A 103,292-nucleotide genomic window follows, 5' to 3' on the forward strand; every position below is an offset into this window, starting at 1 on the left:
GTTTTATTAATATTTTATTCAATGCTTTGAAAAATAAGTTAAATCTTTGTAGACTATAAATACATATGTACTATATATCATTTATTTAAATATGTGGGCAACAAATTAAAGATTCATTTTATTTAAAAATTATTATATTATTCTTATTTTTTAAATTCAATTATAGGGCTGCGGCCAGGTAGGGGGCCTTACAAGACAATGTGCCCAGGGGCCCCTGAGTTCTTAATCCGGGCCTGCACCCCACAATACCCTTATCTGGAATAACAAGTATATTCTCCATAGGAACAAATCCATTTTTTGTGAAGAATGGTTAAATAAAAATATTTGGTCAGTAACAGACATAATGGATGGAAGGGGAAATTTTCTAGATCAGTGGTTAAACTGTGGTAGGTGTACCACTAGTGGTACGCAGGTTTACTTCTAGTGGTACGCGGAAGAATCACTGAGTAATGAAAGAAAAAAATATCACAATTTTAATCATTTGATGATTACAATAGCACCAATGTGATCAGCAGAGGCTGTTCTCTAAAACCTCCGATCAAAGCGATGTGCTTAAAATGTTTACTTTAGTGCATCGCGTCATCAGCTGCTAAAAAGCAATTCAATTGCCGCAGAACTAGAGAAAGAGGCGCGTGGTACTTGCAGAGCAGATACATGCTAGAGCAGTGGTCCCCAACACATGGGCCACAACGGCAGCAAAAGATGGCAGTTGTTTACATATCGCACCATTTTCATGCACAAGTTCATTATTTATAATGAAGGCGCAAGCAGCGCAACGAGCTTGCGTATTCCAGGTGTGCCTAGTTGAAAACATCTACACTTTTCAGAATGCCGCACCTCAAGTCACGTGACAAGAACAGACCAATCAGCTTCATATTTTGTGTGGAATAGCATTTTGTTAGACTAGTTATCTTAGAACACCCAAACACTGCAGAGCTTTTTAATTTTCTCCATGAATAAAACTCAGAGTATCAGAGTGCAGCAATGTTTTGTCAGCCTGACATCCTAATGATTTACATTAAAGTAAAGCAGTTTTCCTTTTCCTTTTAAGAACAGGGGTGTTTTTAATGAACTTTTAGAAGCACATTTTAATTTAAATGTTGAGGTTTTGATTTTGTTTTTTCTTTCTTTAATCTGCAAGGGCAGTTAATGTTCAAACTATTTATAAAGTTTAAAGTGGCTGAGGAGATGCTTAATTAGATGCTTAATTAGGCCTACTATGCTACTGTATTTCAATACTGGTCATTATGGTGGTACTTGGTGAGAATTTTTTTTCTGAGGTGGTACTTGGTGAAAAAAAGTTTGAGAACCATTGTTCTAGACTATAATACTTTTACCCTAAAACACGGATTTGCTTGTAATACAAAGCAGTTTTTCACTGTTATTAATGCAATACCCTCAGGTATAAAATGTTAATGAAAAGTTTCCTTTCCTATTCAAAAATTACTCCAGTCCTTCCCTTATTTAAATATTGGTGAGATTGAAATCAATAATAAACTTTGCTCGAATAAAAATTAAGACAAATTAGTATCCAATCGTGCTGCTTCCCCTATCAAGGATTAAGAAATAAGTTATATCATTGGATAAAAATACTGTTAAATATTTTAGAAAGGCATATCTTAAATTTCCAATTCTCCCCAAGGCAAAAGAAATACAATTTAAAATATGAAATGATATATACCCTTCCAATAGGTTTTTACACTTGAAATTTAATTTAGAATATTCACCATGCTATTTATGTAAACACTTAATTGAAGACACAGAACAGATATTTTTTACTTGCAGCACCGTTCAATCATTTTGGAAAAAAGTACAAGACTGGTTGATAATAAAGAATGTGGATGCTGAAGATTTGACTTTTACATTACATGATGTACTATATAGTATTACTAAAGATTGCTCTGTTTTGCACAATTCGATAATTATGATCATTGTATTAGCCAAATATTTTATTCATAAATGCAGATATTTCAAAACACCTCCATTACTCATTGTATTTATAGAAGAACTTAAAATGTTTTCGAATGCCCTGGCTAAAATGAATTTGTAGTCTCTGATAAAAAAACATGAATGAAAATAAATGAATTTATTTGTATCATATAACTTGATGTATATTAATTTATTTTTTATGTTTGTTTTTCACTCAAATGTTTAGTTTGTTTTTTGTAACTTGCCTTTTTTGTATTTTTGTATATTATTGTGTGTTGAGCCTTCCATGTGTGATACACAATTTGTGAAGCTGAATGTCATCTTGTTGTATTTGGATTTTGTATTTCCAATAAAAAACAATAAATAAAAAAAGGTTTGTGACTATTAAAACACCTGACCAGTGTAAATGCACAATCATACATTTACTTTAGCTTTGATGATGTGTTAAATACTATAAGTGCATTTTCAAGTGCACTCAACTACACATGTATGTAAAGTTATGCAATGTACGTGTAGCTGTGATTTTTGTAGAATAGTTATAGTTCATCAAATAATTATACACTCAAAACTGATGTAAAGTACATGTAAATCTATTTTATGCAAATATATTTTATTTATTGTAATAATAAATGTTTTAAATGTTCTTTAATTTATATAAATATGTAATATATAAACTAGTAAATCTATATACTGAAAAACATTTGAAAATGTAGGCTATGTTTACCATATGGGAACTACAGATTGGTCAGTAAGCTGCCCTTCTGTGCTCTGTTTGCAGTATCAAGTAGCCTTTAGATGATTTAAGCCCTGCTTAACCCTCATTAAGGTGAGGACATACCTATCATTAAAGGCAGATCTGCCCCAAACTCATTAGCTGCATCAGTGGTTCTTAATGCTCCAATGCTTTGTTCATAAGTCAGTGTTAAGAGGATTTAAAAACCCATTTGATTATCTGTTCACGTCATCCATTACAGCTAACAAGGGAACAATGAGATTGTGACTTAATCCACTGTTCTGCATCCTAAATGTCAACCTGGTTCACTTGTTTGTGTCTTTTACATACAGGGAAAAATGCTGTTATACAAAACGGAAAGTATTAATGCGAAAAGCTTTGGTTATGATTGGTAATGTTATAGCTTACATTATACTTCAAGACAGTAAGTAAAGAAAATACTTTCCAAAAATAACAAAAAGGGTCTGGATGCAAGCTGATATCTCTGAGAGATAAAAGTTGCATCCACTATTTAAACACAATATGATAAGTTGTCATAATGAGTAATTCTGAGATTATTCAATCCCAATAGAAGCAGAGAGTTCATTCGGAAACACTTGCAAATATATCAATTCGATTGGGAAATGATCTTCCCAGTTTACAAAAATGATGTTCAGAGAATGTTTTGGTACGTCCCTAATTTACCAAAAATAATTTTTGAAAGTTTTCAGAACATTCAAAATGTCCATTCAGCAGACACAGGACAGACACACGACGTCAGGTTGATGTTATACCCTTTAGTTTTGAGGACGTTACATTTTGTTTGGAAATGAAAATTGGGTTGATGTCAGAACTCAACATCAGTTGGATCAATGTCCAACGTCAAACCTAAAACCAACCAAATATCGACATCTAATGATGTTACAGCTTGACATTGTTGTAGACGTTACCACTATCAGATGTTGGATTTTGGTTGCCATACCTGATGAATGAATGCCAGTATTTAACGTCAATATGATGTTGGTTTAAGACAGGGCTGTCCACACTCGGTCCTGGGGGGCCAGTGTCCTGAGAGTTTAGCTCCGACCCTAATCAAACACACCTGAACCAGCTAATCAAGCTCTTACTAGGTATACTAGAAACTTCCAGGCAGGTGTGTTGAAGCAAATTGGAGCTAAAGTCAGCAGGACACCAGCCCTCCAGGACCGACTTTGGACACCCCTGGTTTAAGATGTTGGCTGAAGGTTGGATTTTGGTCACTTCCCAACACAACCTAAAGTCAACCAAATATCCATGTCATTTGACGTCGTTACTGGACGTCAAAATAACATCGTCATAAGACGCAGATTTTTGTCACCTGACGTCTGTGGAAATATAAATTTCTATCAACTAATTCCAAATGAACAATAATCTACGTACAACTGAAAAGTTATATTCTCTGGTTTTTAATTATATAATTTCATTAACATCCCAGCTAGGAAGGACATTAACCTTTTGTCTTTCTGATAACAGGCTAAGCCAATGTAATGCAAATTGTCAGTTTCACAGCATGGGGTGTCTATTGTTTTCTCTTTTCGATCAAATGGTCAGGCGGTTTCTGTCTCCAGAACAAGATGAGATTAGGCCTGAAAAAGCAGTTTACCCTGCCGACCACAACTCTTAATTTGCATACTTTGTTTAGCTATATCCCCTCCTCCTAAGAACACAATATAGCCATGAAATCTTTGACTAATTCAGACCTGTGTGAGACTTGTGAGAGACTTGTGAAAGAACTTGCAGACTGCGGACCTCTAGTAGGCTCTTGCAGACACATTGGACACCTTGAAGACGCTGTATGACTGCAGATTAACCAACACGTCTCAACAAAGGAATTCTGCTTGTTTCGAGTCTCCTGGACTGGGTTCTTCTCTTCTTTTCACTCATTTATTTTTTTACACGTCACAACCTAAATCTAAACTAATATTAACATATGACATTGTGTGACATTGTGTACAGATTAAGAAAAACGTTTTTCAAAAACGTTATCAAAATGTTTCATCCACATAAATGTTGAACACTTCAACAAAAAGTAGCTAGCTACACTACAAGTTACTTCCTAAAGTAGTTAGTTACTTTTCTCCACAAAGGTCTATATGGGAAAAGCCTAAATAAATGTTTTTGGCAATAAATTATATTGAAACGACTGCATAATTGTTCTTACTTTAGGTTAATTGCCAACTATTAATATAATTTATGGATTGAATTTCAGCTGTTGAAAGTAATAAATTAATGAAATAGGTGTTAATCCATGATATGTGACAATGGGCTCTATGCACAGCCATGTTTTAAAGCTGACGATAAACCTGTGAGTATTGTCAATTTTACAAGGTTGTTTTTACAGCATCCATGTTGTAATGTAATTACAATACATTCAGTTAAATAAACTTAAGATTTTATTTAGTTGGTCAAGCGTAAAATGAGAAGAAAGACCGTGTAACCACTAGCGTAGTCAGTAGCAACAGGCTAGTGTGATACACCATTGTGTATCCACTAATGAAAAATCCAGCTTAAACCAGCCTAGGCTGGTTGGCTGGTTGACCAGCCTGGTTTTAGAGGGGTTTTGGCCATTTCCAGCCTGGTCTTAGTTGGTCAGACTGGAAAATGATCAGCAAAATCCATCAAAAACCAGCTTGACCAACCTGGTTTTAGCTGGACATAGCTGGTTTTGGCTGGGCTCCCAGCCTGGCTAGGCTGGTCAAGCTGGTTTAAGCTGGTCTTCTCTCAGCCTGACCAGCTAAAACCAGACTGGAAATGACTGGAAACCAGCCTGGAAATGGCTCAAACCCCTTTAAAACCAGGCTGGTTGACCAGCAAAAACCAGCCAACCAGCCTAGGCTAGTTTAAGCTGGATTTTTCAGTAATGTTTATGTTGTTATTAATGCATCTATTTATTTATTTATACACTGTTAAAAGTAATTTGTTATCACTACTAATGACAAACAAAATAACATAAGCATGCACTGTGGGTTACCATGGCGATACTGGTTGTTTTTACTTCAGATGATATGAAGCTGCACCTAGGGAAAGACACTGAAGTCTCAATGTGATTTTGTTTCTCCTGATAATTCAGGTATGTTTCATAAAAAGTAAATTTGTATATTATTATGACTGTGGAAAACATGTGATTACACATTTCCTTTGTGTTTTAAAGTGAATAGCTGTTTTAAAGTTGTTAATTGAGAAGAGTGATTCAGATGAAAGTACCAGTAAAATGACAGTTGGTCTGAGTTTGTTATAACTGACTCCCACGTAAATGATATACATTTTACTCAGTATGTGATAATTGAACAGAAAATGACTTATTATTTGTATATATTGGATATATATATATTTGATAATGTATAAAGTTTATGAGAGTAGAGAGTAACATTGGTAATTGGTGTCAAGTGTAACTGTTAACGTACAATTTAAATGATACAGAAAGAAAAAATGAAATAGATAGTTGATAAAGAATTTTAAGTGTATTCTGTGTCCTACTGATAAATATATAGAAGGTATAATATTTATATGTTATGATGAGAGAGTAGAGAGTTTGTAAGTATTTAAAGACTTCATTGTTGTAAAATGAAAACAAAACTACGTTTGATTAAATGAAACATGATTTGTGAGGATATGTTTGCTATAATATCACTGTTAATAAACTGATGCTACTAAGCTGCGCCTGTGGAAAGACACTGAAGTTTCAATGTCATTTTGTTGCTCCTAATAATTCAGGCACTTTTTATCTGCCTTCGAGTTCAGCGACCGGGACCCGTAACACTAGCGCAGAAATTCCATTGAAAATACTGGGGTAAAATAAACTGTCATATTTTAAAGACAGGGCAGGGGGAAATGGAATTTAATGCAGTGCTTCTTGTCCAGTCTGAGACCCACAATATATCAAATATCTAACAGGCAGTGAAGATCACAGATTTTTAAAGAAATCAGATCTGAAACGTGACAGTATATAGTAGGTCTATAAAGCAGTTGCAAAGTCCTTATATTCAATTGTGTCCACCAAATAATAAACTTAATCTAAATATCTGCTTTAATCCAGAAATATTTATCCAAACACTCAAACACACACACTCTTCAACTGAGTCTCTTCACAAAAACACAGAGAGGATTTGATGTGAACATGTGACCACCTTATATAAGCACCCACAGCTTTAAAAGAGTCTGGAGGTGTCAGGAGAGTTCAGATCCGTCTGTGGAGTGTGTGTGCTTGTGTGTGTGTGTGTGTGCGTGGAAGGGACGGTTTGGTTCTCTGGCCAGAGGGACTGATCTGGTTGAAAAGAAGCTCTGCTGAGATGTTCTTCCGCATTCCTCTCCTGACACCCGGATACATTCGATACCTGCAGGTGAGGGTCCTGTTTCTACAGCTAAAGGAAATGAGTCTCCAACAACGACTTCTTTTCTTTACATTAGATATGGCTATATATCTACTTAGAATCCTTTTTTGTTTAGTTATATTAACAAATATCATGGACCTGTGAATCATAATGTATCCAAGACTGAATCATGTTTTATATCTGCACATGTATCTGTTTGTATTGTGTTCATTTCTCTTAAGAGGACAATACAGGGTTTTCTTAGTCTTTTTAGCTATTAAATTGATGTACAGCATGTATATGTTGGATTCTTGTAATGCTTACAGTTAGTTATGAGTAGGGCCAGACGGAATCTGTGGACATTTTTTTTTTGCTATTTCTGCAGAGAATTTTGGTAAAAATCTGCGGATTTCTGCGTAATTATTTTAGGAGTATCAGAACTAAATAATAAAAAGTATTATCTTTTTAACTTTTATTTATTGTTTAAAATGCAAATCCAATTAGATTCACTTTATTTGGTAAACAAAGCAAGTCTCTCATATAATATCTCTACTAAAAGACAAAAAATGATTATTTACAAACTGCATTGTACATAAATCAGACGAACATTTTCACATTAGTCAATAATATTACTGTCATTAATTAAAAAACTGAATAAATATAATTTTACACACATTTACTCATATAAATAAACAGAATTAATGATGTGCTAAAAATCTGCGGAAGTCTGCGCGTGCAGATTCCGTGTGGGCCTAGTTATGAGTAAAAATGTATGCTAAATAATCAAATCATACTAAAAGTGAATGAGCGTAAGACAGTTAAAGAAACACACACACACACAAAAACTATTAAAAATAAAAAAATGAACTGTAATTTACATGAACAACCCAGACAACACTCAAAAAATGATGCTTGTTTAAACTACTTATTTAATATTTAATAGTTGAACCAACATTGAAATCTTAAGTTTTTTGGTGGTGTGGTGGTGGAGTGGGTTGCACAATCGCCTCATAGCAAAAAGGTCGCTGGTCGAGCCTCGGCTGGGTCAGCTGCCATTTCTGTGTGGAGTTTGCATGTTCTCCCCGTGTTCGCATAGGTTTTCTCCAGGTGATCTGGTTTCCCCCACAGTGCAAAGACATGTGGTACAGGTGAATTGGGTAAGCTAAATTGTCTGTAGTGTATGAGTATGTATGAATGTTTACCAGTGATGGGTTGCGGCTGGAAGGGCATCCGCTGAGTAGAACATGTGCTGGATAACTTGCCAGTTCATTCTGCTGTGGTGACCCCAGATGAATAGAGGGACCAGACTGAAAAGAAATTTGAATGATGTTCAATTTGTAAAAATGATGATGTTAACTTAATTTGTGTAGGGACAACATTTGGAATTGGACGGAATTTTCATTTTTTACAGTGAATAGATTGTTTACCACTCCTAAAAAAGTCAATAATAGTCGATTTGTTAATCTGCAAAGTTTAACTTTAATAATCAAGTGTTGTCAAAGCAAAGATCAAGGTCCCATAATTCAATTTAAAGGCAAAAATAAATAAATAAACAAAAAATAAATAAATAAATAAACAAAAAAAGAAATAAAATTTTTAAAAAATGTACCTTTTTGAGTCTTTTTAAACCTTTTGGACCTTTTTAAATCAGAATGTCTGTCCAGATTAATGTTGAGTAATTAAATCCTGAGCCCAGTGGCATGAGACGCTTGCTCCAAATCTCTAAAACTCTCCTGGCAGCTATTTTAAGACACAGACTGGTCTGGAATTAACCACCTCCGATGTTTTGCTGTTTGTTTTTTATCAATGATGCTCAAAGATGTAATCCAGAAGCACTGTAAATAGACTCTGTAATCTGTTATATACACTGTGTTGTTTATAAACACTTCAAATCGTCTTCAAGGAAACTGCTTAAATGCATGATTATATTGAAAAGCTCAATCGTCTTATTCCTAATCTAGGAAATACAATAATACTTCTAACACCTTCCTGGACTGATCTCTCATTTAACAGTTTTTAAAACAATAATCAAGTCTCTAAAAGAAGCCTTTACTGAAAGTTTCTTCAAAGAACCATTTGTTTTGATCATGTGAAGAACATTATAATAATCTAAAGAATCATTTTCAACAATAAAAAATACTTTTGTGAATTAAAAACATTATTATCATGCAGTGCCAATACAGAACAGGGTTGCCAGGCTTTCACAACAAATCTAGCCTAAAGTATCAAACTATGCCATCACACATTTGGAACTTAAAGTAAATATTTAACATCACTGTATGCATTATACTGTTTCATGTTTGAAAATAAATGTACATTAGTAATTACTAATTGCACCCCATAGAAATGTAGTCTATTTCATCATCCCACCCTTATTATTAAAATAAAAATTTGGCAAAGAAAATTATTTAAACGCAACCATATAAACATAATTAACGCAATATTTCAAGCCTTTAACCCAGGGGTGTCCACACTCGGTCCTGGGGGGCCAGTGTCCTGGAGAGTTTAGCTCTAACCCTAATCAAACACACCTGAACAAGCTAATCAAGCTGTTACTATGTATACTAGAAACTTCCAGGCAGGTGTGTTGAAGCAAGTTGGAGCTAAAGTCAGCAATACATCAGCCCTCCAGGACCGACTTCGGACACCCCTGCTTTAACCCGTGGACTAAAAAACAACCCATGGAAGTAACCAAATACCTCGGGAAAACCATGGAACTGGCAACACTGATAAAGAACCATAATGCATTCTAACAGGATATCCATAAATGCTGACCTCTGACCTATTGTCTTTAGGCAAAAAAAGTCTAAGTATGAGTGAAATAATCCTACATGAAAAAAAAAACTATAGTAATTAATAGTTAATTTGAAAGTGTTTTTGAACCATGTATAGTGAAGTGTATTCTACATACACACTCACTGGCCACTTTATTAGGTACACCTTACTAGTACCGGGTTGGACTACCTTTTGCCTCCAAAACTTTTTTTGAAAATCCTTTAACCCTTTATGCCATAGATCAACAAGCTGCTGGAAATATTACTCAGAGGCTGCGTCCGAAACCGCCTACTACTCAGTAGGTACTGCATTTGAATTTAAACGTACTACTCGGCCGTTAGAAAAGTACGTTCTATACAGTATGAACTTGAAAAGTATGAATGGAATTCCGACGTACTACATCCGCCATTTTGTCATGGTCACGTGACCTGCCTGCGTCAATTGCGTCGCTTTACTCCCATTCATGAATTCACTCGCGGGGCATCATGGGATAGCGCAGCATGCATGGGATGCGCACTCTAGAATCTCGCCGGAAGTAGTAAGTCATCCGGGTACTTCTAGCATACTGTTTTTCTAATTCTATGATTTCGGACATACTACTCGGCTCGACTACTGATTTTAGCGTACTATATAGTATGGAAGTATGCGGTTTCAGACGCAGCCAGAGACTTCAGTCCATATTGACATGACTGCATCACGCAGTTGCTGCAGATTGGTCGGCTGCACAACCATGATGCAAATCTCCCTTTCCACCACATCCCAAAGGTGCTCTATTGGATTGAGCTCCTGTGACAGTGGAGGCCATTTGAGTACAGTGAAGTCATTGTCATGTTCAAGAAACCAGTCTGAGATGATTCATGCTTTATGACATGGTGCGTTATCCTGCTGGAAGTAGCCATCAGAAGATGGGTACACTGTGGTCATAAAGGGATAAACATGGTCAGCAACAATACTCAGGTGGGCTATGGCGTTTACACAATGCTCAATTGGTACTCACAAACCAAAAGTGTGCCAAGAAAATATCCTCCACATCATTACACCACCACCACTGTCTGAATGTCAGACACTGAATGTCACAGCAGAAATCGAGACTCAGACCATGCAACGTTTTTCCAATCATCTATTGTCCAATTATGGTGAGCCTGTGTGAATTGTAGCCTCAGTTTCCTGTTCTTAGCTGGCAGTAGTGGCACACTACTTGTGGTCTTCTGCTGCTGTAGTCCATCTGCCTCAAGGTTTGATGTGTTGTGTGTTCAGAGATGCTCTTCTGCATTTGAGTTACTGTTGTTTTTCTATCAGCTCGAACCAGTCCGGCCATTCGCCTCTGACATCTGGCATCAACAAGGCATTTGCGCCCACAGAACTGCCCCTCACTGGATATTTTCTCTTTTTCTGACCATTCTCTGTAAACCCTAGAGATGGTTGTGCGTGAAAATCCCAGTAGATCAGCAGTTTATGAATTACTCAGACCATTCTGGCACTAACAACCATGCCACATTCAAAGTCACTTAAATCCCCTTTCTTCCCCATTCTGATGCTAAGTTTGAACTGCAGCAGATCGTCTTGACCATGTCTACATGCCTAAATGCATTAAGTTGCTGCCATTTGATTGGTTGATAAGACATTTGAATTAACGAGTAATTGGACAGGTTTACCCAATAAAGTGTATACATTGTACATATATAAACTGTAATAGATATGGTAGTATATTTTAGTTGTTATTACAGTAAACTGTGCTGTATTGCCATAACATACCCTGTAGCTGTGGTACAGAAGTACAGAAATTCATTTGTTTATAGTACTATAGTTGTTGTGTTTCCATAGCAACTATACAATTACCACAACAGATTAATTCATGTACTTTATTGACCTCATTATACAAAGAGCGATTCAGCTCTCATAGAAATAACAAACAGCAGAAAACGATCACTTGCGCTACAAACAAGTGTGTTTATGACTATAGATAAAATTTAAAATCCTTTAATTACAAAATTTCAATGGCTGCACGCCTACACCAGCTCTTACGTGAAAAATAAGGTTAAAAGTGTGGTTCAAAATAACTATAAATTACTAAAGTATTTCTGGATGTTTCGATGTCAATGAAAACAGACGTAAATATAAAACAACATACTCAGTCATCTGTCTTGTGTGTTCAGACTCAGGCAGCGCGGACTGGTCTGCAGACGGAGGGCCCTGTCGTACCCAGATTTGCCATGCTGTTGGGCCTTCTGGGTATTGGGATGTCAGGATACAGCTCTCGACAGCTGACCCTACACTACAAACCATCACCACATCTCCTGCGGTGAAACACAAAGAGAAAACGCACCCATTTTGACTAAAGGTGCAACATTTCTTCAACACATTCCAACAACATCAGTATTACCAGTCAACCACATCATGCTGAAGTTTGTGGTCTTGCTTTGGTTGCGAGGATGGCCGATCTTCAACCAAGCCTTTCCAAACGTATTCTCTGGCAACAATTTGATTTAAGTTTTAGAATCTAGGTAAAATGGGTCTTTCTACGTGCTATCTCAATGCACAAATATCTCAAAATTTCACTTTGTGAAGTTTATTCATAAACAAATTTCGAGAGGATCACGTGCTTATGATTGTTTGCAGCTGTTCCAATTTTAGCTAATGACTGATTATCCTATAAGACGATCCTTAACTCACTATAAATAACCAGACTTTTCTCATCTCAATATCTTCGTCTCGAAGAAACCCCCCCCCCCCCAACCCTACTTTCCCACCTTTCAAACGGGCGTCACGGTGACCAGCGATTAGCGCTGTTGCCTCACAGCAAGAATGCCCCTGGTTTAATTACTTTCCAAACCAGACGGCATTTCTGTGCGGAGTTTGCTTGTTCTCTCTTTATTTTTTTGCGCTCCTCCTCTCATGTTTTACCTGCCGCAATTAAAGGCCCCTGCACATTTTACTGCAAGTTAAATGCAACCCAGGCTCATTCTGAAAACGTAGTCCCGTGGACGTTTCTGAAGAATTTGATTAAAGATTAGTAAAACAACTTAATTCCTCCTGTGTATTAACATGAATTAATTGATCACCTTAAGACCAGTGGTAGGGAACCTATGCATTTTTCTCTGTTTCTTGTGTGTAGGCTCAGAAATTTTACTTTTATAGTGACGAATAAGTTGTTTTCATTGCCTTTAATGCAAAATTTTTAATTATAAACTTAGGAGACTGAGAAAAATGCTCATTTTAGTAGTTAACTCTTAATATATACAGATGTATGTACACCCCCAATGGCTCTTTAAAAAAATGCATTTGCCAAAAAAATCAGAAATGGCACTTTGCTGAAAAAAGGTTCCCGACCCCTGCCTTTAGACTAACAATGTGTAGTAGCAAATGAAACCTATTTAAAACATAAAATATTTGTATTTCATGATGACGTTAATATAGCTTAAAAATACAACTGACGTTTTTAAGTAATTTGTTCGATTAAATGAAATGGCTTTTAATTTGAATGAGTTATTAAACATTAATTTAAGTAGTTTTCACTTTAGTTTATTTTAAAAATGTTAACAAATGGAAACTCGTTGTATATTGTTAATGCCTATGAATAATGCTAAGCTTTTCAAATCAATATCTCGGGTGTTTTGTAAGCCATTTTAACATATGAAAATGTTTATTTATTTAAAGGTCCCATGAAGTACTTCGAAATATGCATTTTTATTCGATGTTTGATGTAATCTCAACCAAAACACAAAAAAAGGCTGGGACATAGGGTAGCTCCTCCCCCTTTTTAAATGCAAATGAGAATTGTCTTGAAGGGGCAGGGCATGTCAGTTACAAGAGAGCATTTGATTGGTTATGATTTGAGGTGACAAACCGTAAATCCATTTAGGCGAAAGTGACAAACTACAAGCTATAAACTACATGTTTGTATCAGTTTAATATGTGGATTTTGTCACTGTTTTGGAGCACACTAGCTTATAGATATCTTGAAAACTACGATACTATCTTCTAAATATCTTTATTTTAATTTCATGGGACCTTTAAAACATATTTTAAATGTTTATTTATAAAAATGTTATTGGAAAATAACGTCTTGAAGAATGAACAACACTCTGAAGACAACAATATAAATATACTTAAATGAAACCTAAAATAACTCTTCACTGTATTTTTAAGTTGTTCATGTTCATTATTAGGGTTTATTGTAATACTGAATAATGGAACATGTTTATTTTTGGGACATAAAATATGGTAAAGCTTCTGATTTTACCAAAAATGCATGTAAATGTCCTAAAGAAACACAAGGCTGTAAACTGGGCAGAATTAAGCATTTAGCATTAATGCTTAAGTATGACCGCAGCTTTTATTGATTTCTTTAAAGTCAATTTAAGAGACATATTGCTGTAATGAACAGATTCGATTTCAGCAGGTCACCTTCATAACAGTGAGTCACCGTTTACAAGGCTTCATCTTTAAAATACACACTGAGCATTTAATATCGCATTTGTCCAAGGCAGGCAATTTCTCTCTGGCTGTCTGGAAATGAGTTATTCTTTGTTATATAAACTGTAGGTCAAAGACGAGATGTCCCAATCTGAACTGAAAACAATCATCAAATTAAATTGACAAAGTATTTTTATAATCATATTAGAAAGTATATAACCTTTGCGAAAAATAAAATGTGAAAATGTATGGGTGACGTAATGGTTTATCGGCATTCATTCAAATTTAAACAGATATGTACTTTTTAAAATATATATATAAGTAAGTAATGGCACCCAAACTGTATATATATTTAAGATGAGATGCTTCTTGTTGACAATGTTATATTGGCAAAGCACAAAAATACAACAATATAATAGTATATTAAAAACAAACAACTCATAAAAATCCAAAAATACAACAATGCCACTATTATCCCTTAAAATTGATTCTAGTTCATAATTATTATCCCTGACATATATCTAGTAAATTAATAAAATAATGTATATTGCAGAAATGTTATTTTATTGATTTACTATTTCTGAGGAAATGCATAAAAGACCCTTTTTACAACTATTATACGTTCTATGAATTTAATATTTTGTATCATTTCATTTGTTTATAAAAACACTTTGAGTTCCAATGGAAATATACAGTTGAAGTCAGAATTATTAGCCCCCCCCTGTTTATCCCCCCATTTCTATTTAACGTAGAGCAGATTTTTAAATACATTTCTAAACATAATAGTTTTAATAACTCATCTCTAATAACTGATTATTTTATCTTTGCCATCATGAAAGTAAACAATAGGGGATAGGGGAATTAGGCAAGTTATTGTAAACCGACGGTTTGTTCTGTAGACTATAAATATCCATATAGCTTAAAGAGGCTAATAATTTTGACCTTAAAATTATGTTTAAAAAAAGTAAAAACTGCTTTTATTCTAGCTGAAATAAAACAAATAAGATATATTATCAGACATACTGTGAGAAATACTGTGAGAAACTTTTTTAAACATAATTTGGGAAATATTTAAAAAAAGAAATTTAAGAGGGGCTAATAATTCTGACTTCAACTGTATATTTGAGTGTATAATTATTTGTGCTAATATGTATTTACTTTCTATTCACTGTAAAGCATGTATTTATACACTGTTTAGCTTTGAGAGCAGGACAGTATTTCTTTTACTTGGGTGTTCAGAACTCATCATCTGGCTTTTTTTCCAGTTTGTGTTTGGCACTGTGGTTTGCCAGCCCCAGTGTCACGCAGAAAGTAGACAGAGCCAGAGTTTAACCAGCTGAAATGCCCATGAAAGACGCTGACCTGTAGAAACTCTCTCCTATACTCTAAAAATGATTTTTGCTGCTTGTTCAAACTACTTATTTAATATGAGCTGAATTGACACGATTCTTGAGTTTTTTGAAGGACAACTTAATGTTTTTATGTTCAACCTATATTTGTAAAAACAATTAAGTCAACTTAACATGAAGGAATTGTGTGGAAGCCAGCATTTTTTACAGTGTAGGCATCTGATGTAAATGATCTCTTAAGGCAAGACACTGCAGGTGAACAGGGTAAAAGTTTATATAAAATGTAATTATTTACTTTCCCAACTGACATTAAGAACTGCAAAAAAATGTGCTATGTGTTTTTTATAATGTTTTGCTTACATATGCAAATGAGCCATTACTTCATTAAGAATGCACTGCTTTGCAGTCCAAACATACTAGTGTTTTTATAAAGAGATTTTCATTCATTCATTAATTTTCCTTCAGCTTTGTTCCTTTATTCATCAGGGGTAGCCACAGCGGAATGAACCGCCAACTTATCCAGCAAATGTTTTACACAGCAAAAAACTTTTCAGCTGCAACGCAGTACTGGGAAACACCCATACGCATTCATTCATACTCATACACTATGGTCAATTTAGTTTATTCAATTCACCTATAGCGCATGTCTTTGGACTGTAATCACCCGGAGGAAACCCACACCAACATGGGTAGAACATGCAAACTCCATACTAAAATGCCAACAGACCTAGCCGGGACTTGAACTAGCAACCTTCTGGCTGTGAGACGACAGTGCTAACCACAGAGCCACTGAGCTAGAGATTTTGTGAATCTTTTTGTCTCATCATAATTCAGAAAATTATGTGAACAGCCAGACAAGAAATATTTACTGCTCAAAAAGGAATACTTGGAGTCACATTGTATTGTTTCATTTATTTATTTATTATTAAATGTTTTAAAATAAGCTTCTCCTGCTCACCCAAGTGGCATTTATTTAATCAAAAATAAAGTAAAAATTGTAAAATAGTGAAATGTTATTGCACTATAAAATAACTGCTAAAAAGTGGTTTATAATTTAATTTAGTCATTTATTTCATTGATTTTAATGATGAATTTTCAACTTCATTACATTAGTCTTCAGAGTCATATGATTCTTCAGAAATTACTCTAATCTTAATTATTATTATTATTATTAATAATAGTAATAGTAATGAAATCAATTATGACTGGAGTAATAAATTCATCTGCATACAATAAGAAAGCAGTTATTTAAAATTTTAATAAATATTTAAATATTGCCGCCTTGATGAACAGTTTCACACTATTTTGTAGAATGAAACATATGTATTTAGGCATATTATGTATCCCTCTTTAAAAAAAACAGATACATATACAGATATATGTATACATATATAACTAAAACTCTAACGTTTGGTGGATATACAATTCGAAGATTTTATACCTTTTCAAATATTTTATAAGCTCTGCTTAATAAAGAGAAGATTTTTTCGACATTTTTAAATTATAATATGTAATATGTAATATATATATATATATATATATATATATATATATATATATATATATATATATATATTAAAAACTCAAAAACTCTAAAACATCACTTGAGAATTCAAATTTCACAGGAGGGATAATAATTTTGCCTTCAACTGTATGTCTTGCTGAAGTAAAGATTCATGGCTCAGTGCTAGAGAAAAGAAAATTCAACTTGTTGAAACAGCCTTTAAAATCGATATTTTTAATTGAAATCTACCGACACAAATTCATTTATTTTGTGTTTTCTTTATACTAAATAAACACTTTATGAGAAGCCAAAACGTTTCTCAGTACTGGCTTGCAGCTGGAAGGGCATACAATGCGTAAAACATATGCAGGAATAGTTGGTGGTTCATTCCACTGTGGCGCCCCCCTGATAAATAAAGGACGAAAGAAAATGAATAAATGAATGAGAAGCTAAAAAGACCAAAATCTCAGGTGCCTGCAGTGTCTTGCCTTTAAAGATTGGAGAAATGAGTGAAACAAAATGTAAAAAGTGTGTGTTTTGGCATTGGCTCACAGTGAACGTCTCACCGTCAGCGAAATGTCAGTGTTTTTGAGAATGGGCTTCAGTGCTGAGTCATGTAAAGATGTCATGACGTCTCAGACAGACATTCAGAAGAGGAGCTTATGTTCTTAAATCAGTCTAATCTCTAATCCATTTACTGTTGGCTGATAATGTAAGGTCAAAGACTGTTATTTAGAGAACAACAAACGCCAGCCACATCACCTGGAGACGCCGAGCTGTCCTGATTGAGAACATTTTGAGGGACTCTGCACTTTGATGACAGAAATGATTGTATTTTTTAAGCTCCTTTTGAATGAAGAAAGGGAATATCACATCTTGTAATATATGTGAATTTGTATATTGTATTTACAAAATAAAATATTTATGCACCAATATATGCATCAGCCATTTTGTGCATGTTCATACATCTACTTAAATGAACACATATTTGCAAGACTTGTACGTAATTACTTAACACCTCCAATTTACAGCTGGTTTATTGACTTTTGTTAAAGCAAAACTAATTGTTTTTTCACAGTCTAATAACTTTTTCGTATATCATTGAGAGCCATGGGCCGAAGATAAATATACCAAACTAGTGCATATTAAAGTTGCCATGGGTAATTTCCAGTGGTGTAAAGTAACTAATTGTGTCACTGATAAGAAGATGATGGATGTTTACTGTATGATGACCGAATGGCCTTAAACACTCAGCAAGACGTCAACATGACATCAAATATTTGTTGTAGAAAACGACTGAATCAGCTGGTCTATTGTTCGCGAGTCGTGTTGCTGTCGATGTTATAATTGTAGCTTTAATAATATTGTGATATTCAAGATCTGTAATGTAATACAGCTCTGGATAACTTGAAACAGCGACCACAAGTCTCTCCTCCATCATTAAAAGTTTGCCATAGTCGCCTTGACAACCCAAACCCCGCTGTCACATCAACAGAAACCCTGCAGTGCTCATTTAACTGAAGAATGAAAAAAAAACATGATTGAGGCAACGCTTTTTCTGCAAAACTTGAGGCGCGCAGGGCCTCGCAGATCGTAAAACACTGGCGGCATCAGTAAACCATTCAACAGATTCCCCTTATGCAGCCAAACTTTAAAAATATATAAAGTATATTTTTTAATCGTTTAACTGATACCATTAATCGGTTACAAACGCACCCTTTCGGTTAAAGGAAAATCAGTTATTTTGAGCATCCCTAATTAAACCGCATCCGCAAGCTCAAAAATAGATTTTATTTTCTCTCAACGCTGCACGCCGGATATCCGGCATCGTGCCGGAATACTTTAACCCCTGCATAGTACCCTAACGTCATGGGGATCGTGCATTTTGTTTAGAAAAGAAAATCAGGTTGACGCCAGAATTCAATATCAGGCTGATGTCAGTGTCCAACGTCCAATCTAAAACCAACCAAATATCAACGTCTAATGATAAAGCACACTGCAGCCACCAAATATCAACGTCTAATGATAAAGGACACTGCAGCCACCAAATATCAATGTCTAATGATATTTAACGTCTTATAATAATTACAGCTTAACGTTGTGTGGACATTACTACTATGACGTCTATCAGATGTTGGATACAACATACTAATCCATACTAGAAACATGCTAGCGACATACTAATCCATACTAGAAACATACTAATGACATACTAATCCATACTAGAAACATACTAATGACATACTAATCCATACTAGAAACATACTAATGACATATTATTCCATACTAGACACATACAACATACTAATCCATACTAGAAACATACTAATGACATACTAATCCATACTAGAAACATGCTAACGACATACTTATCCATACTAGAAACATACTAACGACATACTAATCCATACTAGAAACATAATAATGACATATTAATCCATACGAGACACATACAACATACTAACTCATACTAGAAACGTGCTAACGACATACTTATCCATACTAGAAACATACTAACGAAATACTAATTCATACTAGAAACAAACTAATGACATACTAATCCATACTACAAACATACTAATGACATATTATTCCATACTAGACACATACAACATACTAATCCATACTAGAAACATACTAACGAAATACTAATCCATACTAGAAACATACTAATGACATACTAATCCATACTAGAAACATACTAATGACATACTAATACATGCTAACGACATACTTATCCATACTAGAAACATACTAACGCCATACTAATCCATACTAGAAACATAATAATGACATATTAATCCATACGAGACACATACAACATACTAATTCATACTAGAAACATGCTAATGACATACTTATCCATACTAGAAACATACTAACGAAATACTAATCCATACTAGAAACAAACTAATGACATACTAATCCATACTAGAAACATATTAATGACATATTATTCCATACTAGACACATACAACATACTAATCCATACTAGAAACATACTAACGAAATACTAATCCATACTAGAAACATACTAATGACATACTAATCCATACTAGAAACATACTAATGACATACTAATCCATACTAGAAACATACTAATGACATATTATTCCATACTAGACACATACAACATATTTATCCATACTAGAAACATGCTAACGACATACTTATCCATACTAGAAACATACTAACGACATACTAATCCATACTAGAAACATAATAATGACATATTAATCCATACGAGACACATACAACATACTAATTCATACTAAAAACATGCTAACGACATACTTATCCATACTAGAAACATGCTAGAGACATACTAATCCATACTAGAAACATGCTAGCGACATACTAATCCATACTAGAAACATGCTAACGAAATACTAATCCATACTAGAAACATACAAATGACATACTAATCCATACTAGAAACATACTAATGACATATTATTCCATACTAGACACATATAACATACTAATCCATACTAGAAACATGCTAACGACATACTTATCCATACTAGAAACATGTTAACATGCTAACGAAATACTAATCCATACTAGAAACATACTAACGACATACTAATCCATACTAGAAACATAATAATGACATATTAATCCATACTAGACACATACAACATACTAATCCATACTAGAAACATACTAATGACATATTATTCCATACTAGACACATACAACATATTTATCCATACTAGAAACATGCTAACGACATACTTATCCATACTAGAAACATACTAACGACATACTAATCCATACTAGAAACATAATAATGACATATTAATCCATACGAGACACATACAACATACTAATTCATACTAAAAACATGCTAACGACATACTTATCCATACTAGAAACATGCTAGAGACATACTAATCCATACTAGAAACATGCTAGCGACATACTAATCCATACTAGAAACATGCTAACGAAATACTAATCCATACTAGAAACATACAAATGACATACTAATCCATACTAGAAACATACTAATGACATATTATTCCATACTAGACACATATAACATACTAATCCATACTAGAAACATGCTAACGACATACTTATCCATACTAGAAACATGTTAACATGCTAACGAAATACTAATCCATACTAGAAACATACTAACGACATACTAATCCATACTAGAAACATAATAATGACATATTAATCCATACTAGACACATACAACATACTAATCCATACTAGAAACATGCTAATGACATACTAATCCATACTAGAAACATGCTAACAACATACTAATCCATACTAGAAACATGCTAACGACATACTAATCCATACTAGAAACATGCTAACGATATACTAATCCATGCTAGACACATACAACATATTAAGCCAAATCAAAGGTTACCATGGGCCAACGTCGGCCCGCGGGCACTAGTTTGGGCATCTCTGGTCTAATATATAATAATTGTGTACTTTTTTAGATAACATTTTTGCATATTTTACTGAAACACATGGACTTGCACTCACCTAAGATATAACTAATTGTAAACTAGAAGTATAATAAACTTAAAAATACCTTTTTATTATAAATTAATTATTATTTTTTTAAATTAACATACTCTTTCATATATTTTGTTTTCGGCTTAGTCCCTTTATTAATCAGGGGTCGCCACAGCGGAAAGAACCGCCAACTTATTCAGCATATGTTTTACACAGCGAATGCAGCCGCAACCCATCACTGGGAAATAGTTAACATACTATACTTTAAAAAATAGTTTTTACAAAATAAAATATTTATGCATGTAAAGAGATATCAACATTTTTAGAAACAGGTTTACACAACTATTTAAATCAACACAAACCATATTATTTTGTTTGTTTATTTGATATAAAGGTTTAGTTTTTGAAACTAAAAAGCATTGTTCTTTTATTATTATTATTATCATTATTATACGTAAACAAATATTTCTAATAAAAAAACTCAATATCTAATCCATTGGGTTACAACAATCCAGCATTTTTTTAAATGCACAAATGAAAAAAATAAAATGAAAAAAAAAATTTTTTTTTTGCACAATACTATAGTGACATACTTGAATTAATCTGTTAATCTGGTAATTCTAGTTGCAATGGTAATACCACAAGTGCAGTAATATAAACAACTTACCCAATACTTTTCCTACAACTTAAGGGTATATTATACCACAATACACCATTTACTGTATTCATAGCTATTGTATACTACAGTATCACAGTTTATTGTAGTTACTAAAGTAAATTGAAGTATTAATTAACAAAGTTTTGTCAATTCTATAATAGAAAAAACATAATACACTTTACTAAGGTTAAAAACACTACATTATGTTACTATAAACTGTGTGTCTGCCTTTTGCACAATTTTATAAATGAAACATTAAATGTCAAAGCTCGCGTCATGCAGTAGAGGGCACTACTGCACCAAAACCTGGCAACAACCTGAACTTTAGCAGCAACTCACAAACATTTCCTCTCCCAAAATCTGATTAACTCCTACTAAACTGTTTATATTTGTCATTATGTAAGAGAGAGAAACCGTAAACGCGAGTTGTTTATGAGAGTCTGATCTTCCAGACGATCACCTGCGGTCTTTAGCAAAAGCACTGACCCACTTAGCTGGTAAGCTTTCCAAATCCTTACTAGAACCAACCTGTCGGCATTACTTCTTCGTTACACATGCAAACACGTATATTCAAGCCGTAGATATGCTGGTAAAGTGCGCAAATATACATTAAATCGTCGAATAAACAGCATCTTGTGAGTAAACTTTTGAGTTAACTTTCAAGAAAGGAATCTTCTGTTTACTTCCGGGTTATTTATAAGGATTGTGTGTGCACAGTGTTGCCAACTTAGCAAATTTGTTGCTAAATTTAGCAATTTTTTTATACAACCCTGGCAACTTTTTTTTTTTTTTTCAAAAAGCACCTAGCAACAAATTTAGCATTTTTTTACCATTCATTTGGTTACTTTTGGCAATTTTAAAAAGTGACTCAAAAGAGAAGTGGCTGTAGGCTTCACTCAGCAGAGTAAATTGCTAGCTCAGATTGTTTTTCATAACTGTTAATTTTTATATTTGTAATTATTATATATTATTAGTATATAATAATTATATTTGTTAACATGTATAATTGTCGGTAGTTTAGGTTGCAATAAATTCCAATTGAGTTGCAATTACCCAATGACGTCATCACGCAAAGTAATATGTTAATAAAAACCTATGTATTGTGCATTTGGATGTAATGTTTAATATAATATTAAACGGCGTCTCAGAGAGTAGAGACAAGATGGGCTTTTTTTTTTTTATTAAAGAATGCAAATATACAACCACAATCAGGAGATCGATATAAGAGACATCCAAAGGAGAAACAATACAAACTACATTAGCTGCAGAAAGAAAAAAGATTAACAAAACAAAGGAAGAGGTAAGTAAATTACAATTGTATAAAAGTGTTTGAAAATAAATAAATTAGGAGCAATAGGAAAGCGTTCTAACTCAAATCAGAGTCGGTAGACAACAGTTCTTCATGTAGAACTATGAATCTGACACATTTTTAGTTTTTACACATACGGATAGATTTGAGCAGTGAGTCAACTTCAATCAGAAAATGTCGAAAAGTAGCGACTGAAGCCATGCATTTTTGCTTGTGTATATAAAAAAATTCCAAACAAGATAAAAAAAGTTGAAGATAAATTCTTTAGATTTATGTGAAGATTCTGAGTAATAACAAATAATTTCTTTTAAACTAAAAGATTGTGCAAAGGTAGGAGGGGTGTTTAAATAACGATAGAGATCAACCCAAAATTTCTGGACAAATTCACACATACAAAATAAATGTATTAAAGACATGATGGGCTTGCACTTGTCAGATTCTACGTGATGACGTCATTGTTATGCAAATGAGTGAGTGACGTAATCTGGCAAAATTTAGCTACTTTTCGGGCAGGCTTTAGCTACTTGTCATTGGAAATAGTTGTGTGTGTGTGTGTGTGTGTGTGTGTGTGTGTGCGTGCGTGCGTGCGTGCGTGCGTGCGTGCGTGCGTGTGTGTGTGTGCGTGCGTGTTTGTGTGTGTGAGTGAGAGAGTGAGTGAATAGGGGTAATATCCCCAGGATGAGTCAGCAGACTGTGTACGTCCTTCATAATAGTGAGGGAGGGCTATAAATAACAAAGCGCTTCGTCACGACTCAAAAATCAAGGATTATAGATGATCCTGAAACATGGAAACATCCTGTTAGAAGCTCACTCTTAAAGGGATAGTTAGTTCATCCAAATAAAGACTCTGCCATAATTTATTTTTCCTCTACTTCTTTCTTACGTTGAACATAAAAGAAGATATTTTGAAGAATGTCATGAACTGGTAGCTAATAGCTAGTTTTGCATCCACCTATTTTATATGTGCTTTGGAATATCGCACAAGAAAATAAAAACCTTAAGATGTGCATACATTTAGGAAATGTGCATGTTGACTTCCATATTTGAATGTCAATGGATTTGAATGTCAATGGCTATTGGTTTCCAAATTCTTCAAAATATCTACTATAATGTACCTGTACCTGTTTGCAGTCACTACTTACTTCTATTTTTAAAATATATTTATTATCTGTTTTTTGACCTGTCTCTGTAATTCTGTTGCACTGTAAGCTGTCACAAACATAAATTCTTTGTATGTGTGAACATACCTGGTAATAAAGCTCTTTCTGATTCTTATCTATATTTATTATTATTTTTATTATACTTATAGGTTTAATATTTAGCAGCCAGGTGAATTGGGTAGGCTAAATTGTCCGTAGTGTATGTGAATGAGAGTGTATGGATGTTTCCCAGTGATGGGCTGCGTAAAACATGCTGGATGAGTTTGCGGTTCATTCTGCTGTGGCGACCCCTGATTAATCAAGGGAATAAGCCGAAAAGAATATGAATGAATGAATTTAGCAGCCATTTATTAAGTTACTACTATTATTATTACAGTTATCATTAAATTATTTTATCATCATCAATTTCAAAACACTTCTGCTGATTTTTTTTTTTCTGTGGAGATTGGTGTAAGCATCAATTAAAATGTACAAAATTAATTTATATATAGGGCAGCATGATTGCGCAGTGGGTAGTAAATTCACCTCACAGCAAGAAGGTCGCTGGTTCGAGTTTAAGTTGGGTCAGTTGGCATTTCTGTGTGGAGTTTGCATGTTCTCCCTGTGTTGGTGTGGGTTTCCTCTGGGTGATTGGGTTTCCCCCACAGTCCAAAAACATGTGTTGGAGGTGAATTGAATGAGCTAAACTGTCCGTAGTGTTTGTGTGTGAATGAGTGTGTATGGATATTTCCCAGTGATGGGTTGCAGCTGGAAGGGCATCCGCTGTGTAAAACGTGCTGGATAATTTAGTGGTTCATTCCGCTGTGGCGACCCCTGATTAATAAAGGGTCTAAGCCGAAAAGAATATGAATGAATGAATAAATGAAATATGCACTGCTTAAAAATATAGGGAACACTTAAACAGCTCAATGTAACACCAGGTGTTTCCTTTACTTTTAATTTTTGAGCATTATACTTTTTTGGAGCTTGACAACGTATTCTCATCTTTGACCCTTGAATGGGAAATTCTAAATAAATTTTATTTAAATATATATGTAATGATATAAATATATATATGTAATGATAATAATAATAATATGTAATTAATAATAATATATATATGTAATGATATAAATGTCATTACATAAATCACGGGGTGATATAAAGGGTGTCACGGTGGCTCAGTGGGTAGTGACCTCACAGCAAGAAGGTCGCTGGTTTGAGTCCCATCTGTACTAGTTAGCAATTCTATGTGGAGTTTGCATGTTCTCTCTGTATGGGTTTCCTCCAAGTGTTCCGGTTTCCCCCTCAGTCAAAAGACATGTGCTATAGCTGAAGTGGATAAACAAAAAAATGTATGTGTGTGAATGTGAGAGTGAATGGATGTTTCCCAGTACTGGGTTGCAGCAGGAAAGGCATCCACTAAGTAAAACATATGCTGGAATAGTTTGCGGTTCATTCCCCTGTGGCGATCCCTCATAAATAAGAGACTAAGCCGAAGGAAAATGAATGAATGTCTTTACTGCCACTACTAAACAATGTATGCAGAATTCAAGTGGGCCTATTTACAGTTCTCAGTCGCTTTGGTGCATTTCTCACAACACTATTTACATTTGCACAACATATAATGCATTTCTCAAAACAATTAATCATTTGTACACATCATAGTAGCCGTTTCTCACTCCTTCCAACAAATTGCAAATGCTTTTGGACATGCGTCAATTGCTTTCATACAACTCTTTGCTATTTATAACATTATCATTTTCTTATGTCATGTCAGTCAAAATTAACTAAACTTGTGAATGCTGAATAGTCATTCCATATAAAACGAATAGTCCTCAGTTCATTACTTTAGTCATTGTCAAAATCGGTCGAGCAAACTTTATTAAAAAAATTTAATCTTTTTTTTTTTCTGAAAATGTCTTCTAAATTGAACAATTTAATGAATGATTCACAGACCTGTGTGTGTTGTAGGTTCAGTTCCAATATGTTCTGCAATATTGTTTACAGTTGTGCACTGCTCTACCCAAAGAAAGTTTATGTTTGTTGTAAATAAGGGTGTGTTTATTCTTTTGCACATTGCTTTACATAAATTAGAATTGTAAAGAGAAAATGCAGTAAATGTGAAACAAACATATTCAGTGTCTTGTACTCAGATACCTCACTAAATGCAGTGATTGTAACGCCGGGGAGTGACACCAACAACAGAAGGTAGGATCCAATATGAGAGGGTGCTCGCTGCAGAGCCATTTGAGGAGAGGTGAGCTCCAGAGAGGGGGAGCATGAGCTGTCGCTCCTCCTCCTGTAAGCTGTTTTAATGCGTACACCAACCCCACCCCTAACCCTACCCCCAGTGACATCACTCGTAGAAGAAGTGCAAAAAAGGAGGAGCTCAAGCTTAAGCTCCCCCTCTCTGGAGCTCAGCTCTCCTCAAATGGCTCTGCAGCGAGCACCACTTGTCCAATATGCAGGTTTTATTCACAGTCAGGCAAGCAGTGGTCAATACGGGAGCAAACAGATATATGTAGACAATCCAGAATCGTAGTCAGTAAACAGGCAATAGGTCGTAAGGCAGGCAGCTAAACAGGATGACAAGGATAAACAGGGCTAAGAACAAAACACGGGAAACCAAGACCAGGATAACGCATTGTATTGTCACCTTACAGATAAACAAGACTCGGCAAACTGAAGGGGTGAATGTGTGGCTTAAATAGTGTGTGTTAATCAGTCTCTGAAAGTCCTCAGGTGTGCAAATGTAATCAAGCTGGATGAGTGAGCAGGTGTGAGTGTCTAGGAGAAGTGCATGTATGCATATGTAGTCCAGAAGAAGGCAGATATGTAGTTTTATGAGTGAGTGTTTACCAGCGACATCTGGTGGTTGTTCGCTGGTGAACATGACAGTGATGTCTAACTTTAATGAAATTTTCAAATGGCTGTGCTAATATAGAGCAGTCTTGAGCATTTCCAGGACATGTCACCAAAATCTGACTTTATTGCATTGAAAAAATGTCCAGAGTAAACTCATAATGAAAACATAACAAAGCCATTTGACTATCTTGTTCATAAGCAGTGATGTCAGGACTTTTCATTTTGATGATACTGACACTTTCACTGACATAAATACTTGCTTTTGAGGAATGAACTATCCATTTTGAGCATGTGACGCGCTTTTGCAGGTTATCAGCTAGGTTTTGCAGTTTGTACTAATTGTTTTGAGAAATGCATTAACTGTTGTGCAGAAATGCACTAGTGTTGTGAGAAACACACCAAAGTGACTGAGAAAAAATGTAAAAAAATACGACTGACCATACATTTTTGGTAAGGATACAAAACTATTTTGCATAAATACTATCTTTTAGATCATTTTTGAGGATGTCATAAAACAACTAGGACTCTTATCGCAGCTTCTGTGTTTATGTATTTACTGTAAACATGCCTGTATAAAGATTATATCTGATGACTCTTCTGATCTGTACTTTTTTGTGTGTGTGTTTTCCCAGCTAAGGTCAGCTCTTCTGTCATGTTTGTTATGTGTAAATCGTAATATTCTAGCATAAGCTGCTGTTTCCAATGTGTGCCAGGCAACTTCATAAACAAGTGCATAACCTTCAGTTTTATAATCTGCTTAATGAAGGCCCCGCGGAGACCTTAGAGGTGTGTTTGAACACTTTTAGCTGCCAACAAAGACTATTTTGTTCACATGTAAAGCATGGGGCAAATCACATGATACAAAAGCATTAATACATTACACATGTATTACTGAGATGCAACGAATATATGATGAGCAGGACTAATATTGATTACACAGGCATTTTCAATGGAAACCTTTAGACGTGCAGCTTAGAACTTTTCAAAGAGAGGGCTCGCCACATTTGAAGTGTTAAAACATTGATGGTTGTGTCTACAAACAACACATTGATGGGTGTTTCTTCCATTTTAGGCCAAATAAGTTGATTTTTATTAATATTATTGTTGCTGATTAACTCATTAATATTCACAACCCTTCCAAATAAGGCCAAGCTTTCCATCCTAGGGCAATTTCTAGAGTTGTAAATGAGCATGTGAAACCATTTCTGGAGATTTTTTTTACACTTACCTATAAGCTGGATACATTTTACATCAGAGAACAAGTTGGACATTAAGCATTCAGTGGAACTTTTAATATTTGCAGGTTTAGTAATTTATTTTGGTTTTTCACAAACTTCCACCACAACAGATTTGCTTCGAATAACGTATTGGAAGTTTTGCACTTGTTTACAGCATATAATCTCAATGAAGAGCTTGATTTTAGGCAAAAATAAATAAATAATCAATATGACTTCGCTGTCACTTAATATATTTTTATCATTTTTCATAATTTATTGTGTCATTTCCAAATCAGTTCAAATATTCATTCATTCATTTTCCTTCGGCTTAGTCCCTTTATTTATCAGGGGTTGCCACAGTGGAATGAACCGCCAACTTATCCAGCATATGTTAAACAGTAATTGGGGAAAAAAGTAAATGAGGTGCAAATAATTTTGACTTCAACTGTATATAAACAAAACTATACAAAGCAATTTTGTTGCATACATATTTAGATGCATGTACTGTAATGTGTATGTAATATAATTTATATCTTAATATTAATAAACAGTTACTTGAATAGATGCATGCCTGTGTGCACTTATATATGCATAATAAATATACACATACACACACTTAAATGTCAAATTATCTTCTAATTTGGATGTGATTAATTGTGATTAATTTTAGCTCAGCACTAATAATACAATAAAAATCAAAAAGGAAAAACTGCTCAAACACACTCTTTGTGTTTATTCACACTCGAGTGTCATTTGAAGCATAGTATTTTGCTTGAAATAACAAAAAAAATGTAGTAATCAGTAGTTTAAAGAATGAATACAAAATAGAAATTGCATTTGTTCAAACACACCTGGTATATTCTAATGTACATAATTCATTGCATAAAATAAAAAAGTTTTCATGTGTGTGTATTCATTTTTAGCACATCCAGAGAAACTGAAAATGTTCTTGTGGCGGATTTAGATAGATGATAGATGGATGGATGGATACTATAGACAGACAGACAGACAGACAGACAGATGGTTGATAGATAGATAGATAGATAGATAGATAGATAGATAGATAGATAGATAGATAGATAGATAGATAGATAGATAGATAGATAGATAGATGGATGGATGGATGGATGGATGGATGGATGGATGGATGGATGGATGGATGGATGGATGGATGGATGGATGGATGGATGGATGGATGGATGGATGGATGGATGGATGGATGGATACTATAGACAGACAGACAGATGATAGATAGATAGATAGATAGATAGATAGATAGATAGATAGATAGATAGATAGATGGACGGACGGACGGACGGACGGACGGACGGACGGACGGACGGACGGACGGACGGACGGACGGACGGACGGATGGATGCTGTAGATTTATGGATGGATGGATGGATGGATGGATAGCTAGCTAGATAGATAGATAGACAGACAGACAGACAGACAGACAGATGGATAAATGGATGCTTTAGATAGATAGATAGATAGATAGATAGATAGATAGATAGATAGATAGATAGATAGATGGATGGATGGATGGATGGATGGATGGATGGATGGATGGATGGATGGATGGATGGATGGATGGATGGATAGATAGATAGATAGATAGATAGATAGATAGATAGATAGATAGATAGATAGATAGATAGATAGATAGATAGATAGATAGATAGATAGATAGATAGATGGACGGACGGACGGACGGACGGACGGACGGACGGACGGACGGATGGATGCTGTAGATTTATGGATGGATGGATGGATGGATAGCTAGCTAGATAGATAGATAGACAGACAGACAGACAGACGGATAAATGGATGCTTTAGATAGATAGATAGATAGATAGATAGATAGATAGATAGATAGATAGATAGATAGATAGATAGATAGATAGATAGATAGATGGATGGATGGATGGATGGATGGATGGATGGATGGATGGATGGATGGATGGATGGATGGATGGATGGATGGATGGATGGATGGATGGATGGATGGCGGACAGACAGACAGACAGACAGACGGATAAATGGATGCGATAGATAGATAGATAGATAGATAGATAGATAGATAGATAGATAGATAGATAGATAGATAGATAGATAGATAGATAGATAGATAGATAGATAGATAGATAGATAGATAGATAGATAGATAGACGGACAGGCAGATAGAGAAGTCAACAGAGTTCACCTACAAGAGTGCTTTTGCCACTTGCTTGGTTTAATATTCTGTCATAATAGCATAGCCTGCGTTTTGTAAAGTTAACTGTCACACTAAAGTTTAAGTCTAAGTTGAAAGGGGGAAATGAAAGACCACCACGGACTGCCAGAAACTCAGGAGACATATCTATCTTCAAGACCTCCTGTCCGGGTGGGTGGGGCCGAGGGGGTCCCGTTCCGTTCGTCCCGCCCGCGTTACCATAACAACAGGTTGATCAGCGGCAATCTGAGCCGTGATGGGAGGAGCGGCGGTCCAGGTGCTGCAGCCGAGCGTGCGCGCAGACAGAAGCTCATCAGCGGAGAAGAAGAAGAAGAAACAGAGGAAAGACTACTATCTGTGGGGCATCGCGATCACAGCCGGGTTATTGTTTTGATTTATCTCGATATCTCCTCACTAAGAGTCTACCCATCTCATGGGCTTGGAAAAAACGTTACTCCGCTTCATCTGAGAGGGAGAGAGAGAAAGAGAGAGAATAACGCGAAGAATGTTCAAGAAGAGTAAGAGTAAAGTTCTAGTGGATGAAGCGTCGGAGGAGGACGAGGTGTCGTGGCATAATGAGCACGCGGGGAAGGTGAGCTGAGGTGTTGTAGTTTCCCCTGGGCTTTAAACTTGAGGGATCAGATAGGCTTGAGTCTCATAATTTGTCTGTGTCATTGAGGGAAAGTTGGTTTTTACCGCACATTGGGACTTTCTCCTCAATAATATAATTTTATAAAAGTATTATTTTCAAGTCCTAACGTAAATAGGCAAATCATATTAGCAGCCAATGACTATCAAATGAATGATACACCACTGTTTAATTTCAATAGTGCTAATGTTGTTTTGAAGTCATGCTTAGATGCGATTTCAAAACGAATATTTGTGGTAACGTCAAACAATATAGGGTCAAAAGTATTCAAAAATGAACGAACGTGTTCATATAAAACCAACTTTATCTCAGTATCTGTGTCATATTTCTACCCGCACAATAACTGCATTGTTTACAAAGCGGATGCGCCCCCGAGTGAGTCATAAAGTAGGATTATGAGAGCGAAACAATAATTGTTGCATACTTGTTTTTTTTTTTTGAAAATCCTCTTATTTAACTCAGTTATTAATGTGTACGCCTACCTTTCACACATCTATGATTTAATAGACTTACATATGAATCCCTCCGCCTACTTTTTTAAATCGCTCTTCTACGGAAATATAAAGTTTAATCATGATTTTATTACTGTATATAAGCGTTATTACAGTGTTTTTTCTGTTCATACATTACCATTTGTATAACTGCATTTTTACTACAATACCATGACAATTTTGTGGTTTTCATAATTCACTTATATAACCCTACAATAACAGAATATTCTGCTAACGTTCAAAGATATATAGTTTTTGTGTTGATCTAAAGGGATATTTCATCAAAAAATTAAAATGTACTCCATATTTGCTAAACCTCAAGTGGTTTTATGGGTTTTTTGAACACACACAAACACACAAATAAGTTCTGAAGAAACCTGAAAACCTGTAACCGTTGACTTCCATAGTAGGAGATACAAATACTATGGAAGTCAATGGTTACAGGTTTTCAGCTTTCTTCAAAATACCTTCTTTTGCAGTCAACGGAAGGAAGAAAGTCAAACAGGTTAGAAACAAGTGAATGGTGGGTAAATAATGACAGAATTTCTTGAGTGAACTAGTCCTTTATAGAAAAACTAAAAAAAAACATTAGAGAAATGTTTACTAACCTACAGAAAACGTACTCTTTACACAAAAAAAACTTTCCTTGCCAGCCTACAGATAAATTGATAGCAGGATTTTTTTATTGTATATTTATAAAAAAAACTAAACAAAAAAAGAGCATGAATCATATGGATAATAAAAATATAGGGAAATATTAGTATTCAAGTATGCAACGATGCAGGTATAGTAAAAAGTATTTGCAGAATGTGAGTATGAAAGAATGACATGCACATACAAATAAGAGGTTAAAAGAACGGAGAAAGCAAGACTGTGGTGAAATAACTGATCGCATGCTTGCTAATTATATTTCAGATATTTAAATGTTGTTTCCTTTGGAATAGGATTGCCATATTTGGCTTATCGCATTATTTAAAATATATCGCATAATTAATTGCTCATTTGTATTGACTTATGTCGGGATGTCCAAACTCGGCCCTGGAGGGTCGGTGTCCTGCATCCAAAATCGTCAACTACTCTAGGTATTGCATTTAAACTTAAATTTACTGCTAGTCCATTTTAAAAGCACAGCCTTGGAGAGTTTAGCTCCAACCCTAATCAAACACACCTGAACCAGCTAATCAAGCTCTTATGCTTCTGTTATTCTGTAGTACGGCGCTGCGAAAAGGGGCGGGATGAAACAAGATGATTAGACACTAAAAAAGCAAGTGATTGGTCCATGTTTTAAATTTCTGTCCAGAGAGGTCATGTTTTGATCCTCGATTGTTTCATGCTATCATGTAATGCGATTTCGCAGGTCAGAGTTCACCAAGCTTGAACTTTCCAACGCAGCGAACTGTGAAACTTGCCGCACAAACACAAACTTTCTGTTCTAACGCATTTGCGTGCATATGAATGGAAGTCTATGGGAAGAAAAGTGCAGTGTGACTGTAGCTTCACTAGATATACTAGAAACTTCCTGCAGGTATGTTAAAGCAAGTTAGAGCTAAACTCAGCCGGACACCGGCCCTCCAAAAGCTTGGAAACCTCTGACTAACGTCATCAGACAAACTTTCAAAATAAGCTTTGACCACTAGAATTCATCAATATGGATATGGAGTGTATTAAGAAAGGATCCGCTTGTTAAGTGGTGACGTATGTAATACTGTTTCCAGGTCCAAGCCACCATTCATTTGAGTGGAGAAATCATTCGTTTATTATCACGTTTTATTCCTATCACACATTAAAGTTAATTTTATATAAAATCTGGTTACACAACAATCTCTGGGCTTGCTGCATAACAAATAACAAAAATTTAACAATTTATAAAAAAAATTAATCACTTTCTGGCCATCGGATATTAGGCATGGACATATATATATATATTGCGATCGTGATTTTCAAAAGTATTAAATCGCTTTGCAACGTTTATTATTACCATTTCATGAGTCTCCCCATTCAGTTGAATAAAGCGATTGGACCAGGAAGCCGCTTTGCGTGATGTCACACTTAACAAGCGGATACTTGTTTACTGGTATTAATATGAGGTTAAAACAGTTTAAAGAGTGAGAGTGTAGTCCAAAAACCCTGTTTACTAGCTTTTTGGGTCATATTTTGTTCATTTATATATCATTAACTAGATTGCCATTCCCAGATTAGGCCACATTTATGTTTTTTTATTTTTAATTAAAGATATAGTTAACCCAAAACATGCTATTTGGTGAGTTATAAAAGTCAAAACAGTTAAAAAAAAAAACTTAACCCAGACTTGCGTTCTGTGAATGAACGTCGCCTCATGGTTCCATCCCAAAGAGGGAAGAAATCACTTTCCCGAACTCTCGCATTCAATCTGCCCAGTTGGTGGAATGAACTCCCTAACTGCATCAGAACAGCAGAGTCACTCGCTGTATTCAAGAAACGACTAAAAACTCAACTGTTTAGTCTCCACTTTCCTTACTAATCTGCAATTGCCTCTCTGGCTCCGCTGCTAACTGTATTACAGAAAAAAAAATTAAATAAAATTACTAATGTTTTACTTCTTACATTTTACATACCGGAAACTTACCTACAGCACTTATTCATTGTTGCACTTATTCATTCATTATTGTAAGTCGCTTTGGATAAAAGCGTCTGCTAAATGGCTAAATATATGTAAACGTAACCCTTGTGCATTATTTAAATTGACTACCCTTTTATTATGTTGGTGGCTGTTTTACTCTATTGACTTCTATTATAATAACAAAATTGACCTCATCCCATTCCCACCAGGGACAATCACCAACAATCAAGAAAGCATGATTATACAGTGTCATGACTTTGTAATCAATAAACGTCATTATAACTGAAGTCAATGAGCCGAAAACAGATTTCTGACAGATCTGTGAAACTGAACTCTGAGAACCATTTCTCGAGCATGTGAATTAAAGGCAGTAATAAAGTAAATAATGTTCAGTTTCTAATCCATTGCTGTTCCTTTTGTATTTGCTTATTATGTCATCAGTTATTATCCAGTTGTCCACTATCAAATGAATAGGACAGTCTCAAAATGATATTATTGGAGAGTAAGAGTCTATACATGACGTTCCTGAGAAGTGAACACATGGCATATTATTATTATATACATGTCATTATATTGTATACTTCTTCATGTTTTCCTGTCCTGTCTGAGCCAGTTGTGCAATATGGATGATGATTGTGATTTTTTTTAAATAGATAAGATCATCAATGTACCTTAATTAAATGTGGCTCTGCTCTGGCTGGGTTTCAATACAGATTCATGGCATTCGCTGTCATCCTCCCCTTCAGATCTAATGTTCTGTCAGCTGTTAGACTGCAGGAGTCTGATAAGGTCCCTACAGCGTAACAGTAGGAGACGGTTGCAGATAAGCTTTCTTTCTCTCCCACTCACACACACTTTTTTTGCATGCATTTCAGAAGCTTACACTGAAATGTTAAAGATTCGTACTGTTCTGTCCCAGTGCGACATTAGATGGCCTTGACTAGGCCACGGTCACATTCCTCCCAAGAGACACATGTTTTTTTAAGACGCCAAAGAGGTCAGTCAAAAGCTTTGCTGTTGTCGTCTGATAGGATGAAAACTAACCTAGCTGCTAGACCAAACTTTCTGAACCAAACTTTCAAATTCACATACTTATTGAAAGTTGCACTTTGATAGAAGACCAGCAACTTTAACCATAGTATTCTCTGAACTACTATAAATTCCAAGAAGGAGAGGGAAGCTTTTAGAGTTGTCACGATACTGGAGTTTGCACCCAATTGATAATGAAATTTTAATAACGTCTATTTCCTGCTAACATTTGAGCACTGTTGAGCATGATATTAAACATCACTGATTTGCCATAGTGTTCACATGCTCAACAGAAATTACTGTAGTTGGCTGCAAGGTTATAATAGTTTTGGATTTTTCATTAGTTTTAGTTTCTATTTGGTTTTGACTTTTTATTTTCAAATTCAGTTAGTTTTTATTAGTTTTAGAGGTAGATTTCTTAGTTTTTATTATTTTCTATATTTTCAAATGGTCTTAGTTTTAGTTTAGTATTTATTAGTTTCAGTATTATTTTCAGTTTTTTTTTTCTAAATAAGGATATTTGTTAGGTGCAAGATTCAAAATCAACAGGATAAATATTGTATAATAAAAACTCAGCCACCCATTTTTTGAAACATGTATTCAGAGAACACATAAACACTATCATCTACCACAACCATCTACCCATCCTCAAGTTAGACACACAGTATTGATGGACAGGGTCTAATTAAACTTTGGGCATTATGGGCACAGGCCCAGGGGCCCGTCTGCACTTAGATTTTGTCCACACTTCATCAAGAGGAAGACAAGTGGAAATCAATAATAAGTGTGTGTATTATGGATGACTCAAATTCCTACAAGTGGACTGAAGAGGTGTTATCAAAATCATCTAGATTATAAGTTTGTAGAAGTTATACATTAAAATACTCTTAAATATAAATTTAGTACAGTGAAATTGAACAAGTATATTCAAATCCATTAATTTCCTCTAGTTGTATTAGTATTTTTTTTCAAAGTGTGCTTTAAATGCTTTAAAAATAAGTTAAATCTTTGTAGACTAGAAATATATGTACTGTATATCATTTATTTTAAAAATGTGGGCAGTACATTATAAATTAATTTCATTTAACAAATATTATTTTAATCTTATATGGGGTGCGGCTTTAGGGGGCCTTCAAGACATTGTGCCCAGGGTCCCTTTAAATTATTAATCTGGGCCTGGTGATGGGAAGATTTTTAACGCAGGACTCAACAATATGTAGTCAGCAATAGTAATTTCAGTCAATTAAAATGATCTGAAAAATGTCTTACTGTAAAGTTTTGCAACCCAAGTGAATCATGATTCACTTATTTCAATTCCATTACGATAGTTTGTTATGAAATAAACTTACGTTTTTCACCAGATCCTCTCATTTAAGCCTTCGGTTTACCAGCGCTGCAGTTGTTCCAGTTCAGTTCAGTGGTTCAGTTCAGTCACACAGCAGGCTGAAGGCTGTACTGTTTATGTTCGGTTCACTAAATCACACATGCGCAGTATTAACGGTTCACCGCTTCTCAATGTAACGTTGCTGTTCTAATAATTGAATGAGAGTATATATATATATTGGATAAATTAGAGTCAGATGGGGTATTAGGCTTGTTAGAGTAAGTAGTTGGTGGATAAGTGTTTACTGGAGACGCGAATCATTTTAAATGATTCAGTTCGACTTGGTGAACTAGTTCAACCGGTTCACTTCCTAGAAGATCCGGTTAAAAAGATTTGTTCGCGATCGCGATACAGAAATGAAACCCATTATTGGGCACAAACGTGTTAAAGTATTAGTTTTAAGAGTCTGTATTTAATGCTTTCATCTTGCTGCTGTCATGTCCACTCATTGTATCCGCCCTGACAGGATCACAGGGAAAAATATGCAACAAACCCTGTGGATCATGGAAACAAACACATATGACCCTTCATGAACGGCTTAATATTGTGTGCTGTGGGTCTGTGGACGTGTCTCAGTGATCAACGTAAGATTTCACAGCTTGGCACTGGCAGCCAGGTCTGCTTTGCCTTCGGATAGCACGTGCTCTCATGAATAATTAAGAAGCAGGCTCTTCTTATAGGATAAGATAACTCCGCTATGAATAATAATGAGAAACTGACGCGTCATCTTTACACTTGCAGTTCTGCGCTACGTCGCTGATTTTGATCCCGCCCAAAATTCATTTTTAACCCGGAAGCTGAAATTAGCTGACAAAAGCTCAAAATTATCCAGTTTTCCCCACAATTATAGCTAACAGTTGCTAACATTGTCCTAACTGATGCTCAACACACACAAATCTGTTAAAATCTCAAAAAAAGTATTTGAAGGTTTTGTGAACCTTTAATCTGATTAAGACAATAATATGACACGGCGAAAACCCTACACGATGGTAATGGTTTGATTGTGGTGTTTTCATGTCTGTATTGCACTTCAATAATGCGAATAAAATTGGCATACTCCACATGTCTTAATCCAATTACTGTTCAGTTTAATTAAGATTATGCTCTTAATTGGATTAAATTAATCAAAAATCGCTGTTTACTCTTAATCAGAGTATTTTGTGAATCATATTAAAATCGGATTTTTGGTGGCCATGTAAACGTACTCATTGTAACACACACAAGATTAAATAAATGCAATAAACATTATCAACATTACATGTAACATAAAACTCTGAGGTTCAAAAAAGCACATTGGTCAAATTGTGCCATATAAATAAACTTGTCATAAACTGTCATAAAATAAATCTTTTTACTTTTGCATAAAATTAAAGCTCTAGAGTCTCTGTGCAAGTGCAGCGTGATCTGCCTGTCTTTTTTAATCTGTGCCCTTTGCTTAAACAGTGGAGGAGGACAGAACATATGGAGATTACAATTTCCTCAGTGTACAATACAAGAGATTTAAATACATTTTAATTTAAGATGAAAGATTACACATTCAAGATGTAATTAAATTACATTTAAAAGGAGTAAATGACTGTAATTCAGTGTTAAGCTTGGGGCAAATCAGCTTTCAAAAAGTGTTTATTTACAGTTTACAATGAACAGTTTCTGTATTTTAAGTGTTCTGGTCCCAGTTGTAAATTGCATTATGGGAGCTTGATCTCTGTTCTGTTGACTTCTGATGTTGAAAAGTCAACTCTACAGTTTAGCAAAGTGAATTTTATTGACATTTTAGTAGTTTGAAATAATATAATGTATAATAAATTATATAAAGAGAAATAAGAGTGTAAAATAACAGAAAATGTACAGGCAGTTTATTACAAGGTTTTTGTACAGTAATATAAAACACCAACCCAGATTATATATCACTTTAAACTATATAAGAAATGTTAATAAAGGTCAATATTTAAACTTTTCAAGGTTAAAAGTGATTGTAAGAAAGATCAAGGTCCCATAATGCAATTCAAAAGCATAAAGAACTGGGGGGGGGGAATGAATAAAAAAATACAGAAAACTGTTCATTTATGGACATTTTTACAGTGTAGAGTATTTTAAAAGAATAAAATCTGATATATGATGAAGAATGTGTGTAAATATGTCAAGTTTGTAAAGTGCTTGAAAACTTTGAAAATGCACGCTTGAGAGGTGCTTAAATATGACTAAAGGCATAAGAACCGTGACTTTTGTTTATTTTATTATACATGTTTTTTTATTTATTTATAGAAGTTTTTAAGAAATCATAACACCCAGTAGTGTACATCATGTATATATGTTAATAAAATGATCTCTGTGTTATTACTTGATACTAACTAGAACATGCACCATAACACTAGCAGACAATACAGCAATTATACTGCACCATCAAAAAATAGAAAATAAATCTCAGCCAGACTAATGGAATAAGAAGCTACATGAAATTACATGTAAAAAGGAGAGAAAAAAAATAATTACAGAGACATTATTAACCTTTACATCTAAGGAAGGGGCCCCATATTTCATTATACATCTTCTGTTTGCCAAATTTAGAGAAATGTACCTTTTCCAGCTTTTCAGCAAACCATTTCAGCTAACCATTTAAAAAGAACTTAGAGGTGTCGTGGATTTCCACTTCATCAGAATCACTCTCTTGTCAGCACCATGCCAAACATAAGGGAGAGTTTTTGATGTTTAGGCCAAGTTAGAGCCTGGTCTGAACATCCAAACAATGCTTATTCCACATCGATTTGAATGTCCATTTCAGCATGAACTAGCTCTGAATGTAAAAATGAAATGCCAAATTATGAGCAGTTCTAAACAACAAACAGTTCTTTTTTCCAAAATAAATAGATTATAGAGATCAATCATATTTCCCAGCTTTCTTTAAAATAACTTCTTTTGCATTTAACAGAAGAAATAAACTCATAAAGGTCTGAAACAAGTAAAAAAGTTTTCATTTTTGACCCTTTAAAGCAGGGCTGGCCAATCCTGTTCCTGGAGAGCCACCTTCCTGCAGATTTCAGTTGCTACCCATATCAAACACACCTGAACCAATTAATTAGGACCTGAACACCACGTGATAATTACAGGCAGGTGTGTTAATTATGGGTTGCAACTGAAATCTGCAGGAAGGTGGCTCTCCAGGAACAGGATTGGCCAGCCCTGCTTTAAAGGTTTATCAATAATATACTACTGGAACACAGTTGTATGTTGGGGCGTATATTAGCATTTGAGACAGAGATTTAAGTTAAAGTACTACAATAAATAACCATTATTTCTATAATACTATGTCTAAAAAACAGTAGTATCATAGTACTTTTTCTTAGTGAAGCTTTTTTTCCTGTTCTCAGTGGTGGTATCGGCTTTTGGATTGTATATTGGATGCATGGGGGAAGGAATGCCATAATGTTGTTCAGTCTACAAAGGGATATTTCACTGAGATCCGCTTCCCTCGGCTCCTACTCAGATTGTTCATCCAGAACTTGGTATGTAGAGCAGGAAGCTGAACGGATGAGGACAAACGAACCCTAAACCTGCATACAGCTCCAGTTCCATCCATTCAGATCCTGTCTGAATTTTTGTCGAGAGTTTCGATTTTCCTAAGATAAACAGGTCTTGATCGAGATGAATGTCCAGTCTGTTCCAGTGGTTTATACCAGGCTGTTTTTTATGAGGGTCGATTTTATTTTAAACCATGTCAGGTTGCCAGTTGGTAAACATCATTATTTTGAGGTACGGTCTTGTTGATACTGTGGTTCGTGTTCCTTCATAAATCAACTGAAGGCAGAGTGAATGGACTCCTGTGACCTCTGTGTTCTTCAATCAGGAGAGTCAGGCCTGAGCTGTCCCTAATATGCCACAATCATAAGAAATGACTAGAGGGTAAAGGACTTAAAATATCTGAAAGGTTTTTGTGTGTGTGTGCGTGTGTGAGCTTCACTGCTTCATTTAAAAATGAGCACTCGGGAGAGCGTCACGCTGTAATCAGGCCAAGCGCTTTGGTATGGTGGGGTGGAGGTGTGTGTGCTAGAGATATAAGGAGTGAGAGGGAGTATAAATGAAGTAGGCAGAGGATTGTGGGTAGGGGAGGAATGATGGCATGGACAGTGCAGAACAGAGGTTGATCTTGTTCTCTCTTCATATGAATCATGTTTTGCCTTAAAGGCATGTCAAAATGACAGTTTTTGCTCTGGGTTTGAACCCTGACTCTTTATGTTCCTGGAAGTGTTGGGTCAAAATAAAGTAAAAACCAGGGCCAGACGGAATCTGCAGAAGTTTTTTGCTTTTTCTGCAGAGAATTTTGGTAAAAATCTGCAGATTTCTGCGGAATTTTTTTGGGAGTATCCAGCGGAGTATCATAACTTAGACCTTAATATATTAAATAAAAAGAAATACATTACTGAATAAAAACTGAATAAATTCAGAATTGAACATTTACTTAAGTAAATAAACCGAATTAATGATGGGCTAAAAATCTGCAGAAATCTGCGGAATTCTGCGGAAAATTTGTAAAAAATCTAATAATCTAAAAATTCTGCGCGCGCAGATTCCGTGTGGGCCTAGTAAAAACATTAATATTATTACTTTTTAAATATAATAAATATAGAAATGTGTTTCTGTGATGTAGGACTGCAAAATATTGGAAAAATCTGACATTGCAATATTTTGTTTTTCTGCGATTTTTAGCTAATATTTGGAATAAATGCATCTAATGAGTATTTTCTATTCTATAATATTAAGTATCAATATCTAATTAATATGTTCTAGTAAGTAATGAATCAGTACTAGTATCTAGTGCAGGCATACTAATATCTAATCTGAACGAGTTTCTAATGAAAAAGAACTAGTATCTGACTTAAGTGTTTCAGTGTTTGAACTCTCAGCAGTGAATATTAACCCACACCGAACTGAACTAAACTAAACTTCAACACTGAAAACTGAACTGACACTGTTTCAATTGATAATCTTCAATGTGAAGCTGCTTTGACCCAATCTACATTGTAAAAGTGCTATAGAAATAAAGATGAATTTAATTGAATAAAAATACTATTATCTAATAAATGAGCATTAGTGTCTATAGAATAAGCACAAGTAACTAGTAATTATGAAATAAAATGAATAATGAATATTTGATGGAAAATGTGTCTGGTATCTAAAATAAGTAATAGTAGCATTAAAATCAATGCATATATTATTAGTTTCATCACAGTACTGGAATTTCAAACTTTGATAGGACACTTTAAAAAATATCGATATTCGACACCATTTTTGATTTTGAACGCAAGAGATGCACAATAATTAACACAAATAATTACCAATACTTGATGTCAAATGTACTAGTATTTAAAAGAAAATAAATACTAGTCACATGCAAATCAATGCATGTCTTATTACTGTTATCACAGTACTGGAATTTCTAACTTCGATACGATACTTTGAAAAATATTAATATTCGATACCATTTTTGATACTGCGAGGAAAGTGTGAGAGATGCACAATAAGCACTAGTGACTAATGAATAATTTCCAGTACTTGATGGAAAATGTACTAGTATTTAAAAATAAAATAAGTACTTGTAGCATAACAATCAATACATGCCTTATTAGTGTTGTCACGATACTGCAATTTCTAACTTCGAAACGATACTTTGAAAATGATCGATATTCAATACCATTTTTGATACTGCGAGGAGAGTGCGAGAGATGCACAATAAGCATTATTAATTTATAATTTCCAGTACTTGATGGAAAATGTACAAATATCTAAAATAAAATAAGTACTAGTCACATGAAAATCAATGTATGTCTTATTAGTGTTGTCAAGATAGTGGAATTTCTAACTTCAGTACGATACTTTAAATACTATCGATATTCGATACCATTTCTGATACTGCTAGGAGAGCGCAAGAGATACACAATAAGCAACAGTGATTAATGAATAATTACCAGTATTTAATGGAAAATGTACTAGTATCTAAAACAAAATAAGTACCAGTAGCATTAAAATCAATGCATGTCTTATTAATTTTATCACAGTACTGGAATGTTTAACTTTGATATGATACTTTGAAAAATATTTATATTCGATACCATTTTTGATACTGCACGGAGAGCGCGAAAGATACACAATAAGCACTAGTGACTACTGAATAATTATCAGTACATGATGGAGAATATACTAGTATCTTAAATAAAATAAATACTAGTCGCATGAAATCAATACATATCTTATTACTGTTATCATGGTACTGGAATTGTTAACTTCGATACGATACTTCAATATTTTATTTTATTTGATTTCTTTTGAAAGAGAGCGCGAGAGTACAAAGCTGGTATCGATAGTAATCAAAAGCAAAATTTTATCATTTTAAATATTCAAGTATCGATATTTATCGAAATATCGATATTGTTGACAACACTACGTCTGATAAATGAAATGTTTAACCAACTTGCCATAAAATCAGAGCTGAGCAGAAAGTTTCCAGGAGTCAGTTCTAGTGCAGGTGGAGCAGGAAGGAAAGCGAAGAGTTCAGACCCTTAACAGGAAGTTGAACGCCAGAATAGAAGAGCGTTAATGATCGTATTCATACTGATAGATCTGATTATGGCCTCAGAATAGTGGGATATCCATATCTGGAGCTCCCTATTCTTTACTACAGTCATGTTTGACGGAAACCAAGATCGTTTTCAAGTTTCCCCCAGCAAATCTGCAAGACCTTGTTTATATTAGCATGCTAAAAATATACTTTGCATTCTTGTGTGCTCGTATACATTGGTATGTACGCATGTTCTCATTGTTTTGTTCTCCTTGGCCTTTACTTTTCAGGATAAAGACTCGGAGGGAACAGAGGAAGTTCTGAGCCCCACGACAAAGGTAAACACACACACACACACACACACACACACACACACATACAGGATGCCTTGTTGCTTTGAACAGAAATGCTTGAGTTTGTTGCCAATCTGGGATACAATGCCACTGAAACGTCATGTCAGGATGTGATGTAAGCTTGATTATAAAATAACGAATTTCTATTTGTCTTCCTTGGTGAATGGATGTAATGAATGGTTTGATAGTACAGTGTAGAGTTGGATAATCGGTTTAACATGCAAGGAGGATGTAACACATTCCTTATGAACAATCTGGACAGTAGCAAAACAGTCTTGAGGCTCACAAACATCCAGTGGCGCGGTTTCATTCAATGAACTGCTTTTAAATGTTGGGTCATGCTTTATAATATCAAACAAATGGCCAAAGGCTGCTTCATTTTAATAGCATGGGTAGTTGGTTGCTGTCGGTTAATGGAATAAATACACTGTTCTGTGATTCAAGAAGTTTCTCTATTAATAGACATAGAAATAAATGTGTGGTGTGAGGAAATAATGCGGTCGATGTATCAGTATGTTGTGATAAAGAAGGAGTTTAACGTTCAATCTACGTTCCTACTCTCACCTATGGTCATGAGCTTTGGGTCATTACTGAAAGGACAAGATCTCAGATACAAGCGGCTGAATTGAGCTTCCTTCGCAGGGTGGCAGGGCGCACCCTTATAGATAGGGTAAGGAACTCTGACATCCGGGAGGAGCTTGGAGTAGAGCCGCTGCTCCTCCATACACAGAGAAGTCAGCTGAGGTGGCTCAGTTTTGGATGCCTTCATGACACCTACCTAGGGAGGTAAAGGCCTGGGGAAGACCCCGGACATGCTTTACTATGTCTTTCACCTGGCCTGAGAGTGCCTCGGGATCCCCCTGGACTTCTGCGTTGAGCGATCGCTGGGACCCACAGTGCATGCCTTGTGCATTGCCGTGCATTTATAATTATACTTCTGCGTGCTGTTTGTGTTGCTCTGCAATAACACTTCCAAAACGCTAGCTGGCAGTAGGTTTTTATGTTCCTCTGTGTTGAGTTTCTTCAGGGGTGTTTTGTTTTTCCTGACACGACCTTATTGTAGAAGTAGCTCAAACTCTCTTATTCAGAGGCGGACGTGCAACAACTTTAATCATAAGCTAAACACAAAACAAAATTTTCCATCTGGAGCTTCTTCGCAGGACTCAACACTTGTAAACACATGCTCCAACAGGTTTTCGCAGCTCTCGTTCCTGCCTACACTCGTCAGCACTACCAAGCCGACCAATCACAGAGCTTACGCTACGCGTCGTTGCGACATTACAGTTCAATTTTTTTAAAGGTGCGCATCAGCGACGGCCACGGCGAGGGCTACTAATTTTGTTATAGGTTTTCTTTTATGGTCAAAAAATGCAGTGACCTTTTCATTTATTTATCTTTTTTTATTTAATAATTCAAATCTATAAGAAAAATATTTAATCGTTCAAAAAGTTTCTAAATATTGTGCAAATTTAAACTGTTGCTTTTTTATTTGTGATGTAGATGGAAGTTAAATTTGTAATTATTCCATAAAGTGTATTTTTTTATAATAGTAGTAATAATAATAATAATAATAATAATAATAATAATAATAATTATTATTATTATTATTATTATTATTGTTTTAAATGACCAACTTACACTTGAATAAAATGTTTTGTTTTAATTTATAAGCTACTGACATCATAGATCTTGAGACATTTGTTGTTGTCGTCATTTTGGAACTCTTTTATTTAGCAATTTATTTAATAAATGATTGGTTAAAAAAGAAACAAAATGAGCTAAATTATTGCATTTAAAAGAGTAGTTCACTCAAAAATGACAATTTGATGTTATATACTAACCCTTTACCTCTTCAAAGCCTATCTGACATTCTTCTGTTGAACTTAAAAGTAAATTTTAGAAACATGCTGGTTGGCGACACCCATTGACTTCCCTAGTAATGTTGGTTCTCACCCCTAAGTCTAAGTTAGGGGTGTCAAAATTAATTGTTTCTTCGATGCACCGCGATGCAGATGTGATTAATTTGGTATCAGTAATAATCATAAACAGTTATTATGTACTAAAGTCGTTTAACACATATGCGTTATATAACAGTAGCTTACGATGGCGAGGGAGCAGACCGCGAGTAATTAATAAAACGTTCCATCTACTTAAAAAGCAGATAACTGTGCACAATTCACTGCTAGTGAGTTTGCTGGACAGTCTTTCACTAACAGGCAAGTACATCAGAACCCAGCTAGGAAAAAATGAAAGCTGTAAACTCTCGCTCACTTTCTGTCGTCCCTTTGACCTGCTGGCGTGTTTGTGAGGTTACGTTTTATCTCTTCTCTCGGCTGTTACAACAATAAAGTTACTTGTTGAGCCAGACACAAGTGTGTCCACAAAGCAAGTTTTCTCCATTATGTCGCCCTCTATAATGGATCAGCTGACTTGAACCAACGACCTTCTTGCTGTGTGAGGTCACAGTGCTAAGCGCTGAAGCCTGATTTATACTTCTGCGTCAAGTGACCGGCGTAACCCACGGCGCATGCAACGCGCGTGGCTGTGCATTTATACTTCTGCGCGCTGTCTCTGTTGGTCTGCATTAACACTTTCGAAACGCTAGTTGGCAGTGAGGTGTAAATGTTCCTCTGTGTCGAGTTTCTTCGCTGCTTTTTTGCTTTTCCTGAACACTTCCTGAATGTACAAGTGGCTCAAACTCGCTCATTTTGAGGCAGGAACCGGCGGACGTGCAACAACTTTAACTATGAGGTAAACTCAAAACAAAACTCTCTGTCCCAACCAGACTCGTCAGCGATACCAAGCCGACCAATCACAAAGATTGCGCTACGCATCGTTGCGACGTGTAGTTACATTTTTTGAGAGGTGCACGTCAGCGACGGCCACGGCGAAGGGCTATGCGTCAGCGCCGTAGCATACGCCGGCGTTTGACGCAGAAGTATAAATCAGCCTTAAGCCACCGTCTCTTCACAAATGTTTATAAATTATGAATTTTAATACAAGAATTATTGTGTTGCTAAGTAAAATATCAAATTGTGTGTGAAAAGCATCATCGATGCATTGAGAGATCGAATTGAACCAGCATGATAATAGCAACCGAACCTAGAGAACAATGTAGGTTCACACCGCTAATGAAACTCATCGCATCACCAGCATTCTTTAAAAAACGTATTTTGTGTTCAGCAGAAGAAAGAAACTTACTAAAAGTTTTAAACCAAACAAGGGAGAATAAATAATGAGGCAATTTTCATTTTTTTGTGAACTATCCCTTTAAATGGCGCTTGGCTAACATTCAAATAAATGCTCCTTTTATACTTCATAAGACTGCAGTACATGTTCATAGCACAATGAACTCTTTTAATCTCAAAGGATCATGAGAAATCAATTTTCCTTGATACGAGCTCTTTAAAGAGGCTATCAGAAGGAGATTATCACTGTTGTGCCGTGTCCTCCGTAACAGCTCTGCCTCCAGATAAAGTGGAAGTTCACCCAAAAATAAAATTCTGTCATCATTTGCTCACCTTTCACTCGTTCAAAACTTATTTGACTTTCTTTCTTCTGTTGAACACAAAAGAGGATGTTTTGAAAAAATGCTGGTTGCACTAGGACCCACTGAACTCCGTAGTATTTTTTTCCTGCTATGAAATGAAATGGTGCAGCATTCTTCAAAATATCTTCTTTTGTTTTCAGCAGTAGAAAGAAAGCCTTTTAAATGTTTAAAACCACATGACCGAGAGTACAAATCATGAGGCCATTTTCATTTTTGAGAGAACTATCCCTTTAAAGTGACAGTTCGCCTAAAAGTTACAATTCCTCCAGCCTTGCTCCAAAGCTATTTGAGTTCCTTTTGCTGTTGCCTGACAGCAAGAAGGTCGCTGGTTCGAGCCTGGGTCAGCTGGCATTTCTGTGAGGAGTTTGCATGTTCTCCCTGTGTTCGTGTGGGTTTCCTCCGGGTGCTCTGGTTTCCCCCACAGTCCAAAGACATGTGCTACAGGTGAATTGGGTAGGCTAAATTGTCCGTAGTGTATGAGTGTGAATGAGTGTGTGTGAATGTTTCCCAGAGATGGGTTGCGGCTGGAAGGGCATCTGCTGCGTAAAAAAAACGTGCTGGAAAAGTTGGCGGTTCATTCTGCTGTTCATCCCGGATTGATAAAGGGACTAAGCCGAAAAGAAAATGAATGAATGTTGAAAACTGGAAACCATCAACTTCTATAGTATTTTCTTTTCTACAATGGACATCAATGGCTACCAGTTTCCAGCATTCTTCAAAATGTCCTCTATTGTAGAGATGAATGATCAACCAGCCAGAAATCTGACTTTTTTTGTTGTTGATTTATCTTGGCATATCTTCAGACTTGTAGACAAACTGGATGTGTGTAAATAGACGGAGATGTACTGTACAAATAGACATATTGGCTGTGTCTGAAAGACTATAGGCTGCGGCCTTACTGTCCAAACAAAACTCATAAATGTTTAGAGCCACTTGAGTTTGAGTAAATGGTGAGCAAATGTTCTAAAAAGGGGAATCTCTTTAAAGTGACAGCTCACCCAAAAGATTTAATTCCTCCACCCTCCATCTTAGTTTCTTTTGGCACAACACAAACAGAGATGTCATAAATAATGTTGAAAACTGGTAACCATCAATTTCTATAGTATTTTCTTTTCTTACTATGGATGTCAATGTTTACCAGTTTCCAGCATTGTTCAAAATGTCTTCAATTGATGTACTGATCAGAGTCAGATTTCTGGCTGGTTGAATTTTTTGTTGTTGATTTAACTTGACATATCCCCAGACTTGTTGTCAAACTGGATTGAAGTTTCTTTTTACTACAAAGTGTGTAAATAGACAGAAATGTACTGTACAAATAGACATATTGGCTGTGTCTGAAAGACTACCCATCAGGCACAGGATGTCAACATGACGTCAGATTGACGTTGCACTCCAACATCGTGGGAATGTTGCATTAATGTCCAACGTCCAACCTAAAATCAACCTAATATCAACGTCTAATGATTACTTCAGCTTGATGTTGTGTGGATGTTACCACTATGACGTCTAACAGACACTGGATTTTGGTTGCCATACCTGATAAAATAAATGTCAGTGTTTGACGTCAATGTGACGCTGGTTTTAGATGTTGGATTTTGGTCATTTTCCAACCCAACCTAAAATCAAGCAAATGTCAACATCATTTGACGGGGTTATTGGACGTCAAAATAACATAGCCCTTAGACGCTGGCTAGACATTGATTTTTGGTCACCTGATGTCACGACCTAATCTAACCCAATATTGACATCTTATGATGTTGTGTACCTGCTGGGTAGTCTGCTGCCTTACTGTCCAGTCATAAATCGTAAATGCTTGAGGTTGAGTAAATGGTGAGCAAATATTTTAAAACTGGAATATATTTAAAGTGAATCCTCCACCCTTGCTCCAAAGCTGTCTGAGTTCATTTTGGCTGTCGAACACAAACAAAGAAATTCTGAATAATGTTGAAAACTGATAACCATCAACTCCCTTAGTCTTTATTTTCTTACAATGGATGTCAGTGGCTACCAGTTTCCAGCATTCTTTAAAATGTCTTCTATTGCAGAGATGCACTGATCAGCAATATCTTCAGACTTGTGGACAAAATGGATTCCAATTGTTTTGTACCTCAAAGTGTGTAAATGGACTGAGATATACTATACAAATAGACATATTGGCTGTGTATGAAAGACTATAGGCTGCGGCCTTAATGTCTAATCATAACTCGTATATGTTTAGTACCACTTGAGGTAGGGCTGCACGATATTGGAAAAACCTGATATTGCGATACGATTACAGCTTCACAAGATAGTTTGAATAGCATTATTTGACAGTATTCTGGTAGAGAAATTGAATAATCACAATGCAATAAATGCTTTTCTTACTCTGCCTTGTCTCATTTCTGGTCCAAATATCTAAAAGTTCTTATATCAAGTAAAAATATTGTTTTGTTTTCAACTTGAGAAAAAAAAATTGAGAGTCAAAATGAAGAGTTTTCCTTAAAAGAAGCAAAATTATCTGCCAGCTTTGAAATGAGGATATTTGGACTAGAAACCAGACAAAAACGGCATTAATCGTATATATTAATAAACTGTAATTCGGACTCAACATTGCATATCTTGCGATATGACTATTGTGTGTGCACACATTGCGATATCGATGCTGAAACGATAGATTGAGTAAATGTTACATTTTTGGTGAACTATCCCTTTAAAGACACTGTTTATTTCCACTGCGTGTTTGATGTAACCAAGTGGAGCGAAGGAGGACAAGACAAATGAAGATAAAGACGGAAGCCAAAAGAGTGCTCAAACACGAGGTCAAACACGAGTCCGATCCCAACGTCTGTTTATCTGATGGAATGAGTAATGGAGACCTCTAATGCTCATAAATGTGCTGGAACTCATACTAAGAGCCAGGCTGGATTTAACAAGCGTTTATGTGTTGGTGGATAATCAGACGGCCTGTTTTAGCACAGCACAGTGACCGAGCACAAAAGGGCTTTGGTTTGAAATGATGCAGAGGGTGGCATATAAAATTAACCATGTGCTTTTACCTTTTGCTGGGACTTAATCTTGCTGCAACAACATCTGTACACTCAAAAAATGATGTTTTATGTTTGTTCAAACTACTTATTTAATATAAGCTGAAACACCACGATTCTTTGTTTTTTTATTTTTTAGGAGAACTTAATTGTTTTATGTTTAATCTACTTCAATTAGTAGAAATTAACAAGTTAACTTAATTCCTTTATGTTGTCCCAACACAATGAATTTTGTGGAGCCCAGCATTTTCTTTACAGTGTATGACGTACAAATGAATGCATTGTATTTGGGGAAAAACATATTTAGTTGAGTCTCATGTTGATTTTATCTGATCATATTTCACTATTAAACAAAAAAGAAGAACAAAAAAATTAGCAAAATGCTTAAATCATTAAAGTTTGTGAACCTATAAATAAAATAAATATTTTTACTAAATTACAGTAAAAAACTTTACCATAAGGTCAACTAGTTAACATTATTTTATGCATAATAAGCAACAAGAAATACATTTGTTACCATATGTATTACTATTTGTGGATTTTATTAAAAAAAAAAATAATAAAAATAAAATATATATATATATATATATATATATATATATATATATATATATATATATATATATATATACACACACAGTCCTTCATTGTTAATTCATCTTAACTAAGTTTGAAAAAAGTATTACATCATTTTTTAAAATCAAAGTTTATTTTATTTATATTAAATGATTTAGAAACGCTTTACATGTTAACTGATTTAGGTGATATGGCCACAACCTTGTGGTGTATTTGGACCTCTTTTTTTTTTAGTGTATGGTGAGGTGGGTTTTGGGTGGGTGGACGATTGCTAACTGTTGAGCAGGGGGCACTTTCATTAATTTTTGAGGAGCATTTTTTTATTTTTTATCCAAAACAAAAAAGGCATGTGCTCTGCACATGTTGAGCCCAACCTGTGCACATGCCTGCACTTTACTGTCTTTAGACGTATAACGTCAGTAGACGTTAAACAGACTGACTCTGTGGTCATTAAAAATCCCATGGCACTTCTAGTATTCCAATCATCCCAATCAATTTAATTCACCTTTATTTGTAAAGCGCTTGTACGATGTAGATTTTGTCAAAGCAGCTTCACATAGAAAATCATGGTAAATTGAAACAGTGTCGTTCAGTTTTCAGAGTTTAAGTTCAGTTCAGTTTAGCTCAGGTCAGTGTGGTTTAATAATCACTACTGAGAGTCCAAACACTGAAGAGAAAATCCATCGATGCGCAGCTCTACAGATCCTGAATCATGCAAGCCAGTGGCGACAGCGGCGAGGAAAAAACTTCACCAATTGGTGAAAGTGTCCAATTGTCCTAGTGAATGCTGCACACTGGTGGTGGTGTGGAAAGACCCCCCTCATGATTGCAAAGCACTTTGAGTGCAGTGTTTCCCCTATCGTTATATAATATGGGCGCCCTGCCCTCCCAACGGCTTTCCCCGCCACCCTTGAAGTCAAGTAAATTGTATTTTATGTATAGCGCAAGATCACAACTCCTTTTAATAAACAAGCTAAATAGCCGTATGTTATACCTTATTTACACAACGGCGTGTAATTTCTGTCTCTACATGGTCACGCGATTACAAATTTCTCCTCTCTGAATCGTGCACTGTGGAGTTCACACAGCCACTCTCAGCTGTATAGGAATGAAAGTGTGCGTCGCCACACAGGTAAATGATGCGTGGGTGCGTGAGCAGTCGATGCGCTTGTCACAGCAGCTAAAAATGAAATATATACAGATGCAGTGCGACCTGTTCACAGTTTATTGGCGTGACTCATGTGAGCAGAATTATCGCCTCTATCTAGCGTCTCATCCAACCTTATGACCTCTCCTAGAAGCTCTGTGAGTCTCCCACAAACTTATACCGGCTCTGTGATCCCCAAAAATGAGTTAAATAATCGGACATCATTGCGACTAGAGTAAATGAGCAAGAAAACAGATCGGAAAAGGCACAGTGATGGTCTAAGCATTACATTTCTTCGGTTAAATCAATAGAGCAATAAAGATATCATGAGTGCAAATTCCTCTCTCTCTCTCTCTCTCTCTCTCATTGAGAGATCTGCTGTCAATAGTTGGAGACGAGCAAAATACCTGAATGGTCCTGCATGTATTTAGGCCTTTTTACACACAAAAACTGAAATTTCTGTGTTGACAATATTGCAAATTCACTAAAAGCTGGCTGGAATTGTTAGATAAATAAAACTTTATTTATTTTTAACATGAATATTTAATAATATAAATTCTTGTAATATACTTATTGCAATAAACAGTTTATAGGCCTATTTCCTTTTAGTAAAGAAGTATTAGATTTATAGGTGTGCATTTTACCTTCTTATGCATCAAATGTGAGCTCCAAACGTGTTCTTGATTGAGTCATGTTGAATTCGCCTTTCATCATTTGCAATGTTTCCAAATTGCATTGTAATTTGTCATGACAATTTTTATCTCTGGGTTATATTATTTTTTGTGGTGGTTTATTCTGCTGTGGCGAGCCCTGATACATAAGGGATTAAGCCCAGGTAAAATGAATGGATGAATTATTTTCTGTAAAGCTGCTTCTGCCCATCACACGTTCACATCTAAAGAGATATGTTTGAGGTTTTATATGCAGCATCCTTGATTTATTCTCTTAGGCTAGATCTTCTCTTAAGGTTCATACTTTGAGGGAAAATGTGCTTAATGAAGCTTGAAGCATTAGAATCGGTGCTCAGTATCAGCCGATCACCATGGCAAGGAATCAGAACTCTGTATCGGCTACAAGACTCCTGATCGGAGCAACCCTAGCTTTGATCCAACTTGCCTGTCAGAGCAGCAATACACCCTCTGGCTGTACAAGACTGATCTTGGTAAGTCAGTAAATGCACTCTAAGGAAAAAGAAGTATACTTAAGTAAAGGTCAAGTAAAAGTATACTTTATTTAGTAAGCATACTAATATCAATGTACTAGTAGTGTACTTGAAATGTTCTTCCAGAAGCACATTAAGATACACTGCTGTGACAAAAGCTGCACACTTTGTGGATAAAGATATAAAAATAAATGTTAATTTTTAGCTTTTTTATTTGTACAGTTTAAATAATTGTTCAGTTATTTACTGCTGTCATTAAAAAAAACAAATTAACTCCTTGTGTGCCCCCCCCCTCCTGCTATAAATACACACATTACATTTTAACAAATAAAACCATACTGTGTGTTGCCCTTCATTTTATATCTATATAATTTTTTTTTTTGTGCAGGAATTGTCTTTGCAGTAATAATGTAATGAAAATAAGCATTAGCAGCATATTTATTTTTCATTTTACATTGGATCATTGATGATAGCATGAATTTTAGGCATGTTTTTTGACATTTAGATAGATGTTGTTTAACAAATTTTCTCTAACAATTCTCATCATAATAATGCAGAAAATCAATACTGTCATGTAAATGATCCACAGCAGCTTACAGGTCCTAATAAGAAAAAACTATGTTATATATTTATTTATTACCGTATTTTGTCATCCATTAATGTGAACTGTTTAATGAGAGTTGTTCTATTAGACTTTTTTTATTCAAATTATTTCATAAAGCAAAACAAAACAGTTGTCTCTCTTTTTGATATCCATATTATAGTCTTTCACTTTTTCCATTTTTATTCGATCATTTTGGAGTGATATATGGCTCAGTTCTGTGGTGTATCCTTTTTTTCTGTTTCAATTTGAGGGAAGAACATTCTGTACCAAACTTGTGAAAGAGAGCAAGAAATTGTGCCAAAGGTTTTTTTCCTATATAATAAGCTCCAAAGCCGGGCCGGCATTTCAAATCCTGAGGGTCAAACTGGACGCAGGCAGGAGGGAATCTGAAGGAATGTATTTGATCGCCAGCTGACCCAAAACATACACACGATATTTGAGCACACACATGCATTTGTGTGTGTGTGTGTGTGCTCAAATATCCGCTGTAATCAACACAGGCCTTTCCTGTTTTCAGATTGTCACACACACACACACACACATTTTGCTCCTCTATTCAGTATAAAGTGTGTCTTTGTGATGATCAGTTGTATCTGTGCCAGGATTAGCCTGCTATCTAAACTCACCATCTGTATTTCTATCACACTGAGAAACCAAAGCTGCACCTTCTGACACTTATTGTGCTGTAACACTCAAGCAGACTGTTGTGTCATTGTACGCTTTCTGACTCTGGCTTTGACCTTTCATAGGATTCAAAGTTAAAGAAGGTGAAATCGAAGCGAGAAAAGGGAGACAAAAAGTTGTTTCCGTCTCAGGACGATGAACACATCTTGCTGACAGGAGTCACTGTTTCTCACAGAAGAGGGTAAGATTGTTTTTCCTGAATCTTTTTGGAGCCTGCGCCACCATGCTACCCTATAGTATATGCTATTGAAGTATAATATAATAAACATTATTACAACAAGGACTATATTTTAAGATCACAACCCCAAACTACATATAAAACACTTTAAATCTATACCACTATCGTTCAAACCATTGGGTTTTACTTGTTTGTCATCAGTAAGTTTTTCATTATTGAAATATATATACTAAAGATAAGTTCAGTCAATAGCTATGCTTCCATCCAAAATGCTAATTAACTTTATGCGCAAAACTGATTATCTAGCACCAAATATCAACAGTAAAAACGAAATTTGCTGCGATAAGAGAAGCTGCGTGAAACTTTTCTTCATTTTATAAATGACTTGCACCTCAGAAGGCAATCCTGACACGCAGTGAACGCACAGTGGCGTTTGATTCTAGAGGTCATTATTTATATATTAACACTAAAACCCCTTAACCGTTTCAGTATTAGAATGACTAAAACAACATTTCAGATGTTTTACAATGTGTTCAGCCTGCTGGTTTATCCATTCACACACATTTTTATCATCACATGATCACTTATAACAAAATCACATGGCCTTTTTAAATGCGCATACTGGAATTTGTACTAGAACAATCATTCTACTCAGTTATGCGCACGTTTTTATGCGCATTTTCCAAATTTAAGCGCATTTTGGCATTTCCATCAACCATTTTTTTAAGCTCATGTCCAAAATTTGCATTAAAATAGGTGGATAGAAATGTAGCCGATGATGTCTATTTAAAAATATACTAAATCTGAATCTGTTTAAACTGAAAAATCTTGATTTCTGTGCTTCAGATTTATAACATCCCTTACTCTCTACATTGATATGGAGAGGGTAAGGAAGGATTAAGGGCGTACTTGCACTATGCTATCCGAACCGTGCCCAGGCCCGTTTCCCAGATCGTTTAAGTAGTGTGAGTGTGCTGAATCGGGCTCAGTTGTGTGTGAGTGCAAAACGCGCCAAAGCCCGAAACTGAAAGTGAGACGAGACTTTTAAGGCACTGTTTCATATGGTTTTATTAGTCAATCTTACTGTTCAATGAATGCAAACTGCCATAGTTTATTAAATACGAAAACTCCTTACTGCACGATAGCTGTGCACCTTTAGCAAACCTCCTCAATCCTGCAGCACGAGGGCTTTATGATTGTTTATGAGTGCCAAAAGTGGCGGATCTGTTTGGCGAAATATCTGACTGCGTGTCACCGCATCCCTAAGGGATTGTTTGGTGAAATATTTGACTGCATATCAAAGACTTAAACGATATAACTAGAGAAATCTCCTCTGCGCTGAGTGAGAGCGCTCACTGAACAGCGCAGCATCGATGACGTAAGCGTGCCCAGGCGTGATTGTAATGTGAGTGCGGGCCGTCGGGGAAGACGGAAGGGGGGACAAGCGTGCTTTGGCCCGATTCGAGGCAACTGTACATAGTGTGAGTACAGCCCAAGTTTTTTATGTTTGCTAAAGGGTTAGCCGAATGTTTTATGTATTACATAAAAATTCTGTTTATGTGTTTTTTTATTATTATATTTTTTAATGGAAGTTTTTTATAATAATGATAAGTATGCGGAGAATCTTGTAATCTTTTCTAGCACTTTTAAAGTGTGTTCACACCAAGAACAGTAACTAATGTATAAAGATAAATGTAAGATCTCATCTCTAAATCTTGCACCAGGTTGCACATTTGCACTATAGACACTCTTAATCACTCCATGTCTCTTGGAAACATTTCAAATTGTTCTTTACACAGGTGAGTTGGCTTGACAAACCACCTGTAGAAACACTCTTCTCTCTTTATGCACCTGACACTTTACTTAAACTCCATCTTACATAGGCTCAATAAGGAAAACAATGTTTGTTTACTTGTTTACTTAAACCTTTAATACCTCTTTTGCACAATATTCAACCTTTAATACCTCTCTTGCACATTATCCTGCACAACATTGCTCAGTCTCATGTAAAAGTACTTGTATAGCCTGTCTTGTGTGTATAAATATGTTTCTTATAGTATATGTTAGTTATGCATACTAGTTTTTTTTTTTTAAATAGCTCTTATGTCCCGTGTAGTGTTTGTATTTATGATTAATTATGTAGCACAGTTGTTCTACAAGGGACACATGTAGAGGAATGACAATAAAGCTCAACTTGACTTGTTTTAAGTTTAAAGAGGACCTATTATGCAAAAATAACTTTCGTAAGGGGTTAAAACACAGTTGTTTGGCAAGAGTGTGTGAATATAACCAGCCTTTATTACTAAAAATGAATTAATAATATTTTTTATAATCACACTTTTATAAACAGTCTGTAGAAACACTTAGATTGTCACTCCCTTTGTACATGTCATCATAGGGGGAAAGCCCTGCCCATTAGTGATGATCTCTCCCTCATTAGCATAAACTGCCCTGAGTGAGAAGCAGCCGTCCACATTAGTTTACCACCTTAAAACCAGCAGATGTCCTTAGTGTGCTACATTTTTACAGACTATTTGACCAGTATGGTGACGCAGTGGTGCACTAGGTTGTGCTGTTGCTTAACAGCAAGAAGGTCGCTGGTTCGAGCCTCGGCTGGGTCAGTTGGCGTTTCTGTGTGGAGTTTGCATGTTCTCCCTGTGTTCGCATGGGTTTTCCAGGTTCCCCCACAGTCCAAAGACATGCAGTACAGGTGAATTGGGTAAGCTAAATTGTCCATAGTGTGTGTGAATGAGTGTGTGTGGATGTTTCCCAGAGATGGGTTGCGGCTTGAAGGGTGTCCCCTGTGTAAAAACCTGCTGGATAAGTGGGTGGTTTAGGGACTAAGCCGAAAAGAAAATGAATGAATGAATATCTGACCAGTGAATCCAGCTCGTGTAATCAATCTAATCAAGCAGTGAATTTAACAATAGAAGACGATGTAGTGAAATAAAAACATGGCAAATTATTTTCCCCAGCATTTTGGAGGCAACATAAAGACTTCGAAATTGGCACTGTATATCTGAGGTATTTTTATATCTCAGTTTGCTAGTTTGACTTGCATAGCTTCCATATAAGTTGCAATATTTCCTCTCACGTTATAACATGTTGTTTTAAAGAATCAAGATTATCTAGTCATTATCATTTTCTTTAAATAATACTTGAAAAGAAGGCTTAACATCAAGAAGAGCTTCTCTAAAATGTTGCCTGTAGCTTTAATTTAAGCCATTTAGATTTTAATATGTCAATGTTTTATTGACTATTAGTTCAAACAACTTGTCCTAAAAGTGATTGCTGTGATGTTGTTTCTCTAGATCTTTATCATTAGAACTGTAGTCTGAACTCGGCTGTTGTTTCACATGCAGAACGATGTCCTCATTGTTATCTTAGCAGTGATCAAGCTTTTCGTGAACAGGCCCCTTCAGTCATTTTTAGTGACATAAACATTCCCTGTAGATGTTAGAAAGTCTTTCAGAAATCCTTTCTACGTGTCGATTCAACTGAATTCAGGTAAATCCAATGTTGTTGAAATGTTAACCAGACATTTGCACCCAAAAGAGATGCTAAAAATAAAGCATTACGCTTTCCGGATTACATGTTTCTCTTCATAGGCATTGTTCGATTCAAAACCACATTATGTAAACCTTTTTGTTCTACCCCAAACTCACACCACTGCTCCGGTCTGAAATTAACAGGCTGAAACAGACAAAGCCATGTTGTAAAAGCACCACAGAGCCGCAGTGTTTACAGTCTGTGGGGAAATAAGCCAATCACTGACTTGGAGTTGGAGGAGAAAAAAACATTGTTTAAAGGGATAGCTCATCCCAAAATACAACATTTACTCACCATGAAGTGGTTACAAAACTTTGAAGAGTGTAGTTTTTGTTGTTGAACACAGAAAAAGATATTTTGAAGAATGTTGTAAACCTGTAACCATTGACATGCTAAGAAGGAAATACTATGGAAGTCAATGAAACTCAAAATATCTTATTATGTGTGGAGAGGTCTATACTATATGGGCTAATCATAAAATCTTTACATTGCAATGCAAAATGTACTGTATGGTTTTGTGCATAAACATAGTGTAGGTTTAAATAAGTCACTGAACCATCAAGTGAGTGTCAGAAATGGAAACCGCACCCTGTGGCTCGATTGCCGTCTTTCCTGCTGAAGAATATGTGGCTGCTTTCTGCTTATTATGACGCATAGACATCATGCATAGGATATAATGACTTCACTGTCTTGCCTTGTACGCTTTTATTTATGGAAGTTTTGCAATTCAACGGGGACAAACTAAGAGCAGTGATTCTTAAACATGGGAAATGGGGTTTAGTTTGCAATAATATTGTACAATAGTTATGTTTTACTATATTTTTGATCATATGAATAAGGTTTTTATGCAGTGATGGCTTTTTAAAAAAATATTCATTTAAAATACATTATATAGTATAACTTTATTAAACCAGAAAATTAAAACATCTCTAATATGTAATGATGATGATAATAATAATAATGCTGTTGTTATTATTATTATTATTATTATTATTATTATTATTATTATCATTATTATTATTATAAAAGTTAAAAAATGTAGAAAAAAATATTAAGAACTCCATATAAAACATGAAAAATAGTAGAATTTGTAAATACTGTAGCATAATAGTAATGGTAATGTAACTAGTGTTATAATAAATTCAATTATTAATAAGTGATATAATAATGAAACTACACCAGTTCAATATGAGAAATATGAAAATATACTTGAACATAAAAACACAGGCCTGCATTTGAAGTCAAACTAATTAGTTCTCATGTATGAAAATAAATTCTTTATCAATTATTTTCCAAAGTGATTTCATCAAAACATTTTTAAACATATAGCACAAACATTTTAAAACAAATAGTTTTAATAAATAATTCCTATTAACAATTTTTTGTAGTTTCCCATGATGACAGTACATAATATTTTACTCGTTATTTTGCAAGGTGCTGGTGTTTAAAGACTCAATTAGGTTAATTAGAAAGCTTGGTTAATGAATAAGTCATTGGTCAACAGTGGTTTGTTTTGTAGCCAATCGAAAAATAATAATTTAAGGTCAAATAATATTGACCTCGGCAGTTTTTAATAATACAAACATATTTTTTTCATTATTATTATTTTTTTATTATAGTCAACTAAAAGACACCTCCAGAAGAAAAAGATTATAAGTAATATTATTAGTTTTTTTCACACTGTCTGTGTGTAATGTATTGTTTATATTTTATTTTCTACTAAAATTAGTTGAAATGTAATTTGTAGTTTAATTATTACATTATAATATTATAATAGTTTTCATTTCTAGTAACTTTTTTTTGTCTTTTGCCATGATTATACATTTTACTTGCTATTTTGCAAGATACTAGCATTCAGCTATAAAGCCTGGTTTAGATTTCTACGCCGAGTAGTAGTCATCTGCGTGACCCACGGCGCTTGCCTTGCAGGTTGTTGTGCATTTATACTTCTGAGCGCTGTTTGTGTTGCTCTGCAATAACACTTCCGAAACGCCAACTGGCAGTACGTTTTTGTGTTCCTCTGTGTTGAGTTTCTTCGTGGGTGTTTTGTTTTTTCTGAACGTTACCTTAATGCAGAAGTAGCTAAAGCTCACTCATTCAGAGGCGGGAGCTGGCGGACGTGCAACAACTGTAATCATAAGGTGAACACAAAACAAGAGTCTCCCTCTGGAGCTCCTTCACAGCACGGAACACCTGTAAACACTCGCACCGCCCACACTTGTCACAACTACCAAGCCGACCAATCACAGAGCTTGCGCTATGCATCATTGCGACATGTTACATTTTTCGAGAGGGGCGCACCAGCATTGGCAACAGCCACAGCAAGGGCTATGCAACAGCACGAAGGCTGCGCCAGAGCATACATGTGCACTTGATGCAGAATTACAAATAAGTCTTAAAGCTTGGTTGGTTAATTAGGTTAACTAAGATCGGTTAAATAGGCAAGTCATTGGAAAACAGTGGTTTGGAAAACAGTTAATTAATTTTAAAGCATAATTGTTATTATTACAGCCAAACTAAAATATTGTTAATGTCCTTGCTCTGTTAAACATCACATTTTTCTAAAGAAAGGGATAATAATTTTGTCTTAGGCTGTAGACTGGCTGTGTCTAGTTTTATTTATTTATTTAAAGAAAATTCTTTTGCTTTGTAAAATGTGTTGAAATGTATTTATCATTTGCAGTTATTATTAATAAATATTAATTATTGTGATTAGCTATCTAAGCAGCATTAAATTTTGGGGATGAAGCATTGGTGATTCTGCTTCATTCATAAATCACTCTCTCTCTCTTTCTTAGATCTGCTAAGAAAAACTGGGAGGACGATAAGATCAAGACTCACCCAGAGAAAGACAAAGCGCACTGCCTGTGGGACAGCATCAGCACCACCATGAAGCAGATCACACCCACCAGGAAGATGGACAGGATGGAGGGCTGGGAGCCGCCACAGCTAACGGACGGGCAGATGGAGGAGGACAAAACTGAGCTGGAGAAGAAGAGGAGCGACTCGTCTCCGCTGTCCTCACCCCTGTCACTCTCTCTGCCTCATTCTCTGGGCCTGCCATCCTGGGTGGGTTTGGGTTTGGAAGAGGACTCGTCCCGCTACGCCAGCCTGACCGAGTCTCAGACGGGTGGCCCTGCGCAGTGGGCGGCGAGGGCACGAGATAAATTTGCCGCTGTCCGCCGTAGAAGTCCAGCCAACCTATCAGAGAGCACATGGGAGGGGCTTAAGTGATTTACATATTCAGGATGACCACGCCTCCTTTGTATACCAATAATTGGACTGATGAGTAGGACCCTCAGACCAAGAGTGCCTGCTTTTAATGCCTGTCAATGAATCATGTTCACTTTTCCTATTGATGCAAGTGACTTTTCAGCTTTTGAATGAAGCTTTTTTTGGAGAATTCACTGGATTTTAGTGATTGATTGATCACATAACGTTTCAGAGATCATTTTTAAAGTAGGGCTGGGCCAATATACAATTTTATATCGAATCACATTAAAATTGATGTCAATAACAATAAGGGTCAGTGTATCTTTTGGTCATTGTATTTTTATTTTGGAAACAGATATTAAAGAAAACGGTTACGCAGTGGTGCAGTAAAGTAAACCTTCTCTCACAGCAACTACGGTTGCTGTCCGTAGTGTACGAGTGTGTGTGTGTTTCCCAGAGATGGGTTGCGGCTGGAAGGGCATTCGCTGCGTAAAAACAAGCTGGATAAGTTGGCCGTTCATGAATATTAAAAAAAATAAATAAATTAGTTGTTTTTTTTATTTCCGGTTAAAAATTAAAAAACAAAAATTCAATTCAATGCGTTTTTTAATTTTTTTTTTTAATTTAAAACAAAATTTGAATTTTACCACAAAAATCAAAAATTGCCTGTTTTTTTTCATGGAGAAAAACTAAATTAAACAATGATTTGATTTTCATTTTTTATTTCGAATAACAAAAATAAAATCAACAGAAAACAAAACGAACAGACATGTTTTTTTATATTCCCAAACCAGATAGGCCAACTCATTTACGATGACGCAATGCTAACCTGCTAGCCTTCTACGGGCTATTATTTTTTTCCAGTTAATAGTGTAAAAGGTATTTTCTTGTTATAACAGGATTTTGAAAGTTTTAAAATTGTTAAAACCATAATGCTTCCATTTCCCGAAGTTTGACCACGAATCATTTCAAGTGAGGGAGGCATTAATACCGATGTTTGTTTCGCAGATTTCAATGAGTCAGATTTTACAATAAAAATTAACAATTAATTTGATCTAAAAGGAGGCATGCTGCACAAACATCCTGATAACCATCCCTTGTCTTTTAAAAACGGCGATCACTAAGCTTGCAGATGAGTTGTGTGCGTGCGTCATCACCCTGATATAGTGGGTCTATCCATAATTTCATATAGCCATGTGCAAATATAGCAGAAGATTTTTAATACATAAATTAAAAATTATTAAAAAAACGCCCACTGCTAATATATATATATATATATATATATATATATATATATATATATATATATATATATATATATATATATATATATATATAACTATAACATGGAGAGATGAGCAATGATTCCGAATGAATGTCCAATGTCATGGTCACTCCTGAAGTGGACGTAATTTTAACAATAAACTTTATTTTTAGAAAACTGTTCAGCAATGCAAATAATGCATACATCGTCAATTATGTTGTTCCATATAACCGGCTTCAATGAGGAAAATATGCATTAGCCAAATCCTGTTATCACAAGAAAATACCTTTTATAACATTAAGTGGAAAAATAAATAATAGCCTAAAGAGGGCTAGCAGGTCAGCATTGCGTCACCGTAAATGAGTTGGTCTATTTGGTTTCGGAATATAAACAGACAAGTTTTTAATCGTTTTTTTATTTTTTATTATTTTGTTATTCAAAATAAAAAATTAACATCAAATAATTTTTTATTTAGTTTTTCTGTTTTTTACCATGAAAAAGAAAAACAAGCCATTTTTTGATGTTCATTTTTAAAATTCACAAACGAAAAAATGCATTGAATTTCAATTTTCATTTTTTATTTAAAAATTTTTTTTTATTTAATAATGTTTTTCAATATCTGTTTCTAAAATGAAAATCCAATGACCAAAAGACACACTGACCTAAAAGTGTGTTGACATTAGATATGTACCGAGTGTTTAGCCACCGATAAAATAGGGTATATGCCGAACCATGCTAATAGGACTTTTAATTTTGCCAGTAACCTGGGTTAATCGTTTCAGGTGAATTGCATGCCAATGCAAAATCAACGCGTTTAAGGTCTGTTTTCTCCACTTGCTGAGTGATATCTGCTATAAAGTAGGTCTCAGATTGTACAAGTAGCACTGCATTAAATTACATTTTACGCCGATTCTGACGGGCACGTGCGAGTAAACAGCTTTTTGTTTCGTTTTACGCTTGAGCAACTAAATAAATGCCAAAGTCTGTTTAACTGATTGTATTTGAATTACATTACAACATTGATGCTGTAAAAGCAACCATATAAAAAGAAAAAAAAATTCACAATAACAGGTCACCGGCAGTTTATCAGTATGGGAACAACACATTAGCTCGGCATATACCCCATTAATCGGCCGAAAATGTAATGCCAACCATTAACAGGTAACCATTAACAAATTATAATCAAAATATACATCATTATTGTTCAATATGGAAAATATTTAGGGAGATTGCATTTATGCCATATCACCCTGCCCTATTTTAGAGGGTTAGTTCACGCAGAAATGTAAATTACCACATCCTCAATTCTCCCTCATACTTACTCCCACGACCGTTTATATCGAAGTTGATATTTAGCCACACCATGTTGGTGTTTTGTAACATAATTTTCACGACTTTGGGTCGGTAGCCCAACACTCAACCCCCAACCTGGAGGACCAGGACATAGACACATACACTACAGATAATTTAGCTTACCCAATTCACCTATAGAACATTTCTTTGGTTCTATGGGGAAAACCGGAGCACAAGGATAAAATCCACACGAACATGGGGAGAACATGCAAACTCCACACAGAAATGCCAACTGAGCCAGCCTCACACCTTCTTGCTGTGAGGCGATAGCGCTACCCACTGCGCCATCGTGTCACCCTTGTCTATGTATCTCTAAATCATAGCCCCAACCTAACCAATGGAGTGGCCCTTAATTTCCCTCATGAGTGTTGAACACTGAAAAAATAACAGGGAAGTCTATGAGTCCCAGCATTCTTCAAAATATCTTCTTTTGTGTTCATCGAACGAAAGAAAATCAAATATTGAAAATGGAGAATAAGTAAATGATGACAGAAAAGCCAAAAAACTGATTGTTTTGCTTTAAAGAACTCAATAGGCTATATAAGAAGCCATATTAATTTTGTTTCAACTGAATATGTATTTTTGTCTCAAAACTTCTATTTAAGGAATCCCCAATAACCATCTTTAGCTAAAAATGTTATTTAATGTTCTACTGATGAAAGTAAGTCATCGTGGATGGCCTGAGGGAGAGTAAATTAGCCACAAATTACACGGTTCCCTTAAATTAATATTTTGTCGTAATTGACCCGCCTCACTTACCGTTACTTCCAAATCTGTTTGTTTTCTTCTGTGGTACTAACGTTACTTAAAGTAGCCTAGTTTAGCACATTGTCTCGAGTATTAGCTGGCGTTATTGTTCATACAATGAAATAGTAGCTACTAATAAGGACAGAAATATCGCGAATATAGTCTAAAATGACTTGTAAGTTATATTATAAGTGTTCTTAAGTTATGTTTTCGTCAGTGAACAAGTTAGCGTTCACTTTCATTGCATAGCACTAATGGCTGTCAGGACGTTTTGCTACACTTCTATTTTTCACAGTTGATACCCAGACAGGTTTGAAATGTCCTAAGTGATTAAAAGATGACAGAATTTAAACATTTACCTAAATTATCCCTTCAAATTTGCGTTTTAAGCCAGTGTCGAGTGGGTTTAGCAAAACTGCAATACGCATCATCACCTACAGATGGCGCATCGCGTCTCAATCTCCCCAAACACTCCTGAAGAAGAGATCTATGATTATAAATAAACTAGTATAAAGTGTTTATTTCTCTCACATTTAGCCGTGCTTAATTTATTCTGGTGTATAATAGAGTTGAATGTAAAACAAATGTAGAAACACCTTCAGCTGATCAGAAAAGATCGCTACTGCCTGCTGATAAACAATCATAAATGTACTGTAATTACTCTATGCAATGATTTCTCGCTATAATCCCAAACTATTTGCTATATATTGGTCATGCAGACATTGTATTCAGTGCCATTTTCTGATCACGAGGAAGAGAACTTGCTTTTTAAGACATAGCCTACTGGGAATCATTTTACCCTGAATGTGTTTGTATGTGCTCACTGATTCTTGCCTTTGAAGAAGAAAAATAAAACCTTTTTCTTGTGTGAAGTGGGTTGGAGGTCCACAAATGCGACAAGGATTTAGTAATAACTGCTGTTTGAAACATATTTAAAGCCTTCCAAAGACCTCAGAAGCTGTGCTGTTTAAGCGCATAAAGTTTTAATTTCTTTTTTCTTTGCAGTGCCTCAATTTAAGTCATTTTATAGTGTGATCATGATGAAGATTTGCCAAATATTCTCTTCCAGCACTCTTAAAAGGGTAAAAAAAGGACAACCATCACTTAAGTCTAAAATGGAAAGTCAGATATGCATTTTATATATAAACCTCTGGCCTTTTAAGATCTTTGATTTGCTAGAGTATGTGTGAGTGGCCTTATTGCTGATTAAAGGAGATTATTTATAAGGTTGGTCAGATTATAAGTGGGTTTGCTTGCTTATGGTAGCTTTATAGAATTAGTCCAGAAATGTTTAACAGTGACAGATAATTATCGATTCAGCTTTTTCTCTGGGGCCTTTGCAAGATCCTTATTAGGGACCGAGCACCGAACGGTGCAAGGCCCTATTGGAATTGCTCCGTTTTTAGGGACCGAGCACCGAAACGGTGCGTAGGCCCTATTGGAATTGCTCCGTTTATTATTATTCTTCTTCTTCTTCTTCTTCCGCGGAATGAATCGCGGTTTTGAGGGGCTAAACATGCCCGAAAACTCACGCAACTTTGCACACGCCTCAGAAGTGGCGAAAATTTACGTTTGTTATGGGCTTCGGAAGTGGGCGTGGCAAAATGACTCGACAGCGCCACCTAGAAAAATTAAACGGACGAGCCCCCGATCCACGAATCACGCACATGCACGAAAATTGACACACACCTCAAACATGCCAAAACATACGAAAAAGTCTCTTGGAGCCATATCTCAAACCCAACAGGAAGTCGGATATTTTTAACTTCCTGCGGCGAAAAAGTGGCGTTTTTGCCATTTCCAGGCGTTGTATTTTAACGAACTCCTCCTAGGGATTTTATCCGATCGACATCAAAATTGGGTTTTGTCATCTAAAGGCCTTGGCGATGTTAAATTGCGAAGCTTTAGAGTTTTCGTCGATGGGCGTGTCCGTGGCGGCCTCGCAAACTTTGACGATTCGCCACAAAAGAGGAAGTCGTTATAACTCAGGCATGCATTATCCGATCTGCCTCAAAATTCACACGCTTGATAAGCGTTCTGACCTGAACACGTTTACATGCCAATATCCAGATACAGTTATAGCGCCACCTGCTGGCCACAGGAAATGACATGATTTATGGAGTTATAAACTCCTCCCACAAATTTTATCGTATCAACACCAAAATTGAGTGGTGTTATCTGAAAGCTCTAGCGATGATATATTGTGAAGATCTAGAGTTTTCGCAGAGGGGTGTGTCCATGGCGGTATGACAAACCTCAACGCTTCGCCATGGAACAGGAAGTCCTTATAACTCAACCACACAATGTCCGATCAGCCTGACACTTCACATGGTTGATAAACGTCATCTCTTGAACACATCCACATAACAATATTGAAGTGGGCGTGGCAAAATGACTCAACAGCGCCACCTAGAAAAATAGAGCCCCCGATCTACGAATCACGCACATGCACAAAAATTGGCACACACCTCAAACATGGCAAAACATACGAAAAAGTCTCTTGGAGCCATATCTCAAACCCAACAGGAAGTCGGATATTTTTAACTTCCTGTGGCGAAAAAGTGCCGTTTTTGCCATTTTCAGGCGTTGTATTTTAACGAACTCCTCCTAGGGATTTTATCTGATAAACACCAAAATTGGGTTTTGTCATCTGAAAGCCTTGGTGATGTTAAATTGCGAAGCTTTAGAGTTTTCATCGATGGGCGTGTCCGTGGCGGCCTCGCAAACTTTGATGATTCGCCACAAAACAGGTAGTCTTTATAACTCAGGCAAGCATTATTCGATCTGCCTCAAAATTCATACATTTAATAACAGTCCTGACCTGATCAGGTTTACGTGCCGATATCCAGTTACAGTTATAGCGCCACCTGCTGGCCACAGGAAATGACATGTTTGACACTGTAACAATCTCCTCCCACAAACTTTCCCGTATCAGCACCAAAAAAATAGAGTGGGGTCATCTGAAAGCTCTAGCGATGATATATTGTAAAGATCTAGAGTTTTTGCAGAGGGGCGTGTCTGTGGTGGCATGACAAACCTCAACGCTTCGCCATGGAACAGGAATTTCTTATAACTCAACCACACAATGTCTGATCTGCCTGAAACTTCACATGGTTGATGAAAGTCCTCTCCTGAGCACTTCTACATATTAATATTGAGTCAGAGTTATAGCGCCACCTGCTGGCAGAAGGAATTTTGGCTTGTAACTCGGCCACACAATGTCAGATCTGCCTAAAATGTCATATGGTTGATGAAAGTCCTCTCCTAAACCTTCATAATAATATTGAGTATTTCATAGCGCCACCTGCTGGCAAAATGTAGTTTGTCTTAAAACACAATCTCCACACAATCTCTGATCTGCCTGAAACTTCACATGGTTGATAAGATTCCTCTCCGGAAGATATCTACATGCCAATCTTAAGTCACAGTTATAGCGCCACCTGCTGACAGGAGGAAGTTTGGCATAAATCTGTGATTTTCTTAGATTTTTTTTAATATATTGGCTTAAATTATTATTGTTCGCTGTTCTCTGTCATCGTAAGGTCATCGGGCGGCGGTGAGCCCGGGTGCGAGGTCCCTATCATCGCTGCTTGCAGCTTTAATTTATTATTATTATTCCGCCCCTTATCGGGGCACTTTTGAGGGTCTAAACATGCCCGAAAACTCATGAAAATTTGCACACACACCAAACGCGGTGTAAATGGCTGGTTGATATGGGTTTCGAAAGTGGGTGTGGCAAAATGACTCGACAGCGCCACCTAGAAAAATTAAACGGACAAGCCCCCGATCCACGAATCACGCACATGCACGAAAATTGGCACACACCTCAAACATGCCAAAACATACGAAAAAGTCTCTTGGAGCCATATCTCAAACCCAACAGGAAGTCAGATATTTTTAACTTCCTGCGGCGAAAAAGTGGCGTTTTTGCCATTTCCAGATGTTGTATTTTAACAAACTCCTCCTAGGGATTTTATCCGATCGACATCAAAATTGGGTTTTGTCATCTAAAGGCCTTGGCAATGTTAAATTGCGAAGCTTTTGAGTTTTCGTCGATGGGCGTGTCCGTGGCGGCCTCGCAAACTTTGACGATTCGCCACAAAACAGGAAGTCGTTATAACTCAGGCATGCATTATCCAATCTGCCTCAAAATTCACACGTTTGATAAGAGTCCTGACCTGAACACGTTTATATGCCAATATCCAGATACAGTTATAGCGCCACCTGCTGGCCACAGGAAATGACATGATTTACAGAGTAACAAACTCCTCCCACAAATTTTATCGTATCAGCACCAAAATTGGGTGATGTTATCTGAAAGCTCTAGCGATGATATATTGTAAAGATCTTGAGTTTTCGCAGAGGGGCGTGTCCGTGGCGGCATGACAAACCTCAACGCTTCGCCATGGAACAGGAAGTCCTTGTAACTCAGCCACACAATGTCCAATATGCCTGAAACTTCACATGGTTAATCAAATTCCTCTCCTGAACACATCCTCATAACACTAATGAAGTGGGCGTGGCAAAATTACTCGACAGCGCCACCTGTAAAAATTAAACGGACGAGCCCCTGATCTACGAATCACGCACATGCACGAAAATTAGCACACACCTCAAACACGCCAAAACATACGAAAAAGTCTCTTGGAGCCATATCTCAAACCCAACAGGAAGTCGGATATTTTTAACTTCCTGCGACAAATAAGTGGCATTTTTGCCATTTCCAGGCTTTGTATCTTAACGAACTCCTCCTAGGGATTTTATCCTATTGACACCAAAATTGGGTTTTGTCATCTAAAGGCCTTGGCGATGTTAAATTGTGAAGCTTTAGAGGTTTTGTCGATGGGCGTGTCCGTGGCGGCCTCGCAAACTTTGACGATTCGCCACAAAACCGGAAGTCATTATAACTCAGGCATGCATTATCCGATCTGCCTCAAAATTCACACGTTTAATATAAGTCCAGACCAGAACACGTTTACATGCCAATATCCAGATACAGTTATAGCGCCACCTGCTGGCCACAGGAAATGACATGATTTACAGAGTAATAAACTCCTCCCACAAATTTTTTCGTATCAGCATCAATTTGGGTTGTGTTATCTGAAAGCTCTAGAGATGATATAATGTGAAGATCTAGAGTTTTCGCAGAGGGGCGTGTCCGTGGCGGCATGACAAACCTCAACGCTTCGCCATGAAACAGGAAGTCCTTATAAGTTAACCACACAATGTCCGATCAGCCTGAAACTTCACATGGTTGATAAAAGTCCTCTCCTGAACACATCTACATAATAATATTGAGTCTGTCATAGCGCCACCTGCTGGCAACAGAAAGTTTGGCTTATAACTCAGCCACACAATGTCTGAACTGCTTGAAACTTCACATGGTTGATTAAATTCCTCTACTGAACACATTTACATGCCAATATTGAGTCTGTCATAGCGTAGCCTGCTGGCAGAAGGTAGTTTGGCTTACAACTCAGCCCCAAATAGTCTGATCAGCCTGAAACTTCACATGGTTTAGTAAAATCCTCTCCTGAAGACATCTACATGCCAATATTGAGACACAGTTATAGCGCCACCTGCTGACAGGAGAAAGTTAGGCATAAATCTGTGATTTTCTCTGGTTCTTTTTATATATCGGCTTAAGTTAATATTGTTCGCTGTTCTTTGTCATCCTGAGGCCACCGGCGGCGGTGAGCCCGGGTGCGAGGTCCCTATCATCGCTGCTTGCAGCTTTAATTTGGTTTGTTTTTATCTTGACACTACTGAATGATTTGTTTCTGTATTGTTACGATTGAAATGCTGTAGTTCCAGGACTTCAGATGAGTGAATCTGAATAAAACTTACACCATAGCCTACATTTAGACCTGTTTCTTTCTTTCTTTCTTTCTTTCTTTCTTTCTTTCTTTCTTTATTTATTTATTTTTCTTTCTTTCTTTCTTAATACAGTGATGTTTCTTTGTTTGGTATCATTGTTTTTTTTTTTTTTAAATACATCAATTTATGCTTGCATCCAGTTCAAGATGTCTATCAAATCACTTTCAAAGCCTAGCAATCAACAGTGGGCATGCTAACAGGATCATGTAGCAACATGGTAAATTATATATATATTTTTCCATGCATACTAAAAACATGTTAGCAATGTTTTTAAGGTGCTGTATGTAAGTTTATGACTCTTCTAAAGCATAAAAATATCATGCTTGCAGATATTTAAGAAATATCCCAAGTGAACATTCTTGTTTATCTGAAAAACAATTCTGAAGTCAGATATTCTGCTTTGAAAATGTGCTTTCCATGCCGGAACGGCTCTTTATTTTGCTCATTTAACCTGCCCAAGGCCAGTTTAGCCAAATTACCAAATTGGTGGAAAACTGCGTATTTCATTCATTCATCCATTTATTCATTCAAAATGGCTCTTAAAACATGCGCTCGTGACTGAAATGCGACCTCTGGTGGACAGTTGCAGACTCCCAAATGAGACGCAGATTTCCACATGAGGTTATTAATTAGCAAATGATATAAATATTACAGGCGTAAACATGAGGTGAGCAGGTTGTATAGTAACCCTGTGTCCTAACAACATGTTACATGACGAGATTTGCTGTGATGATAAGCAATTTGGCAACTTGCACCAGACGAAACTCGACATTTAAATACAGCCATTCAGACAGCAGCACAGAATATGCACTCACTCAGGAAATGGTCAGGTTTGTAATCTAATTAATACATATTAAACCTCTTTAACAATATTAAATGTAGATGCTGAATCACTTATAGTGAGTCACAGTTCTAAATTCACAGTTTTCAAATCTATTTTCAAGATGTGAGGTGAAATCTGCTGCTGCTTTCAGTTTATGGTGATACATATGTAAAATGGCATTCAATCTCACGTTGTTAGCATTTAACACTGAATAAAGCACATGAGGAGAACCTGAAGTGATCATTGTTAGTTTTCTGTTGTTCAGCTGTGAGAAATAGAAGCCGTTTCTAATATACCAAGTTGAGCTGTTGGTTAGGACAAAAACTCCTTTTAATATGGAGAATATTCCTTCTGTCAGGTGCTGTTGCTTTGATTTAGAACACGATTTAAATCACTCGCTCCTGTCCTCAATCTGGCAACCTGCGTTTGTTTTGAACCAGGAGTGTAATAGTTCAACCACTGGGTGTCAAACTTACATACTTCACCTTTAATAATATTAAATGTAGTTCTCAGTGGCTAATAAAAAGGCTAAATGTTGTTAGCATTGTTAAAACCAGTTGCCCAACAGGTTTAAATGAGTTGCCAGTGTGAAGCGCATTAAAAACACAACCATGCTTGTTGGCAATGTGATAGCAAAGTTGTTAAACATACTAGAGACATGTTGGCAACATATTAAAGATGGTAGAAGCATACTAGCAACGTGCTTATTTATGTTATTGTATGTATTAAGTTATCCCTACTGAAAAAAACAGCTTAAACCAGGCTGGTTTTAGAGGGGTTTTGGCCCTTTCCAGGCTGGTTTCCAGCCATTTCCAGCCAAGTCTTAGCTGGTCAGGCTGAGAGATGACCAGCTAAAACCAGCTTGACCAGCCTAGCCAGGCTGGAAGCCCAGTCAAAACCAGCAACGTCCAGCTTAAATCAGACTGGACAAGCTGGTTTTAGATGGATTTAGCTGGTCATTTTCCAACCTGACCAGGCTGGGAATGGCTGGAAATGGCCAAAACCCCTCTAAAACCAGGCTGGTCAACCAGCTAACCAGTCTAGGCTGGTTTAAGCTGGATTTTTCAGCAGGGATCTTAGAAATGTTAAAACTGCTAGCAAATTCAAGTTAGCTAACATGCTAATTGGCCATGTCAGCTAACCGTACTATAACAATGTGCTAAACTACGTTATAAAAAATAACATTCATTCTTTTTCCGTTGCCTTCGTCCCTTTATTTATCAGGTGTCACCACAGCAGAATGAACTGCCAACTATTTCAGCATATGTTTTACACAGCGGATGCCTTTCCAGCTGCAGCCCAGTACTGGAAAACACCCATATACACTCATTCAGACGCACTCATACACTACGGCCTATTTAGTTTAGTTTATTCACTCTGAGGAAACCCACGCCAGCATAAGGAGAACATGCAAACTCCACACAGAAATGCCATGGCCCAGCCGGGACCAGTGACCTTCTTGCTGTGAGATGAAAGTGCTAACCATGAGCCACTGTGCCGCCGGACTTTAAATTTTTAATAGCAACTATTTTTCTAGTTTTGCCCTTGTATGTTAATTACGATACAAGTTGCAATAAAAAAAAGAGAATTATGCCACAATTTTTTTAATGTTAAAGGTTTTGTAGATTGCCAGAAATACAAATGATTATTAGCAAAAAATACAAAATAAGCAAAACCTTTTTTTTCCCCCAAAAGTTTTAATTCCTTTAGGTAATCACGTTTCTTGCAAATGCTTAATAATAGTACCAAACACATCCTACAGTTCAGCCATTTCAAAGACATTTATATTACCGGAATAGTAAAGGAATATTACAAAGTTCAGAGAAAAGGATATAAAATACATTTGTTTTTTTTTTTCATAAATAGCAAAGCTTACATTAGAATTTCCGTCCATCCTCACGACAGACTCGGCAAAAAGTGTATCGTAAAAAGGTTTTGTGCAGCAAATGCAATGCAAATGCACACTTTAGTGTTGACGCATCAAATACGCACGCACAGCACTGACGAAACGACACAAGAAGTCACGTAAACGATAACCTACGGCTACTTCTGACGTGCATATCATTGGTATAGAAACGAAAATACATACAGTACATGAAAAAGACAAGAAAACCTCCACTCAGGATCTCCCGCACTTGATCAGTTCATCCTGAAAGCAAAGTCCTCCTTCCGATATCCCACCTCTGTTTGCTTTTCATCTCCCGTTTATCCGTGCTTCTCTGAGGAACAAAAATAGAGGACAACACCAAAGAAACACTAATGTTATGACATCTTTTTCCATAAGCCCTTAAGTTTGGGGGTGAGGCAAAAAAAGGACAATCCAATCATTCGTTACATCGTCGGAGGTTTCACTTTTTAATCGTAGAACGAGCGCCTGGGAAGTGTGAGATGGGAGAAGAAAGAAGGGTATAGTTTGCAGCACATATCTGAAGAAGGCAAAAAACATGTTGTTAGAGGTGTTTGTTTGCAGGTGTTCCGGTGGAGATCAGAAGGCGAGAGGGTCCCAAGATTACTCCCAATTTCAGAATTTGAAGAGGTCTATGAAGTGCTGAGGAGAGACGGGGGTGAGGCAGCTGTCAGGATCGTTGGCCGTGCAGGGATGTCCCGAGTCCTGTCGAGGAAAAAAGAGAGCGGTTAAAACAAGATTCAAGCTTTTTCTGAGAAAATGGGAGTCATCTTTCTCCATGAAACAAAGCCGACACAACATTGTTAGGATGTTATATATGGGTGCCAGGTCATTGCTTCACTGCTTTAAGGTGGTTGCCTGTTTTTTTGTTTCTACAGAAAATCAACTTTTTTTTTTTTTTTTTACATGCAAACATGTTATATATGGTTGCCTGTTTTTTTTAAGCTGTGACTTTTCTCAAAATTCTTCTTTAATTTAGCTAATTTGACCAAAACAAGTCTGCGAGTATCACAGTCACAGATTAAAAAAGGGGGACAAAAAACTGAAAACCACATTTCAACTGTAAAGAAATGCCCTGGCAACCATATATAACGTAAGCAAAATTTTGCATGTAAAAAAAGGGTAAATTTTTCTATTGCGCTATACACAGACTGTGGCCAATTGAGCAAAACTAAAGCAAAACTTTGAGAGAAACACATAGCTTAAAAAAATAATAGTAATAAATAAATAAAACAAACAAACTAACTAACTGGCAATCACCTTCCAACACTAAAGCAATGCCCTGACAACCATATATAACATATTTGCTAAATTTTGCATGTAAAAAAAAGGTCAATTTTTCTATTGTGCTATACACAGAATTCAGTATTCACAGACTTCATCGTAGGCAAATTAGCAAAACTGAAGAAAAACTGAGAGAAAAGTCACAGCTTTAAAAATAAACAAGCAACCACCTTGTATATAATAATCTTAAGTCTTTGGTGATTTTGTTGTCCCTTTAATCATCTGCCAGGTAAAAAACACAATCTTTATTAATGTAATAATGTTGATGTAATGATATTCTTTTTTTAATTTTTTAAAGATTTGTTTTAGGCATTTTTACCTTTATTTGATAGGACAGTATTGAGACAGGAAAGTGAATGAGAGGGGGGGGGGTAGGATTGGGAAATGTCCTTGAGTCAGGATTTGAACTCGGGACGCCCTGACATGCTACTGCACCATATAAGCGCACTAACCACTACAGCTATTGCACCGACATGTAATAATATTCTGTTATTATTGTTAAATCTAATATAATTATTTTTGTTAAATAAATATAAAATATATAATTGTTAAATTTTTGATTAATAATTGGGGAATCACAATATGTTATTAAAAAAACATTAAAATGTAGTATTATTTAACGTTATACCATAGTCATCATGTATATGTTTGTGTGATCAGTTTCTAACGTTAAGGTGCATTTCTCTTACATATTTTCTCTAAAATTTTGCTATATATTTTTTAAAGTGTTAATAAAATCTACTGCAAAATGACAGCGCTTCCATTACCCAATGTTATGCATCTAAAACTGTGAAACACATTGACAACAACAAAAAAATTTAAGACATTGAGATGAATACATGCAGTCAAGAGTAAAAAATAAAATCTGTATAAATTGAAGAGCAAAAATTAAATGACAGACAGAATCTAAAAAAGACAGTTAAAAAAAAGCACAAAAACGAATAATGAGACGAGTTATGAATGACAGACACGGGTTTCCAAAAGCTGGTACAGTGAACATTTAGCATGTACCTTAAAGATCAAAGCCAGGTGTCTGTCCTTTAGGAGATAAGGGACCAGAAGGAGAACAGGGAAAGAATCAAAGGTTAAATTTGAAAGGGTACAGGAAGGGAGCTTCTTTTACAAAGGACAAATTAATTAGATAAAACCCAAAAATATTAAAATGAAACCTTATCAAAATGAAAATGGGGGATACATGTTGGATCTAAGTCTTTATATGTTCAGTAATCATTTATGCATGTAATATTTTGGAAAAAAAAATTAACAACATATCTGGAACTGAGCAAATACAAAAGGCATCACTGTTTCTTTCATTCATTAGCTTTGTGTTTTCATCGAAAGATGCTAATTCAATGTATGCGCAAAACTGCAATATCGCATAAAAGATTTGCAAATAATACAGCGCTTCCATCCAATGAGTCGAAGAGAACAACATCGTCACTTCCTGATAATCTGACACCAAATATCACAAAGAAAAACTGAATTTGCTAAGATATGAGAAGCTGCGTGAATCAATTACTTGTAATATAAATTACTTGTGTTTCCAAATACAATGCTGAAACCCAATGAAAGCCTGGTGGAGTTTGGAGGCACGAGGCACTCTTTGAGGTTGTAATAATAGTAATAATAATAATAACAATAATACTGAACCACTGTGATGACCGACTTTGGTTAAGGCATTTTAAAATGACCAAAAAAACAATACTGTACTATAATGTGATTGGCTCACTGGTTTGTGCATTAATGCTGTACATCACAACCAATTTTATCCTCACATGATCTCTTATAACAAAATCGCATGATTTTTTTTAATGTGCATACTGGAATTTATTCTGTAAAAATATATATTTTTTATGCGTATTTTCTAAATTTATATACATCTTTTTTATGCGATTATCCAAAATGCGCATAAAAATAGGTGGATAGAAACGTAGCTATTGTCTCCTTAATCTGATTTGCAATGGCAAGCTAACAAAAAAGATATATAATCTGAGGGAAATGTCAGTCTGACTTTGCCTCGCTTTGTTTAAAAATAATAAATCTGCCAAATAAACTAATGTTCGCCAAATTACTATTGCTTCTACACATGGTTTATAATCTCAAACTGCATTGTGGAATATTCTAGAGAACATATGGGTCTTTTTAGGGCCAGAGATGCCCAAACTAGGGCCCGCGGGCTAAAGTTGGCCTATAACCTTTGATTTGGCCTTTCATCTCATCTGAAAAAAGATGATACGGAGGTGGTTGGGGCGAATTCTTTTGACAGAGATCAACGTTGCGAAATTAATGTAACATTTGAAAGTTTGAGAACCCCTGATTTAGACACAATCAACCCTGACACATACTAGGATTCGACAAGGGAAACATTAGCAAAGAGCACTTAAACCTAAATAGAAACAGAACCTTGATGGATGTCTAACTGTTTATTCCTAGACCAGGATGTTTGACATTTAAAAAAAGGATTTCTTACGTTCCAGAAGAGGATGCTACAGTGCCTGCAGAACTGCAGAGTGTCCCCGTACTGCTCTTTCTGTGGGTAGTATTTCTGAAGTGTGAAAAACATCAGCTTCCAGTCCACATGGCCCTTCTCTGACAAAATCAAGTGCCTGCAGAACTGAAGACAAACAAACACAGACACTGCTATGAGGAACTGTATCTCTCCTGCAATCCTGAGCTGCCATCTTGTGGTCAGATTAACACACTATTACTAACTACTATTTGATCTGCTACTGGTTACAGAATATGTTGTTGTTGTTGTTTTTTTTCTCCAAAAAGACTGCTTAGGCAGATATTCATATTTAGAAGATTATTCATTTAAGCGTTACATTTTATTAGTGCTGGACACAACATTGGAATATCTATCTTAAAGGGCATCTATTTTACCTACATTTACATTTAGTCATTTAGCAGACGCTTTGGTATCTCCAGAAGGTGTCTGTAAATGTTCAGCTCAAAATACCAATCAGATTATTAATTATATGATGTAGAATCTACCCATTTTAGTGTCTGAAGACGAAAGTTTGGGGTCAGTAGGATTTTTAAATGTTTTAAAATAAGCTTCTCCTGCTCACTAAGGCTGCATTTATTTAAAAATTGTGAAATCTTATTGCACTATAAAATAACTGTTCAAAAGTAGTTTATAATTTAATGTAATCATTTATCATTTATTTTAAAGATGAATTTTCAGCTTCATTACTCCAGTCTTCAGTCACATGATCACTCTAATAAAAATAATTTTATTATTAATATTATTAATGTTAATAGTAATAAAAGCAATAATGATTGGCGTAATAATTTTATTTTAAACTATATATAATAAAAAATATGCAAAAAAAATGTTCTGTGGACTTGTGTATACATGTTATTACGGACACATGGCATTTGTCAATCAATTTGGTGAGCGGGAAAAAACGCACTCCTGCGTCACGTTGTGGTGGGCCTCAAAATCACTGGGATTTAAATCCTATTTTAACATCAGGAAACTTTAAAAAAGAGACTTGTGTTTATATTACACCAATATACCTACACACAGTTCTGTCCAAACAGCCTACAAAAGATGATTTTCATCTTAGGTGCCCTTTAAATCAATTACATTAAAATGTATGTATATTAGAAATGGAGAATAACATAATAAAGAATAATAGTAGTCATTAAAATTACAATTTTTATGCATTTGTTAATTTAATTTTAATGGCTCAGTGTTGAGTAATTTTACTACTGGTCCAATCATAGTTGTTTTCGGGAGAATTTTCTTCACACAAGTGAGAAAAAAACTAATTATAATACAAATATTTGTTGTTTTTGCTGTTAGCGAAATGTAGCATTGTAATACATTTAACAATTCTTATTTCCAAATACAGTATTATAGAAGTAACTACTAGCTTAAATGAGAAAAAAACGTTTATATATTATAAAGGTCCCGTGAAGTGCTTTAAACTATGTATTTTTATTAGCTATCTTTGAGGTAATCTCAACTTAAAAATGAAGAGGGTGAAACATAGTGTAGCCCCTCCTCTTTAAAAAAACAGCCAATAGCGTTTAGTTTTATCACAGCTTTGCCAGTGAGAGTGATTAAGACCAAGCACATCCAATGAGAAACGTCTTGAGGGGGGCGGGGCATGTCAGATGGTAGAGAGCACTTGACTGGTCAAGATTTGATGAGAAAAGTGAGGTGGCGTGAAATAAATCATTGGCAGAAGTGACAAAATGCAAGATTTGCGATGTTTATATCAGTTTTAATTTTCTAAACGCAAATTGTCACTGTTTTGGAGCGCACTAGCTAGAGAACCTTAAAATACACTGAAACTAACATCTATAGAAAACATTTCACAGGATCTTTAAAGAAGTGAACAGTCAGCATTAAACCAACAGCACAAATAAATACAACAGAACTAATATACCAATGAACCACTAATCACTAATAGTGATTTTGCCTTTTAAATGACGAATGTAGGTTTAGACTTCCGCCAAATCAATTTCCTCTATATTACTTTCACTTTAGACGCAACTGGTTATATTTTAAAGACATAATTAAAAGACATTTTGACATTAATTGACATAGCCTGTCCACTGAAGCATGAGAAAGTGTAGAAGAGACGTCAGCTTTTGAACACGGAGATAGAGAGACGTACGAACAATGAAGCAGTGCTGAATTCTCTGTTGTGACTTGCCGCATCTTTAATCAGATAAAACCTGAAACATTTAACTGTTCATTTATGCATGTAAGTGTTCATTTAACCAGTGTACAGCGGCTCATTTAACAAAGTGCAACTATAGCGTGGCAGACTGTGGTGAAGCCATATCACCAAAACAAAGTGCTTCAAGCTGTTAAATAAGAAGACTTTTATTTGACAATGCTACATTTGAAATCTTGAAAAATATAGAAACCACTGATACTGCCTGCGTGGACATGTGATATTGTGTTTGATGGTAATTATAACAGTGTTTTCTAATTAAAGAATCAGTACAGTTAGTAATTAACGGGATACTTAGTCCTCACCTGTTTTTCAGCAAAGTGAAACTGGCACAGTTTCTTCCACAGATGTCGGTCCTCGCTGAGCATTTGCAGCGTTGGCGTGGCTTGTCCCAGATTGATGATGTCATAGGCATCGGTAAACTGGTAAAGGATGTTGGTTTGCATGTGCAAAGGGAGGTCGCTCAGTGTCATCCCGTTTGAAACTTGCTGCACACAAACAGACTCAGCATGAGGTATGTAAATATAAACTGAAGATGAATAAAAAATGAATTCATGATTTGAAATTTTATCGGTTTAGGAAAAGAAAATGTGCAAGAGATAGCATGTGTGTGTGTGCATGTAAATAACACAGGCACATCTAATAGCTCATAGTAACATGTGTTAGCTACCTCTATGCAAATATTTTTGAGATTTTGTGAGTTGGTTCTCCCACGCGAACGCAGGGAGAACATGCAAACTCCACACAGACACGCCAACTGAGCCGAGGCTCGAACCAGCGACCCAGCGACCTTCTTGCTGTGAGGCAACAGCACTACCTACTGCACCACTGCTTCGCCCATATTTTGCCATGACGACAGTAAATAATATTTGACTAGATATTTTTCAAGACACCTAAAGTGACATTTAAAGGCTTAACTAAGTTAACTAGGCAGCTTAGGGTAATTATGCAAGTTATTGTATAACAACAGTATGTTCTGTGTAGACTATCGAAAAAATATAGCTAAAAGGGGCTAATAATGTTGACCTTAAAATGTTTTATAAAAAATTTAAAACTGCTTTTATTCTAGCCAAAATAAAACAAATAAGACTATATATATATATAAATAAATCTAATTTCAAAGACTTAAGTGTTTAGTTATTATAAAAGTGGTGTAAATGCAGCAATACCACGGTTAAAACATAGCAACAGTCTGCATGACAAAACTGTCTAGTACATTTTACAAATATTTGTTGCTCGGTCAGTCGCTTTTTGGATAAATATATATATTTTTAACCATCCATAACCCATGTGAAAGATTACCTTTGGAATTTGTAAATTATTGAGCTGCTGCTGCCATTTTAAGATGGTTTCTAAACGGCAGACCCAAATGTTAATGTTGCCGACCAACACAGACTTTCCAACTTCTCGGATGAGGATGCAAAGCGTGGAGCTTAAATCGTGCAGCAGTGCCTTGATCAGTCGCGGGTTCTGATGGTCTTCCAGAACTGCCCAGTTACAAAACAAACAATCAGATTTTCAATACCACTTATATCTGCACATATTTCTGGACTTTGTCTTTGCAGTTGAAGTCAGAATTATTAGCTCTCCTGAATCATTAGCCCCCTGTAAATGTTTTTCTCCAATTTCTGATTAACGAAAAGAAGAACACATGTTTTCAACACATTTGTAAACATAATAGGTGTAATAACTAATTTCTAATAACTGATTTCTTTTATCTTTGCCATGATGACAGTAAATAATATTTTATTAGATACTTTTCAAAATACAAGTATTCAGCTTAGTGACATGTAAAGGCTTAACTAGGTTAATTAGGCAAGTTAGGGTATTTGTATAATTATGGTATGTTCTGTGGACAATCGAAAAACGGTATTGCTTTAAAGGGCTAATAATATTGACCTTAAATGGTTTTTAAAAAATGTAAAACTGCTTTTATTCTAGCCGAAAATAAAACAAATTAGACTTTGTAAAAATATCATAGAACATACTGTGAAAATTTCCTTTAATTTAAAAATAATTTAGAAATCACAAAATCACAAGAGGGCTAATAATTCTGATTTCAACTGTATGCGAGTAACACCTGTTCATTCACCTTTCCTCACAATCTTCTCCAGAACGTTAAAGTAGTTCTTCTGAGCAGCTCCACTCAAAGACGTCAGCTGGGATTTGGCAATCAGCTGCAAAAGCTGAGTTGGAAACAGAGGGTAAAGTAAGAAAAAATTATTATGAAAAGAAAAGAAAGTTATTGAAATGCAGTTGTTCAGCAGAGATGACAACTTCTTACTTTAACTACATAGTTGAATCGCCGCACATCCTGAATGGCGCTGGAAAAGTCCAGACGATTAAAGGCCTCACCAAGCGTACAATACCCATGTCTCTGCAAAAACAAACACATGGTTCACATTCAAAACTGGTTAACTCGTGTTGTATTTTTAGCTGCTTTTTGTACTTGTTATGCTATGATATATTTTTTCTCACCTCTCTTGTACTCTCTTTTTGAACATAGATCCACCTCTCCTGGAACAAAACTGAATAAAAAAAAAAAGATAAAATATAATTAATCCATATATATTATACTATTAAAGGAATAATACAGTAAAATATTAAATTTCTTGCAAAACTTGTATTCGTTCTTGTTCTAAAGAGTTCATATTTTTGGGTGAACTATCTCTTTAATTGCATTTATTAGTAGTAATTATTACACAGATCTTAGAGAACTTGATTGAACATTGATCTTCAACATTTTGCGATCGTAATTGTGTAATAACCACTAAACACTATAATTACCATAGAAGCTCTTTGAAATTAGACATAATTATGAGTATGGTGTAATTAAATATGATATATAAAGAAATGCTTAATTATCAGTAACAGTATTTTATTCTTGACAAGTCAATTATACTACTCTGTTATCAAAACCTTTTAGCATAGCAACTACAAAACAAACAAACAATTACTGAACAAATATTATGTCAAAACAAACTTTTAATTTGGATGCGATTAATCTTTGCACTAATTATTATATATATATATATATATATATATATATATATATATATATATATATATATATATATATATATATATATATATATATATATATATACATATACACACACACACACACACACACACACACACACACACACACATAATAAATATACACAGCACGCACACACACATATTTTAATATAATTTTTATATAATGTGATTTATAACGTTTGATTTATTTTATAATAAGTAAATATTTTAACATGTTAATATAATTATTTTGACTGCTCTATTAAAATTGTAATATTATACTTTATTAACATTTTATTCCAACATGTTTGTAAATTTCTTAATATTATACTACCATTTATGTTATTACAGTAATATTAATACTATAACAAATTTGTATAATTTTTGGATTAGATTTATTTATTTTTTTATATAATTTTCACTAAACTTCATACCTGCCTATTTTTCCAAGAAACCACTGTGAAATTTGTGGTGATTGTTTTATAATTATTCTATAAAGTATGCATAAAATAATTATGTTTCATGCAATTGAATATAATGTTATTTTTACATTGTGACTTAGTGTTGTTGTTGAAAAAGTCCTTTTTCCTCTTCTTGGCAGCTACTTCACAGACATCTCCCACGTAGACGTTCTCCTTGTTGTCATTGTCCAATCTAGAGAGTTAAAAATGTGATGTTAATTAAAATCTCCCAAAATAAGCTTTTTTTTAAACATCGTGTTTACATATGGCACAGGTTACACTTCAGAGCAACCAACAAAAAGTACATGAGTGGGTCTCAAATGATATGATATCATGTGATCAACAGATGGCCAGCATGCAATTTTGCAATACATAAACCTGACGGAGAATCCAATAAGCAAGTCAATGCTGTTAATTATTAGTCCAAGTACTGCTGAGCAAGGCGTCGTTAAGATCTGAAGATGTTATAACTTGCTCAACTTACACAGGCAAACGTTCCATCTATGTCAAAATTTAACACACATGAGGTGCAGATTCACAGTGATAGTACACAAACACCTACTAACATCCTCACAAAGCCAAAACTAGATATTTTAAAATGTGGTTATATTTCCTTGTAGTCAGGCCGACCTTAGGTCAGTTTCTATGACAGAAAGCTTTTAGCTCAATCGATGATAGATAGATAGATAGATAGATAGATAGATAGATAGATAGATAGATAGATAGATAGATAGATAGATAGATAGATAGATAGATAGATAGATAGATAGATTAAATGCAAAATGCCATTTCAGAAAATAACCTCGGTGACTATAACACACACCGATTCTAAATACAGATACCTGACTTCTCACATGCCACACACACACTTCCTCTTTTGTTGGTTCCTCAATGCTTTGCTGGGGTTTTATAGTCTTGTTTTGGTTGAAGATTATAGGTTCAAATTCTAGATATATCCCCTTAGTTTGCGGTAAAATTAGTTTTATATTCACACATTTGTTCATTTTTGAACAGTGCCAACAAGTAACACAGTCCCTATAGTTTTTCCCACTCTACTTTGAATATTCGGTTGGAAATCGCATGCAAGTATGACTTTAAAACAACATTAGCACTGTTTGGTAGACTGTGTACAATGTTGTACTTTGATAGTAATAAGATTTCTATATTTTGAATTTTCGAAGAATACATTTCTGAAATAATATAATGAAGGAGAAGGTTTGAATGTGTGAATATAAAACCAACTTTACCCCGATTCCCCTTAGATCAAGATACAACTAAGAGTGAGATAATTCAAAGTATGTCTTACTCTTCCAAGCCAAGTTCATTGATGTTATCTCCCAATTTGTGGCTGAAATAATCAAAGCGCTTCCAGCCATCCTCAGTTTTGATCCAACTCCAGCCTGGAGATCTCCAGTCTTGACCCAAGAAAGGCATCTTCTTCTTCTTCCACCTGCTCCAGAGACCTGAATACAAGAGACTATTATCTCAAACCATTATAACACAACAAAGGTTTATCACACATCAGACTTTATATCATTATGGTGTGATATGACAACACAGAGTACTTCAGTCAACAATCTTGATGTAAATAACTATATTTCAAAATACAAACATGACGCACTTTGACGTTATTTGTGAATTGTTTCTAAGCTCTGGCTTGTTGAACAACTACTGCCAGTTAATTTGCTTAAACGCAAAGCCTGCCAGGAAGCTTATCTTTTTAAACGACGACAAAACACTAAAGACAGCTCTAGTATCTACCTCTATTTACGTTTTACTCGCAAAGTCACGTATTGGTGCTGATAACTGACGCATATTTAAGTTTACTTACTGCGAGTCCTTTGTTATGCTGATAATTTTCTTCTTTTCTTTGAATATTGACGGAAGTAAACAGTCAGAAAAGCGGAGTGTAAGACACGCCTCCCGGTGATTGCGATTGGCCGTCGTGTTTGTATTTATTTTGTTGCTACCCGGAATTCCCGAGCTGATTGGTCCTCGGCCCTGTCTATCACTCGTAGATTTATCCCTAGCTCTCTGTCGCGGTAGCTTCTTACACGTGACACAGGCACTGCACATGTTGTCATGTTTTGATTTTGCGATGGGGGAAGGGAAATGGATCAAATGAACGATGGAATAAACTGATCATGTTGGATAATAAGATCACAAAATAAACATTTCCTCTGCTCGCATTTGGACTGTAGGAATTACGTTAAACAGGTTTATTTTGTAATCATCTCAGTCAGCTTTAAGTACATATCTTTGTGTGATAGAAACTGACCAAATACAATTATTAAAACACAGATACAAACTTAAGACAATGCACTGGACCTAAAAAAAAGTAGTTTTATTTTATCGAGTTTTCTCAATTTGCAATTGCAATTGATATTATTTTACTTAAAATTAAGTTTTTAAAGGGATAGTTCACCCAAAACTGATGATTGTCAATACATAATGCATCCTTCAGTTGTTCTAAACTTATTTGACTTGATTCTTTCTGGAAAACTGTGACTGACTTTTATTGTTCTTTCTACTGTGGATGTCAATAGTTCCTGGTTTTCAGCTTACTTTAAAATATCTTCTTTTGTCTATTCATACACACACATATATATATATATATATATATATATATATATATATATATATATATATATATATTTTTTTTTTTTTTTTTTTTTTTTTTTAACTTAAACTTTGTTGTGTTTTTAGTAAACATGGTTATCAACAATGGTAATAACAGAATTTCTCAACATTGACTTGGTTCAATGTATACTGTAGCATTGTTGATTACAATATGAAACAATATATATATGTATGTATGTACATACAAGCAGACACCCATATTTAAATATATACACATATGGGGAAACCTGTAAGTATATATGTAGAAAAGGGAAAACTAACTGAAAAAAAGTGTACAATAAAACTATATTGTAGAACAGATCAGACAGAAAACTGAGAAAAAACAGTTTGTTGTCACCTATATCTTAAAAGACATCTTAATCGTTTCTCCTACGCCATTATTTTAAATCACTTAAGTTTTAAAAATGGAGATCAAATTATCATGCATAGTATTTATTACCAATGAAGAAGTGTTAAAATCTTTGCTCTGTTAATTAAGATAGTGGATTGCTCTAGTCAACAATGTCTGTTAAGTAATACACCGTAACCATTGCTGAATTGAGAGGAGATTAGGAGGGAACCAGGAACTGGTGATTATTTTCTTTAGCTGTTTATCCTATATATTATTTGATGTGATTTTCATGTGAACTAATTTTAAATTAAAATTATATATTTCAGTACTAAGATATCTAAAATACACTTCTCCACACCTCGCATTCATGGACAAAATAGGCAACACAAATAAACTAAAACCTAAACCTGCTAAATGCAATGTTAATTAACTATTTTCTGAATGTGTGTCAGGGTTGTTTTTTTCCCATTTGCTATCACCAAACATGACAATATTTGATTGTTTTTAACTTATTTGTTTATTTGAAAGACTGTATTATCCACAGTTTCCTAATTAGGCATTTGAAGCCAGCGTAGGTAATGAAAGCCAGAGAAAACTACCATTTATTGCAAGGCTAGAGTTTCACTATTGATACAGTATATTTACCTTTTTACAATTTAGAAAATTGTCAGTCAATAATGCATCCTTCACTTGATCCAAACTTGTTTGACTTCATTTTTTCTGTTCAACACAAAATAATTTATTTTGAAAAAATCTGAAAACCTGTAACCATTGACCTCCATTGTTTTTCCTATACTGTGGATGTCAATGGTTCCCGGTTTTCAGCTTTCTTCAAATTAACTTCTTTATATCTTTGATGAACATTTAATAATCCTTCATGTGATTTAAAAAAAAATATATATATATATTAGGGTTTCTGCAGGGCTCACCAAGTTAAATTTAAGACTTTTTAAGAGTTTTTAATGAAACCCATAATGAAGGAAATTTTAGACATCTTCAGGGCTAAATGCTAAGGATTTTTTTTCTGTCTATCCCAGTTCAAATAGATTTTCACTCGCCTTATCAAAAATGATTACAATTTAATAATATTAAATAATAATATTTAATACAAATTTTTTAATAAAAAGTTAATAGTTTTATTGAGATTGGGATTGTTGGTGATTGTGTTAATGGCCAGATTGGGTAGCTATACATGAAGAAAATATAATTAGGACATGTTAAAAAAAGATTTAAGACTTACAACACAACTTTTCAGTAGGTTTAAAACTTTTTAAGGCCTAAAATCTCAAGAATTTTTAAGACCCTGTAAATATCCCGAGGATGCTTAATCATTTGTTTTTTCTCATTGATTATCACCAAACATGACAATACTGAATTGTTTTTGACTGATTTGTTTATTTGAAGGATTTTAAAACTATGTCCTAAAGAGGCATTTGAAGCCAGCGTATGTCATAAAGGCCAGAGAAAACTATGGCAAGGCTAAAGTTTCACTCACTATTGATACAGTATATTGACCTTTTTACAGTTTCTTTATTTGACATCTGACACATATTTGTGTCAGGTAAAACCCCACCCAGATGAAAGTCCAAACTGAGCTGCAGAATACTTGCCAATAGAAAATGGCAAGCATTGAGACACAGACATCAGAGTGAATGTTACATCAATAACACTATAATAACAGTTTCTGAATTTTACATATAGAAAGTTAACAATAAATCTGCCTTGTAAGGTGTCAGAAAACATCACAGATGTACAGTAAGTATAAGCTTAAATGTAAAAAAAAATCATTCTAGCATGCATTCAGGAAAGAATGCATGTCCAAAATCATTTAAAGTAGTGTAAAGGCCACAAACACTCCCTCTGCAAGATCTAACCTGCCCTGCAGTCTGCATTTAAGAGGCCAGAGGGGTAAGTTTTCGTGTGCATGTGAAAACACTGCACACATTGGTTAAAGAACTTGCCAAAAATTCAGTCATGTGCAAAATTATGAACATACACACTAAGTTAACATTTGTAAAACCTGTATATTTTCATAATAAAATATGAAAGTATTGTATATAAAATAATATCTGCTTTTAAGTCAGCAAAGCTAAATCAAAAACAGTCTTATAACAGTAACTGCTCTGGAAAACACTGGAGTTTTCCTTTAAAACTCTGGAAAAGTTTTAAAAAAATGAAAAATTCATATTTTACACAGCGTGTCAGGCAGTCTGATGAAGTAATCAAACACCATTTCAATGTACAGTGAGTGAGGAAGGTACAGATAACAGTCAGTCAGGATAAACAGACACTTATCTTTGAACTGAAGTGACAATGGCACAATTTATACACACCCACGCTGGGTGTGAATGTCCTTGTTTTTTGTTCACCATTTCCGTTGTTACCCAACAATAGACAAAACTGCAAATCTGAAGCCCTATTTATAGGCCACCTCTGCATTCCAAAGCTGGCAGGGTGGTTTGATGGTTTAAAGCCAACAATTGTCTCTGTAAACTGTGCAAAGCCAGTTTTTACATCTAACAGTGAACTAAAATGCATAGGAAGGGCTGTATAACTGGCTGTTAATACAGTATAAATCAAGTAACACGATATCTCTCAGTAGATATAATAGAATACTTTCCAGGATCAAGTACTGGCATGACGAAAAGGATTAACGAAAAGTGGCTTGTGACAATAATACAGCACTTTGAGGCCCTAAAAACTGAGCTTCGGGATCCCTCTGGACTTTCCCATAAGGGTTTTTTTAAATGGTGGTTTTGGATTTACGAGTAAAATAAAGCCTAAAGTTAGTATTTTTTTAATAAATGTTCATGTCAACATACATTACGCAAACTGTGCTATAAATAAAGAGTACTATACCACCAAAAGGTTGTTTGACGAAACACTACAGTTTCAAGAGTTCACACTTAGCTGATGATTAATTATAAAAGCTTGTTTGGCATGCTGTCCCGGGAGAGAGTCCTGAGCTCATGAGATCCTCGAGCCCAGGGCTCCCTCCCGTTGCAAGGCGGGAGGGGAGTTTGAGCTCAGGTAGATCTCGAGAACTCCCCTGCTGTAGCAAGTGATTGTTCTTGAAAATAACTACTAGATGCGTGCCTATGGTGCCAATTTGGATTGTACAATTGACTTAATTGCAAGTTTTTAGGCGGTGGGAGGAAACCGGGGAACCCGGGGGAAACCCACGTGAGCACGGGGAGAAGTGCAAACTCCACACAGAAATGTCTGCTAGTTTGGTAAAGCCAGGAACCAGAGACATTCTTGCTGTGAGGTGACAGTGCTACGCACTGGGCCACCATGTCACCCGTCTAAGAAGGAGGAGTAGGGAAGGAAGGGGGGACTCTTCAAAACGAAGATAGCAGTGGAATGAAACCCAGGTTATTTATAGTAGTTTAGGAGTGATTGGAGCGTAGTGAATTGGGTAATGCGGATCCAGCCGCTAGCAATCATAAGCACATGATCCTCTCGAAATCTGTTTATACATAAACTTCACTTATACTTCTGAAAAACTATGAGTGCAAGTACTTAATCCAATATCTTTATGCAGTCATGTAAGCCATTATTCTTTATCAGTCATCATCATGGCTAGATTTATGCTTCTTATGCTGATATCACACAGCTTGTAAACATATAAACAAGCCTGTCGTGCTGAAGTGGCCTTTGTGAAATGTGAAGGGGACGTGTGTTTACCACTTGCATCCAGAATAAGGATGCCATTTGAAGAAATTAGGAAATAGGATAAAACTCAAACATTTTCTTGACCTAGAGAGTAATAAAAATGGGTTTTCACATGCCGAGGAAGTAGAAGTGGTACAATCAAAATGCTGCATCTTTAGAGGATAATATAAAAGCCATACGTTTCTAGCTGGCACTTCTTCAGGTTTAAATTAAACACAATAATCAACATAGAAAATGTTAAACTATCTTCAAAATTCTGGGCTCCGTTCAAAATGTTGCAAAATGTTCTTTGAAATGGAAAAGGTGGTGGTCGAACATCTTGTTCTGATGACACAAGAGTTGCAACTTTATGGCAGCTGAGCATTCTTGTGATCTTTTAAAAAAAAATCAGAGCCTGATGAAATCGGTATAAATATGTGTTTAATGCTTAAAAATATGCGCATTGTTACAGTATCTGCTCAAGTTGTCCAAAATTTAAGAGAAGCAACTTTACTTGAACCCATTATGTCTTTTTAATACCACAAGTTGCTTCCATAGCAAAACATTGGTAGATACAGCTGCGGCTAGAAGTTATAATGAGAATTATTTTGATTATTTATTAAAAATATTATCTATTAAATGTATTTTATTAACGTCTACCTCTACCCCAACCCTAAACCCACCAAAGCCATCACAGTTGTGACAGCAATTATACCAAGTATTATTCAAATTATTTATGAAATTAGCCATTTAACTGTATTTTAACGTCTACCCCAACCTTAAAACGAACCGTCACAGTAATGTAATAACAGCATTTTTTGTTGTATAGTGTCACAAAATTAGGCTATATTGATTGGAGCAGTGGTTCTCAAACTTTTTTTCACCAAGTACCACCTCAGAAAACAATTGTCTTTCCAAGTACCACCATAATAAAAAGTGTTAAAATACAGTAGCAGTAGGCCTAATTAAGCAACCAAAGCTCTACACAGTTTTAAAAAAAGGCAGATTAATTCCTAATATTACGAAAATGTATTATTGTCAGCCACTTTAAACATTAGAAATAGTTTGAACATTAACATTGCATTGTGCCTACAAGTAAAAAATAAGTCACGTTTGAATTAAAATGTGCTTTTAAAAGTTAATTAAAAACGACACTGTTCTTAAAAAGTAAAAAGAAAACTGCTGTAGCCTATTTATCAAAACCAGGAAAAGTTCTGTGACCTCATCAATAGGCTTTATCAAATTCATATATAAACTCTTTTTGATAAATTTTGAAATATAAATTGCATGTATATGACATTTGTATATCTTTAAAGTCTAAACATTAACTTGTATTTCAAATATATTATTTGGATTTACATATTTAAATTAGAAATGAGATCTGTCACATTTGTGTTATCGTATGCGTCAAAAGTGTGTTCATTTTTTTTTTATCCTTAATTATTTAGTGATCACTCCGCATACCACTAGTGGTATACATGCCACAGTTTGAGAAACACTGGATTGGAGTATCCACATCTACACAGTTTTGAACTTGAACGTCCCGCTAGATGTGAAGTACAAAAATTTGTAAAGTAAGTAAAGCAAAATGGGCGATGCAGTGCGCAGTAGGTAGTGCTGTGGCCTTACAGCAAGAAGGTCGCTGGTTCGAGCCTCGGCTGGGTCAGTTTGCATTTCTATGTTAAGTTTGCATGTTCTCCCTGCATACGCATGGGTTTCCTTCGGGTGCTCCGCTTTCCCTGACAGTCCAAAGACATGTGGTACAGGTGAATTGGCTAAATTGTTCGTAGTGTATGTGTGTGAATAGGTGTATATGGATGTTTCCTAGAGATGGGTTGCAGCTGGAAAGGCATCCGCTATGTGAAACGTGCTAAATAAGTTGGCGGATCATTCTGCTGTGGCGACCCCGGATTTATAAAGGGACTAAGCCGAGAAGAAAATGAATGAATGAAAGCATAATGTTCTTATTTTACATGCTCACAAACAACAACAACAACAACAACAACAAACAGGATAGGCCTACTAAAATTGACCCAGTAGTATGCCCTATAACAGTCCAGAAGAGTGGGTTTAGTGCCTAATTTTCTGATTGGCTAATAATGTGCCGGTGTCTCCAACAACTCTTTCTTGAAACTGTAGAGATGCTTTTGATAATAGTAGTCAAAACAAAGTAATTTGTTACAGGACACAATTTAATCCAGATCTCGAAGAGTCTTTCCAGACTCTGCTGCATTTCTGCAGCTGTAAAGCCACTTGATAATCCGAGCGTTGCGCTCGATCACTGACGACCCTTGTCGGACAGTCTCCTGCAATTCCTCCTCTTGCAAACCGTCGCTGCAGCTCGAGAATCCGTCATCCGACGTGGACACGCTGATGCTCCTGATATTGGAGCTGAGATCGTCCGAGCGCGCGGAGAAATTCTCTTTGCCCAGCGACTCGATGATGTCACCGTCGAGCCCGCAATATTTGAAGAACACGTCGAAGTCCGCGAAGTTTTTCGAGTAGCGCGAGCTGATGTCCGAGCTGGAGCGCGCCACTCCTGTGCGACTCTTGCGCTCCTGCTCTTTTGTTTCAAGAACTTTCCTGTGAGGAGTCGCTCTCTGAACCTCATTTGTCCCGCTTGCGGTTAGAGTTACCTGTGAGGACTCTTTTCCACATTCCTTACTTGTGGCGCGATCAGATTCTCCACCTTTGTCTCTAACGGTAAGTAACGGCTTTCTGTTGAGTCTCCTTCTCAGTACAGGTGCTCCTCTCAAGAGTTCACACTTCTGTCTGTATAACAGAATCGAGTCACGTTTCTTCGAGCTGCTCCGTCTCACCACGTTGCTATCTTCTTCGGGTAACTCTTTATAATCAACATTAACAGTGTTTTTCACGGAACCGTCTCCCTTTGAAGACCCTCGACTGCTCCCAGAGGCAGACCCGGTGCTGATAACCGGTTCCTGAGAGGAACCGACCTCTTGTTGGCATTTTACATACTGTGGTTTAGTGGCTGCCAGCCTCTCCACCGCACTGACGCGTCCCTTATTCGCCTCGTTTTCTCTCTCCATCTGTTTCCTTAAAAACTCCGGTCCCTTCACAAGAATGCGTGACGGGTCCACCTCGAACGATCCCTGCGTTTTCTTCAACATTTTCCTCGTATGAGCAGGTGAGTCCTGCGTGCTAAATCCACAACGGCTGTGTTGCTCAATGTGTTTAGGGGTCCGGTAGATGAGCAAGCATGCACAGCACTGACGCACACACATTTACCTGTTCATACTCACCTACTCCACCCACCAACAGGTCAAGACAATGCGAGCTCTGACATGAGAGATGTCTGGGAAAAGATGAGGAAGACTTTCAGGAAACATCGACTATAACGTTTTCAAAATAGGATGGAGTTTTGCAATATTTAATAAGCAGAAAGAATTAAGTAAGTGGAAGCTGGTGGTAAGGTTTTTACATTTTTATTACAGGACATATAATACAAATACAGTATGAACCCCAACACATGCAATTACATTTTAAATGTAAACATTTCTAAAAATAATAACATTAGTTTATTTAATGCAATTGCATGTTTTAACAATTTGTTAAGAAATGTTAAAATTACCATGTTGTTCAGGTAAGAATTTTGTGTGTGACTGAGTTTTGTTAAAATGTTAATTTTTACAAACATTGCAGCCACATTTATAAACAAAAATGCAAGTAAAATCAATGTATTTTGTTTGAAAATTAGTATTTTGGTGTTTTGTTAATAATAAGTATATTTTTTTAGATGGAAACATATAGCCTATTATATTCATTTTATTCATATTATAGATTTTTTGGCAATTATTAATTATAAATTTAAAGCAATATAACTAAATAAATTCTAATGGGTTTAACTCTCTAACTCATTCATTCATTCATTTTCTTGTCGGCTTAGTCCCTTTATTAATCCACAGTCGCCACAGCTGAATGAACCGCCAACTTATCCAGCAAGTTTTTTTACGCAGCGGATGCCCTTCCAGTCACAACCCATCTCTGGCAAACATCCACACACACACACACACACACACTATGGACAATTTAGCCCACCCAATTCACCTGTACCACATGTCTTTGGACTGTGGGGGAAACCAGAGCACCCGGAGGAAACCCACAGGAGAACATGCAAACTCCACACAGAAACGCCCACTGAGCCGAGGCTCGAACCAGCGACCAATTGACCTTTTTGCTGTGAGGCGACAGCACTACCTACTGCGCCACTGCTTTGCCCTAACTCCCAAACTTTATTACTTCTTTACTTTATTTAAAAACATAATCAAAATAAAACACTTTTGAATACTTAATCATCTTTATTTTTTGAAGTATGCCATAAAATATTTCAGATTCTTATTTAACATGTTTTCTTGTTAGTTTTTTTTTTTTAACAATAAAACCAAAATCAGGGCGAGGCAGTGGCACAGGTAGTGCTGTCGCCTCACAGCAAAAAGGTTGCTGGGTTGCTGGTTTGAACCTTGGCTCAGTTTGCGTTTCTGTGTGGAGTTTGCATGTTCTCCCTGCCTTTGCGTGGTTTCCTCCGGGTGCTCCGGTTTCCCCCACAGTCCAAAGACATGCGGTACAGGTGAATTGGGTAGACTAAATTGTCAGTAGTGTACAGTATGTGTGTGTGAGTGTGAATGTGTGTGTGGATGTTTCCCAGAGAAGGGCATCCGCTGCGTAAAAACTTGCTGGATAAGTTGGCGGTTCGTTCCGCTGTGGTGACCCCGGATTAATAAAGGGACTAAGCCGACAAGATAATGAATGAATGATTAAACCAAAATCAAGTGTAGTCGTGCAACGGGATTATGTTTGTTTGATTTTTTTTTGTCAACCCACAATGCTGTGTGTGTAAACCATTATTTAAAACAGTCGTTCTTTAAATGACTTTAGCAGTCATTATTTAAAACAGTCAAAATATGGTCAACCATTTGGTAGAGCAGGCAGTTATTTAGTTAATACTGATAATTCTGAGATTATATTCTTGTAAATTTCTATAATGCAATACATATATATATATATATATATATATATATATATATATATATATATATATATATATATATATATATATATATATATATATATACATATATTCTGTCTTCTTTAGTGGCGGGCTAATTCATGTGTAAAAAGATTTTAGTTTAAAAATTTGAAAACTTATTGTAAGGCTTGAAACTTATGCTTCTATTCTGAACCAATAGTCGGAAACAGAAAGCAGTTGAAGGATGGCGTGTTTAAATCCATTATTTATCTGACTCCATTGTAATTAATCTGACTCCATTAAAGTTGTTATCATAATTGATAAAGAGAAAGAATCTCTACGTCTTAAAGCAGGCAAAGTTGTTTATTAAGTTACATGTTTAAATATACAGACATTAGAATGACACAAACTAACATACTGTATAAAGAAATTCGCTGTAACATATGCACTGCTGAGCAACAAAGACAGTGAAACTGCCTTTGTTAGCATATGAGGCTACACACTGGTGTGCGGGAGATGCAGAGTAAAAGCCATTCTCCCAGATCAACAGTTACCTTTCCCTATTATACCCTGAGCAAAGCATTGTCAAACATGAGTGAAAACCAACCCCCAAAACCAGCTGAACGTGAGAGCAAAGTTGAAGAGATGAAGTGGGGGAGAAGAACATTAACATACTCTCCTCAGGCCATGACCCAACAATAGTTAATATAGTGTAGATTGAAACACAATTAATCAATGTCTCTGTTGATTTCATCACTACAACACTGAAGTCATAAACTGTCAAATGACACCAAACATGACAAAGTTATCTGAAAGAAGAACACAAGTAGATGAATTGTGTATGGTGAAGAGCACATGGTTACTGTAAGCAAATGGCAGAGATGTGTATCGGAGCTGTGAGGAACTCTGCCTCACCAGGAGGACCCATCCCATGCTTGGAATGTCTCAGTAGTCCTTCATTAGCATAGAAGGAAAAGTATATAATATTTTTTCAGCTTACACTTATAAATCACAGATGCTTGATGTTCAAACAGATGCATAATCGATAATCACGTTCATATTTTGAGCGTATTATGAAGGTTAAGCTTATACTAATCATTTGTGGCAACAGACATGTCTCTTAAAAACTCTTTACGTCTTGACTTGAATCTTGTTTTTCTCAACATCTGTTTATGCATCGTGTGTCCCGATTCAATAATCTTCCACCCTTTGTACAGGCTCATGTTGTCAAACAAAGTCCAAAAAATTGGAAGACTCTTTTGACAGATCTGACCTGCTGAACTTTTGTTTGCAGATTCCTTGTTCATACGCGGCCATATAAGTATTGTCATCTTGCAGCAGTTTATAAATGAAAGAATTGCAGATGTACAGCGCATAAAATCTAATTGGCTTACACACATTTATTCTAATTAAAAGCATACAGATTTAGATTTATGACAGAAAGACTTTTGGGAGGGGATTAAAATGAATGCAGGATCTCCATGAAGACATTAGATGGCAGCAGACTAGAGGAAGTGTGAAGCGAGCACATGATGAGTGCTGATTTCATAAAGCCTAATAAAAGTAATTAGAAAATGAAGCGATAAAATGACCTTGACTTTTCTAAAACCATCAGTATTGTCATGCCGTGTAATTTTAATGGTGGACAAAAAAACAACCAATTAATGTGACTAGTAAGCAGCCAAACACTTCACCCTAGCAGCCGCATAGTTACACATTAAAAACCACAGTAACACCAGCATATCAACACTTTGGAAAGATTTTTCCTGACAGGATTCCTGTGGAGTGTTCGTGCATCGTTCAAAGTGTAACCGAGAATTCATTTCTTCACTTAACCAAGAATTTGTGCAGATGTAATTTATGTGCGTGAAGAGGCCTGCTGTACAGTGAGCTGGAAAGTATCCAATAGCAGTACATTAAAAACCTATATAGGGCTTTCTCCAGTCTCCCAAAATTGTGGTTCCAGATGCAACGGGGAGGGAATCATTATGTCAGTTAGCTTCAAATCACGTGAACATCTTTCACCATTCTGCATCACTTACAACCCTTAATAACTATAATTGTATACAGATAGTTCACTGATAATGACACTGAATAGTGAGTCTAAATCCTCATTTGTAAGTCGCTTTGGCAAAGCGTCTGCTAAATGACTAAATGTAAATGTAAATGTCAATGCCACATTGAGAAGTTCTCCAAAACACCTCCTCTATCCGTCCTTCATCGCATATTATAACATTTCAAACAACAGAATGACAAATTACAACCAAAACCACAAGCTTGCATTGACCTTGTTTACACATCGCACAAAGTAAAAGGTCGTGACGTGCCCGTTCCACACCTTAAAATGATCTCTCAAGGTTTTTCTGGACGAACGTATGAATGATTCCAGACACGATTTCTGATAGGAAACAGCATTGACCTCCAGGGTTAATCATTTAGGTCTGGGGTGAGGTATGATTGTCAGTCTCTGAATGCACAGCCTTCATACATTGGCATGGGTATTTAGGCTGCCGATGTGAAGGATAAAATAATCATGTTTTTTTTAAAGATCTTGTTAGGCTGCGCTGACAATTTGTGCAAACAGAAAGTTCAAGTTTAGCGTTCACTCAAATTTGACAGGTATTTCCTGAGGACAGCATATTGCGTCCGTATGCATGGCTGAGGATGTTAATGTGAAGACATAATTAATGAAAGTTTCAAAGATTTGCTTATTACCGAGAAGTAAACCCTGAGAAGATTTATGCATGAAGCAGCTGGAGACCAGCTGAATTTCAATTTGGGAATAGCTGCTGTACAGATTAATATCTAGCTAGTGTGTTGAAGGGTTAGTTCACCCAAAAATTGTAATTATATGTTTTATTTATATGTTTATATTATATGTTTTATTATTTATTTATATATTATGTTTTAATTATATGTCAAATATATCAAACCCCCAGGACATTCGTTTGTCTTTAGAACACATTCATTCATTTTCTTTTCAATTTAGTCCCTTTGTTAATCAGGGGTCAACACAGTGGAATGAACCGCCAACTTATCCAGAATATGTTTTACGCAGGGGATGCCCTTCTAGCTAAAACCTACCACTGGCAAACACCCATGCACGCTCATTCACACACACTACGATTTCCCCCGCAGTCTTAAGCATGTCTTATGACTGTTAGGGAAACCAGAGCACCCGGAGGTAACGCAAACACGCACCAAGCAAACACGGGGAGAACATGCAAACTACACACAGAAATGCCAACTGACCCAGGCGAGGCTCGAACCAGCGACCTTCATGCTGTGAAGCAATCGTGCAATCCACTGCGCCACCGTGACACCCCTTCAGAACACAAGATAAGATATTTAAAGCTTACACTGGGATTTCAACCATGATTTGGTAATCCTAAGATTCCTGAAATCTAAAGGTTCAGATCTGTGATCATTGGTTTGACATGTTCATAAACAACTGCTTAATGGCTAATGCGATCAGATTTTCCCTCTGATGAAGTTCTGAGAGTGTCAGAAGTTTCCAGACACTTTTCTTTAATGTGACAACAGCTCCAAGGAGCATCAAACCAACAACCAATAGGAGCTCCAAATATGATGATGTAATCCTTGTGACACTGTTTGGGATATTTGTAAATGACACAGTATTTAATTAATAAGAACTTTATTTTACTATAGGACAGTTATGCAGTATGTATTTTGAAGTTCCATTGTGAAAACTACTGTGTAGATACGAGATATCCTTCACATACCCTTCACATAATAGACCCTTCACATTTCCAAAACTCCACGATTGTGTTATCAGTACTTCCAGAAAAAGAGAAAAAAACTGTGTGAGACTGATGACGGCAACCAGAAGAGAGAATAACATAATAATAGCCCCATAGAAGGTGCGTAATTTATTTTTTGTAATTCATATAAATGCATATAAATATTAATATTTTTTTAAAATTCATAATATTAAAAACTTTCAACAATTTAAAAATATGATGATTGTTAAACGTGCCTTTATAAGTCTTGTGAAAAGGCTCCATACAGTAAATACATACACTGCAAAAAAATACCTGTTAACTAACAGTTTCTGTATTTTGTTTTCTGTTTATTTGCAATATGCATTATGATTTGATGATTTTGACGTTGAGATTTTTGCAAATAATATAAATAACTTAAATGTATAAGAAATAATATATAGAGAGAAATAATTCTGTAAAATAACAGAAAATGTGCTGGCAGTTTATTACAATGATTTTGTAGTGCAATAATCAACACCAACCCGGACAATATATCACTTTAAACTGTTAAAAAATAAAAATATTAATAAGCTTCACTTTTTTTTTTCTTTTCAAGGTTTCAAAAGTTATTGGAAGAAAATCTAAATCCCATAATGCAATCAAAAGCATAAACAGGGCAAAATAAAAACAGAAATCACAAAATATGGAAAACTGCTAATTTACGTGTATTTTTTACAGCAAGATAAATGGTGCTGTAAGTACAGTATTTTGCTTTAATTTTTATGCAGTGACTTACTAGGGAATTGCAGCCAGTTACTGTATATTCTACAGGAAATTGTTAACAGCGTTCTTCAAACCACCACAGCGAAATGTCAAAACATGTTTTTTTTTCTTCCTGGTTTTAATATTGAGGCATGCAGTGTGCAAAATTGCCACTACAGATTGTTTACGTTTGCTGTGAGAACAAGGGACAGTGAAAGCATCACACGTGGATGATGTCAAACCCCAGGTTTTATTCCATGTTTGGTCCATCTTTATTGTCATTCAGTCTTACATTATGACAGCTGAAATCTTACAGTGTGACATGAGAGGCATGTTTGTGCAGTCTGACATGCTACAATCGTTCAGGATTATTAAAAATCGCACAGTGTGAGTCAGGCTTTAGATAAAGTCTGAGAGGTCGCTGATCCTCCAGACAGTCCTTTATTCAACAGTCCTCAGTTTCAGTACATTCCGCATTATGCTGTTTACTATATTGAATGCATACAACTTTAAAGTTTAAAGCAAAGCATCTAAGGTAATCGTCAGTAGCTCGACGCATAAACACACACACTAGGAGATCTGAAAATATACTTTTCTGTATTTTATTCAATAGTTTCAGTCCTTAGTTTCAGTATATTGCACTCTAAACTGTACAGTATATTGCCTGCATTTAACTTCCTCTAGTTAAACCAAAGCATCTGAGGTAATCATCAGAACACCACCCATAATGACAAAGGGGGATATAAACTAATAAATTAAGTCATTATTTTTGTTTTATGTGCTCTTAAAAGTATGCATGAAGCTTGATAATATATAATATAGCTGAAGGCATGTGGTCTGTTTTGAGGATTTTTTGGTATACTTCTATGGACTTTGAATCTTGCAATCTATGAAGAATTTGTTTAAAATATCTTAATTGGTGTTCAGAAGATGAACAATGATCTTTGAACGACATAAGGATGAATAATTAATAATATCATTTTCAATTTTATGTGAACTAACACTTCAATGCTAAACATCAAGGCGGGGTGATGCGGGAGAACAGTTGTGCTTCGTAATCCTGTCAGTCAAATCTAAAATAAATCGACAATGTCAATGGATATCAGTTTTGTTGTTGCGCAGAGAAGCTGTGTTGGATCTCTCAGTAAGTTGGATTCGTAGATCACCTCCCTTAAAGTTTGGCACAGCTTGAGTCACTGACCCCGAAGTATTGTTTTCATTATATCTCTCACCGGTCATTCTCTTTGACAGTGCTTTGCATCAAAGCCAAATGTGGAAAGCTGATAAAAATGTAAGTAAAGCTCTATGGTGAAATGATACTGATATTTTTCTTTGTGACTCACCAGATTGTTGGCTTTTTTACCATGCAAGGTATCTCTGTGTGGACATTCACAACGGTTTGGAGAGGGTAACTAGTTTTATTGTATTTGAGAGAGTTTCTCATGTCCATCAAGACTGCATTTTTTTAATCGATAGATATTTCAGTAATATAATTGTTAGTTATTTTAGAATATGAATATATATAATTATGCTGTTTTAAATTTCATTTATTTCTGCAAACTCAAATCTGGACACGGCAGATACAATACAGAAACAATGCTGATTTACTGCTCATGTAAACATTTCAAAACAGCTGTGCTGCTTAATATTTTTTGGAAACTGTGATACTTTTTATTTTTTGCAGGATTACAAAGTTCAAATGAACAACAGTTATTTGAACTCAAAATCATCTGTAATGTAAAAGTCTTTACTGTCACTTTTGATCAATTTAAAGGGATAGTTCACCCAAAAAAGAGCATTTGCTCACCGTTTACTGACCCTATAAAGCTCTTCCAAAAAACTGTTTCAGTTCCATTTTTTTTTTTTTTGATGAATACTAAATATATTTTGAAGATTATTGGTAACCAGCTAGTCAGCAGTACCAATTGATTTCAATTTTAGGGAATATATGAGCATAAAAGGAAACCATCAAGTGTCTGGTTATACCATTCATTCATTTTTCCTTCAGCTTAGTCTCTTTTTCAGAGGTTGCCACAGCGAAATGAACTGCCAACTATTCTGGCATATTTGTAATGCAGCGGATGCTCTTCCACCTGCAATTCAGTACTGGGAAACACCCATACAAACTCTTTCACACACTCACACACACACACACACACACACACACACTAAGGCCAGTTTAGTTTATTCAATAGCTCGTCTTTGGACTGTGGGGAAAACCGGAACACCCGGAGGAAACCCATGCAAACACGGGGAGAACTCCATACAGAAACGCCTCCTGGCCCAGCTGGGACTTGAACCAGTGATGTTCTTGCTGTGAGGCAACAGTCCTAACCACTGAGCCACCCTGCTGCCATTTATACCAACACTCTTCAAATTATCTTCCATTGTGGTCATGCTAAGTAAAGAGACTCATAGAAGATTGGATCAAGTTGAGGATGAATTAATTGATACACACTAACAATTTCATGCGGTAACTTAGGTCACCAGTAAACTTCTGTAAATAAATTACTGCTAAAATACTGTATTTACATTTACAGGACCATTGATCATACTGTAGATGTATTTACAAAATGTTATGTATATCTTTGCTGTAAAATATACCCTGATGTTCATAATTAATTTTCTTTTCGGCTTAGTCCCTGTATTAATCAGGGGGCGAATCTGCAGAATGAATCACCAACTTATCCAGCACAGCCGATGCCTAGCCAGGCGTATCCCAAAATTGGAAAACACCCATACACTCTCTTTCATACACATACATACAGCCAATTTATCTTTTTCAATTCACCTATAGCGCATGTCTTTGGACTTGGGGAAACGGGAGCACCCGGAGGAAACCCACGCAAAAAAAACTCCACATAGAAGTTCCCAACTGACCCAGCCGGGGGTCGAACCAGCGACCTACTTGCTGTTAGGCGATTGTGCTACCCATTTGGCCACCTTGACACCACCATAATGTTCATAATGTAACTTTAAAATACAGTAACATACTGTGTGTGGTAAGCGCACTGGCGCCATTGTCCTGTGGCTGACGCCGCATCATCCAAGTGGATGCTGTACACTGGGGGTGGTGTGGAGAGACCCCCCTCATGATTGTGAAGTGCTTTGGGTGTATGGCCATACACAATAAATGTGATATATAAATACACATATTACATTACATTGTTGTATTTCACATATATTTAACAAAATGTGATTGCTCAAAATGTTCAACAATTTTTAAAATCAGCTTTTATTTATTTTTTATTTTTATTAACTGATATACCTTTAACCAAAATAGTTACTAAACAGAACTGACCAGCCCTAATTGTATTATTATAGATCTACATAGAACCTAATATTGCTATTCAGCTATTGGGCTGTTAAGTTTTACCTTGTGTAAAAACGTATGTGGATTAAGGCAAACTATTTGGGATAAGAGTTTACCAAGAGTTTTTTTATGAACATGTAAAGTGTGTATGTTAAATAAACATGCCTGGCTTTGCTTCACTGTACAGTATGTTTTACATTTAGGAGATGTTTACGCAGAGGGAAAGCTTTGTTGACAACTGCAGGCATTCTTACAGTGAAAGTAACTGTGTTTACTCCCAATTTTTTGACTATGCTGATGATGAGGCATACATTTACTATAGTTTTATGATTGATCTCAACTCTGTTTTCGTTGGCGTAACTCCACATAGGCTCCCTGAGTTGACAATGTTTATTTTGTCAGACGTGAGCGCTCATATATTTGGTGTGCTGTAACTTCCCTCATCTGGTGTGCACAATCAATACACTTGAGTTTTAATCTGGTTTCATAACAGAGAGTTTTATAAGTAGGCCGCTAAGTGTTGAAGCTAAAACTTGTTCTAAATATGGTCTGGAAAACTGGACTTTCCCACAACCTGACCAGTGACCACCTAGTATGGCAAGCCAATAATATATTTAATCTATAAACCGTACCATATATATCTTTATGCTACTTTTATTGCTATACAAGTGCTTCTTCTTTAGTTCATTCATTCATTTTCTTGTCGGCTTAGTCCCTTTATTTATCTGGGGTCGCCACAGTGGAATGAACCGCCAACTTATCCAGCAAGTTTTTTACGCAGCGG

General features: G+C 35.7%; 3 protein-coding genes and 3 long non-coding RNA genes across 9 annotated transcripts; 2 read left to right on the forward strand and 4 right to left on the reverse strand.

The window, feature by feature from the left end:
- The first annotated feature begins 6,870 nt into the window (after positions 1–6,870).
- On the forward strand, positions 6,871–17,967 carry LOC103909705 (uncharacterized). Its single transcript, NR_170150.1, is given in 2 exon segments — positions 6,871–7,020; positions 11,922–17,967. It is a non-coding gene; the product is annotated as an uncharacterized lncRNA (long non-coding RNA).
- LOC137489142 (uncharacterized) lies at positions 7,909–65,507 on the reverse strand. Its single transcript, XR_012398662.1, has 5 exons — positions 65,046–65,507; positions 61,298–61,657; positions 11,897–12,062; positions 8,193–8,297; positions 7,909–8,102 (listed from the first exon to the last, which is right to left on the reverse strand). It is a non-coding gene; the product is annotated as an uncharacterized lncRNA (long non-coding RNA).
- On the forward strand, positions 31,249–62,925 carry si:ch211-225h24.2. Its single transcript, NM_001386502.1, is given in 4 exon segments — positions 31,249–31,517; positions 43,921–43,968; positions 54,795–54,910; positions 61,255–62,925. Coding segments are annotated over 4 exon segments (687 nt in total). The 5' UTR covers positions 31,249–31,430; the 3' UTR covers positions 61,691–62,925.
- Positions 65,508–65,890: 383 nt separating the features above from the next.
- LOC141380529 (uncharacterized) lies at positions 65,891–73,305 on the reverse strand. Its single transcript, XR_012398661.1, has 3 exons — positions 70,981–73,305; positions 70,768–70,934; positions 65,891–66,380 (listed from the first exon to the last, which is right to left on the reverse strand). It is a non-coding gene; the product is annotated as an uncharacterized lncRNA (long non-coding RNA).
- Positions 73,306–73,321: 16 nt separating this feature from the next.
- fbxo25 (F-box protein 25) lies at positions 73,322–85,030 on the reverse strand. Of its 4 annotated transcripts, none has more exons than XM_005162395.6 (11): positions 84,931–85,030; positions 84,406–84,562; positions 83,189–83,292; positions 82,096–82,145; positions 81,902–81,994; positions 81,710–81,803; positions 80,920–81,104; positions 79,923–80,105; positions 77,394–77,537; positions 75,935–75,961; positions 73,322–74,344 (listed from the first exon to the last, which is right to left on the reverse strand). In XM_005162395.6, exons 2-11 carry the CDS (start codon positions 84,531–84,533, stop codon positions 74,255–74,257), a joined length of 1,098 nt encoding a protein of 365 aa, XP_005162452.1. In that variant the 5' UTR covers positions 84,534–84,562; positions 84,931–85,030; the 3' UTR covers positions 73,322–74,254.
- Positions 85,031–87,445: 2,415 nt separating this feature from the next.
- On the reverse strand, positions 87,446–92,956 carry fam110c (family with sequence similarity 110 member C). The gene has a single exon (XM_021470021.3). It carries the CDS (start codon positions 92,853–92,855, stop codon positions 91,917–91,919), a length of 939 nt encoding a protein of 312 aa, XP_021325696.3. The 5' UTR covers positions 92,856–92,956; the 3' UTR covers positions 87,446–91,916.
- Positions 92,957–103,292: the final 10,336 nt, after the last annotated feature.

This window comes from Danio rerio, chromosome 23 (genome assembly GCF_049306965.1).
Source record: "Danio rerio strain Tuebingen ecotype United States chromosome 23, GRCz12tu, whole genome shotgun sequence".
In the NCBI taxonomy this organism is placed as follows: Eukaryota; Metazoa; Chordata; class Actinopteri; order Cypriniformes; family Danionidae; genus Danio; species Danio rerio.

What these genes read in the sequence shown, in the direction of transcription:
- fbxo25 (XM_005162395.6), bottom strand. Translation starts at nt 84,533, where the DNA reads ATGCCTTTCTTGGGTCAAGACTGGAGATCTCCAGGCTGGAGTTGGATC. An exon ending in CAACAACACTAAGTCACAAT is followed by an intron (nt 82,146 to 83,188) that starts GTAAAAATAACA and finishes TTTTTTATTCAG; the next exon opens with TTTTGTTCCAGGAGAGGTGG. An exon ending in ACCTGGCTTTGATCTTTAAG is followed by an intron (nt 74,345 to 75,934) that starts GTACATGCTAAA and finishes TTTCCTCGACAG; the next exon opens with GACTCGGGACATCCCTGCAC.
- fam110c (XM_021470021.3), bottom strand. Translation starts at nt 92,855, where the DNA reads ATGTTGAAGAAAACGCAGGGATCGTTCGAGGTGGACCCGTCACGCATT.